The 144,179-nt window shown below is 38.4% G+C and overlaps 2 protein-coding genes and 1 long non-coding RNA gene across 3 annotated transcripts; 2 read left to right on the forward strand and 1 right to left on the reverse strand.

Moving 5' to 3' along the window:
• Window positions 1-8,147: 8,147 nt before the first annotated feature.
• On the forward strand, window positions 8,148-12,261 carry RPL7L1 (ribosomal protein L7 like 1). The gene is made up of 7 exons (XM_061992636.1): window positions 8,148-8,202; window positions 8,332-8,440; window positions 10,039-10,262; window positions 10,408-10,545; window positions 10,810-10,919; window positions 11,146-11,358; window positions 11,471-12,261. The coding sequence occupies exons 1-6, from the start codon at window positions 8,189-8,191 to the stop codon at window positions 11,352-11,354; spliced, it is 804 nt and encodes a 267-aa protein (XP_061848620.1). The 5' UTR covers window positions 8,148-8,188; the 3' UTR covers window positions 11,355-11,358; window positions 11,471-12,261.
• A 459-nt stretch (window positions 12,262-12,720) lies between these two features.
• Window positions 12,721-16,012, reverse strand: MAD2L1 (mitotic arrest deficient 2 like 1). The gene is made up of 5 exons (XM_010201461.2): window positions 15,909-16,012; window positions 15,615-15,761; window positions 15,342-15,462; window positions 14,638-14,741; window positions 12,721-13,483 (listed from the first exon to the last, which is right to left on the reverse strand). The coding sequence occupies exons 1-5, from the start codon at window positions 15,982-15,984 to the stop codon at window positions 13,311-13,313; spliced, it is 621 nt and encodes a 206-aa protein (XP_010199763.2). The 5' UTR covers window positions 15,985-16,012; the 3' UTR covers window positions 12,721-13,310.
• Window positions 16,013-22,434: 6,422 nt separating this feature from the next.
• On the forward strand, window positions 22,435-75,950 carry LOC133625224 (uncharacterized). The gene is made up of 4 exons (XR_009818521.1): window positions 22,435-22,524; window positions 73,527-73,643; window positions 74,819-74,883; window positions 75,402-75,950. It is a non-coding gene; the product is annotated as an uncharacterized LOC133625224 (long non-coding RNA).
• The last annotated feature ends 68,229 nt before the right edge of the window (window positions 75,951-144,179 follow it).

Raw genomic sequence — 144,179 nt, forward strand, 5'->3', positions numbered from 1 at the left:
GCTCAGAGTAGCTGGGACACAGCTTCTTTCTTGTGACAAAGCTATGGGTGACCATTTACATCCTTCAAGCTGTGTTTCCCTGCTTGATATTTCATCTCTCTGTATCTTTACCTTGTCTAGACAGCTATCACAAATAATTGTAGGCAAAATAAAACTTGCAACCAAAACTTTCCCTGCATAAATTAACGGGGGAAAAAAAGTGAGAGGATCTTTATGGCCTTGTTGCCATGCACTGTTACAGGAGTCAGAACCACAGCTTTGTTTAGACCTTGACACTGCAATCTGCAAACCAGTAAAATAATTCTACTGTGATGTGACATAAATTACTGCAGATCAGTTCTCATTTATGTTTTATTTCTCTTTTGATTGCTATTTCTGATTGAAACAACAGATCCCTCCCCTAGTCTCCAAAATGGAACTTTTAAAAAGGATTTTACATTGTTTGGTGACAGTAACCAGAGACATAAAGGAAGAATACTTAAATGATGATTTTTCTTTTATAGATAAAACTCATTGTCTTGCCACTTCTCCCCCCCACCCTCTGCCCCGCTTCTTGTATCAGAATCATTGACATTTAGGACAGAAAGCATATCTGACTATACAAAGCATTTCCTAGTCAGTTGTCTATATTGAAATGATAAACTTCCTAATTAGGTTATTCCATTCCATCTCTTTTTATGGCTCCCTTGTCTGTAGTATTTCTAAGAATAGTTCTTGTCTTGCTGTGATGTACTTATTAATATGCTTCCACAACCTAAATGACATAATTAGTTGCATTTTTATCTCAAAGGTTCAATTAAAAAGTAATCTAGTAAGAGGTGGGATTCCAAATTACTGAGTACAGGAAAGACACCTATTCTGTGCTCACTGTCTTTCATCTCAGAAGTAATTCAGTTGTTTTTCTTTCCACCAAATAAAATATAGCTTTTTATTCCTGTGGAGGAAGGAGAGAGGTAGTATAGACCTGTGGAGACCATATGTAATTATGTCTATTTTTACCTCCACTTCTCTTTAAAGATACAATTAAATTTGTAGTGCACTCACATTGTAGATACTGTACACTTTGTCTTGTAGACAAGACAGAAAAAGGCATTTTATTCACTGCTTATTATATTTGAAAAATATTATTTTTTCTATTTCAGGTTCATTGATTCAGCCTTTATGAGTACTTTAGGAGTAAAATGAGATAAATTTACATTTTATTTCTTACAAATGTTTCCCTTTGGAAACTTGTAAATAGGTACCACTACCGTTATAAAATGTCAGAACATTTTGACAGATGTAAATCTGTAGTTTAATATTCATAACATAAAAGCACTTAAAACTCCAGATGTAATTTCCAAGGATAATCTTTGTGAATAGTGTGAGGGGTTTATTAGTCATCTGCTTTTCTTCTAGTGAAGGATTCACAATAGTTATTGTAAAATTGAGCTTTCAAAGTTAGACAATGTTCCATTAATGCTTGTAAATGAATTGCGCTAAAGAAAGAAAAGTAATGGCAGGAGCATTTCCTGCAGAAATTTGGCCAGCCTCTCCACTGGAGCAGTGGTAGTACTAGAGGATTTTGTCTTGCATACATGGGAAACTCCCCACATGAAAAAGTATTTTATAGCCACCAAGTCTTTGCTTCTCATGTAGGTGGCAGCTTGAAGAAGAATGAAGCCATTAATGAACCAGGACATTGAGCAATAATTTCATGTTCAGTCCTACCAAGTAGGAGTGCATACATCTTGATAGATGCAGCATTCCTGTCTCCCACAGATAGCCAGCTTTGGGCAGGCACAGCAAATACTCCAGAGTAGGAGAGATTCAGACATGTCAGTGGGGCCATGGAAACCAGAGAGATTTCTCACAGAAGTAGGTGCTTGCAATATGGGCTCATTAGTTATACCACAATGAGGGAGGCAAGCAACATGATCTCTCTGCTATGGGTGTCTTATTAATCATCCCCATCATAACCAATGGAGAGTTATTTTATTTATGTACTTGAATTTATTTATAAGATGCATATTGCACAATATTTAGAAAGTAGTGTTTTAAATGATATTTGCTTCTGGGTGATCATATTTCCTATGGATTTAATGCAAATGTAAGAATAATGCTAAGTTCTGAAAAGTTTTGGTGGTGGTTTTTTTTTTTTAAATAATTATTAAAATATAGCCACTTTTTGGATCAAACTTGTGCTCAGGTATTAGGATACCATATCTATGGTCAAATCCTGAAAAGTCTTGTGATTATTCCCTGTTTTGCCCAGGAGGCTGGACTCGCCACGGATGCCAATGTAGTAAACGCCATTACATGTGGGCTATATCCATGAGGATGGACTTAATCCCTAGCATTATTTTATATGGGTAGCTGCAGCTCAGTGTGGAGATATAGTTAGTTATAGTTTTTTCAAAACACTGTAAGATCACCAAGTAGAGTTTGGAAGAGTCATTTGTAAAGTCTGAAAAAAGCGAATCCCTTCAGTGAAAAGACAAGGGCAGAAATCTAAAATGTTTCTTTTTCTAAATCTCTAATCTAAAATGTAGGGGTTTTTTTTTTTTCATTTCTTTTGAAATGAATTGGTTTTCCTCACTCATATTTTTTTCCAGGAAGATACAAAACCAACAACTTAACTCTTTTAGTCCTTTCAATTTGACATATTATTAGGTGGCCACTAGCTGAGGGTACACACCTGCCAAAGTCTCATCTATATCTCTGCATTATACCCAGATCACTCCTTTTGAGGCATGAAATGGATTTGTAGCATTTCTGATAAAAATGCTGGTGTTGAAGAACCTTATTTTCTAAAGAAAAAAATATTAATCTATCCACAGCTTTTCACAGAAAACATTTTTATTCAATATTGGTCTATCTCTATGTGATTCCTATTTTCATGAAAGAAGTCTTGGACCATCCAGTTTCTACTTCTGTTAAACATTGGTTTGAGAGTGTGCATAGAGTAGTTCCCGGGCCTCCTTCCAAATCATATAAACTTTTTCTTTAAAAGATCTGAAAATGGGCATAATTTGAGATCACAAGATATTTTCCCCATTAAAATGTTCCCAAGATTAGATCATGATTTGGCAAAAGAAACAGAATTTAAACCATTGGCTTTTTTTATAGGGAATTCATTACAGATAGATTTCAGATTGGGGCACAGTTCACTGGTTAGAGTGACAGCCTTCAGGCTTGGCTCTTTTGTTATATGGGAATGCACACACTGTCAATAGAGAGTTTATGGGATTTGTAGAGAATTTAATACTTTTATCCTCTTCTCTTAAAGTGAGATGATAAAATATGGGAAGAAATTTAATGAACAAGATATTTCTAACATCCCACCTCACCTCCTGACTTAGCTTTTGTAATTGTTGGCCCTGTGTTTTTATCCACCCTTTGTTTGCTTACCCAGCTGTCCTCTCTGAACCTGCAGGCACTGATTCTGCAGTCAGATTAGCATCATCCCTCCTCTTACTTAGCACTACCAATTTTATCCCAGGAACCCTAAAAGTTTGTGTGCAACAGCGAGTCAGTTCTTGACATACCAGTCTCTTAACTATATTTACATTTTATAATGTATACATTTGTTTACATAAATTCACATATACACTTTTATATATTTGCATATACATTTGTGTGCTCAAGTAGCAAAATGTTTTTGTTATTTTTTCAAGCTGCATATGTGTCACTTTCAAACTGCAGATCACATGCCAGCCTGAATACCGTGACAGTTTCACAGACATGCTCTCCTGCTTTATAGAGGTGTATTACTATTAACCCTTATTATAGAAATATTAAGAAAAGCAGTAACATAAAAACTATAACTGGCAGTATCCAAACAGAAGTATAGTAACTATAAAGAAAGTGTTTGAAATTTCTATTGCAGTAGGCATATTGTAACAAATTCTTTTGGGGACATAAACTGATTTCTAGGATTAAAAACTTCAGAAATTTAGAGTCTATGATTGCCATCACTGCATGACTATAGAAACAGACTGGCAATGTAGATGACTAGAACTTTGCATACAACTTATTCCTTCCACATCTATGTAAAGTTCACCATCAAAAACAATGTATCGAAACCCAACAGTCTGTCCACCAAACAGCAATCACCTCAGCTGACAGAAAGAGAGAGAATTCAGCTGCTTTCAGAAAGCCAGCTCTTCGGCATAAAGAAAATGAAGATTTATGCTCTACCTAAAGTCTGTGCTATTTATTCCTAATGCAGTGAGAAAATAGTCTTAAGTGTTTCATCTAAACAAGAGCTGGTGGTCATTTCGTCAAAGAGGACTACACCCATACAAAAAATGAAACAAAGCAACAACACTTCCTTTTGTAAGATTCAAACCCATCAGCATTAATTTTCTATTTTTGTATTTTATAGTGTCTTTCCATTTGTATCCATGAATAAGGTAATAAAAGTAAATAATAAAAACATGATACACAGAATCACAGAATCTTAAGGGCTGGATCTTGAAAGATCATCTAGTCCAACCCCCCTGCCAGAGAGGACCTCTTAGAGAAGGTCACACAGGATCTCGGCCAGGTGGGTTTTGAATGTCTTCATAGAAGGAGACTCCAGTGCTCCATCACCCTCACAGTGAGGAAGCTTTTCCCTTATGTTTCTTTGGAACCTCTTATGTTCCAGCCTAAACCCATTGCTCCTTGGCCTATCATTGGATATCATTGAGAACAGCCTGGCTCCATCCTCCTGACATCCGCCCTTTACATATTTGTAAACATTAATGAAGTCACTCCTCAGTCTCCTCCAAGCTAAAGAGCCCCAGCTCCCTCAGCCTTTCATCAGAAGGGAGATGCTCCACTCCATCATCTTGGTGGTCCTGCATTGAACTCTTTCCAGCAGCTCCCTGTCCTTCTTGAACTGAGGGGCCCAGAACGGGCACAATGTTTCAGATGTGGTCTCACGAGGGCAGAGCAGAGGAGTAAGAGAACCGCTGTTGGCCTACTGCCCACACCCCTTCTAATACACATCAGGATGCCATTGGCCAAAGTATCACAATAAAATGAAAGCCAGCAAGACACAACACTAGGGAGCAAGCCATGTAAGGCCCACAACGGGAACTAACAGAACGAGCTCTGTCTTTGTTGGCATTTGTTTACTCCAATGTCCTAACAAAGTCCCATGTATAAAGAAAGGACGAGCTTATGGCTAGCTCTGCAAGACCTAATGGCATTGTAGATGCACTCTGAAGAGTTTCAAGCCAAGGCAGACAGAAACCATAGCAGTGATTTATGAGTATGCTGCAGCAGAACTTCAATATGGACTGGCATGATTACTTTGTCAGGGGTTACTCAGCAGAGTTACTTTGTCATCATAAAATATTCCAATTTTATTTCTAAGGACAAGCAGTTCAGACAAAACAGGACCTACCTTTCTGAGGAATACTTTAAAAAAAATTCTTCTCTTTCAAGGTAGAGAAAAAACCTGCTAATTCTGGAAAAATATCTGCAACATTTGAATTTTGAACTCTCTATTCAACCTTTCAAACACCTTCTCAAAACATCATAGAAGATCTGCTGCAGCTCGTATCAAAAGATAACATGCTTTGCTGAAAAAGATATTGATTTTTTTCTTAATATTTTGAAATGAAAGTTCAAAAAACCTCTGGCAGTACATGGAAAAAAGGACTATATCTTATTCAGTTGATGAAAAGATACATGTTTTCCGGACTTGCTTTATGGATTACTTATTTCTGATACAACATATTCAATTTTGGTTCTTAAAGGTGATCTCTCACCTTCCCCAAGCCAACAGGCCTTTCCGAATTATAAAAAAACTTGTCTTAAAAAAACCTTTCTTTGGTTGGGTTCTGAGCCTTGTCTGCGGTGTGTTGGCAAAGAATGGAGAGCATGCATTCACAGTGGAACTTCATAAAAAACATCAATGAGAAGCCAGTAGCTGCTTTGAAGTCATTGAATGGCAGTGACTGAAATGGGCATGGCTAGACATCCAGTTTTTTAAAAAGGATTTTGCCTATCATTCTGAGTGACCTATAAACTAGAAGAAATCATTTAATCCAGCCCTGATGGATTGTGATTATTCTAAGCATGCTGTCTTTGAATTCGTTCATGGAAATGTAATAAAATTTAAGGCTTTGTCAAGAAAAAAGGAGAGAATACGAGTTTAGAGTGCTGAAGGTCACTGCAACAGCTTACCATCTAGGAAAGTGAGAATGTTTCCTGCAAACAAGGTCATTTGAATAACCATTCATTAAATCTATTAAAGTTTAACTAGTCAGCCTCTGTGTACTGCTATGCTGTGGGACACTTCATAGCAACAGTACTTGAAATACTTACTTACTTATTGTTTCCTTAGTCTTAATAATGAAATACCCAAGATTCCATTTGCATTTCCCTTCTGTTAAACAAAGCACATTCATTTGTACAGTTAAATGGGACACGTTTTTCTGTTGTGAGCTACCAAAGATTTCAGCTATTTTTATATGGAGTTTATGTCAGAGTCAAAATTTATGTTGTTATAGATTTGCTTGTAGTTTCTTCAGTGAAAGTTGCTTTCTGTCTCATAATCCAAAAGTCTATATCAAAGAACAGTTGATAGAAGACTGAGTTTGCTCACTAAAGGGTGTATTCTTTGCAGAGCATACACTTAAGCAGGTACTGGAATGTGGGGTCATGTTTCTAAATACAGATGTTAGTGTGTTAGATATCAAAATAGACTTGGCCTAATTTATAGTGTTGTAAAGACCTGCAGCTTCATTGAGGTGAACAGTTAAACCCTCACAGTTTAACCCTGACATCACCGACCTTTGTAGTGAAAGGCTCAAGCTATCAACTGTTGAAGATGAAACAATAGTTAGTATAAAACAAATTGATAAGAGACACAATGAAAGCAACAAGTCTAGTATACAGGCGCACACCCCTCTTCTACTCTACGTGGCAGAGACCACGAATACAACCTCATCAGATACAGCAACATCCCCTTAGTGTGAAGCTATGGCACCATCTACAGGTGAGATTTCTCTCCAAACCACTTGTCCCAGTTTCCACTTCTCTCCAAGGTTTACATCCTACACAGCAACATCCCCAGTCCCTTGCTTCATCACCACCCCACTCTCCATGATGTGCTGCCTGAGAGGCAAGGTTGTCTTTCTTCCTGCTCTGCAGGACTCTGGTCACTTTTGACATCCTTTCCTTAAAACTGGCGTGACTCACTGCCTGCCTATACTCTAGGTGCACTATGTGGTACACGAGTCCATGCTTGGGTCTACTTGGTCCTTCAGGCAGGACCTGCTGCTCGAGGGCAGGACCTCTATACTTGGAGGCCAGAGGAGAGAAAAGAGCATGTTCCTCCTGGTAAAGCTCCCCAGTGCATTCATGCTGAAAGACAAGCTCTTTCTGAAAGTTTTTTCCCCTTTGCAGGCCTCTGGCATGGTGATATGTCTCTTTCTCACAGCAGGACAGCTGGGGATATGGACACATCACAGCCTGATATAGCCACACAAGCTGCCAGTGGCAACAGTTAGATCCAGGGGCCACAGCCCTGCAAGTTTGTTCTTTCCATTCCTTGATGCTCACAACAGGGGTAATGCTGGCCTTCTTATCTTTCAAGTGGGGTGGAGCAGCAGAGAGGGAATGTGCTTAAGCCCTGCAGTGCTGTCAAATGTGGATACTGCTGTGGTCTCCCACAAAACCGTGGCAGATCAGAGCCAGAGGCAAAACCTCTGGCTTGACCTGCTTGGCAGGTGTCTCTGCACTCTGCAGCAGCCTGTTTCTACCTGTGATCAGTGAGGTGCCCTGGCAGGGGAACTCCCACCACTGCTAAGATCCCTCACCTTGTCACTGCTCTGACAGCAGCGCAGGCAGAAGATGCTGCATGGGCTGGAAAAGCTTATGGACACCACCTTCCCCTTATTTTTTCTGTCGTTTTTTGGCAGTTTTGAAGCATGCCAGAGAAGGCACCTGGATTCAAGGCAGTCCCTGCTCGGGGCGTGGGCTTGTTTGCTAGGCTTCACCGTTCATCTTCAGGCTTTCACAGAACAGCCATCTCGTCTGCAGTCAGACAGCGACTCGTCCTTCCCCTTCGCGGGCTCTACACGCCCCCGTGCCCTCCAGGTTCGTCGGCAGTAGAAGCCAAATGACAAGTAAGGAGGGCGGTGAGGCGGGGCTCAGGTCGGGCGGCCGTGACAGCGCCCCGGCGCATGCGCGGCAGCGGACCGGTAGCAACATGGCGGAGGAGGAGTAAGTGCGGTGGGGTGGCAATCTGCTGCCATCTGCGGGGACTGCGCGGTCGCGAGGCTGGGGAGGGGGCGGCAGGGGAGGGCGGTGGTTCGGTGCTGCTGGAGATGACCCGTTTCTCCCGCGTTGCAGGCCGAAGCGGCGGATCCCGCTGGTGCCGGAGAACTTGCTGAAGAAGAGGAAGGCCTACCAGGCCATCAAGGCCACTGAGGCCAAGCAGGCGCTCCTCAACAAGCGGAAGGTAGGGGCTGGCCGTGGGGAGGGTCCAGGGCGGCGGCCTCGGCCCGGGGTTGCAGCCGGGAGGTGGCGGGGAGGACGACGTGGTGTCCGACGGTCTGCGGTTGGCGGCTAGCTGGGACGGCTTGGTTGTGAGGAGGTGCAGCCCGGAGCGGCACTGCAGCGCTGCTGCAGCTGTCCCTGCGCGGGTTTCGGACGGGAGAACCAAAATTCCGTGCAGTCGCACAGATGATCTGAACGATCAATGCTCTCTGCGAGGGGAGATGCCGGAGCTATGCGAGTGGGCAAAGGAGCTAGTTGCTAGGACTCTATTGATATTGTGATGATCTCTGAGGAAAAGCTTGAGTTCATCAGTTCAGTTGTTGAGCATCTTCTGCATGTATCTCTTGAGTCCTATAAAGAGAACAAAACTATTTGGCTTATACTGAAGCACGACTTTATTGAAGAATGTGAATTCCTCTTAGATCAGTGGTAACTGCTGTGTCTGCGTGTGTACAGCCACGTGTGGTAAAATGTTATGCTGCTGAGGTTGTGCTACCGTGAGATTACACTGTCTGGAAGTGCTTAACCCTTGCATAGTAAACCCACCTGGAGCTGGTGTGCTGATCTGAGATAGTTAGCCATATGTGATTAGCTAGACAAATTTGTTTACAAATAGGCATCATGGAGTGTAGGATGGCACGTGTTGCTGATGCAGAGACTCTTGTGCACCGAACCTTCTCCAGACTGGCAGAGCAAACCTTTCAACTTAAGAATCTGAGGCCTGTTCATCTGTATCTCGGCTAATAATGCATGTACCCGTCTTGGAAATGGCTCAGAGATTTTCCAGTGAGTCTGTTTCTGGGGAGTTGGTGAGATTATGTGCAAAATTCTTGCCATTTTGGTTAGGTCTATCTGCTTGGGAAATTTAAGCCAATTTCATGGATGATTTACGAGGTGAAATAGCAGACAGAAACCTTAGCATCTTTAATTGATAATGGTTTAAGTATTTAGTCAGTAGTGTTTCTAAAATGTTAATTGGGTAACTGTGATGCATATGCAGCAACTATTTTACAATTTACCAGGATGCACTTATTCCTGAGCTAAGTGAATGTTCTGTGGTTAAATTAGTAATGCTTAATTGTTATTTAAATGCTTGGATTTTTTTTTTTTTGCACATGTACCTTAAATTTGTTTGTTGGATGGTAATCTTGAGTCACACTGTAGCATCTCTTACCCAGATACATACATTGTTTTTTACTTTCAGGGTCCTTGTCTGAGGTGTGTATGTAGTTGTGAAGGTCAGTCTGTGGCTGCAAATGTTTCCATTAGATTCCTCCTAGGCCTAGAAGTACTTGGGTCTTGCTTGGTTTTTGCTAGTTGATTTTTTTCTTGGGGAAAAACTCAGTGTTCATAAAGCATAGCTAACTGCTTGTAAATTCATATCTTGTCTTTCAGTTCCGTCTCCCTTGGGATTTTATTATCAAATGTATTTTCTTCTTACTGCCTCCAAAACTGAAAGAGCATAGTTCATCAAGTTCTGAATTTCACTTGGCCTTTGAGATGCAAACCCCCTAGACTGTTGATTTCTTGGGTAATGATTTCTTACTTTTTTGTCTTTAGCATCAGAAAGGGAAACAAATCCAGTTTAAACGTCTTGAGGCTTTTGTTCGAGATTCATGGCGCAGACACCGAGATGACGTCCGACTGAGGCGCATGGAGCAGAGACCTAAACAGACCCCTGGACAGACCCCTGGACAGACACCTAGACAGACACCTGGACAGACACCTGGACAGACGGCTGCACCTCAGGAGCACAAACTAGCTTTTGTGGTGCGAATTGTAGAGTAAGACTCCTTACCTATATTACTGCTACTATTTGTAGCTGTTGTATCATTTTTAAGCAAAGGATGTATCTCCTTGCAGGTAATCTGAGACCTTTTGCATTAGAAAAACTTGGTTACTAATAGTATTTTTTTTTTTCTGATTCAGTATTAAGGGAGTGAGTAGGAGGGTAAAAAAAGTGATAGAGTTGCTGCGGCTGAGAAAAAATTTCACTGGAATGTTTGTTAAACTGACTCCTTTATCGATGAAGATGCTGCGGATTGTGGAACCTTACGTGGCGTGGGGGTAAGTACCGGTCCCATGACTTGATAGCAGATTCTGTGTAACTCTCATAGGGTTTTTTTGTTCTCCATCACAAATCCATAGCTGGCTTTTCCAATAAGGTTCAAAATGTTGTCAGCTTTATGTCCAAAACTTGTTGTTGTCTCATTTGTCGTTGTTCTAAACATAATTTGATTACTTTTTGACCTCTATACAAGGAAGTAGGATGGGGCTTCCTGCTACATTGTGTCACTCTGTTAACAGGATCTGATTTTTGTTTTTACACAGATACCCTAACCTGAAATCTGTACGAGAGCTCATCCTGAAACGGGGCCAAGCCAAGATTAATAAAAAGAAGGTGCCTCTCACAGACAATATGCTGATAGAGGAACATTTAGGTGAGGAAGAGAATGAAAAAATGAGTTGAGGCAGGTGTTGAGAGTTTGTAATCTCACTTAAAAGGGAGGACAATCTTGCAAGATTTCAGTATGGAGGGCTGGCAGTTCTGGAATAATGTGAGGAAAATATAATATAGTTGGACATCTCATGTATGTTGTTGGGAAGGAGGGCTGCTTTTTGTTGTGTTGCGGATTTTTAATTTTTTTTTGGTTTTTGTAAATGCAGGGAAGTGTGGTATTATTTGCCTGGAAGACCTTATTCATGAAATCTACTCAGCTGGGAAATATTTCAAAAAAGTCACAAACTTTCTATGGCCATTCCATTTGTCGGTTGCTCGCCATGCTTCAAGGAACAAAGTGGGTTTCCTCAAGGAAATGGGTAAGCCTGGCTGCAGAGGTGAAGCAATCAACCAGCTAATTCGTCAGCTGAACTAGTCAGGTGAGGCACGCCTCTGGAGTAACTCCTGCATCTTATCCTCTGCCCCATTTCCTGAGAATAACTGTACTGTCATCAGAAATGAGGGGGTTCATTTCTTTTTGATTCTTTACAGAATGAACCTTCAAGGTAGAAGAAACTAATGAAGAATGTGGGTCCCACAAGGTGTCAGCAGATCTATTGAATACATCCATAAAGGCAACTTGTGTGAGATTGAGTTAATGTAGCTGTTGGGTTTTTTTCTGTTTTTCCTGTCGTGCAGGATATTTCTCAAAACTTCAGGGTATATAACCTATTCTCATGGACATGATGCAATGATAAATCTCTTTGCTGTTGGTGCCTCTAAAAACCCAAATTGTGATGGAGAGGGACTTGGGGCTGCTCCTTCTTTAAGACAAATGGTATTTGCTACAAGAAAGAAGTGACTTGAACTTCGCTGAGCAATCTGACTTCTGCCATCTCTTTAACACAAGTTTTATACTCATTACTGCTAGCATTGCACCAGTAACCTCCTGATCTCATCTTTGGTGTGAAGCAGTGGCTGTCAGTTTCTGATATAAATTTGTTACAGGTGACTTGCAGTCCCTGTTTTTATCCAGTCCTCCACAGGGAAAGTGTTTCAAGTTGTACTCCTTGAAGTGTATTTCCTTTCTGTACAGTCTGCTGTTATTGGAGTGTCAACTAATAATGTCTAATAATGAATAGTGTAACATTTCATTGAAGTACACAGAATGTATTTATTTTAAACAGCAATGATTTTGTGCTACTGCTTTACAAAAGGCCGCCTTTTCAATTCTGCTGGAAAGAACTATTTCCTAGTAGGAAAGCAAAGAAACTTTGTAATACCAGCATGGAGTATATATATGTAACAAATGTTTTTAAAATAAACTTTTGATTTTTTCCTGTTACAAAGAGGAAGTGTCACATATAACTTTGGAGTGGGTGAGGGAAGTTAATTACACTGGCTGAATTCAGTGAAGGAAATGAACAAAACCATTTCTGTTAATGCTTAGAGTGTTACATTCCTAATTTAATGTGTGAAGAATGCAAAGTCCTATGCTATTTAACAAACCTGGGAAGCACAGGGCTTAATTCTGAGGTTGCTGTGACTATTTATGCTGTTAAGTAGGGGCAAACTTAAATCCATGAATGGATTCATCTTGTCTTCCAGAACACTTGTTTTGAGACTCAAACTATTACTTTGTTTCCTCTGAGGAGGGCCTTAGGTATTGTGACAGCTACAAACTTAATATGTAGTGTTCATAAAACCATCTAAAATATGAAGAACTAGAGACTCTGGATTGGAGAACACTATACAAGCTTTATTCTGTAAAACAAGATACAAACATAGAAAATGTTTGACAGACACTAGAGACACACACAGACTTAACACTATTCCCAGAACTGGAGTCCAGCAGTCAATATACACAGCTTCATCTATTTAAAATAATGCAATGAAAGCAGATGCTTACCAGGAAGGAGGTACAATTAACTTCAGAATTGTTCTGTTCATTATAGGATTGTTTCTGGTAATAAAACAGCCTAGGCTAAATTTTAACATGAACTGGCATGGCAGAAGTGACATTTTTTTTAAGTGCCAGAACAAACTTCAGCCTACTAACAGAAGGCAGTTTATAAGAATACTAAAATACTACATTACCAGATCTGAATAAAAATCTTAATTCTAGATTTAGGCAGTTTTTCTAGTGACTTTGGTAGTTGAACACCTTTAGTTTAGCTCATAGAAGAATTCAAGGAAGAACTGAACTATCATGAATATCTCTTGAACAATGCCAGCGTGGTATAGTGTTCCACCACATTGTCAGAGACAAACTGTCCCTTTTTTCTGTAACCTGCTTTACCAAGAGAGAGAAACATAATGATGCCTTGATGACTTGGCTTTACTATAAACAGGAACTATACAAGGTTAACAGGATGTATACAAAGCCCCTGTCTTAGGGGAAGGAATCCTTCTTGTAAGATACCATGCTATTTACTTTATGGATTGTTGTAGTGAAGGAACGAAGACGAACCTCTTCTGAATTGGCTATGAACTGTGGTCCTGACTCTTCCCACTTTTCTGGTACTGCCAGATCTTTATCTGTGTATATCAGCAAGTCAAAGGCACCTGGAAGCAAGTGGGAACAAATTTATGTATGTATATAAGAACAAGACATGTTTCATGGAATCATAGAGTGGTAGAGGTTGGAAGGGACCTTTAGAGATCATCTAGTCTAACCCCTCTGCCAAAGCAGGTCCACCTAGATCAGGTCATGCAGGAATATGTCCAGGCAGGTCTTGAAAACCTCCAAGGAAGGAGACTCCCTGGGCAGCCTGTGCTCCATCACCCTCACAGTAAAATTGGTTTTTATTATGTTTAAATAGAGCTTTTTATGTTCCAGCTTCATCCCATTACCCCTTGTCCTGTTGCTAGATAGCATAGAAAAAAGGGATGCCTCAACATCCTAACATCCACTATTTAGATATTTGTAAATATTAATGAGATCCCTCCTCAGTCTCCTCTAGACTAAACAGCCCCAGTTCCCACAGTCTTTCCTCATAAGGAAGATGTTCCAGTCCCCTGATCATCTTGGTGGCCCTGCACTGGACTCTCTCCAGAGGTTCTCTGTTCCTCTTGAGCTGTGGAGTCCAAAACTGGACACAGAACTCCAGATGAGGCCTCACCAGGGCAGAGTAGAGGGTGGGGAGAACCTCCCTGGACTTGCTGGCCATACTTTTCTTGATGCATCCCAGGATGCCATTGGCCTTCTTGGCCATGAGGGCACATTGCTGGCTCATGGTTAGTTTATTATCAACCAGCTCTCCCAGGTCTTTATCTGCAGAACTGCTCTCCAGTTTATATATTTGAAGTTCAAGTCCATCTTTTGGAACTTGAGACATACACTAAGGATCTCAGAAGTTAAACTGATATTAGTTATGTGAAAATAAATAGTAGTTACTAGTGGTTGTATTATGTGTATTCATTTTAGTTCTTGCAATGTGAATATTTTTGAAATAATGCTAAAATGCTATGTAGCTGAGCTCTAGGCAACACTTAGATTAATTCAGTGACTACTTATACAAGCCTGTCCACAGTAAAAGTAATATGATTTATGAAAACTTATATTTCTCAGCGTACACATTCATTCAGTTAGTTAAGCCAACCTGAGTTCTATTACAATCTCAGTAAAAAGCCTTTGAAAATTAGCAGAAAAAGTGAAGAATTTGTAGGGGTTTTCCAAAGCAAGTGTTGATTTCATTACTGAAGTTGAGAATACTCACAGGTAGTTTCCAACAGTGGCAGAAAAGTTACCGTTGCAGTTATTTGTCTGATAACAGATCGAATTTCATCCTGAATAGCTTTCTGTGATTTTTCTCGTGGTGCACTGGAAGAATAGGAAGACTCTGTTAAGAAAACAAGCTACTACTGTACTTACAGTTTTCTTTACATACAGTTCAATTAATTCCCCTTGTTCCATTTGCTCTAGGGTTTTTTTTAGTAGGAACATTCTCTTAAGCCCAAGGCAGATAAGCTTAGAAAAGTTAAATGATAGTGGGTTTCTCTTCACTGATGTTTGTGAACCTTCACAGTATTTGTAAGAAATGTTACAGTTATTCTCAGTCCAGAATGGATGACAACATTTTGGCCTAACAAAAGGAAAGCACTAGTTCTTTATCTACCTGGTACAGGACTTTATATGCTTTGTTGAAGATTAAAAATCAAGTTTTATTCTCACCCTTTAAAACCAAATGAGCACCTGAGGATTACCATTATATGCTTCAATCATATCATGTCTGGTTTACAAAGAAAAAGAAACCATAAAAAAGTAAGAGGTTGGTAAGGTCTGAAGAAACATCTTCCATCTCCATACTGACAAGAGCTGCTTTGAGGAACCAGAACAGTGCTGATGCACATGGGTGCGTCTTGTCCCTGCACAGCTACTGGGTAGAGGGATGAGCAGGTGTGGAGGAACACTACTACTCACCTCTCATCCTTTGCAGTTTTGTCACACTCGATGTCAAACTGCCACCGCTCCAGAACCTCGTTGTTTTCGATGCTCGAGATGACCACCACTAGGCGCTGCACAATGCACTTGTACAGCCACTCTGAAAGAAGCCACGGCAGTTAGTCGCAGTGTGAAAAAGTAAAACACCAGAAGAGACAAAACAAGGAGGGCACTGCAGCCTCCCGCCAGCGGCACTCGTGTCGCAGTTTGAAGAAACTGCCTTAGCTCCCTGGTTGGGCAACCCCCCCCCACCTTTCATCTGCTCCACCACGTTGTTGAGGTAGTTCTTCAGCTCAGGGTCCGTGGTGACGAGGAGAGTGAGCCCGTACTTCTGGACGCGGGTGAAGGTCTCGGGGGGATAGATGCCCCGCTGGTAGAGGATGCTGTTGATTCCATAGGCTGCAATACGCGGAAGGAAAAGATGTGCCCGTGAGGCGGCCGCCTCCGCCAGCGGCCATGTCCTCCGGCAGGAGGCCTACCAGAGCCTGCCTGCCTACCAGCCAACCTCCCGCCCACCCGTCTTCCCTTCCTCCCTCAGCCCCTTACAGAAGAACTCGGCAACGATCTCGGCGCTGCCCCGCAGAGTGATGCCCTGTTGCTCGCGGCCGAGCTGTTTGGCCATGTGGGCTGAGCGACGGCGCCGCCGTCCCGCCGCCCGGTTCAAATGGAGCTCCGCCCCGCCCCAGCTCCCCTTTGGCGGCCCGCGGCCGCGCGTGCGCGATGGCGAGGCCGCGCCTCCTCTCGGCGGGCGCGCGGGCCGTTGGCGAGCGGCTGGGTTTGGGTACGTCCGGAGGGGGGCGTGGCGCGACGCGGGGGGCGGATGAGGGAAGAACGGAGGGATGGTACGCGAGCCCGCCGGCCCCAGCGTGTATCCGTGCTGCTGGCATCGATAGGAAGGGCTGCTGGGTGCCGGTTCTGCAGCCGTTTCTTAAAAAGAAGAGGTCTTTCTGCGTTAAACTTTCCGGCGGCTCTCGGTGGCGGGGCGCGGGACCAAGCCGTCGTCCGTGGCGGGGCTGTGGGAATCCCGGGCTGGGCGAGGCCTCGGCGTAGACGTGATGCTCCAAGTTCGTTTTCTGAGTTTGTTTAGATGCATTCGTCTATATGAAGGCGCTATGGAACTTAAAAAAATAATCCTTTACAGGTACGAGTGGAAAGCAAGTACCTCTCTTTATGGGTGGTTTTGTTCGTGTTCGCTATGTAAGTTGCTCGTTGCTGTGTAAAATAAAAACCATCTGTTCTGCAAGCACTGTCAAAAGGCAGGCAGGGAGAGCCTGGGAAGGCAGGGTGGAACGGATGTCTTTTCCTTAAATCTCTAGGATAGCGGGTAACACGGAAAGAAGGGGGTTAAGCATTTAGAAAGATAGAAAACCCACGAGCGCACTGCTACAGGCATACCCACGCCTGCTATCAGGCTGCCGCAGCAAAGAGCAGTGGCTAGTTGGTCAAAGGACTTTAATCCTGTTATTACAGGAACACCAAGGGGGACACTGCAAGTAGTAGTGACTGTCAAAAGAAGGCAACTCTGGCAGAGGTTAACAGGTAAGAAAAAACAAAGCGAAACAACAAATAAACATTAAGTGTGAAAATGCTGACATACTATCATGAGGAAGGGAAGCCACAGTCTTACATGGATAGTAACAAGGTGGGCAGCTAGTCAGCTAACAAGCTAGTGCAAAGTGTATGGATTTGTTAGCATCAAAGAGGTGCAGATCTCCTTGAATATGATTTTTCTAAAGTGTCTGGAATCAACAGATGTCATTGTCTAAGATATACCTGTATTAGATGCCCATAGTGACCTTGAAAAAAACTGATCAGAGCAACCTGAAGTGATGTTCAAACCAAAAGAATTTTAAACTTGGGGTAAAAAACATATTGTCATTACACAGTGCAATAAGCCAGATGCTAAAATAGTGAATTGATGGCATGATTGCTTATTTTGTCATAATAAAATCCTTTTTTTCTCAAAAGTTAAGGCTTTCTGTTGGTTCCGCTTCTTGTTCTAAGAGGAAGTACAATTTGCTTCAGGGTTCAGGCTGCTGTGTTTAAAACAATTAGTATCTTCCTAATGTCATGTATGGAAGTTCTGAAAGAGTCTGAATAATTTAGTTATTAATCTAGGGAACTTTATTTTGGGTCTTGATCACTAGTGATTGTGTTCCATATTAGTCTTATGAGTAAAATACTTTCTGAGGAAGTGTATACTTCAAAGCCTGTGGTAATGGAAGCATTTTTCATCCAAAGGCCAGCTTTTAGAAACTAGATAGCTGAGAATATCAGCTGTTTTGCATGACCATACTCTTACCCATCTATTCAAAAATGATCTCACCACCCGCCATGCAAGAATAGTAGAGCTTGCTAAAATCCAAATGGAAGAAAAAAATCTAAATGCTTCTTGGTTTATCAAAGTGATGTAATCTGTTATTGATATGTCTGAGCAGATAACGCTTATCAATAACAGACTTAATTGCATCTTCTTTATTTATCCTAAGATTCATCTGGCATGTATTTAAAGGTGGTGGTGGTGCCCAGTACCTTCTGTTAAAACTAATCTTCCTTCAGTGAACTGACACGATACTTCACAGAGTTTGGGATCACTTTTCTATCCCCAGTTCTGTATTATATTTAACACTGTTTTTTGCCCTGATATGTGCCCTGCCAATAAAACTCCAACTCTAACCAAAATCCACCCAACAAACACCACCTTTCCATTTCTTAACATTTCTTATATATCCTGCAATGTAATGGTAAGAGCTGCATCTTTTCAATATTTCTTTCTCTTAAGCTCCTAATATCTTCTTTTTGCCTTTTGAGACATTATTTTTCTGTGGCTTATTTGTTAGTCTTCAGTCTTTTAAGTCCGTGAAGTAGTGTCTGCCTTCACTTTCGTATTTCTTCTACTAGAAAGTTCTTAATTTTCATCACTTGTCTTATCAAAATCTCCTTCCCTCCACCACTAATTGACTTTCATGAAGGTTTAGTTATTTGACAATGTGTGTTCACTCTTTTCCCCTGCACATTCTCTGGTTATCTCAACTTTGTTTCTCTGTTAAAAGAACTTCACAATACTTATCTTCATTTTCTTCACTTGGTTTGGGTTGTGGTAACTCAATTTCTCTGTAAGGTCAAGCCAGTGTCCTCCAGCAGAGTTGGTGAGGGAATGTGTCTTTGTCTGCAACTGATCTCTGAAGTCACCACTTAACCATAGCCCAGTCAAGTGTGCTGGGGACATATGTACCTAAGTTGTCTTGTCCTGTTACTAACGGTAACATGCTCCATGTGATGTTGATACCTATAGTTTATGTTCAGAACATGTTCAGCAATGTGATAAAAGGTATCTTGCAAGTGAGAGCAGCAGGGAGATGACTGTGGGTTGGGGAACCCTTTGTGTGGCTGACAGCCTGCTTCCTGACCAACTCTGAGCGACCCGCAGAAGCGAAGATGACAGGCTGAGTTACATGTTCTGGCACACCAGGAGTTGGCTATCCTTGCTTTAATTATCTCATAATAAAACCTTAATTTTCATAAGGAATGTGAAATCCCAGTTGTATTTAATTTAGGTCTCTTACAATTCTTTAGTCGTTACTCTTTTTCTCAACTATAGCTTGATGTTAGGAAAGAATTGTTTTGATTCTCTTTCTGTGGAAGGAAGTGTCCCCTGTTTAGCTTGGCTTTTCTGCAACATCTGATGATTGCTTCCCCGTGGCAATTGACATTGAACTTGGGACAATCCAAATCATTAGTATGCCTTCACTTTTTTTTTTAAGGCAATCCAGGTCACATTCCCATAGTCATTCTGCAGACTAGAGGATATAAATCACATGCAGAGTTCATTCCCAAATTTAGCTTGTGTTTTTATACCCTCAGGACAGGTCACTCCTTCCAGCATAGAAAAATAGTCTATAAAACGACAGTTCACTTTTCTACAAAAGCCCTCATATCACATTAGCAAATTGTCATATTAAGTCTTGGTAAAACCGGTTTTTCCTCTGGAGGGAAGTGAAGTCTTACCCTGGCCAACAGAGCCTTAGTACTTTACCTTCTCTGGCAGATCTCCAACCCTTTAAAGTCATTTCTTCTCACACTTTAGGACAGTCTGTTCTTACGAGCGCATAGAAACAGCTTTTTTGCATTTTCCCCTCCTATTTTCTTTGCATCACTTTGATTCTCCTTAGGGTTTCAGAATGCTGTCCATCCCTGTAGTTGCCAGCACTCAACATTAATGGCAGACATTAATCTCTTTTTTGTCTTTTTCTGCAGGTTAGACATTTTGCTCTCTCACTTCCTCAGCCCAGCTTGTGGTATTTGTAGGTCACATGCTGGATGAGGCAGTTCTCAGTTGGCTGAGCTTATGTGATTTTTAGTGAAACTGATCCTTTATCAAACTGTTTCTTTTCTTTGATATAGGCAAGTGTGGCATCTGGGAGATTCCCAGGGTAGAACACCAGCAAACCCAGGTGCCACTATTGTTTCTTTATGTAAGAGTTATTTTAATATCTTCTAAATCTTTAAATCCATTTCCTATCTTAAATCACTTTGCTGTGAGTGAGTTGCTTTATTGCCTTCCATTTTGTATTCATACCTCTCATCCAGGATTCCTTTGGTGTTTCATTATTCTCTGGAATTAAAACTCTGCAATTAATGTAAAATACTGCACTCTTTGAAAGGCATTTTATTACCACACTAATTTTGTTTTATTTGTTGTTGTTGTTGATTAAGTCTGTTTTCAACAGTCTGTGTAGCATTAAAGTTTGCAGGAGAAGTACGGGTGCCTTGTGTCAGCTGTCTGAATAGCTATAACATTTCAAGTTGGCTGATGCTATTTTTTAAAACAGAGGCCATGGAGTATTGTTAAAGACAGCAATATTGGATTCTTTTACCAACAACAATGAAAGAGGATGCAACTGAGAAAGATTGTCTTGAATTTTATGTACATATTAACATAAGTCAATTTTAAAATGTGTTAGTATGGGTTAATAAGCTGCATTATAACATCTAATATGATGAGTAGGCTTCTCAAAGGGTGTCACATTAAAAGGAGACAGAGTGGTTTGGCAGAAAATAAACCCTCTTGCGTTCTAACTCACCTCACTGAAGTGAGAGGTTAGGTGCGGCTAGGTTTAAATTCTGAGTGATGCCCAATTTGCCACGACCAGTCCAGACGCGTTCACCTCCTGTGAACTGTCATGACTCTGGATTCACTGATAGTGGGCTGCACCTTCAATCCAGTTGTGCTTATGAACTAGCACGGACACACTCCAGGGTCTGATCACATTCATTGAGTTTTGAACACTGGCTAGAAACTTTTAAAATTAATTTTCATTTTAAATGTTATTAGTTGTACTGAATAGACTTTGAAATTAGACTTACTCTGGTGACTACTTGTTTCTTTTATATAATGAAAGAGAATTGAGATTTCCTTATTTAAGCCAATGTAAGAACACCATTTAGCTTGAACGTAAGAAACTGACCACCTTGTACAGTTAAATAATATTTTATGGATTTTGTGAGTTTTGAAAGCTACTTCTGTAGAACATGCAATTATCTCTTTCTCTCTCTCCTTTTTTTTTTTTTTCCCTTTTTACCCCATGCAGCAGGTCCTGACATTTTTCTAAAGAGTACATAGGAAAAAATGTAGGAAGTATTTGTGATGGTTTTACCTCTAAACTACCGGGAGATGGCACCAGCCACATGTATTATTTGCACCGTTTCAGTTTAGCTCTGACCTCCAGTGGTTTCATTTTACAATTATGTACTTTTTATATACTTAACTTGTTGCCCAATTTTTATGTTTAGCTGCTGTTGCACTAAAGACAATTTAAAGATGTTAAATGAAGACAGGAATTCTATTTACAGAATCAGAAGAAGCACTATTTGAATGAGCTTTCTGTACCTTGAAAACTCCATAGTGTTTGATGATGTCATGTTATAGTGGTAAAAGGCAATGTGAAATCCACTGAATGCAGCTCTTTACAGCTTAATCCCCTCTACTGTTTCATTCCCAACCTGAAGGTTGATAATTTGAAAGGTGAATGTTAATCCAGTTTAAGTTAGCTCCTGTCGCTTCTGATGTTTTCCTATTAATGTTAATAGAAAACTAAGGAGTTCTTGGGTAGTTTAGACTTACTAAGCAGTTATACTGCAGTTTCAATTTAAATCAATCTTCTAAAGAACACTAGAATACATTTATCAGCAGAGTTTTAGACTATCAAGGGCCAGAGATACTGAGAAAAAAAAAAAGGGTCCAGGAGATTGTTAGTATATATGTTGATAGGACCATAAGGCCATTTGATAGATTTCTATTGTAATGATTACAACATGTTAAATGTCAATTGTTATTTTGTGATTGCTTTGTACTTGTGTCACTTCTGATGGACTTGTTCAATTAATTGTGTTGTAAATTCTGAAAACTGAAGAGGTAATATATTGTGAAAAGCATATTATTAGTGTTACAAATATTTGAAGAAAAATATTAATAATTCCTTAATTTCCTCTTGAAAATTGGAGTGTTTATGCATTTTTTGTTGCAGTTAAATCCCCAGGCAAATTAGATGTCCTGTTGTCAGAATAATCATTACTGAAAATAGGCATGGAAAATATTCAAATTCTTTCTCTGAAGTATTGGATAGTTTAATAAATTGGTAGAGGATGACTTTCCAAACAAGATATCTATTCCTGTATGGAAAGAGGAATTCTTTAAAGAACGTAATTTATTTCAAGAAAAACATGATTTTTCACAGGTTTTGAGAAATGTATGGATATATTTCTTAAAAGAAAAAACTAGAACAAATCATCATCAATGTGTTGTGACTGTGAGGTGAGCTAAAATATTTAATTGAGGCACTCAGGCCACATGTACTGGGACTATACCCCAAGTCCTTCTTCTACACCTCACTAGCTGCACCTCTTGCTGCACATTAATACCTTGGAAAGTTTAATCTTCTCTGCTGGAGACAAATACCTGATTTCTAAACTTTCTATGATGTCTTCGTCAGAGCTCATGTGCTCTGCTGGTTAATGGCAGAAGAGGCATGAGCAGTCTTGCAGTAACATGGACTGTTAAAAATACTTTTATCTGAAAATCATGGCAATATTTGTGTACTAACGTTGACATCTTAAAAGCAATTATGGAAAATGCCTTTGGACAAGAACAGCATTGAGATAGGTATGGGAAGCATCAAACAAAGCTTGCATAATTCCACTGTAAGGGTAAAGAAACTTGTCTCTCTGTTCATCATATAAATCATGTGGAAGGTGAAATGTGCCACTTCTTAATTATTTTTTAATTATATTCGTCAAGTCATAGATAAATATTTAAGTGTTTCTTAGAGTTCAATCATTGATTTTCAGTCTGGCAACCACTTAAAAAACCAGGAAAGACTATTTTGGATTCAGTTTGCCCTTAAGAAAAATCAGTTAAGAGTGGACAGTTGGACCATTTGCAAAATAGCTAGGAAAACAACCAGAGTTTGTTGTCTTAGTCCACAGTGGAAAAATTCATATGAGAAAAACTGGAGAAGAGCAAACTACTTGAAACTTCATGCTATTTATTTGCATCTCCTGCACAATGGATGGCCTCATCCAAGCCTCATTATCTGATTTTGTTAGGAGTGTAAAAATGGAAACCAGATGGCTTGGTAATGTGAGTAGCAGTTTGATGATAGTTATTCCTTACACTCTTCCTTCCTTGAAATCTGATTTGAGTTAAAACATGGCATATTGCTCAAGGTAAGCTATTTCTTGGCTATAATCCAACAGTGGACAGGTAGACCAGGAGTAGATACTCTAAAGTTCAGGTCGTTCTTGCTACCAAGGAAAATTCATTGAGCTAAAGCAAAGTCGTACTTCATTTGTGTTAGCAAAATTATTTGCTACATGTTTGTATTAGTACATTTATTTAAACCTTTAAAGATGTTAATGTAGTCTATGGATGTGGATTTACATGTAATGACACAGAAACCTATGCAATAATCTAACATTTGTCAGAGAGAACAAAAAAAAATTGAACAATCTAAATATATATATTTAGATGCAGTGTTACTGCAGTTTTTACAGAAATACAATATAATCTGTTGAAACAGGAGAGGAAAATTATGCAGACCTCCTGCTTGAGGAGATGATATTACTGGTTAATAGTGGACTGACCCAGTTACATCAAGGGATAGTGTCATTGATTTGCTGTGCTCTTTGCTTAAGCTTTGTATTGCAAATGGTCTCTGCAGCATGACTATACCGTGCTTTACAAGGTGACACTGTCCCTTGTGGCTACTGCACTTGGGAGCCAGTGCCAGTGCCTCATTTCCATCCTTGCTTACAAAGGACTTTGTGTGAACTTGGGCCAATAAGTTTATATCTAAGTTTCCAACAAAGGATTTAAAAGTCCTACAAGCTTAGGCACATTGAATTTCTGCCAATTCTACCTTGGGAGATGCCTTGCTCATTGCCATCCCTTCATTTCAAAGAACAGAGAGGTTCTGATGTTGTAGGGTTTTTTTTTTCCCTTAGAAATGTGACAGTGATGGTGTCCACACTCACTTATTTAATAATATAGTAGGAGAACAGTCATCTAGCATAGAGAAAATTGAGGTTCAATAACTTTTGCATCCAGAAGGAACCCAAATCCTCATCTCCCATGCCCAGAGAAGTGTTATTATCATCAACCTTTAGGCTAGTTTGGCTGAGCAACATTCTCTGTCCCATCTGTTCAGACTGCCACAGAACAAAGGGGAATTGAAAATCCATTTGAAGGCAGAAGGGCAAAGGAAAAGATTGAGTTTTAATGGTCAGACCTGGCAAAGAGAGCTCAGAAGCACAGTCCAGCTGCCAAGTTATTATGTGTTTCACATACATTACTTTCCATATAATTTAACTTCGTATAAGCTTTTTCAATACCAGTAAAATTACTTACTGAGATCTCCTCCTCTGAGTTAAACTCATGACAGAAACTGTCTCTTAATATTTCTTTTTAATGACTAATGCATTTGTTTATATGACTTTTTCTTTATAAACAGCGTTAAAAAAGCCACAAAACAATATTAGTGGGAAATGATAATAAAGACATGCTCCCCTAATGATAGTAAACTTTAGAGGTATGTATCTCTAGTTGTTATTGTCTAAATAATCTCCCCAAACGCTGCAGGAATATTTACCATATCTACTTGCTGCCTTTGTTAATTTACTAGGTAAAATGATCTGCATTGTTTTGTGTTCTCTTCAACTTGCGCAGCATCACATGTAGCTCTTTCCACTCAACAGCATGACCAGACTGATGAACCCTCTCTGCCAGAAGCTTTATTACACTGTGAATGGCTATCTCCAGTTACTGCCACACATGCATTTTGCATCACAGTGATGATGTTTAGATTTCATCTCCGTAGTGGCCTTAACCTTGCTCTGTCCCTGGGCACATTTTGGCCAACGAGGTTGCACATATATTCAGAAGTCATAATAGTTTGTACTGACCTTCAGGTTTTTACACGTTTTACTTGTTGATTTTGCATCATATTTACCAAGCAAATGGCAATGTTGTTCATAAAAGGGGAAAAAAAATCTACTTATGCAGAGGATGTGGACATGATACTCCATCTCTATTGACACCTGCACTGATTTTTCATGAAAAATATGAAAAAACACTAACAGGACATGGTCTAGGAATGTGGCATTAGAAATACATGTCTCCATCTTTTCAGATCTGTAGCGTTAAATTACTGATATCTTCAACAGAATTAAGGTGAGATCTGAAGCCAGTCTTTCCTTGTATTTGGTAAAGGTGCTGTTATTTATAGGTTTCAGAATGAATATTCTTCCATGTGGTTTACTATATTATTAAATGGAACACTAGAAACTGTGTTGATATTTGGACAGGATTGCTCTCCATCACTGGACTTGGTTTTGTGAAGCAGAATATTGTTCCTAGAAAAAGATATTCCCTCCCCATCAGACCTCCATTCCATTTGACACAGTGACTGTTTTCTGGGAATATAAAAATAATTTTAGTTATTTATGGATTGCTGTTGCTGATATTTCTGCGACCCTGTTAAAAGTGAGTATTTTGTCCTCGGTGGACAGTTTTTATACTTAAATAAGCAAAATGTCAATTAAACTAAAAAGTCAAAATCACATGTATACTAAATTTGGCAACAGCTTGCTGGCAGATTTTATATATCATCTGAATCTGTCTATATATGAGGAAAATGAAAAAATGAGTTCTGAATAATATGAGGAACCAGGAAAGATGTAAATTTACATGGTGTGTGGCAGTGAAATAGTCACAAGTATGTCAGCTTTCAAATAGTCCTCATTTATATCTATGATTATATGTCTTTATCTTCTTGCTTCTCAGACGTATTTATATTAGATATATATCTAATATTACACTGTGAATTTATATCTATGATTATATGTCTTTATCTTCTTGCTTCTCAGACGTATTTATATTAGATATATACATAATAACAATAATATATTGTATTATATATTCTAAAATATTTTGATCTATAATAATACATTACAATATATTATTATATAATATATTATAATCAAATAATATAGTATATTTTTAAGAGATAGATATATATATATACTTGCTCTGGTGGATTTGATTTCAGTTTCCTGTGATGCCTTTTTTCAGGTAATAGAAAAGGTTACACATGTAATTCAACATGTACTTATTTACAACACATGTTCGTTTTAGCACTTTGAAGAAGATAGAGAATGCCAGAATGGCTGAGGTTGGAAGGAACCTCTGGGGTTCATCTTGTCCAATCTCCCTGTTCAAGCAAGGACGCTTAGAGCAGCTTACCTAGGACCATATCATAGAATCATAGAATGATAGGGGTTGGAAGGGACCTTTAGAGATCATCTAGTCCAACCACCCCTGCAGAAGCAGGTTCACCTAGATCAGGTTGCATAGGAACATATCCAGATGGTTTTTTAATATCTCCAGAGATGGAGACCTTCTCTGGGCTAAACAATCCGAACTCTCTCAGCCTTTCCTCACAGGAGAGATGTTCCAGTCCCTTAATCATCTTAACTTCATTGCCCACACTCTTTGGACATTGTGCATCATAGGCATCTTATGGGCTTTGGGCACAAAGGCTTTGGGACTAAGCAATCTCCTTTGTCTCTTGACAATACTAAAGTGTTCATAGCCCCAGTCATCATCTACACACCACAGAAAGTCTTGGATTCTCTTCATTTTGTCATGAAATTTGGCAGAACTGGGGAAACCTCAGGGATCTGCAGAAGTGCTTAGCCTGTCAGATGCATCTCGTTTACTTTTTTCTTCAGAGAAAGGCTCAGTGACCTCTCAGTGGCACTCTTTGCCATAATGAATGTTAATGAAATTACTTACATGCACAAGGATAAGAGTCTGTTTATTTTTTCTTGAGTTACTGTTAAGTTTTAAAAATATTTTTTAAAAGTATTTTGGTGCAGTGCAAACACTATTTTGTAAAAAAAACACCCCACATTGTCTCTTGTGCCATTCTGAGCAATGTATTGAATGTCTTCAGCTCTTGATTCTTCCTTCTCTAGAAGCAGGCCACAGCTTTCCTTTGATTCATGTATTTTCCATAAATTCCAGGCTGCTAAATTTAATTTTTTTAAACCATGTTTACATGAATTTCTCACTTTTGGAGTGACAGCTTTATTCATAAGAAAATATTCTTATGTGCTTCCCCCAAATTATAAAAATTCGTATCCTGAGAACATATATATTTGCACATTGGAATATGATAGATGGCACTATATGCCACTTTTGTTAAAGCACCAGCTGATCTTGGCATTGCTAGCTGAAGACTGAAGTTGGAAGTTGTCACGATTAGCAGTATTTGACCGAAGTAGTTATAACTGACAGTTATAAGAAAACAATCATTCCATGTGGGAGGGAGGGTCAGCGCTGTCTCATACCTGCTATGAGACCGGTATTTCTAGAAACTCCATAGGGAGAGTTTGGTGTTGGTATTATTAAAATAAAGGTCACACAATTGAAGTGTATGATTCTAACTCAAGAGTGCAGTTAAAGTACTATGTTATAATACACAGCCATAATCAGAAGTGTGAAGTCAGTGCTTCTGATCAGAGTAAGACCAAGATTTATCTGAACATATTCTGGCTAAATATAGTTTTGACAAAAAATACAGTTATGTGAACATTTCAGTGAGAAAAAAAAGGAGATACTTGAGATCAGTTACACTGGAACTTCATGATTTCATTTTTCATCCAAATATGTTTTCTTCTGTTCAGCAAGCATTTTGACAAAAAGTCAATGTTATTATATCATCATCATCATTATCATTATTGATTTAATCATTTGCTGTCCAGCTTTGTGAACCTGCACAATAAGTAGGTAGGCAGGGACTAAATTGGAAACAAAGAGGTAGTTTCCCCACTAATGACTGAGCAGGATTCAAGAACATTCCAGCAGATTTCACACAGGAATCATCTAAGAGCTGGTTAAAGTAAAGAGTTGTTTACACTGCCTAGCTGTTAGTGTTGTCCAGGTTAGAAGACATTTGTCTGAGAAAGGACCTTCTCAGAGCTCCTGGTGTTTTCATTGCTGGGACTGATGAAGTGGACATTTCGTCAGGGCAGTCACAGGCTTCAGAGAGGCTGAATTGTGGGCATGCAACACACAAAGCTACACAAGATCCAGACCTGAGAAATTTTATGTGGCACTTCAGAAACAGAGAATAATTTCCTTTCTGCTAATCCTAGACCAGTGCCTGTATTAGCATAAAGACAGAAATGTTAACATCTTATAATAGCATACCTTCTCTCCAGAATTCTGCATAGGTTCCAGATGGTTTGGTTTCTTGACACAGTTTGGAAAAATAATATGTAAGTGTAAAGTGGTAGTTCTTAATTTTTATTGTCTTAAATTTTATTTTTATTATTTCTTTTTAACTTTGTAAGAGGAAATGCATTTGATTTAGTTGATATTACTATCATAGTGTGGGGCTAAGACTGCCAAAGTAAAATGAGCTGTCAAGTGCAAGGTGTCCATTGTGCTGAGTGGTCCCAGCTCAGCACTCACCTTGTTCCACAGAGTCCCACTTCCTGCCAGCATTATTCAGGTCTTATTCCTAGCTCCACCTAGCTGCGTACAGTATGCAGAGCCTCTTTTTCTTGCATGCCAATAGCTGGTTTACAAACAAAAGCAGATACCTGTCCTAAAATAGACCTGGGGATCTATTCTGGATCCAGTTGCAGCAGGGCTTTAGAGTTAATAATACTCTATGACCCTTTGTTGAAGCACAAAAATTAGTTAGACTTGGTTCAAGGATCTCTTCGCTGCTCCCTGCCATGCAGCATAGCTCTTCTGTTGTCATCAAAATGCTGTACTATATGGAAACGTAGTTATATAACTGGTTGGTGGCTGCTACATAATTTCTGCCCCTTGTAGTTCAGTTCTTCTCCTGAATATATGTTTTTGTCTTCAAAGGAAGACTGTTGCTGTTGGGTGTGCTTGATGAAGGCGCTATAATGAGTCTTTTTCACCCATCCATGCTTCACAAAGTAGGTCTCCTTTTCCTGCCTGAATGATTGGTTTGGTAAATGTTAACAAGTTCTGTAGTTCTTTTGTGAGTATATCTTTCTTACATTGTTTAATTAATCCTCAGTGCTTTCACAACTCTTACACAAGGGATAAATTTGCTGTAAGAGAATTGAATTCCAGCAAGTTGTGATTCTTTTACTGTTACTTTTAATATCCTTTTTGCTGTTTTGCTATGAATACCTGAATTATAATAGTAACCATATCAAACAAATGTGAATGAGAATCATTTGAATTCCTGTTAAGTCTAATTGGCTTTTTAAAACTCAGTATGAAAACCAGATTGTCTCTAATTAACTTCCAAAGTACCCCTTTTCACACAAAGGCTATCCCAGGGGACACTTGGCAGACCTCCCTGTTGAGCTTTTTTGCAGATTCTTTTAAGCAGAAATGTAGTAGATGATTAGTGTAAGGCCAGACCATTTGTTGCTATGATATTTCCCTTAAATGCAGGCATTTTCTTAACCATACCACAAGGGAGTGGTGCTTCTTGGTCATGCATCAAAGTCCACAATACAATTTGAACCACAACAGAAGGATAGTTGTGAATATTTATTGAGAGAAGAACTGAGAAATGCAGAATACATAAAGAGGTGCAGATACTCCAGTATTTAAAGTAACTGCAAGAGAAAAATAATACAAAGTATTGCCTCCACTGGATAATTAGGTTTGAAAACAACAACAACAACAGTTTCCTACTGTCTTATCTCCGAAGACAGACAAGCTGGAGTTCATGTTTGCCTCTCCTCCTTACTGTCTGTGCATGTTTCCTCCTGTTTGTGCCATTTCTGTCCATTTCAATTTTTTGGCTTTTGGGGGTAGGACACACATCATGAAAACACAGATTGCAAGAATTCTTTTTTTTCTTTTTTTTTTTTTTTGAGTTTTGAAGCTGATTAAAGGGTCCACACAAACATAACTTCAGAGCAATAAGATAGGTGACCTAAAGAAACAAAAGCTGTATTTGAATTTGCATAGTGGGAAGTTTGAACTTGATATATATGTTACTATAGCTTATGATTATTAAAATGAAAGTCACTATAAAACAGGTGACATTGAAGTAGTAGGAACCTGGAAGCATTGCCAGATAATCTGAAGAGAGGAAAAGAAAGATAAATGAGACATATGGAATTGAGTAGAATTGTAAGAAAAACCACAGGACAAAGAGAATAACTTGGAAATGGATTTGCTGAGGTCTGCTAAGATGCAAACTTCCTTCAACCTTTTTCCACATTTAGGACATTCATAATACCATCCTGTGTGAATTTGATGCCTACTAAGAATTGTGAGATATCATTCCTTTCCCACATGGGCATTAGTAGGTTTTCTCTCCTATCCTGAAAACTAGAAATTTAACATCTTTTGATGGGGACTGGCAGAGTTTTAAAGTTACTGAGGTGAATGGCTTAGCCCAATGAATACACACACGATACATGAATGTGTAAATCTTGTTTCCTAAGAAAGTAGCTCTTCTAAATTCTGATTTAGGTCTTCAGACGATTATATTTATAGTCATGGGCCTAAATTCTGCCAAGAGCTTTTTCTGCTACTGATTGATAGAATCAGGGAGGAAGGTAATCTGAAATAAAAAGATGAGAGTGCACCTGTTTGCTGTAAGGAATGTTGATGATTTCTAAGGCTTGATGTCCATAGGTGGAATACACTGAGAAAAGCAGAATTGTCCAAACCACATATCCCCCATTTATCTCCTCTTTTCTGCTTGCTGCAGTGTTTTCTTTCTGTAAACTGAAAATTAAGAAAGCTGCGCTGTCTTCAAAGCACAGGGAAAAAGGGATGCCATTTTTTCCCCTCCAGGATCTCTAGTGGAGGAGGGTAGGTAGAAATGAGAATTGGAACTGCAAGACTTTTTTTAACAAAATTCTTAGTCATATGCTTTTAGTTGTGTACTTGCACATTCAGTTAGTTTCCTATCGGCTCGTTAGGAGAAAAGGCCTCATTTTAGACATGTTTGTTTCGTTGTCTGTGGTTGCATTTCACTGTTCCTTTGGCATAGCATTAACTGAAGACATTACTGAGGTTGGCATAAAAATGTGAGAAGCAGTGAGCTTATCAGTTCTTTCTTTTTACTTTTAATACTTTATTAATTGATGCTGAACCAATACACTCAGGAAGAGCTATTTTTTTTCTTAGCAGTCTTGAAGCACTGATGGATTCTATTAAATGGATCTGAGTCTTGATGTCTTACTAGCCTGTTCATCTTAGCCAGCTACCTCAAGAAGGAAATATAACCTTACTGGTGAACAGGACCAAAGTTGAAAACACTAGTCACATTGGTCTCTCTGATAAAGTTCACAAGACATAGCAAACAGTTAAAAGCATCTTCCTTTTCCAACCCAGAGTATCCAAGCTATTGTTTTTCTATTACTTACTCTATCCTAACCATGCAACTGATACCAGGGAAATCTTCTGCTTCTTATTTGTGTTTTCTTATTTAGCATGCCTGAAAAAGCAAAACTGTGCAGCTGGTACTGCTCAGTAATTCTTTACAGATTGTTTGAATAATATTTTTTAGTTTAAGTAAGATACATAATTTCTACTTAGATGCATTGTAATACCTCTCTTGAATCTGCATATGTACAATTTTGTAGATTGAATGTTTTGGTTCTCAGAGAGAAAATTATATTATAAATAAACATAACGTATTTATTTACATGGTGGATAGATTATATAATTGTAATTCTTTATGTGTCTTTCCTAAGGTGACAAAAATGTCAGATACTGTGAATTTTCTTATGCACGCTTTTCCTCTGTCTTGTGGGAAGCTGTGCTTCAGTAGAAAGCTATGCTAAAATATAGTTAAAAGAAAATTGATCTTAAACTAATCCTTTGAGTCAATTAAATAATACTGATCTCAGTAGAACATCTATTAGTGTACATGTGATGTTTCTACTAATACAGCATGAATTTATTACAGCCAGGGGTAGCCCAATGAATTCCAGATGAATTGACAATAGCTGGATTCTTAAAATGCTACCAGATTTACTTCAGGTTTTCTGTTTCCATGTGTAATTAATACCAGAACCCAGTGCTGCTACCTGCTCCTATTTAAAAAATAAAAATAAAACTATCATAAATATGAAATCAAACTGAAAACTTGAAAACAAATCTTGGCATTGCTTATGTACAATAACGATTTTAAATCCACCTGAAGACACTGATTTTGCATAATTAAAAATATTATTTATCTCCTTCAGCACAAATCCAAACAGCCAAAATACTCCAAGCTACTTGTAATCTCCTTCTTTGGAGGTTTCCAAAACCCATCTGGACGCAGATCTGAGTGACCTGATCTAGGTGGACCTGCTTGAGCAAGGGGGTTGGACTAGATGATCTTTAGAGGTCTCTTCCAACCCCTGCCATTCTGTGATTCTATGAATATAACTAGCTAGATTAGTAACTTGCTTGAAAAAATATTCATGTCATATTTAGAGTCTTAAATATAAAATTGTTTAGAAAGCTATGTATGCAAAATATTTATGAAAACAGGATATATTTTCAGAGATTTGTTAGTCAGACATCCTAATTCCAGGTAGAAATCTAGCAGCTTCTCTTCATAAGAGTAGAAAAATGTGTTTATCTTGGTACTCTTTGTAAAAGGAGACATGGAAATTTGTAGTTTCATGCTGGTTGTATGGATGTTATCTTTTTTAGAAATGTCATATTGTCAGAAGCTTCACCTAAGTTCAGTATTTCATGTGGCACATTAGGTTTCACACTGGAATCTCCTGCTATGTTTGGACCCATGTAACATCACACATTTTTAATTACATTTTCACAGCTTAGTACTGGCTGTTACCAGAATGAGACCCCCAAATTTGGTACACGTATTTAGGTTTGAAGATTTCACTGGTCTCTTTTTTTCATCAGCCCTTACCACATGAATCATACAATGTTTCCATAGCTTAAGAGACCAGATGTGGTTTTGTGCACACTTCATCAGAAAGCACTGCACCAAGGACATGGCAAAAAATCTTCTCCAATAACTATTTAATATATTTGCTCTGTGATGATGTAAATCAAACCATGGTCCCATAAGGGCTGTTTCTTTTTCTGTAATGCAAAGGATATGCACTGATAATGGGGAGCGAGGAAGCAAGTTGGGACAGGTTTTTGGTACTTTCTGTGTATTGTAGGAGAAGGATACCTGTATCATAATTGTGAAACTAGTCATTTTTTACTTCCAGCTCATCCCAGCTGAGCAATGTAGCACTGCAGTCTGACGTGTATTTACACCAGCACTGTTTTCTCAAAGTTGACCTAATCCTGAAAGTGAGGAAAATTTACCAACATCCTCCAAACTCTGAAATTCATAGTCAAGTGACACCTCAGGGAAAAGAATGAGGGTGAATATAAGCTGTATATAAGGTATCAACAGAGCGAGAACAGTCCTCTCTACTGAATATGACCATGTTTACTACAGAGATTTAACAATTAGTTTGCAATTCAGAAGTAGAGAAAGTACAGGACACACTCTTTTTTTTGCCTTATACAAGCTGAGTACGAGAAGAAAACCCACATTAAGGTCTGTGAAATACTGCAGGATAACACAGTGTTTGTAATAGTACTCTTATCCCTGGGATTTCCAAATACGCATGAAAAGATAGTTCTCAGCTTTTTCTCCCTCTTGGCCAGATCCAGCCCCCTCCTTTGTGAAAGCTCAGGGCACAGCTGGGTGATGGGCTGATGCAAGGCTGCTGAATGTCAAGAAGATGGCACTGGGATGTGGAGAAGGCAGGCCCCTGGCAGTAACTATGATGTTCTGTTAACATCTATTTAAACACCTTCTGTATGTAAATGTTTCTTTGATTTCATTGAGAGAAGGCAATGCATTGACAGGTTTAGAAGTTTTTCTGGCTAATGCATTTTTGCTGTGGAAAGAACAAATATCATCTTATTCTTCACTTAGGCCAAGTAATTTATACCGTCTCCATCAAGGGCACTATGGTCTCCACCTTCGGACCCAGAGGACCTTTTGAGAGTGGTAGAGCAGTGAACCTTTTTTTTTTTTTTTTTTTGGAAAAAACAACAAACCCACCTGCAACTTTTTCTAGATACACTCTGGATTCTTTCAGAATACTGTTTGTTATGAGATTTGGTCTTATTTTCCTGGTTTTAACGTGCTTAAAACTAATTTTGAAGTCTTATGAAAAGGGGCAATGAAGAATCACTGAATGGAGAGATCAACACTGACAAAAGAGAAGACTAAAAAGAGAGTGTAAAGAAGGCAAAGAGAGAAGGAATAAAGGTGGAGAAAAAAGAATCCACAAAACTGCCTCAAAAGAAGAAGAAAAGATTGAAAATTGGTTTTATACAGTCAAGGTTTTACATAGAGTTGGTGGAAATCAGATGTGATATTGCTGGGAATAAGTCCAATTGGACCTGTGCATTTGTAGCTGATTACAACAGGGTAAAAATGTAGCTCTGTTTTTTGGACAAAATGTTCAATGATTTACGAGCAAGTCTGTTTTCAGAAAGGAGTTGTGAGTATCAGGGTTTCACTGAGACTTCGACTCCTAAGTGCCTGTAGCATTTCAAGACATAAGCTTAGGCTAAATGCTAGTGGTATTTGTCAATGAGGAGCTTAAGTTCTGTGAAACATTTGAACATTAATGCTTTTGAGGAAAAAATAAATTTTCTAGGGACAGTGGAATAACTAGGAAATTATAATAATTGCTGGCTTGAACAAGAGGAACTTTTGCTTACCATTTCTGGTTGGGACACTAAAGAGAGAGAATATATCCACATTTCAGTTTAATGCATCTATTCATTCTTATTCCACAAATATTTTAATGATGGGTTTTGCTATTTTCTGCAAAGAATAATTTTATCACATTTACAATAGTAATACAGTTTGGTATGGCAGGACTCTTACTAAGCTATATCCTCATTCAGGACATTACAGAGAGTAAAGTGCTGTAAAAGTCCTCATGAATAACAATGTAAAAGACCACACAATAGATTTTCCTCAAGATGAAGGAGCCTGGCAGGACTTCTCCTGCTAAAGGAGTTTTTGGCTCTCTCTGTAGAGGTGTTCCTGAGTGTCCATTTCAAGAAAAGAGAAATATTCGTAGTAAAGGGCTGCCCAATATACTCCTTCACAATGCTGCTGACAATGTTTCTCATCTTAATGTAGAAACCCCGCAGAATTAACTACTGACTATATCACTTCAGACTTGGGCTATGAGCTAATAATATTCTAGCTTGGGACTTTTTCAGTCAAAACCACATGCACATTGAATTTCCGTGTGAATGTTGGGCCACAGAGAGGATTAACCACTCACAAAAATCGCTCCAGCAAACATAAAGATAGAAGAAAGCAAAGGCATCTGGTTTTTGTGCCTTTTTCCCCTCACACTGAAGGAATGAGCTACAGCCTGTTGATTTAATTGTGCTAAGTGCCGTGGGCCTTCAGCTATGTTAATCATGCTCTATGTGGAGCAGCTGTGCAGAGCTGGGCAGGCTGGTGGGAGGCCAGCCCTGCTGCAGCCTCCCCGTGCTTCCTGGGGCTGGGGCTGCCGGGGTCAGGAGGGAGGGCGTTTCAAAGCCTAGACCTTTGCTGCCTAAAGAGACGGTCTCATTTTCTTTCGTTTTATACCGCTGTAAAATCAATTCCAAATAATAATATCTAACCTATTATTGACACTTTATCCTGTGGGGAATAGCTGGTTTTGACTGTTATAAGCAACCACTGATTTTCCCCAGGCCCTCAAGGCCCCCTGTTGTGACTGAGGCAAATGTTGCTAATAAACGCCTCCTTCAAAGTGACTTTTCCAGCTGAATCGGAGGGATTCCAGTCACCCATTTGATGGAACTTTAACCAGAAACGTGTTGGACAAATTAAATATGGGTTAGCCTCTTGCTCTGGACTGTATCAAGAGCCTATAAATGCAAAATGTTTGAGTCACAGAAGACCGTGCTCTGTAATTAACTATTGTAACTCTCCTCGCAAATCAAAAGCAGCCTAACCTGTGGAGTTCAATATGTCAAGACATGGGCCTGAAATGGTTTAGAGAAGGAGAAAGTAAAGAAGAATAGGATGGAAAGGTAAACCAGATTTTCCATACACGTATGTCATCATTAGCTAGTATCAGGAGCCTTGAACTTCTCACTTTGTTATGGACAAAGACCTGAAGTGCTTAAATGCATGGACTCACATTTGAGTTTGTATAAGAGTCTCAGGATTATCCACCTGGAAGATCATCATGAGCTGGAAAGGTCTTGCAAACTAGATATATTGATTTTTTTTTTCTTTCCTTTGGGCTGCTTCTGGAATATTTACAATTTAGTTTAAAATAGCTAGTCAGTGAGCTGTTTGACAAGCTGAAAATGGCAAGGCTGATGTCAGCAAGTATGACAGAGGAAAATAAGCAGAGGTTAACTCTGTTTTCAGGTTTCTGTGCAGAAGGAAGGACTTTTTTTGAGCGGTCATCAAGTATTTTTTTTCTGTAGTCAGGATTTTAATGTTTCAAAACATGGGCTCTTAAGTAATTTAAAGAGACAAAAAGTACTTAATGGAAAAATGCAGAGCCCTATGTTTTAATATGGAGCAAAATATCATTTTAATAATTTTAATCAAAATACAGTGAAATATTTGATAACACGTTTATTGAAGAACTTTTGTCTTAAGCTCTGTCTCAACATTAACTATAAATGTGCTATAATTCTGCATCCTTCTCTTTCCAGCCATCTTCTGTCATGCATTTGATGTTGATCTCAAATTAATCTTAAATCATTGTTTGTTACCATTTTAAAAATACCAAACAATTGTGAAAGTGCAGTTTTCAGTGATGCTTATGCATATATATTTCATCAGTGATAAATTTGAAAGAAGTGAGACTTACATTTAAGGTGGTATGCTATGATACTGTTTGCACAGAAAAAGCTGTTTATCAAAGATGATAAATTGCTATCTGTCTTAATTTTCAAATAAAAGTAGCTGACAAAAGAGTAAGGAGAGAATGACAGAATAATACTGTAACTCTGAATGGAATAAATAATCTCTGTTTGTCTTAAATTTGCTGTACTTCTTATATCAAATATTCCTCTGTGATTGTGTAAGACCTTGTAAAATGTGGTAGTTCATGACCAGAGCTCCCAAATGTACTTACCTTATCAACAGAATAATATCTTTAGCATTTCTGTCACATACTCTATTAGTCTTCAGACTTTCTCATTTCCTAATGTGGAGAATAAAAAATAGTGATTTCTTTTTTTTTTTAAATCTCCAATCACTCTGATATTATTTTCATTAACACTGTTCACACAGTTGTTAGGCCAAAGGGATCAACTTGCTCTCTTGACTTTGTAAACTCAACCTGACCACAAGGGTAGCAATCCAAAGCATTAGAGAGGAAGTCTTTGTTCTCAGAAGTATAGAGAATAACGTAATATTTATTTAATCTTGTTCTTCCCACTCAGAGTGTATAGAGAGAAGACAAGTGGAAAGCTCAGTGGGCAGATAAAGATAAATAATATTCCCCTTCTTCCATATCTCTGGCCAGATAGTCATATGAGTTTATGTGTGACGTGTGCAAGTGGATCTGATATATACATACAGGGGCCAGAAGGATTCTCAAATGCCTTTTTTTCTGTTAGACAAAATTTAGGTTTATACTACCACAGCTTTTCTATTTGGGAATACATCTAGAAGTGATAAATGTAAAACCAAACTTGTTTTGCCTACATTCTGTGGATTGCAAGGCAGGAATTCTGCTGGAAACATACTGCTGTCAGCTCCCTTTCCTCATGTTTTTTAAACATCATCTTTGTCAGCATTCCTATCTCCTCTGAACAGAGCTGGGAGAAAAAGCAGCTGAGGAAAGACAAATTACTATGGCATACTTATCTTAATCTTTCTAAGTCTTCATGGAAAGAGACTGGGACCTTGATGTGGGTCAGGTGTTGGACTGGCAGCTCTTGCAAAGCAGGGAGCAATGAAGTACCATGTTCTTCCATCTGCCCTCCTCACATCCTAGGCTCACAGCTAATTAATCAGTTGTAACTTGCAGATGGCCTCCCAAATCAGCCTAAGGCAATACAAACTTCAGCAAGGAAGCGTGTCAGATTTCCATTATCAAAGTCTCTGGTGAAAGCAACACCATATAGTGCTTTCTACTGTACTTAGAAGTTTGAAAAACTAGGAGCTATAGCTTCAGAATGAACACATTGCACAAACATGAGTAAACCAAGTCTTTCAGTACTGATACTTGTCATGAAACACCGTTTTCTGTGATGTGCATCCTTTCATAAATAAGCTCTTCAAAAGCACTTGTAGTGAAGAAAAAGGACCTTTCCATTCCATTTCATAATACTACTAAAATATTTTTCATTTTTTTTCCTATACAATGCTGTACTAAGCATAATTTTGATAGAGCAGGCTACTCATAGTAGTAGCAAGCTACTCAGATCATTTTGGTACTTGATTATTTTGGTTGGATATCAAATGTAATAGAATATTGTTAACAAGTAAAAATGCTAGACCCTAAGTTTCACTACAATTATTTTAAAACCAAAGATTAGCACCTGTAAACTTTGGTTTCATTCAAGTATTTCAAGAATAACTACTGCTGTAAGAAAAAAAATGTCACATGTGGCACAGCACCAAAGGGTGGACACTGCAGATAAATTTGTTTTGATGCATATTGTCCAAAAACTAGAATTTGTTCACAGAGACAATTTTTTTTTTTAATATTGTGTTGCATTTTACAATAATTATTGCATTTGATACTACACATAAAAAGCATTAGTTTGAACAATGTTGGTTTTCTCCCTTGTAAAAGGATGGGTTTATTCGCTGGATCTCTAAGCCAATATTTTAAGTTATCTTTTTTGACAACTATTGTCTTGCAAAACATCATAAAACACCAAATTCTATGTCTCTCTTAGTGCAGATGAAAAACAGGATTCTTTATCAGAAAACAAGTCTTGTCCAAATAACAGTGCTAAATCCAGCTTTTATTAAACTCAGAACCGTGGAAAATTCAGGTGAGATGTAGCTAGGGAAGTTTATAAAGAGAGTAAGGGTTTGTGTGAGTTTGATTTTGAAAATTAGATGTGGGGGATGCAGACTCCCACAGATATGAAATTTAACAGAGTATTTGCACAAGCTCTTGCAAAGGAAAACCACCAACTCTGCACAGCTCTGTTGCATAGTCTGAATATTTCTATGATCTTTCTGTGTTTGCTATTTTTTTCATGTCATGACTGTTAGGGGCCTTCATTTGGTGCACAATATAAGAACGCAGGAAAATGAAGGGGTTCTGGAAAGTAGCATTTCCTTCAGCCAATGGGACGAAGCTTGAACACAAAAAGTTCCACTTACACATAAGAAAAAATTATTTCACTGTGAGGGTGACGGAGGCCTGGCACAGGCTGCCCAGAGGGGTTGTGGAGTCTCCTTCCTTGGAGGTCTTCAGGACCTGCCTGGACATATTCCTATGCAACCTGTTTTAGGTGAATCTGCTTCTGCAGGGGGGGCTGGACTAGATAATCTCTAAAGGTCCCTTCCAACCCCTACTATTCTATGATTCTATGATTCTGTGATTCTATGACCTTGTAAGTGATAGTAAGCATTTTGAGTTTTATCTGGTTTGAAAACAAATTTTCTCGATTTTCAGAGCAAAAGTACCCAGCACTGCTGAAAATTATTTATCTTAAGGCATTTAAAGTAAGACACCATAAAACTAAGCTTCTCAAACCATTTTTAGACTTTTAAAACTATAATACTGAACAAACACAGCAACATGATTCGGGGAAGTGATCATTTTAGCTCATATGATGTATAGTATTGAATATGTGATAGTCTTTTGATTTTTACACGTAACAAGAAATTAACACAAATACTGTCAATAGTCGCTGCATAGTCAGTTCTGACATAGTGACAAACTTGAGGGAAAAAATACAGGATGTGAAGAAAGTCAAACTATGTTCTTGTGTCCTAGATTTAACATTGGAAAATCAGAGCATAACCAAGAGATAATGAGAAATTACAGAGTTGATGAAGTTTTAAAAGCTGACTACTTAGTGAAGAGTTACTGCCAGAAGACTATGGATTGCCACTTTAAATGCTAGCTAGGAAATTGTGCTGTGTGTAATCCTGGGAGATACAGACCACTGGCTCTGTCTGTCTTCACTGTCAAGATAGGAGACTGTAATAAAAAAAGAGATGTCTTAATGCATGGAAAGCAGTCTGTTTGGCTAAGTGGCATTTTTAAAGGGAAATCCTGAGTTTCTAGCTAATTGGAATTCTCAAAAGTTGTAAAAAAAGTATGTAATTGAAGTGCATTTAGTAGACATACTGGATTTTCATCCTGGGTTTGAAATAAGCTTTTGACCACCTTTCATACCAAGGTTTGTTAAAGACACCCAAGTCACCATGTGATTGTAGAAAAAGTCTCTTATGGACTGAAACCTGGTGAAAGGATAGAAAGCTTAGGATAGTTAAGTGATTACTTCAAGCATTAAAATGCCAACAAAACAATTAATCCACGTCTTCACAGACACCATGCAGATGAGGCTGGAACAGTGAGATTTTCAAGTCTGGAGGTGTTACTGAGATGCTTGTGTAGCAAGCCATGCTTGCATTGCAGAAATATATAGGGACCTCACAACACTAAATTAATTGGCAAAAAGTGACAGAAGAGTGTCAGTGTAAATTACTGTAAGGTTATGCATCTGGGAAGATGTAAACTCTAATTACATAATCCTAGACTCATAACTGGAGGTTATAACACAGGAAAGAGAGGTCTTACCCTCACTGACAGCTTCACAAAACTATTGGCTTAATGTCACATGGCATTCCTGAGAGAATATTTATAACAAGGGAGTCATGACACTACTGTACAAAATCTTGATAGGCCCACATCTTCACACAAAGTCATACTGATAATCACACAGTTTAAGAGGGAGGAAATAAAGAAGGTGGAGCCAGACTCTCTTCAGCAATGCCTACTGATCGGACAAGAAACAATAGGCACAAATTAAACCACACAACATTCCATATGAAAACAAGAAACACTTTTTTACTATGAGGATGGTCAGACTGAAATAGGTTGGAGTGTTGTGGAACTATCTGGAAAGCTGTCTGGATGTGGTCCTGGGCAGCCTGCTCGAGGTGGCCCTGTTTGAACAGAGGAGTTGCACAGGATGATCTCAAGAGATCCCTTCTAACGACAAACATTTTTGTGTGGTTCTGCATGGGCCACAAACACTGACTAGGTTTATGTGCTGTCTTTTAGTGACTCTTCAGGTTAGCATACTGAACAGAATAGGCTCTTTGTATCCTTCTGTCTTTATCCTTCTTTAGATTCCATAGGTTGAAACCTACCTTCTTTCTGCACTTTCTGCTCAGCTGAAGTTCTAATGCATTTCTGCTCTGAAGTATGTCTGTGCCACATAAAGCCTTGCTTCCTTTTGTCTTTCCCTGTACTCTGCTTGTCTATACGCCATTTTCCCTATCTGGCATAAATTGTCTTTTGTGCTTACGAACCGTCATAACTATATGGCTTCCAAAATAATGTTGTAGAGGGAGGTGAAATCTGCTCTGTGGCAATGCGCAACAGTGGCATGAAGGGTATAAAGATTAATGTTTGCTTACTGTTGCTTGGCTTTTATACAGGTCTGAACTTTCAGCTTTTATGGAACAGTAGCCTTTGCCTAACTGTTGCAACTTTGCTCACTTTGAGTTCATCTTTTGTTTAGTAAGAATGATGAGTTGTGAAGGAGCTTAGAACTAGACACTCATCCAGTGAAGTCAGCTGACCTAGTTAAATTTCACAAATTAAGCTACTAAAGTAAACTGATTACTTCATTTACACTAGGCCTATGTATATTGTAAGTTTCCTCCTTTTAGGACAACATGCCTAAAATTAACTGTCTGGGCTACTCTACAAAACCATTTAATTTAATGGAAAAAGTTACTTTATCCGCTGTATTTTTGGTATATAGTTTCTGAAATAGCTGTTCATTTTGAACTAAATAACATGTTTCATGAAATCTTTTGAGGAAGAAAAGATGATTCTGTATGGTCTTGCTGTTATTTAAGAAACTATTACAAATTATGAACTGCTTATACATTTTTTGACAGCTGGCAACAGTGCTTCTCAAAGCCAACAATAATAACTAAATGCTAGTAGATATAAATTGATATGTCCACATATTTAACTGTTGCGCTAGCCTGTCTGTCCACCAGAGTTGTTAGTAAGGACATAAAAGTGAATTCACGGAAATCCAGAATTTCTTTGCATGCTAAAGTACATAAAAGAATATATGGTCTTGGCAAATGATACTTACCTGACGTAAGTTTCCTTCTTAAATGTGTACTATTAATGTAGGCTATGCCTGAAATTATGAAGACTTGAATGTCGAAAGGAATTAGCAAGAAATTAACACCATGATAAAAAGATTTTGCATTCTTCTGCAATTCTCCAGACACTTAATAACTTTTCACTCCCTCCTTAAAAGTTCATCTGCACGTAAATTATTTTTTAGAAATTTTTCATTGTCAGATTGTGGGTAAGTAAATGGGAAAATAATTCTGTTCATCGAGGGTTTATTCATGATGTTATCTGGAGAGTGCCTCCCACATCAAACCTGAGTGTGAGCTAGTTGCTTATTTGTTCTGGGCAAACTTTGATGTGTGAAATTCCAGTTTCCTTTATATCAAAACCTAGTCTCAGATTTGCTAAGTATGAAATGCAAACTTGAATCTGTTATGTAGGGTGTAGCTCTTCAAATCGCTTCTGCATTTTCAAAATTATAAAGGGTAGCCAGGTGATATCTTAGCTGATGTAATTTTTTATCAACACAGTGAGTTTTCTGTGTTACACTGCTCTACTACTCCTGTAAATGTTGTTCTGTCCAAACCCCTGAACTTGTGTGGAAAAATTTGGACTAAAAAAAAGTACGCTTTTCGTGAGCATGCACGAGTGTGCTGACACTGCTGCGGCAAATGACAAAACTACATTTGGATTTAATGTGAGTCAAGGTGTTTTGATGTGGAAATGGAATTTTTTGCTGATTGTGAGTAGAAAACATCAGAGTTTGAATTTCTTTATTTCTCTACTCTTTGTTCAATAACTCTTAGCTCAACATTAGTGAGATAGGAAAACTATAAATGTAGAGCCCTGGAACATACTAGATTTTAGTCTTTGATCCCAAAGAATCAAAACACGAAAATAATGTACTGAATATATAATTATCCAGGATAATTAGTATGCTTAATGAGAGAACATTAGTAGTGCTGATTATAAAATATTGTAACATCTTTCTAAGCTCATCTAAGGACAGCTTAGCCATAATAAATGGCTAAGACTGCAAATTCTGGTTGATGGGACCTACAGAAATACTTTTGTCCCTCAGATGTTATGCTACATTGAGCATTTTCATAAGCTACAGTAATGAGATACAGTGAGCTTGTTCTCATGGTAGTATTTCTGAGGAGGAGGAAACTTCCTTTTTTTTTGTTACTGTTAAGTGTTTATCATTTCTACAAATGAGATACATACAGAAATGTTTAGAAGTAAGGGCAGCAGCCAGTAAGCAGGTAGACTGATTAAGAGATAAAGGAAATATTTTAGGCTAGGACATAAGGAATCAACAAACAAGCTCTGTGGTAATGGTTAACTCTGATCTGTAGAAAAGGGTAGAAGAAAACAATGCAACCAAGGCTTGATCCGGAGTTAGCAGTGTCTCCAATCACTGTCTCTACTCATCCCCTTTGACTCATCCAACTCCACTTGTCTGCTTGAGATCATGTCTTGTCTGGCTGCTGTGCTTCTGACTTCTGATTTATCTTCTACCTCCCTATTTATTCCCTCAGCACATCTAACAAGCAGATCCTCTCCAATTCCCTCCTCTTCTGGGGCTGTTTCTGTGCCTCTGAATTTCTCCTGTTTTCCTTCTACATCCTAAGTTTAAATAATCTTTCAACAAAGACATTCCATTTTCTCCTTTAGTCCAGACTGAAATCTTTGTGATTCTCCACTAGCTTCCAGTCTTGAATGCTATACCATCAACTTTACTCAACAACTCAGTTCCACTCCTCTGCTGTAGTTACTATATCAGCCATGCTGCTCTATCACTGCCCTCCTACTTCTGCCAAACTGATTTCCCCATGAGAGCATCTTCTCCTCTTACATAAACTTCCAAACAACTGTCTTCTACTTTCTTCTAAGTTGTCCTTCATGTTTAGAAGGATGTCCCCATAAGCAAAGCCACTCCAGAACTGTTCTTCAGCCTCTGATATTTCTACTTTGTCATGAAGTCTACAGAAATATTGAAAACAAGTGTGCAGATGATGTGCTGAAAAGATTGATCATATTGTTGATTAATCTGGGGGGGGGAGTGTTTGTCTTCTATTTGTCCATATTTGGATGCAGCAGCTGTATATGTAATATTTATTTATTTAGCAACAGAAGTCTCTGATTTTGGACCGTGTCTTATGCAATATGAATTATTATTATTAATGTATTATTTTAAATTATTATGTTGATTAAATGCAACAGGAATTACAAATCCTAGGCTATCACATGAATTATATAAAATGGAGTAATGTGTTTGTATCCATGCACAAATTCAGTACATACTGAACTCTCTGTTTTCCACGTGACTTTATACTTTTATTTATGTTAGCTCTTTGATACTCTCTACTTTTCCTCCACCCTTACACTCTGTACAATTGGGGGATACCATCAGGGGGTCACAGTGTATTGCTTTCAGGTTCTTCACTAATGGCTTCCACTTGCCTTTCACAGTGCTTTAATTTATTGGCTTGAATCTACCTCTTTTTTTCCTTAAGCCTCTTAAAGAAATGTCTGCACTAGTCTTCTTGTTAAATTTGTAAGCCAGTTGGACAGTGAACTTCACCAGGTATTCCTGACTGATTTATAGAACTGAAATCTCACCATCCTCCAGGGCATACTCTCTGGTTTTTATGTATAATAACCTTATTTACATTGTTTGTTCTTACTTCTGGCCAAAGAATCCTCTTGTTCTCCCAAATGGAGTACTATGAGTTCTGGAGCACAGTTTATCTTTTTTGGTTGGCTGGCCTTTTCAAGATCTAGGAGTTCCTAATCACAAGGGTTTTATGAATGATTAACAAACACCACATCTGTCCTTCGGACTCTTTTGACTGACAAAAAGCTGCTCTACTAAACACATCTGGGTTTCCTCCATCTGCAGACATTATTCCCACTGAAGTTTATGTATTTTTCTCATCTACTTCATTTCAGTATAAATGGAATGTGAAAGGAAGTGAAATTTGGACTAAACTTACATTAGCATAACAGCTCAGTTGTTACAAATGACATAATAAAGAACAGTATTCTTCAAGGAAGAAAAGTGAGTTTTGATCCAGAAACACAGGCTATCGAAGGCAGGCACAGCAGTGGTGTTTAAAAGAGTGACTGAAATTGTAACTAAATGAAAAAAAAAAGTTTAATGAGTAAATCCGGTGCAGTGAACTACTGAGTACATACTATATAGCCCTTAACTCAAGATAGGGAGGCTCTTGGCTTCTTTATAGGCTTCATCTGTCTTTAAATTCCCTTTTTTACATGTTCTTTTTTGTAAAGGGTAATGAAATGACTTTATTCCAGACAAAAAGATCTGCCACCAAAATCCAAGAAAACCTCTTTCACCTGGAAAAATCTAGCTTTTGGCAATGTATCTGCCTCCTACACCAGCCAAAATATGGGGAAACAGAAGAAACAGGGTAAAAGGATCTGTTGGCAAGGTGGAGAAGAGAAATGGAAGAAGATGCAAGTGCTAACTGTGGAGAACTAAGAGGCCAAAATCTGTGTTAGCAGTTATTTTCACTGGTTATGAAATGCAATGTGCAGTGTTGCTGCTATTTATATTGCTGCAGAATGTTGAAGTTCCAGCTGAATCCTGTTTATATTAAGTACCATACCAAAACTTGGTAGGTGAGGAAACAGAAAAAGCATCCTACCCCAAATCTCACAACAGATTAGTCTTGTGTGGAAGCAGAACTAGTGACCAGTCAGGAGTACATAATGCCTGTCAAGCTATTGCACTTAATGAAAAGGAAGTAGGATGAGGATGGATGGACTTCACAAATTGCAACATAGTATCACAGAAAAGTAAACTCCACCTTGAATCTACTTGTTCCAGTAAAAGAAGAGAGGCACTACAGTAGATGCCATCAGGCAGTTCTTGAGTGACTTAGCTCCAGGACCTGAGAGGGCATCTCAAGGGAAGGATAAATCTCTGCATACCATGTTTTCCTAAGTAATTCCTACTCAGCTAGCGGAACCCTTGGCCTGATAGAGATAACTTTTTTACATGTTGAGCAGCAGTAGATAGTAGGAAAGTGGCAGGGAAGAAGCAATTAATCAGGCTTGCTATCCTAAACTTTTGGCTTTCCTTTTTATGGGTAACAAGAGCACTGTGAGATACAACTGGTGAAGAATATACATCATGCATGTGAATACTCATAGGTCTGAATGCTAGTGACTGAAATGTTGATGAAATAACCCTGGAACGTAATGTCAGAAACAGTGAAAAAGATGAAGCCTCACATGACTGCCACAGAATGCTTCAGATTATAATTATTTCAAACAATTATGTGATTTTTTTTCTTTCCATGAAAAATTTTACAGTGGCGTTGAATAAAATTAAAATAATCAACACATAAAGTAAGAAACTATAACAACCTTTTCTATGCTGGGGCATAGGTAGTTAAAAAGAAAAAAAAGTAGCTAGAAAGTGACATTAAAACTGCACCTGGCATTAGATGGGAAGATGAGTATGGAATATTTTACACTTTCTAAGTTCCCCTTAGTTCAGTGCAGTCCTTTTATGGACATAGTGCTTACCAGCTATGTACGTCTACAAAGAGAATGTATAGTCCATTGTTGAAATCCCAAAACTGCATTAACACATCTTGTATCTGTGTACTTGTAGGCCCTGAAAGCTGAATTCCTGAAAGCAAACCCTAGCTAATTGGAAACATTGGACTAGTTCCCAAAACCTGAGCCCTGTCACATGTCACATGACCTGAGCCACATCAGTCAGGTATGGATGGGAAAACGTAGCTGAGATGCAAATTAGCAATCAGAATAGCTAATTGTGCTGTTTATGAGAAAGTCAAACCACAAACCCAAAGTTAATGAATCCATTCCTCCCTGCACATCTTGCTCAACCTTCTAAATAATTTAATATTCTAACTTGGCTTCAAGAAATTTTAGACAACCCTTCTAATTCTTTTCAGCCTACTTATTTCTAGCTTTTCAGCGAAATACTTTCATTTGTCTCCTTTGGAAAGCATAACCAAAATTTGCAACGTTTATGTCCTTCCAAAAACTGTTTCCCCCACAAATACACTCTTAAGATCTCTCACGTGGAATAAGAAGTCATCTTTCATTCGTATTGCATTGTCAGCTAAAGACGATAACACAATTGATTAGAATTAGGCACATGGTGTCATAGAATTACAGAATCACAGAATGCTAGGGGTTAGAAGGGACCTCTGAAGATCTAGTCCAATGCCCTGCTCAAGCAAGTCCACGTAGATGAGGTCACACAGGAATGCATCCAGGTGGGTTTTGAAAATCTCCAGAGAAGGAGACCTCACAACCTCCCTGGACAGCCTGTGCTAGGACTCCCTTACTCTTACAGTAAAGAAGTTATTCCTTAAGTTTAAGTGGAGCTTTTTGTGTTCCCAGCTTTTTTCCATTACCCCATGTCCTATCACTGATCACTATGGAAAAGCGTCACCTCATACACCTTTTTGACATACACCTTTCAAATACTTGTAAGTAAGTATTAATGAGGTTCCTCCCCAGTCTCCTCTTTTCCAGGCTGAACAGCCCCAGTTCCCGCAGCCTTTCCTCATAAGGAAGACGTTCTAGTCCCCTGATCATCTTTGTAGTTCTGCACTGAACTCTCTCCAGCAGTTCCCTGTCCCTCTTGAGCTGAGGAGCCCAGAACTGGACACAGGACTCCAGATGAGGCCTCACCAGGGCAGAGTAGAGGGGGAGCAGAACCTCCCTTGACCTGCTGGCCACACCCTTCTTGATGCATCCCAGGATGCCATTGACCTTCTTGGCCACAAGGCCACATTGCTGGCTCATAAATGTGTCCTCACAAATCTAGTAAAAGCAAGATATACTTAATCTGTATATCATTACTGATGTCTGAAAATTCAATAGCAAAAATTTTCTAATTCGTATAGCAAGCAATAGCAGGGAAGACTGAATTTTATGTAAAATATAATGAAGAGGTCCTAAGCTACAATGCTGAAAAAGACAAACAGAAAACTATCAGCTGGCAAGTGTTAAAAAAGATTGACTATTTGGTACACATCAAGAGTCACAAATCTGTTCTAGTCTTACAGCATTTCCAGGGACCATTCACCTTTACTGGCTACTAGTTTGTTGCTGTTTTATCATGAGGATACGCATAATCTTGCATCTAGCCCTAAAATTTATGAATAACAGAAAGCTTATTTGCAGCTGCCAACAGGCATTTTTTGCTAAGACTGAGGCTTTTTGGACTGAAACAACAAACAATGAAAATCTTGTATTTCAGCAGTTACAGCTCTGGATACTCTTGGCTGAAAAATACGAAGATTGCATGGTGTTTCATCACAGTAATCTATAATATAGCAACGCCCACCTCAACCAGCTGATAGGTGAAGAATACAGTACTTTCTGGTGTACAGCATTGGGGTTACAGACACAGTAATTTCAATGTTATTTTTTGTGTATAAATCGAGAAATTAAATTATTGCTAGAGTATATATGAAAATCCATGTGAAATTACACCTGATCAAATAAAAGAACAGTATGAATTTATGTTTCATGCTTTAGTGATTTTATCTTAGATTATGAGAAGTTTATGTAATGTCTGGGATAGTAACAGTCCTGTCCAGGTTTTGAGACCTGCTCTGTTTCTCCCTTTGTAAAGGAGACGAGTAAAAAATATGGTCTTTGCTCTTCATATTGTGTTTCTCTTATTAATATCCTCAATAATTTTATGGCAAGAGTTTTTAGGAGTCACTTGAGATATCATGTACTGTTTGCTCTTTAGTCAAATATTCTGCCTTTACTGGTAAAAGGATACTCTGATGTTATTTTATTGATCTTCTTCCTTGCACTTGTTTAGATGTTGAACCCATGTACTTTGTGGTTGAACATCTGGGGCAATGTTTACGATGAGAAAGACATAAATTCTACTTTTTATTAGCTGCCCCTGGTTACAAACAGATTCTCATCTGAAGATCTAACCTGCCTAGGTCAGAGACACATAAATATTTTGTCAAGATTTGCTATCTCACATTACTCCCAGTTTTCAATCCCCCTCCTCTCCTCTCCAAATATTTGAACCATTTTAAACTTCCATCCTCTTTTATTGTATGATCCCCACTGGGCCTCACTTTAATTTGCTTACAGGGCATGGGCTTCCCCTTTATTTTTCATGTTAGTACCTGTTATGATCTCTGGAACTGAACTTACTATATATAAGTTACTGTGTTACCACAAACTCCTAATTTCAATGCCAAAGAATGCATTTATGTTGCTTTAATGAAGAATTCAAATTTGACATCACTGCTCATTTAGTCAGGTGTAGCTGTCTGCCAGCCCTGAAGAGTGTGACATAATACTTTATCCAAGAAATTCTTCCACTAAGTTAGAAAATATAATAGACTTTTTATGGAAACACAAATCAATGTTTATCATGTTTCATGACCAACATGGATTAGAACACTAAATTCTTAAAGCAATAAAACTGTGAAAGAAATCAGTGTCTTACACTAAGGACTGCTTCACTGGCAGCCCACACTGCTTGCTTGCTTTAAAGACTGAGTAACTTTTCTTCAGCCAACAACTCCCATGCTTCTCATAGCCATTCACATGCCATTAATCTGCTATGACAAAAGCAAACCCAAGCATTACTTTACTCCTTAAGAGATATTGGACCAATATGTCCCATCTGGCCTTTTTCTTTGCATAGAATTCCCAAGTTAGTATCACTAAAACTGATGGTAGGATGGAAGTCTGATTCTTTCTAAGTACACACCAGTACCAAAAAAGTGCCCTCTTTCTTCCATTATCTTACTGTGAATGTTGTGATAATGTTGCTTTCAAATTTTAAATGTCTATATCATGTTTTAAAAATGTGCATTTTGTCTAGCCTAAGTAGTAGACAGTGTCCTGAAAATTTATTGGAGGTCTGTAATTTACTTCATACCTGGCTGAGATAACCAGATGGTTCAAAATGAAAGTTAAAAATATGAATAGAGAATTCTAATGTTTCCATTGGTGTTTCTAAGTGAAGCTATGTAACGTGAAGTGTACAAACAAAAAAGATCTCTTATGTCAAAAGTAATACATTAGTGGTCCCGAGTGCATTAATTCAGAGAAGAAGAATGTCTGAAATGTATTATATCACTGCAATCCAGCCTGAGAATCTTTTCATTAATGAAAAAGCAATCACAATTTTCTCTACTCTGTAATCCACTGAGGGTAATATTGGAAGTGTAAGTTGCACGCCCCAGCAAAAAGGCCATTTTGTTGTCATGGCCAGGTGAAAAACAAAGATTGAAAAGCCATGTGAAAAACCGGAGTCCAAGTTCTGAACTGGAGGTACGAAGCGATTCACTCTACTCCAGGACTTACTATTTTTTGTTCACTGAGGAGCTGAGTCTCTGTGGGCCTCCAGAAAGTGTTTTCAGACAGTGTGACATGGAGAAGCTATGAAAATTGTGACAGACACAATGACCTGGTTTAAGCGATGGTGTCTCTCCGTGTGTTACCATTGAGGAAGAGACTTGAGACTGCTTTTTGGTGTAAGTCGATAGGGTTAGTGGGAGAGCATTGTTACTCCTCTTTTGATTTCGTTTGTCTCTCCAGCACAGGTTAAATGCTTTGACTTTCTGGCTGTGGTGTAATATCCAGCTATTTGTATGGCCATGTGGGGATATCTGAAGTGCATGAGGTCACAGACAAGAGGGCAATTTAGGAAGCTGAAGTATATCAACTAATTTCCTGTTAATTTACTTTCTCCTTGAGCTTTTTTGCTGTTTATTGCTTTTATGGTTTTATTCAGTTGTTCCAAATTACACTTTAAGTATTCTTTTATGGAATTCAAAATGAATTCGTGAATGCTTTACAAGAGAAATACTGTAACTTTGTCCTTCTGGCACTAACTAGGTTTAGAGAGCGTGTGCCATGCAGTCACATATACCTTCCAACTGTCTGAGAAATGCTTACCTGTCAGACCCTTTGTGACTGCATTGGCTTTTGCCAAGTTGAATCCACTAACACCAAGATTGAATTTCTTCTATTCTGATGTTTATGGATTTGGAAGCTTCCAGCCAAACATTTGGATATGATACTTGGAATCAGATTTGGAAAGGTTATGGGCATGATTGGATTAGTTAATAATTTTCTATGTCTGAAATGTAGTATTACCTAGGGCCTATAGACAAAATGCAGGTAATTTAGAGTTCAAAATTTCCACTGAAATGGAAGCTTGGTATATTTATCTACTTTTGTTATAGGATTTACTATTAAAAATATTGTGGCATGTGTCCTCATGTGTGGCTGATCACTCCCTGTTGGTGCATATTCTACCTGGGGTAGTAGCTGACATTCTGACAGATTAGGAATGGATGATTCTAGTCTGGCTGTATCTTTGAGGGCATTTTTAGAAGAAAGAGCGTAAACCTTAGCGGTTTTAGTATAAAGGACTTTGAAAGTTTCACAGTGAACTTCCCTCTCCCTAGAATTGTTCTGATCGTGTGTGGTTAAGAGGTAAACAACGCTAGAATAAATTTGATATCAGTATCCTTAAAGGAACAGGCCTCAAAGCAGGCGAACAAGTGCACAAATCAGTCATTTCAGATGCACAAAAATGCACCTTGATCACTGATGACCACTGCGTGTTTACATAGAATAACTACTCATTCTATCAAGTAAAACTTCCTTGCAATTGATTCTCTTCACCTAACAACTGTGGTAGTTATAGTACCTCCTACAATCATTCTTCACATACTAGTATCTGACTTTCATCACAACATTGTGGACAGGTATCGTTTCTGTGTTGACAGTTTTTCTTTTAATTTGACATCAAGGTGCTGTTGCAGCATATAATGTGTCTTCAAGAATGAATCTTGCTGGAGGCTCTGGGCTGCAGTGAAATGGTTCTCCTAGTTGAGACTGTCTTTCATGATCTTAAGGAAAGCCCACAAGCCACTGCAATATAATTTTTGCCATTCCTCTATACAGCCTCTAACTCCTCTATGCAGCCTCTAGAGTATGATCATTACTCTATGGCCCTTTAATCTGGATTAAGTATGACAAACAAGGAGAACACAGCCCAGTAGAAGAGGATACCTTGCTTTCTTCTGTGGTTGTCAGGATCTTAATTCTGGTGATTTCCTCCATCTGTTCACAGTGATTAGTAGATAGTTCTAGCTTTCTGGCATATTGTCTAAGCCTTACATGCATTTTATAGGATATGGTCTATAAACCCCAAACACAGCACCAATCAGTATGAGTTTACTTTCCTTTTCCCTGTATTCCCATTGATATCAAGAGCCTAAATAGTACATGTGGAACTTGTTCTCCCATTTCCCAGCAAATGGAAGGTTGCCAATACAGCTTGAAAGACTAACATAAAGATTTTGAGTCAGGCTATCTTGGAATTTCAATTTCATTTTAGTCTATAGAAAGTGAGAGTAGCATTCAGAGATTCAATGGAGTTACTACAATATAAAAAGGCGTGAATTTGAGAATCACTGGTCATTCAGCCAATCATTATATGAGCACATAAGCACTATTTTAAAATAATTATTCTTTCTTTTAAAATCCTTACTAACAAATTTATGTTAAGTGACATTTGTGCATTATGAATTACATCCAGTGATTTCGACAGGTAGAGGCCTAGCAGTTTCTCTTTTGCTGCTTGGAGATTTGGAGTGTATTAACTTTATGAACTTCATGGAAAAATTATTGCTTTTTAGAGGGATTATATAATTACCCACTTCAGGAAAAATACAATAAATCTTATGTTATGCTAAAGCCAAGCATTAATCAGCAGACCCTGGGAGCATGACGGCTCTGTTCTTCTGAATGTCCAACAGGCTTAAAACAATATTTGTTGTCTTCATTTCATTGCTCAGAGGTACAAGTGATAAATTCTTATTATTATGAAGCATTTTTTACTTAATAACCTCTGTCTTCATCCTCTGAATTTGTTTTAACCCTTAGTTGTCCTAAGGATTTTGACCGTATTTTAAATTCTGTTCCACTTTTAATGAATTCTTTATAAACATACAGACAGAGGCAAAATATTTGCTATTTTCTCCTGAACTCCTGTGTTTTGAAAATGTTTAGGAGCCATTTTCAATATTTATTTTAAATATTTTTATTACAAATATTCTCTGTTTGAATACTCTGTTTTCACCAGCGGGAAAAAATTATGAAACTGAACTTTGCTATTTTTCAGTAACCATAAAAAACAGGTTAAAAGCTGCCATTTAAAAAGTTTTTATTTGGAAACATTTTTTTACTTATATGTTCATCAATAAATACACTTCGTTATCATTTATGGTTTGCTTGTTAATGCATGGAAAATCTATTCTGTCTAGAAAGGGAGAATGAGCTATTTAGAAAGGCAAGAATAAGAAAACCCTTTTCTAAAGTAAGCCTTCATGTGAGGTTTTATTTGCATTCATATTTTAATGGTTTTTGCACAGCTGAGAACATTCCAGGTAGTTACAGTGAAATGGCTTGTTCCTCCACGGCGTCTCTGTGGTGAGGAATTGCTTGGAAAGTCAGTGCAAGCAACTTTTTGTTTATTTGTACTGATTGTCTTACAGTCTGGAAAGATCCTATTACATTATATCATTGCACTCTGATGAATGTCAACAGTAATAAGAAGCTAAGAAAATATTTTTCAAGGATGTAAGTTAAAGCCTTCTTGGTGATGAGAAGTAGAAATACTCTGCACAAAGAAATTAGGGCATATTTTCTGGATTAATATATAATTTCTTGGTTTTGTAGTCCAGGCACTTTTATTCAGTTTTCAGTAGATGGTGCCAGAGTCAAAGTAACCTCTCTTCACTCTGAAAGACTCTTTTTATGTTTTATGCTCAGATCTGTCTTGGGGCAGATCATTTAAACTCACCTGCTAGCTTCCATCTGGCTTTGCTTGGCTGTTGGGACATCTGGGGTCCTCAGGACAAGGCCTCCAGTTGAGAGACCCTGAAATGGCAACCTTAAGGCTGGAGCCAGGCCCAGTTCCTCCAGAAGAAATAAATACCCATCTGTGAGAATTTCACTTTCAGGGAAAATGAATAGTGTTTCAGAGATACCCACTGACATAGTTGCTAACCAGCTCTCACTGGAAACATTGCTACAAATATTCTGCTGTATTTAACATCCTGCTCTTCATCCTTGTGTTGTGTTTGCTCCTGATCTAACTTTGAAATTTCTTTTGCTATTTATTTGCTTCTGTCCCTAGACAATATGCAGTGTTCCAGCTCATTCCATGTTAGAAAGATCCTAACCAGAATGCAGGTTTGGATAATGATGATGATCCCTTTGATATAGTACAAGTAAATTTCAACTTGTTTGATACTGTTTGATAGCTATGTTAAGGCAAAAGGCTTTTTTTAAGCTATGAAACCAATTGAGGGGAAATCAAACGGCTACCTAGGTCAGCACTTCTTTTGTGGAGGGGTGTAAACATTTTTTGGCACTCATTTGTCTGCTAGGCTCTTCTCAGAGGGAGAGAATACAGTGTGTTGGCTAGGTCAAGAGCATCGCTTCATCATGTTGGCTTTCTGCCATGCTTGTTGTTACAGATTGTTTGTACAACCTTGTTTTGTATTTGTAAGACTGTAGACTTCTGCTTTCCAGTATTTGATCTGAGTTAATGTAAGGCAGGACAAGCAGATGAAGGCCTTCAAACTGGCTACATTTTCTGTTCAGGTATCCTGGCAGCACAGCTGTGCTACCAAGTGTTCTTTCAGTGTAGTAGCCACAAGTAGAGCCAAGTTTGCTCTGCAGTATCTCATCTGTCATCTTTTTGGTAAAGATAATTTCAAAGATTCCAAAATGTTGCCCTATTCTGGTGCTACATACTGCCTTCAGGATGGGACAAAGGAATTTATGGATATCTAACTATGGTCCAACTTTTATTTAGAATGGATGAAATTCTTTTGTTATTTACTTAGGGATACAATTAAGTGACTGACCAAGTTTTTCCTACAAAATATGTGACTTGAGGGATATTATGACAGTGGTTAACTGTGTCAGCTATCTTCAGCATAACTGGGTTGCCTCAGTTTAGAGTCACTGCTATAGCCATGACCAGGTAGATTTATAAGAATTCATAAATGGAATATCCATATCCTAATGGATATGAACCCATCACATAATTTTCCTGTCTGAAGGGATTTGGATAGAGCATTCTTCACAACCCTGTGTTCAGGCCGCTTTTCCATCCTTTGCAGAACATACAGAGGGAAGGAATAACAATGCCTCCTGTGTACTTGTAAAGAATTGCACAAAGTAATACCAAGACAATGTTTAAAAAAAGCCATAAAAATATTTCTTTACTGTCAGCCTCCAGAGTCAATGACAGTCCAGTTTATACAGAAAGGCAATCCCTCCACATTACACTGTAAGTTGCAATAATGAAGGAATATGGCTACTCAAGCACATGGAGTTCAGTGACGGATTAGCATAGTCAGTTCCTAAGAGCCCTAAAAAGCCTCTGACTAGACCACCCAGCTCACTGGCTGCAGTTTCTCCAATCACAGACAACTACTCAGGAGCTGAAATATTTCTAACATTCTCAAACAAAATTTAAACTGTAGTGAAAAGTCAACAGCCAAACCTATAATATCTCAGAGACCTATCAGGAAACAGAGCAACACAGACTGTGTAACAGTGTATATTTCATTTTGTGCTGTGGCATATGACTGGGTATTTTCATCAAGGTTTTTTGAATAAAATTGATTGGGCTAGGTAAAAGTGACAGAAGAGCCATAGTCACCTAAAACATCTTTAGTCTCTGAGGCCTGAAACCTTTGTGGGTGCAATAGGGTAGTGGAAAATATTTGAGGACTGGTTAAATTTGTGGCTATTGTAAGCAAAGATAAAAGAAATATTTAATACTATGTTCCCACTGTTGTCCAGCACACTGCCTGCATGAAAGCATGTGGAATACTTTCTGTAGACAGTGGAGGTAAGAGTGCTGTGGGGTGGGAAAGAGGGTGTCTCTGGTTATAATTCAATTGTCACAGAATGCCTGAGGTTATTCCAGCAAACAGCTTCAAGATCTGAAAGGGCTTTCGGTGATGTGAAACACGCAGTTGCTAAATGATGGATTTTATTTGTTTGCTGGAAGTTGAGAATAAAAAGGGTAACTTTAAAAAGGCTGTTAATTCCTTAGCCAGGGACAGTTGCCATCTCACCAGAGGCACATGTGTGTAGGATTAGCTCCTTTCCTAGGCTCTTGAAGCTGATCTGTAATATAAAAGAAAAAGTCTGAAACAAGCAGGATTTGTGCTGACCTTCCATATGAGGGGTAAGACTGGGCAGTGACTGTGTGGGTGGTAGAGTGGAAATTTCCATGAAGTATGGGTGGGAGCTTCTCTAATAATTTTTATTTATACTGGTTCCAGTTGCAGAAGGTTGGCTTGCTGGCAAGGTCAATGTCTGATGCATGACTGACTCCTGCTTGTTTATTTATGTAACATTGTTTTGGGTACCTAAAAATAACAGCCCTTCTTAATACAAAGTGACTTCAAGTAGAACTGATATGAAGCAGGCTGGGATGGAAGTCTGCAAGATTCCATCACTGTCAAGTGTTGCTGCCATGTTCATTCACTTGGCAGCCATATCTGGATTAGAAAGTATGGAGTCAATATTTAAGGCAATATCAGAGACAGCCATGTAGCACGTGCTTATCAGGACATGTACACACCTCAGCCAAAGGATGATTCATCTAGGAAGCAGTGAAAATAGGTTTGCAGCACTGACAAACAGATGAAAAGAAGTCATGGTTTCATGAGGGTACACTGCTGATTTGAAACCCAACATTCTTTAGCTATTATGAAATTTTACTAGTGGAGCACTGCTTTGAAAGATGCAATCGACAGATGTGCGATGCACGCTCAGTTTCACCCACTTCACAGTAAAGTTACAGATGAAGTATTTACATTTTTTATTATAATGATGAAGATGAAAAAAAAAAATCTTTAAAGGATAAATATTCGACATGATCTAGATGAACCTGTTTCTGCAGTGGAGTTGGACTAGATGATCTCTAAAGGTCCCTTCCAACCCCTACCGTTCTGTGATTCTATGATTCTATGAAATATCCTTATATAAGAGTTTTCTTTAAAAAAAATAGTGGTTGTTTTCCTTCATCTGATCCAGGCTTTTATCTCTTAAAGTGTACATATGGGCATGGTCAAACTTACTCTGACTAATCTTGAACCTGTTTGACCATTAAAAGTGTGAAATTGTGACTGCACGTTATATTAACACTTTGCATAGGAGCCTTGTGCATATGTACAACAAAAATCAGATGCATACATTAGGTGAAAATGGAACCAGTTGAAAAAGACTAGAAAGAAATGAGGGGGAAAAAAACCAAAATAATATTCTGTGTGTATGCAGTGAAATGCATAATATAAATTTAGTCATCTAGACCATCTTCTAGTACACTATTTGTAAATACATCACAAAATGCTAAAAAGATCTATTTCAAAAAACAACTGAATTATTCTGTTAGTGGATATACTGCAGCGAAGGCTTTTAAATAGCAACAAAATGATAGTGAACTTGAGCTAGGCTGGAAAACATACAAGTCTATCAAAAGTATGCAAAGACTTTCCATTTCTGTGTTAATAGAAGTGCAAACTTTCTATGTAGACTGAGAAAAAGTTAACCGAATTTAAGTGTTTCTTGAATAGGTTCTGTTTCTGTACTCCTTTCACCCGTCTACTTAAACATACATGGACTTCATGCAGAAGTGATATCTGTAGGACAAAATATTTAAAATATCAGATGACCTCTTTTCAGATTCTGGCATACCTTCATAGTTTTTAATTTTTAAAATCCTGTCTATCTGATGTTTATTTTGCAATTATTAAACCCAGTGCCTGTGAGAAAGGCTCCTACGTACTCTTACAAGCCCACATTTCCCATGATTTTGGCAACATGGCTTTTGAATGGATTTTGCTGGTTCTGGTACTGTATGTGTTTTAAACTAGTATTCAGAAATCTACTGAAGTAAACTACTCTTTCATTTCTGCTCCTAAAAATCTTCTGAAGATTAGTCTTAAGGATGGCTCAGGCTCCATTTTCATTATAGCATTGCTGAGTACATGCTTTGAGTGTTCTCCCACAACAAAGTTGCACTCATGTTTTCCAAGCCGCCATGGAGCAAGGCTTTTGGAAGCACTCAAAACCACAATTGCTTCATAAGACATCAGATGTTCTGTAAAATTACTAAGAAAGGAAAAAAAGATAAAATCAATTAATGTCTGCAGATGGGAAAAAATAGAACTACAAAAATCAATACTTTGAGCCTAATGTTTTCCTGTGCATAAACAAAAGTTGGGAAACATGAAAACAAATGTCTTATTTATTTTTTAATTTCTGAAGGTAAGGTGATATCTTGGGTTTTGATTTTTTTTTTTTTCATAAGGCTGTTAAGTAGCTATCTAATTAATGATAAGTTGATCCCTATTGCTCACAGGGAGTAGAGATGCCTTGAAAATCAGTCCTGAAATTTGCTTCAAATTGAGCAAACCAAAATTAAGTCCTGTTTTGAAAAATGGATGTCATTTTAGGCTGACTTGTGAAGTTTAAAGCCACTACAGCACTGAAAACCATGAAGATATCCATACTTGCCCCAAATATTTCAGTAGGGATGCAGACATAGCTGTGCCCCTAGCAGAAAGATGGAAATTCTTAAGAAGCATACACTGCCCCTTTACTTGTATTTATTGAGAGGGAAATATCCAACAGCTATCAGGCATAGACTAGGATGACTCTTGATTATCTCACTTAGGATATGACTCTAAGCCTTAGACAAGTACAAGGTAGCTTTCTGGAGACTGTACTACAACTGAAGAATATAATAATTTTAGCATAGCTTCCACGTTTTGATGCAAAGTCCCAGTGTTTTTAAGCTCTACAAATAAAGAATTTTAAGGAGAGGGGAGAACACACAGAGAAAAGGCTTTTAGGCAGAAGACAAAGATATGAATAAAAATGTCTTCAATTTTTTCCTTCTTTCTGAAATCTAGCACGAAGCAAGGGCAGTGACTGTCATAATAAAGGCAAATGATAAATGAAAGAAGGGACACTTCAACATAATCTGGATAACATGAAAATTTTAAATGGACAATTTAACATGAGGGTCTGCATGGAATTAATTTTCATTAAACAATCAAAGCTTGGGATAATGCAAATGAAATCCATTTTTAGCTGCAGGAAATTTTGAGAATTCCAGAAGAGTAAAAAAATGAGAATAATAATATCATGATGGTAATTCACAGTAATTATAGAAAAGCATAATTGCACAACACAAGCACTAATCAAAGCTCGGAAGAGTACTTTGGCAATCATTAGGATTTCAGAGCTATTAGCATTTACCTTTGTCATTGGGCATCACACAACAAGCATTATTAATTTCATGTCAATCTAGAGCATAATTTCCCTGATCAAATATCAGTTCAAAATAACTAACCACAACGATTAGCTTATCTGACATTGATTTTTGTGAAGTATTTTATAAAGACAGCTTTACTGGTGATTGCTTTGCAAGTAGCAATGTTGACGTTATTTCTCAAGGTTTGTGGACGATCCTGTATGTGTTGAAGTTTCCCCAGTTTATTTGCATCTGCTGTCCTAAAAAAGCTTCGGGGCATTGTCCATGCTTTCCCTCTTGATATCTTATAGGTGTAACTTTCTGAGGTACATACATCTGTGCGTGTGTTAATAAAGTATTATTCAATTATGCACATACTTTGTGGTGTTTGGGTACATATGTAACTCATCATTTGTGCTAACTGTAATTTGTAATCTGATATAATGGCCTGTCCTAAATTATTCTCTATATAGAAATTGTATCATTTGCCTTTTTCCTTCTCTACTGACCAACTATGCTTTTGTTGAAACTTGCTCTGACAGTCTAGCCATCAAAAAAGAACATTTTACAGTTCATACCAGGGAGGGATGGAGGTGAAAGGAACGTTTGAGTGAATCAAAGTTGTATTCAAAGAAAAAGAATACAGAGCTATGACACTCCCAGTGCTTTTGTGGAGAACGGATGATCAACCATTGGGAAAGAGACTGTTTTTCAAAAAACTTGAAGAGAGAACTAAAAGCACAAGTAAACAGTTGAAACTAAGAACACGTAGTTTGTGGTCTGGAGAAAGGATATCCTGTAGTGAATAAAATAATGAGCAAGATTTATTTTTTTCCCAAGCAAAGAGTTGAAATAATGAAATTATATAAAGCACTAACAACTAAAATGCATTATGTAGTGTTATATATAAATATTTGGGATATACATAATGTTCTCTAACATTCAGTAGAAGAAAAGCTGTATTTTTTACAATAAAAGAACCAATAAAAAACAGGTCCCTAAACATGAAAAGTCTTTCTCTGGGCCTTCTTCAGTCTTTTAGTAACCCTCTTTATGCATTATTTTTTAAAAAAATAAATCTGTTCTCTTACTGACATTTACAAACTTTAAAAAATTCTATACCATATGTGTAGCTTTTAAAGGGAAGGTTGTCTATAAGACAAGACATTGCCTCATAAGTAAAAAAAATATTTCATTTTGTTACTTAGTAAAGCAAGATCTGACTTATCAACATGCAGGTGGGGTCATTTCCCAGAGTTGGAAATAGTAAGTAATTAATATATTTTCCTTTTCTCATCTGACTCACTGTCACAGTGCTTTCTCTGGCTTGTGGCAGGATTGTTTTTCTGTTAGCAACTTATTTTTTAACACACCATTCTGACACCTTGACAGTTCATGTGCTAAATCAAACTTTACAATTACTGGCAGGCAGTTATTAGATGTATTGCACTTAATTAACTTTGCACCTAATTACAAGCAGTGCTGGCCGATTACAAAGGGCATAAATATATTAGTGCCCTAGCTGTCACATCATGAAAATGGCTATTTGAACAAGTCAAGCAAAAGCAATTACCACATTGTGTGCATGGTGAAGTGTAGCAGAGTGCAAAAAGAGGAATGAGCTGTTTTACTGTTTGTAGGAATTTAATTTTGCACTTTGCATTTCAAATGACCCAGATTAGCAAAGAGTATGGTAGAAGAGTTCCTTTCATCTGTATAAACACTTTTGGAGTGCTTCACATGTGTGAAGGGAAAACAAAAGTTGCGTGATAAGAGCTGACTTGGTTTTTGTTAGATACCCACCCTATGTATCTGTAGATGATAAAATTTGAGGATTCCAACATTAACGAAGGAAAGCAGCCTGACATGAGACATATTCTACAGATTGAAGCTAAACTTGTGGTTCAAAATCACACTGTGCAACTGTTACTTATACAGTAGTTGGCAAAATGAGAAGGAAAGCAGAATTTGGTCTCATCTGTAGAGGAAAATGTTGTAAAGGACAAATGTTAGCACTCATCTGGCATTCTGTGGAAATCTGTCTTGCATTAGCACAGAAAGAAACATCTCTGCTGGAAAAGTAAGCAAGACATTCAGAGCAATTAAAAAAAATTCTTAAGTGGCTCTGTAAACAGTCTGTATAAGAGAGAGAATTCTTTCTGTATCTCTCCTAACCACCACACACTCTCTTTTCTGTAGCAAAAGATAGCATGTTACAGGTGGCTTAAATTACGTTTTGTTGCACATATAGTCATAGAGGGGTGTTTGCTTCATATTACAAGAATCCTGGCTAAGGAGAAAAACTGAGAACTGTTAAATATCTTTTTTTTTCCCCTTTCATTTCTTAAAGATTTTCTTTCTCTGCTTAGCAGCAGAATAGCCTCTGAATTTGCAATGATTTATCAAAATCTAAACAAAATGTTTGTTTTCCTTTTCAACAAAACTTAGTCCCACACTTAATTATTCAGCAATGCATAGACAAACTAACTGAAGCCCAACCATAGGAATTTCATGGTCAACAAACTGTAGTATTTGCTTTGTACAAGATATTTAATGCTTTGTACAAAACAATACCAAGGTCACATGAACCAGTTTCATATACTTTTGCCAAAAAAGGTCACTAGAACTTGACTTTGCTTGAGGCAAATGGAAAGAAACAGAGGGAGTCACAATGTGGTGCTAAATTAGTGTCTGTAGAGCTTGTGTGCTGTTGTTATTTACAAGCTCTGAATGAAGAGAATTGTGAGGATGTATGTAAATCTTTCCCAGCCCAGAACAGACATTCATTATTCTTCACTTCTAAATAGAATGCCTGTGTTGTTTCTGATAACTCATGAAAAAAGTAGGTGGCCTTTAATAAAAGTTTTGGATGCCTTTGCAACTGGGCTTGCATGAAAAAGTCAGTTCACTCCTTTGTGTGAAAGGCATAAAGTAGAAAGCGGGGAGATAATGTGTTTTTCAAATACAACATTACCTCACTGCTGAAAACATGGCTCAATGTATTAAGACCTTGGGTGGCCAGTAATTTTTACCCTGTATAAAATTAGAGACATTGCTGTAGAAAAATAAACCTATGTGTGAGTCTCCTGATGGAACGATCTGGGAGAGACAACAACTGTGATTCAAATAGCCTGTGTGAGAGCACTTTGGCTCTTTAGCCACTTCTTAAGAGACAGATCAGGAGCTTAGCCCAAGAGAGATGTTAAATCACTCAAGGATTCACGTAAAGCTCTATGATTTCAGTTTTTCAGCACAAAATAGAAGCTACTGAGCTTTTCACTGATGAGAAACTGCAGCATGCAAGGAATTAATGTGGATTGATGTGGACTTGATTCTTCCAACACACAAAGTGAGTTATGATTAACACAGAGTATCTTAAAATGTTACTTTCTTAATTGAATGGACTGAAACCCAGAAATAATCTGTGAATAATGTTTGAAAACTAAAAATAAAAGTAAATGAAAGTAAATTTAAGGAAAACCGGATAAAAAAACAATGAGAACTTATTATAGCAGAATATTTATGTGTCTTATGTGCTTGACTCTTTTTCTGGTTTGAGTGGTCATAAAATCAGAGAACTCTTTAGATTGGAAAAAACTCTTAAGGCCATCAAGTTAAACAGTAACCTGACACTGCCATGTCCACCACTAGACCATGTCCCTAAGCTCCTCATCTACATGTCTTTTAAACACCTCCAGAGAAGGTGACTTATCCTTGCTACATGGCTGCTGCATTGATCAAATTGCTATTAGTTAAAATATTTGACCTAGTCAGTTCTTGTACATTTATATTCTTTCTGTTGTATCATAAACCCGTGGTGGGGGAAATGGGAATATGTACAAAAATACACATCATCACTTGTCAATTTTGAGACAGGATATCAGAACTTTCTTGTGCAGCAGCCTCGTCTGCAGAGGGACTAGTGGGATTTCTGTCCATGCAAAGCCCAGAGACTGCTAGCAGGCTTGTGTTAGAATGGAGGCCGAGTGGCTGCTTGCTCTTGAACAGGCTGAATCTGACTTCTCCACAGGAGTTTCTGGGACTTAGCAAGAAGAACTTCAAGCTCTTAAGTTCTGCCTTGGAGAGGCAGCACTTGTTCTGGTATCCAGAGCTTACACAAGACAAGGACTTCCAGTCCTGACGAGATAGTCTCCTCAGTTGAAGCATGGCTGTCATGTAAAGCACTGATCATATGGCAAGAACAGTCGCTCTATTTTATTCCTTGCCAGCCCTACTTGAGAATAGTGGAGAAGAGGCTGGGAAGTCAGCTATACCAGCTGTTTTACCCACTTGCATAATATTTCACTAGCTCACTGTGGAGTCCTCAGCTTTTCCAAATGTATGATATTTGTACTAATGGAACACTGACAGAAGACTGAGCTGTTTATTTTGTTCCTTTTATTCTGTAGATGAGACATTTCCCAGTCATGACTTCTGAAGGCTAAAGCCTTAGACACAGAGCCTTCTAAGATTCAAGCATGTCATCTTAGTTGTATTTTACCCTTTTTTAGAAATATCTAAAGAAAACCTGGAAACTCCAGTTATATTTGAAGAATCAAAAGGCATGTAAAAGCCCTCTGCTAGGTTTGACATCCAAGTCTGCTTTGTTCATGGAGCTGCATACTTTACAGTTTGACTTTTACACTCTGTTGTAACAACTCTTTCCATCTGAGTGCATTGTACTGTAGGAAGCTAATTGACTTTGACTTCTCTGCTTCTGTTCTCAGTGGGATAATGCCAGTTGTAATTCTTTTATTGATTGTTTAGAGCAATTAGTGGAAAACAAATTTCTCCAAAGAACAGATAATTTGGTTTTGTTGCTCTCTACAATTAAAGCTAAACAATTTGTTATCTGAAAAAAAAATTAATAGGAAACACATTCCATCTGTTTATTAGTTGAAGAGAGACAGGTTACCTCATCATTAATGTCATCGGTAATTAGCGCTCTTGTATTGCCACCATCTGCACCAGTGGCTGGCAATCTGTCAGCAGCTTCAAATGCCAGGGCTGATTGTGTTTATCTGTGCCAAACAATGGGCAGACCGTTTGTGATCCTGAAATTTGTAAATGGTAGTTGGCTAATGTAATTTAACTAGGCAGTTTTGTTGTACGTGTGATTGCCACCCTGGGAAGGACATGAAACTTTAAACCTCCAGGGCAATTCCCAGTCATTGGGTCACCAGCACCAGGCTCACAATGCCACTCTCAATTAATCAGATTTCTGATGGTCACAACTGGATTTTGTTTCCATTCGGGACAAGGTCTGGAAAGGTGCTGCGGTCAAAGCAGCAGGACCTGTGCTCACATTCCATCAGCATCACTTCCCTCCATGATAACTGGCAGATAAACCCTGACATGTCTCACAGAGGCCTTATTAATTGGATATGCTTCTTAGTTGTTATATAGTGGCTAACTTCTTGTTCTATTCTGGATTGAAATGAGTGGATTTTATTTCACACCAGGTGAAGTTTAGAATCATAGAATTCTTCAAATTAAAAAAAAAAAAAGTTGTTCTGTAATATTTAGGCACTAATCTTAGTGTTTTACTGACTTTTTGTTCTGTTGTTCTTGATCTAAAAAATACATCAGATTGGAGTTTGATTTTGTTGTTTTATTTTAAGGAGAAAAACATGAGAGTCAGAGACTCTTGAGATAGCACACAGAGGGATCTGAAAGCTAATACAAGAATACATTTGTAGTTTTGGAGAGCTGTCTGACATCCTTAAATTTGTGCCATAATTACTATAAAGTAAATGATTATACATGTAGGTGTTTAGTGAATTACTTCTTTAGTAATTTCTTCATTGGTACTCTCCTGTTCTATGCAGTCAATCATGTGAATAATATACACAGGTGGAATTTCAGTGCTTTCTTTGGCACATAGTTTTGAGACCTTCATTAAGATATATTACTCCAGATGTCATGTCCTGGAACATCATGATTAGTGAGTATCTATTAAGCATGCTTATTGCTAATATCTAGACATGTTCCTTTCCTGGGCTACTGAAGCAGAAAGCTATTAAAAATGTGAAGTCCCACTGGCATTGTAGAAAAATCCATTGCATAGTTGCATGGTAGCACACAGTTTCCGAGGGACTGCTAGATGTCTGTGTTTGATGCATGAAGCCTAACTACGTTCAGGGAGTAATCTCTTTTTCTGATGTAAGAACATGGAGCTGTCATTGAAAACTCAAAGCTGAGGGGAATCATGAATTTCAGAGTTGTTACAATGCATTTCTAAAGATGTAATGTTAGCAAGAGATACAGTTGGATTAGTTGTTCTCTTAAAAATGGATAGGAATAGATCATTAGAGGCATAGCAAAATAGTGAAGAGTATGAAGCGTACTAAGAGAGCTGTGATGTCTCAATATGTTAAGTAGTTATAGAATATAATTTAAAAAATACATATCTTAATTGTCCTGAGGTTACAGCAGCTCAGTACAGAAAACAAAGTCATTTTAGTTTGGGAATTAAAAGACAAGAATGAGGTTTTAATAGCAGTGTAGGGATGTTGTAGAATTTAATTGTAACCCCTCCACCACTTTTCTAGGTGTAAAGTAGAAAAACATTACAGATACTAAAATTAAATATGATGCCAATACTGTAAATCCAGTGTAAGGGTTTATTGTATCACTGAGCCCTTAAAAGTATTTACATTCCTTGGCTTCATTTAGAAGCATTAACGAATTCCAGGTGAGTCCCCTCAGACAACAAACCTCACTATTGGTAGATATCCATCACACAGAGCATGAAGTAATAATTCTCCAGGGACATATGTTATGTAGATGTAAGAGTATTTTGTTAAAGCGTGGTGCCTACCATTCCTTTATTTCTCATTAGTTTATATGGTACTCTATTATATAAAAAATCATTTCACTCAACTTCTACATTCAGTTAATGTACATACATCATTTAATGAACATAATATGCTTTAGAATATTTAAATTACACCTTCTCTGCCCCTCAGGTAGATTATTAGACATGGTGTTATAAATATGTATGTAATGCTGCAAAGCTAACAAACTCCATTTATCCAAGAGGAGTGAACACAGCTCCCAAAGGGAGAGCTGGAACCTTCTGCTGGAGACGCACAGAAATCAATGGAAAGACTTACATTAACTTCATTAATTACTAAAACAAGGGTGAGGATGGAAGACACAGATCTCTGGAGAATAACTTAGGGCAGCAGGTTATTTTTTTCCATTAGCCCTGGAAGTTTTTCTTGGGGATGAGCTCAGTCACACATTGCCCAAATAACAATTCTAAGATATTACTTAGTGGCTCTTTGCATATGAGTATGACTTAACTGTTTTCAGGTATAAAATACCTTCATTGGTTTTATTTGAGCTAAAGAGGAAAACTTAGTGTTGTCATTATCATCACAAGTGATCTGAAGTGCAGGTGGCTAATCTCAAATGGTCACAAGTATCCTGCCTATGAGGGCCGTGTCAGAATTGTGCTACCTGACAGAGGTGAAGAGGATGAGAAATGAGCAGTCCTATTAGACCTTACTTTCTGCTGTCCTTTTTATGTTACTTACACTATAATGCCCTTGTTATAGAAAGACCAGGGGAAAAAAAAGGAATTTAAATTAAAGGAGGCAAGATTTTTAAAAAAACAAAACAAACAGAAGGAATCAAGACTGAAAATACGGAACTCAGCTTTAATTCAAGAAATTATGTGATTTATGTTTGCAGACTGGAATTCATTACACTTAAGTCAACTACTTTTCGTTGCTTAGGTCTTCTGTTAACTGGTCACATGGCAACTGTGAAAAGGCCAATGTTTTGGTTTAATCAAAATGTACTCACAAGATAAAACTAAATTCATGTTCTTTTTAATTCGTGTGAAGAAGAATATCATTCCTCTAATATTGAATTCTCTTCTGTTCACTTAGGACAAATTTTCATATATTATTTTTCAAAATGTCTTACTTAGAAGAAACTAATAACTCCTGACATCATTTTTTCATTTAGGAAAATATGATGTAATCATACATGATTGTTATAATTTTTTTCTTGTTTGTAAATAATATACATACAGATAATGCATAATGAATAGTTGCAGGCAAAGATCAATTAAGAGAAGTAATTTTAAAGGTAGCTTCAGGGTTTGGGTTTTTTTTTGGCTGATGATATAACCAAAGCTTAAAGCATTCAGAACTGTCTAAAATCACACTCAAAATTTCTATTGAATTTTAAAAAGACTTTGGCCTAACTGTAGGAACAGAAATGTTTTAGCACAGTATACAAAACCCTGCAGTTGGCAGTCTTAAGTAGATACCATAGCAAAGTAAAATTTAGTAACAAATATACTACTGCTTCTGACAATGAGCTATTCTGACAATAACTTCACTGAATGCTTCTAGTGACTCCTCCATTCCAGGCAGATAAAATTTAGGATCTAATTGTTGATATTAACACAGGCTGAAGACAGACTGAGTGACTTCTTGCATGAATAAATGATCAGCAAAAAAGGAATTTGTGCTCCTTAAAAAATAATTATCTTCATGATAATCTAGTAGAGATTGTTGCAAGAAGGATATTTGTGCTTATGCGCTAATCCTAGGCCACGATACAATCATAGATTCATAGAATCATACAATAGAATGGTAGGGACTGGAAGTGACCTTTAGAGATCATCTAGTCCAACCCCTCTGCCAAATCATAGAATCATAGAATGGTAGGGGTTGGAAGGGACATTTAGAGATCATCTAGTCCAACCCCCCTGCAGAAGCAGGTTCACCTAGATCAGGTCGCACAGGAATTCCCTCACCCTCACAGTAAAATAGTTTTTGTTCTGTTTAAGTGGAACTTTTTGTATTCCAGCTTCATCCCATTACCCCTTGTCTTATCACTAGATACAATAGAAAAAAAGGATGCCACAACCTCCTGACACCAACCATTTAGGTATTTGTAAATATGAATAAGATCTCCCCTCAGTTTCCTCTTCTCCAGACTAAACAGCCCCAGTTTCTGCAGCCTTTCCTCATAAGGAAGATGCTCCAGTCCCCTGATCATCTTAGTGGCCCTGTGTCCAGAAGTTTTCTGTGTCTCTTGAACTGGTGAGCCCAGAACTGCACACAGTACTCCAGATGAGGCCTCACCAGGGCAGAGTAGAGAGGGAGCAGAACTTCCCTCGACCTGCTGGCCACACTCTTCTTGATGCATCCCAGGATGCCATTGGCCTTCTTGGCCATGAGGGCACATTGCTGGCTTATATTTAGTTTATTGTCAACCAGGACTCCTAGATCTGTCTCTGCAGAGCTGCTCTCCAGCAGGTCAATCCCCAGCCTGTACTGGTGCATGGGGTTGTTCCTTCCCAGATGCAAGACTCGGCACTTGTCCTTGTTGAACCTCATGAGGTTCCTCTCTGCCCAACTCTCAAGCCAGTTGAGATCCCGCTGAATGTCAGCACAGCCTTCTGGGGAATCAGCCAGTCCTCCCAGTTTGGTGTCATCAGTGAACTTGCTGAGGGTAGTCTCTGTCCCCTCATCCAGGTGGTTGATGAAGATGCTGAACAAGACTGGCCCCAGAACCGATCCCTGTGGAACTCCACTGGCCACAGACCTCCAACTCGATGTTGTGCCATTGATCACCACCCTCTGGGTTTTGTCATTCAGCCAACTCTCAATCCACCTCACCATCTACTCGTCCAAGCCACACTGCCTGAGCTTTCTGGTGAGGATGTTGTGGGAGACAGTGTCAAAAGCCTTGCTATCAAGGTAGATGACATCTGCTGCTCTCCCCTCATCTAGCCAGCTGGTTATGCACTCATAGAAGGCCATCAGGTTGGTGAAACAGGATTTCCCCTTGGTGAATCCATGTTGACTCACCCTGATAACCATCTTTTCCTTCAGATGTTTAGTGACTACATTCAGAATGAGTTATTCCATCACCTTTACAGGGATAGAGGTGTGGATGACCAGCCTGGACTTTCCCGGGTCATCCTTCTTACCCCTTTTGAAGACTGGAGTGACACTGGCCTTTCTCCAGTCCTCAGGTACCTCACTTGCAACTCAATTTCACTTCCATTGTACAGTAGGCATGTGTAAATGTGAGTGTGTACTCATAACTTTCCTGATTATCAGTCAGAATTTGCCAATGATAGAATAAAATTTCCTGACCTTTCTCATTCTTTTTATAGCGGGATAACCTCATACAGCTTTTGGAATGCATAGCACTTCTGAATTTTCAGATGATTTATTTTGAATTTCAACCCCCTCCTTTGCTCTATGAATGTTGTATAGCCAAGGCCAAGAGAAATGTAAAGCTGGAATTTTGTGGAAGTATTGCAGTGACGTGAGCATAGTCCTCAAGAGTCCCATCCTTGGTAATTTATTATTTGAATTTTGCTTTAGAGAATGTGGATGGGCAATATCCTGTCTTTGTGAGTGTGAATTCACGAGCACATGCTCAGAATCATCACAGCACCAGATGTTAAGAGGAATATCTGTAGGCAGCAGGTTTACTTGCCAGGTTGCAAGGTATTAGAGCATTTCGGAATAATTTTAGTTGACTTTTCTCTGACTAATTCTGGATGTATTCCCACACCATTATAGACATGAGTCTAAGCATCCTGCATGATATATGAATGGAGAGCTCTTGACATAAAAAAATATGGACAATATTCATAACAGTGAACACCAACTCTACTTCTTAGCTTCTTTTTTTTTTCTCTCCCACTTTTTCCCCTGCTTTTCAGAGCTTTTCTTCATTTTATGCTGTTGTTGGACACATCTTCTTCAGATTTAATATATGAACAGCAAAGTCTTGAGATTCTTTTGAGTTGTGCTGGCACTGATATTTTCAATCTGTAAAGCTGTCCAGCACACATTTACATAACCTTCCTCTGGCAGTGCAGCAAGCAGTGCATCAGTGGTGGGTATGAGAACTGAGTTAATACAGGTCAGGTTTCATGATGCCTGCTGATATTTATGAGAGTGGAAAAAATAAAACAGATTTGCCCAGAATGTTGTAGCCTATTTCAAATGCAAGTAAAGGGATCATGAATCTGATTCCCTCATCTATCGTAACTGCCGGAGGTATAGTGTAGCTGAGACAATGCCAGCCCCATGCATCAGAGCTAAGCTGTGAGCTAAGAAAAAAAGAGATTTAGCAAGAATGGTCATTGATAGAAATCTACTTAAGTGTGTAGTAGTGTATTTGCCTACTAATGTGATCCTACTGCAAGCTTACTTTTCACCTCCTTTGGCCACAGAATGGGAAGGTTCACTCTCTTTCTCCTCTTCGTATTGTGAAGCATCTCATGTTGAAGAGGAAGCACAAGTTATACTCCACACCAAAGAAGAAAACATATAGAAAAAATACACTACAACTTCTTTCAACCTCTTTTTTTCTGCTAGGAAAGGTGGGCTGATAGGGATATTAGATACATCTCATTGATTATCTCACTACCAGTACTGACATATGAGCTAAGATAATTAGCAGGGATTTTTTTTACTTTTCTTTAAGTTTTTGGATTGTAAAAAGCCATTTGATTTTGGGTACAGATCACACTAAATGCAGCCACAGCTGAAATATGCTTCCTTAGTATGAGTCAGAGATGTGTCCTAGAGCCAGAATAAACTTGCCACAGGTCCTGATGGACCTGAATTGACAACTGCCAGACACTTACTTTATTGACATCTATGGGAGAATAGAGAACTGCTTCTTTCTTCTGCCAACTCTGTTACCTCCAGTAATTAAAACATAGAACATCACAATCACTCCTTGGTGATAAAAGGACACTTTATTTTGGCTCGTATATTTGAGAAGAAATATGTTTTGAATATCGGTTTGTGGTGTCCAGTTTCACAAGTGCAGGTCTTGGAAGATTTCAAAAAATTCTTTGCACAAATACTCATGCTTACTTTTGAATGTTAGACTTAAAACTCAATATGGATTATTTTCAATTACAAATATAAGCTTTGAGAATGTTTTTTTTTTCAGGGTTAATCTGATGCAGGAAAAGAGGAGAACTTTTCCAATCTAGATGTATAGCTTGCATGTGCAAACAGGGACGGAAATTGCCTACAGAGCCTTCATGGTTGAAGTGCATTGTGTGATTATTTTTATATTCAGCCATGAACACATTCTGTGGTAATATTCCACTTCTCTTGTTTTATAGTATCAAATGAAGACTGAGACATTAGAAGCAGAGTGTAAGAGAAATGTAAAAATGTCAGTAAAAGCAGCTGATGAAAACCTTATTAAAAAGCTATGCATGTCAGGCTGTGTTCCTTCTGCAATGTATATGTTTGTAATAACAGCTCTAAATTCTGTAGGGACCTATAAGTAATGAAGAAAATTGGTCAAAGAAAATAAAAATTATTGGAAACTTGAGTGCTGTTGAGTCCCATAATATGCAAACTCTACATCTGCATAAAATAAACCTGTACCCTGCTGATAGCTTTTATATTGTTCCCCTTATATACATCAATTTGTTTTCTGGGATGAGTTTACTTTAGTAAATGTTTTATGGTGAGAATAATGTCCCCACTTTCCAGAAGTACTCCACATTCAGTGTCAATTTAATATCACTAGCGACGTAAAATATAAAAATTAACAGGACAGACAAAATCTCCAAGGAGAAAGTTGCCCTCTTACCCAGAATGGAAGGCTTCTGGTGCTAGTATATCTTTCCCAGTTGAGGAACAGAATAATGAGAGAATGGTCAAGGCACTGCAGATATTCTGGGAAGGAAGCTACAGTGTGGAATCAAGTCAAAGGACACCAACATGAAGAGTCAAGTCTGACAAAAACCAAACAAGAAAGAAAACAAAACCAATGACAAACTGTAGTGAAAGGAAATTACTTCTTTGGCTAGAGAGATAGAAACTAAAGAGGAGGGAATAAGAGTCTGAAATTGGAAAAGAAACCAAAATATTGACTTGGAGCAAAAGTTGCACAAAAGGTGTTATGTACCAAAAATCATGTGTTTGAAACTCTTAGAGTAATGTGAGTAAAGAAAAAAAGCAAAAGCCTTGTGCTTAACAAGTTTTTGAGATGAGACAAGCATGTCGTACCAGGAAAGCCTTAGGCTCTCTCTTGGCTTCTTTCTTGGTTCTACCCTGTCAGAAAAAAGTTGTTGATCTGAGAGCTGCTTTGTGTAAACCTAATGATAGCAAGCTGTTGTAAGCTAGAGAAGTGAGGGAAGGGGCTTACAAAGATTGTGCTCAGTTGGAGGACATAGTGTTCATTCCTCTAGATGGGTTGCTTGGTGTGGTGTATGCAATGCCTGTCAGATGCCTGGTCTTGAACTGCAATCCTGGACTTAAGCTATGGACTTTTAGTAACTACCTTTTGAAAACAATGTTTCAGGATCTGCCTCCACTGAACTCCCTTTGCAATAAGACTTTATGGGACATACTCTGGGAGGAGATGATATGTGTACTCAGTAACTTTTTCTTTCCTGTCCTGTGGAGAAATCTTCAGACTGGCCAGAAGGCCCGGAATAAAGGAAAGTGCTAAGGTGCTGCTGGAGAAATGATTTTATAGTTGAGTACTGGAATTTCTTTTTGGTCCTGCCATCATCAAATCAGCTATTTGTTCATTCCTTAACCTACTCAAGGTACTTCTTTAATATTAGAGTTGAAAATTAATACATACATCCCTCTTGAAATATGAATGGATTTTACAGAAAATGGTACATTAGTAAATCAGAACAAGTTTTCAGTCAATATTAACTATTAACTTGAATTGTTTATGAAAGACAGGATCACTGTGAATTCCCTGGAAAAAACAGAACTGCTCGTATAAGAGATTTTCCTCAGGTTTGTTCAAGTTAAAAGCTACAATTTATTTGACTTGAAGATGAGGAGACGCAACATTTATACAGCTATGACCAAGTCCATGACACAAAGTGCAGATGTACTATTTATTTTCTGGTCTATATAAAGAGAAATAGCAAACTACTGAGCTGCCTTTTTTTTTTTTTTTTTCTTCAGATGTAACTGGCGTAATGTGTAGCTTGATAATGTCCTTGAAAGACACCTCCCAGAAAACACCAAAGCCCATTGAAGGAAGAAACACTCTTAAGTTGCTCCAACCAAAAGAATATTGATGTAAGTATGCTTTGTGCAGGCGCTATTGCTTGAGCACGAGTAATCTATCTGCACAATAGAGCTGATAGCAATGATACATCTTCCCCCTAAACTTGTCACTCCTTTAGACTGCAATACTTAAGTAGGCACAGTATGTCACATTTTATGGTTAGGAGAATGCCTAGGACACTAAGTCAATCTCTTTCAATTTGATGTCTTGCATCACTGAAATAAATACTGATTTAACAACTGCCACAGACTCCACACATCATCTAAAGATATGATGTACTTGAGATCATGCTAGGGTGGTACATCAAAATAATGGGGACTGGGTTGTTTTCAGTAGACTAGACACAGTAGAGTATGTGTCACATAACAGCGTGAAATTGTTTGTCCAGAAAGGACAAGAATAAATAAAAGCCAATAGGTTTATTCTATGTATGGTACCAGGGTACATGCCACAACAGTAAACTGTGAAAATTAAGCCTTTTTTCCTCTATTTATTATACTTGTCTCAGGCTAAATCAGCTGTAGCACCGAACTCACTTTTCAGTCTTGCACAAAAGTCCGTAATATATCACAGAATTAGGCTCACAGCTGGCTTGTCAGTGAGGCAAGAAGTTCAGCTTAAGAAAGTAGGACATAGAGGTTTATTTTCTATTCCCTTTACAACTCTATAGTATGCAGAAACATGCAAATGGTCAAGTTCAAATGTCTATTAACATTCTTTTTTGATACTGATATCATAAGGAAGTGCTGCCATAAAAGTTCATCGTAAAAGTGTACATCACATTCTCTTGGTAGCTGAGTTTTAATCTGTTAGCCACAAAGGCACTAGAATGGGAGACTAGAGAATAGTTTAAATGGATACCAGTCCAGGTACAGCCAACGCAAAAGTACACTTTAAAACAGTGATTTTCAAATTATTTTGGGACAAATAGAGACTGCCCAACCTGAACCATGTTGTTTACTGTACTGAGTGAACATATAGTTTAACGTTTTCAAGCAGACCAGTTAGGGGTGTTTGATCACGCCGATACATAAGTTAGTTGTCCCTGAAACACGATTTGGGTGTGAATACCTGAAAATACCTACTCCATTAGCCTGGTTTTTGTCTGTAGCCCATATCAAACTCTTCTTTTAAATTTGAGTTGATTTTTAACATTTCTTTTTAATCTATATTTCTCTTCACCCAGAATGGGAGAATGGCCATTATCTGCCTTGAAAAGAGAAAAAATACACTGCCAAATTCAACTGAAATGTAAGTGGGTGCAGTTTCACTGAAGTTAAGAGTCAAACCTGCTTTCCCATTTGTATAGCCAATGTAGCTCAGTTTAAGCTTAACACAAGAGCCTGCATAGCTAGATGGTTAGGCACATCCATGGTATGTCCTCTCAGGCCTGAAGTCCTATGACAACCTGTGTCTACTCAACGACTGTTTCATCCTCCCATCTACTAATAATATTCCTCCAAAGTATTGTTTTCTTCCCATTTTCAATCCCAAAACTCTGTTTCTTTTTTATTGTCCCGACGTTACAGTTCTCCTCTGCCACTTTACTCTTTCTTTTCTGCTCTTATCCTCTGTCATGATTTTGTGTGGAGCCATTTCTGGTAAAGGGGAAAGGGCTGTAAAGTTGCTCAAAACTCTCCCCAGCTCTGAGTCAGACCCACTTCTGGGGCTGAGCCATTTAGGTGCCTCCAGAATCACTTTTTAAGGAGAAGAAGCCAGAAGAGGAAAGTTCTTCCTGTTCTTTCTTGCTGTTCTTCATTTGTTTCCAGATGGTGGTGGTGCAAAGACTTGGAAGAGAGAGAAGCAACCATGTGGACCCTAAGGTCAGTGAAGGAAGAGAGGAGAAGGCGTGCTGGAGCAGAGACCCCCCTGCATCCTGTGGAGAGGCCTGGTAAAGATGAGATTTGTTTATACTGTGTAAAAGACTCTGTGACAGGACTATGCCCAGAGGAGGCTGTGTCCCATGTGAGGGACCTCGTATTTACAGAAGCCATAGCTGTTGGGAAGAACCCACGCCAGAGAAGTTCATTAAGGATTGTGTCCTGGGGGAGGAACCCCGTATTGGACCGGGGGAAGAATGCCAGGAGTCATCTTCATCTGAGAAGAGAGAAGCTGCAGAGCCCATCTGCGAGAGACTGACCACATCCCCCATTCCCTGCCCCCCTGAGCCGTTGAGGGGGGAGGAGGTAGAGGTATCAGGAGCAGTGAGCTGGGCCTGAGAAGAAAGGAGGGATGAGGGAGGGAGATCTTAGAGTGCTGGTAGAAAGGAGGGATGAGGGAGGGAGATCTTAAAGTGCTGGTTGTAATTTTCTCAGTCATCCTGTTCTGGTTTTGCTTTTGTTCTGTTCTGTTTCTTGTAGATAGTAGAATAAACTTTCCTACTTTCCTCTCTAAGTTGAGTACTGGAGTCTGTTTTGCCCAGAACTGTAACTAGCAGCGAGCCCTCCCTGCCCTTGTCTCAATCCACAACAACCTTGATTATCTTTTTCCTCCCATTTCGCTGGAGCCTCTGCCATCCTAACGCAGGTGAGGGTGAATGGGAGGCAGTGAGCAAGAGACTGTCCTGGTGCTTCATTGTTGGCTGGGCAAAACCATAACACCCTGTACTTCACTTCCAGCAGATGTTGCTTTGTTGAACCTTGTTTTTTTGCCTTAGGATCAGAGGAATAAGAGCCTTGGTTCAGTGATGTCATATCTGAGATCTGCTATGGTGAGCTGGGAAAATGAGTGATCTTAAGGTGAAATGTGTAGTGGCAAAAATGCAAGAACTTTAATGCTCTCTTCACCACGTCTCTATAATATCTACAACATGTGCTGCTTTGTCTTAAAACATTTTTTAATTTTAAATCTTCAGTTTTCAATTCCAGAAATCATAACAACTGGCAACAGATATCCAAAAGTGGATAAATGTGCTTTGACATATTTTTTCTGTTCTTCTAAAGTAAATGAAACAATTAGTCCAAATGAAGCACTTCATCACTGAAACCCAGAGGAATCTCTTGGCTGCTGACAAGTCATGAATAATAATACAAGAAGAGAGTGCAGAAAGGAAGGAGGGTTCATGAGAGTGGGTAATCTGTGGGTGACAAACAAAAGCCAATTTCAAGGACTCTTGAGTTGGGCTAACTTCTGCTGAAATGTTCAGTTTCTGTTTCAAAGCGTTCATTAAACCAAAAGCATTACAGTGGATCATTTGAGCTTTTGCAAAATGCTTCTTGTACTCATTTTATTTCTATCTTAAATAACTGATTATCTTCTAGTTTGATGTAAAACACTGTCAGAGGAGATCTTTGTTTCTATTAGTGGAAAGCATGTTCACTTGCAAATGTGTCTCAAATTGTAAAAGGACAAGTTGAGCTTTCTGTTTTTCTGCTTTCCTTTGAGCTCTTATTTTGCGATCTTCGTCCCACATTTTTCCTTCTTGCTTACCTTTCTATCCTGCAATTGTTTAGGGCACAGGGTCTATCATTGTTGCTGTAGCACATGCTCACTTCACCTGCAATCTTTCGCTGAACCAGGGATTTAATTCCTAAGGGATAAGACAAGGCACTGTGATGACATACAAGCCATATATATGTGCGTGTGTATTGATACCAATCAGAATCTGTATGTAAACTCAGTATTATCTGATGGCATTTACATTCTTCTCACCACAGGAGAAAAATGTCTGCCTTCAAAATCCCGAGACTCATGGCAGTGTTGAGGTAGCTGTTCAGGTTTGGTATTGAACACTATTTCAAGGAAGTGAAGTCTATATCTTGTAGAGGAAGATGCTGAAGATGCTTTGCACACAGAACAGTTCATGAAATAAAGAAACAGAAATACCTATGTGGTCCTACAACTCCTTCTAATTCCTATTTTAGAAGTTGACAAATTTTAGGAAAAGTGTTATGTCAGGTATAGTTTGATGAAATGCCGTTATCACTGATGGATTAAAAAGGTATTTGACTACAAAAGAGCAAATCTCCTATTTTGCTGCCATGTGCCTCATGTAGAGGACATTGTTCATTCTTTCTACTCACTCTAAAATTTTGTCCTTGGTGCTTAAGTCTTCAATAGGACCACATAAGAAAATGGCATGGTTTGAAATGAGGGAAAGGCGGAAGCAGAAAGAGACTGAACTACTGTTCAACTGTGCTTTTGTCCATCCTTGTGAGCTGGTTTTGGTTTGCACAGATCAGGAGGAGTCTCAGGACCATGTCACCAGTTTATATTTTAGGGAATAGTTGCGTGTATGAGTAGCACAATACAATGATTTTTAGACTCAGTGTGCCACTGAGCATGCCCAAATGGTTTCAAACCTATTCATGGAAGTAGGTCAGACTCTTCCCAGAAAGCCTCAGTCTTTGAAAGATACAAGTGTGTCATTTTACTGTAAAGCTTCCTAAGGCTGTTTCGTTATCTATTACAAAATTATATCCTACATTAATGCTGTGTGAAGTGTCCTTAAGATCTACACCCATTACCCATCAGATGCTGCAGGCCAAAACCACTGCTTTTGTAACTCCATTGACTTCAGAAGTTTGCATGAGGAAAGAGGTTGGTCTGTTTTAACTAACTATAATATAGTGTTCTTTGTAACTTCCCAAGTGTATAATTCTCATAGTCTTCTTTCATAAAGTAAAGGAGATTAATTTTAGAAATAGTAGATTTCACAGATCCCAGGACATTTGCCCTAACCATTATTTTTCTTTGAGTAAGTAGGCTCTCTTGATAACTTTAACTTGTGGGAAGTTACATCACAGACATATTAATGACTGTATCCCAGTTAAAGTGTGTACCACTAGGGACTGTCTTCAAGCCCAATAAGCTTGCTGTTATTTCCTATCTTAAAATCTAAGTAATACAAATTTTAAAAAGAAACAAAGAAAAATAAAGGTTGAGGTGACACTGCAGCTGTATTCTCATTGAGAATTCAGATGGAAAACAAGCTGATCTATACAAAAAAACACCATCTATAAAGACACCTGAATAATTTTGGACATGAAAAAAAAAAGAAAAAAAGTCTCACAGCCTTGGCAGCTTTAATAATATCTTAGAGTAGTAATCATCTTTTGTGATGATGGTCAGACAGAAAGATATTTTCCTGTTCTGGGAAATCCATATATCCATTTGTAATTGTATGCACATGATTAAGTCCCATTCCTGTCATGGCCAGTTAAAGATGTGCTGTTGCTTTCTCTGTTTGAAGGGTGAAGCCTAGCCACTTTACTAACTACTTAGTCCTAAGGAAGTGTGTGACTGGAAGCTCCTTTCTGCTATGCTTCTCTGGATGCCCTCACTGGATGGCCTACACAATACAATAAACAAAGTTGTTCTTGCTTTTAAGACAACTTAGCTCATAAGGACTCAGGAAGTTGTGGATAACCAGGTGGTCTCATACTTGATAATTAAGCTGATCAGTATTTTGGAGAAAAATTTTAATGATTGACAATAGCTACTCTTGTTAAAGTAGGATCCCCATCAGTGAAGTTGACTTTAGAATGTTGAGGATATTTCTGCATTTCTCAAAGTTAAAAAATTATTTTTGCAACTATTACCTATATTTTTTATTGTGCTCACTTTTTTCTTCTCTGTAGCCATGTCGCTAACTTTGGAAATTGATTTCCTAAAATGGGAGGAAAATGAAATAGCCAAAAAATGGTGAAAGAAATGGAAATTTGTAAATAACAGATTTCATTAAAAGTACTAAAGCAAAAGGGTGAAAGACTTGGGAATGGGGAAAGAGAACTTGAAATAAAGTGAATCAGAAGCAGGAGAAACAGTGTGGAAATTATTTATGAAATTGCTTTCCATCTTTTCTACCATTTTGTCTCAGCAAACCACAATACCAAATTGGTAGCATAGATCTAAGATGGAAATTTTGGTGTCTCTTTCAAAATTCCATTTCATGGCTATGGAAGAGAGATTCCAATTTTTATTTAATTGTTAGACTTACAATTGTGCCTTTCCCTAATAAATAGAGAATCAACGATGCACTTCACTGGTTTTTCATCTTTCTCAGCAGGGAAGACTGGCCTCTTTGATTTGAAAAAAACTCTGTCAGTGGTGTATGCTTTTGACAAGCTAGGTGAAATATATTAGTAATATGATTTTAACAGAAAGTAAAATTTTATGTAGTCACAAATAATTGGAATAAGTGAATTCACAGTTCAGTTGCAACAAACCTATGACTAACCTAATTCAGTATTAATAGATTATTAACTCAACATTTATTGACATTTATATGCCAACAGGTGAAAATATTTCACGTATGAACTAGGTACTGCTCTGTTCATAACTGAATGTTTGCCTCTTTTACAGTAGAATAAAGAGTAGCTTTATGTTGAGACAGGCTACTGCCTGGAAGAACTATGCTATGTTAAGACAATCATTCAGACATTCCTGCTTCCACTGGGGACATATTATTGCATGCAAGGACCATCCTACTACCTTCTCAGTATCAGCAAAGATAATAGGGTCAAATTATGTCTTAGACTGCAGAATATATGCCATGGATGCTTTTGCAGTACTAAATACTAAAACCACACACAGTTGTGTTATCTGAGTGACATAACGTGCTGTAGAAAGGAGAGAACACAAATACAGAGAATCCAAAGCTGGTTACTGAGTGGAAGCTGTGGTGAGTGTAGCAACAACAGTTAAACTCTATGTAAGGGAGCTGTAAGATTTCTACTAACAGCCAACTTCAGCCATTTTCCTTTTATGGTGGTTTGACACTGGCTGGATGCCAGGTGTCCACCACACTGCTTTACTGCCCTCCTTCTGAACAAGCCAGGGAGGGGAGAAAATAAGATAGTCTCATGAGTTGAGGTAAAAGCAATTTAATAAGGCAAAAGCAAAGCCACACACTTGAGAAGTGAAGCAAAGCAAATAAAGCTGTTACTCTCTACTTCCCATCAGCAGCGATGTCCGGCCACCTCCCGAGAAGGAGGGCTGTGGTACGTGTAACAGTTGCTTTGGAAGGCCAAAATGAATCACAGTCCCCTTCCTGCTCCTCTCCCTGAGTTTATATGGCTGAGTTGATGCCATATGGTATGGAATATCAACTTGGTCAGCCTGTGTCAGCTGTCCTGGCCATGGCCCCTCTCAAGATTGTGCTCACCCACAGCTATTGGTGAAGGAGGGGGAAGGAATGCTGGAGGGACAGCCTTGATGTGTGAGCAGTAGCCACAACATTGATGGGCTATCAAGACACATTTTTAGCTATCAACAGAAGACACGGGACTACAAGAGCTGCTGTGGAAAATCACCACCACCCCAGACCCATTACACCTTAGAATGGTAAAAGACAGCAGAGGCCTTACACCAAGATCATGGAGTCTGTTCAAAATACTTTTCAGATAGTATTTTGCTTCTGATCCTACAGAAGCATAACAATTTTATTAATTTTGACCATCACATATGACCAGATAAGTAAATTTTAAATGTGCCTATTTGGCAAGAAAGAAATCGTTTAGCAATACATGTAAATGTTTTATTTCCATGTGGTATGACCCAATGAGGTCAAATTGGCCTATTTACAGTAATTAAAAAGAGGAGCCCAGCTCAGCTGAGTACTCAATCAGAACAATTGCCCTGAAATTAAGAGCAGAGCTCTAAGTTATATGCACAGTTATCAGGTGTGAGAGATTCTTTTGAGTCCTACCATAATTTGAGGTATTTTTTCTTCATTTCTGCTGTTATGCAGCACTAAATCCTTTGAGCAATGTTCCTAGCAAGAAGAGAGGGAAAGGAAAAGTGCATAGCAAGAAGGTAAAAAAAAATATGTTCTGTATGGGATGATCTTCTGTCTTTACTTACCTGGATAATGACAAAATTGTTGAGTTCTTCAGATAATAATGCGTTAAAACTCTTGGAAAGTGCCTGGCTTTATCAGCATCAGTTGCTTACAATGGGTCTAAGCATTAGTAAAGTTAAAATTTCGCATCATCAGAGACCAATTAGCACAAGTGTGAAGGAAAGATACAAATATACAAATATATAAATAGTGTATCTAAGATCAATAATGTATTACCAATACTTTCAAAGTATACTTTCCTGTATTCAAAAATACTATCAAATACTTTCCTGTATTCACTCAGGGCCTTATTTGACAATTTTTTAGTGATATCCCTGTTGGCTTGATATAGTATTTTGTTATAATGTAACCAAAAGTAAAAGGAAATAAATATAAATATAAACCAGAAAGAGATTTTTCCTCAGCTGCTCTCTATTACTTCTGCAAATGAGCAGGCAAGCCAACATTTCCAAGGGTGTGGCAGCCCAGGCATGAAGTGAGTCCTTTGGCCAGAGGTAACGCTGATGCTAAATCATTCAGAATAGCAAAGGAAAAAAAAAAAAGCTGGTTGCTTTGTCTTCAGTGATATGACAAGGTGATTTTTTTTTTTCTGTTTTTGCTTCTGGATATTGAAATTCTTAAAGGCTTGTTAAGATCAAGTTTAGCAGCCAACTTGTTTTCTCCTTATGTAATATATAGCTTTCCAATACAAGCACTATTTAATCTCTAAAACGATATGTTTTTCTATGGTGTAAGAGTAGAGTACCTCACTGCAGTGATTCTCCAGGACATTAGAGAAGAATCTATATGTAAAAGGCAGAATGTTGTGATCACTCTTCCTTACTGTGGTTCCTGATTACCTGACTTGCCAATCACACATAGAAGTTTTCTTAGTGGAGCTAAATTTCACTGACTGCAGGACCATTTGACATGGTGAACTGTAAAACCTGGAAGTTTAATTTATGCTTTTCTGTGTTTGTTTAAGAAGAAACAATCTAATTGGAAAAAAAAAAAAAAGACAAGAAAGAATAAATTTTAAATTCAAGAAGCAAAGCCATTTCATCAAATTGAATGTTTCCAGAAAATTATGGGCTTTGGAATGTATTTTTGTGACCTTGTTTGTTACTGTTAATATTGTAATTACTGTTTCCTACTATTGTAAAATATTCTATTGTCATATGTACACAAGGTAGACTGTCTTGTTTAGTATCTCTTTGTGTGCAAGTGAAATAGTGATGACTAGTTTCTGCATATTTCTTCCTCGAATAACTGTGCATCTGTTGTTTAATCTTGACCATATCTCCCAATTTGCTTGTGAGATTTTTATGTTGGACTGTGTTAAAAAATTTGTTATGCCATTCAGATTTACATTGTGATCCTCTCACTTTTCACAAGTTTAGTTGTAAATGAAGGAAAGTCAGCTAGGTTAGCATTTGGTTTTGATAAGCGTTTGCTTTTCAGCTTAAACTGCTGTAAGTGCCTGTAAATTTATTGTAATAATTTTTCCAGATGTTTTCCCAGATAATCAAATTAGGTCATCTGTACTATAATTCATGAGATGTCTTCTTTTCCCCTACTTTTTTGAGGATAACTGGGATGTTTGATCTGCTCCAGTATTCTGGATTTTTACTTAGTTCAAAGACATGGAGAAGAGTGAACTTACCCAGATCACACTGCATTCAGAGGCCAGACCAAGAATAACAGAACAGATAAGGTATTTCTTGATTCCAGATATATAACAGACACATGATGCCATGCTGATCTTGAAATCTATTTGAACAGTACTAATCTCTTTATCCTTCATTCATGTAATTGTAGCTGCATAACCAGAGATTCTGGAGGCAGTCTATAATCAGCTCAGGAGAAAGTGAGCCCACTTGCAGGGAGTCATGCTGGGACACAGAGAAGACATGGATCCCAGTAATGACCAAAGTGTCAGAAATTTGTGATCACATGAAGAAAGAAGGGTAGTGGACAGGAGGAATGAGGGAGGAGAAAACTGAGTTCTGAGTAAGGATAAAGAAACAGGAAAACACTGATGTAAATAACCAGGATTTTTTTTTTCTTTTGTGAGAGATCTCAGCAATTATTCTTTTACTGGAATCATTAAACTTTTCTGTAATTAAGTGCAAAGCTCGTAATGTTCACATACCCATCTCTGTAGGCATTCTTTGAATATTTTGTTTAGCGTGCAGAGGCATAGCTTTAGTTGGCCAATGGTAAGAGACAATCCTTGGTTTATTTTTCACTGGGGACTTCTACACCACATAGGCTTTCTATTTGGCCTTTACATTTTCTTCAGATAACAAGATGCTGAAGTCTGCAGGACAACCAGAAATACCCAATGTGGCACAGCTGCTCTGGAGAAAACCTAAATGGCTTTTGAGCACAAGAAGTAGTAAACATCTGGGGATCATTTGAAACTGTAGCTGCTCAGTCACTGCGGAAGGCATGAAAGAAGCAGTTAATGTTTCATTTCTGGGTAGGGGCTTGATCTTTATCACAACTTTCCCTAAACTGTATTAATAACAATCACCAGGGACAGAAGAAGTACTCACATTTTTAAATGGCAGCAGTAGTTGTCCCAGGTCACAGAAGTAAAGGAGGAATTTGAATCTGAGCTTTACCGTTTTCTATCCAGAAGCATGAAACTCTTTTTTGGAAAGTAAAGTTCAACTGAGACTTCTAAAGATAGATAGAAATAAACCAATTTAACAACAAGAAGAAAGAAAAAAATCCCTCCTGTAAGGATTCCAAAATAATTATTTTTCTAGTATACCAAAAAGAACCATTTTTTTGTGGGGGTTTTTGTGCTGAGACTTTTAATTTAAGATAGAAATATGTGAGAAAGTAGTTCTTGCTTCCTAGAACATTTGATCTAGTATTTTCTATACCAAGTCACTGAGGCTACTTCTGTCTGTAGAGCAAATAATCTTTATAGCCCCCAGTGGACTGTCCTCCAGTTGCTCAACATGCATGGCTTGCTTTGGGTGGAAACCAAGTAGAGGGGCAGTAGAGAAAGCATGGCCTTCCGCAGACATACCTGGGAAGGTTGCTTGAGTCTACTGATTCAAAATATCACTGTGTGAATACTTCCTTGTATGTTCACAAGGCTTCATAAAATGGACTAGGGAATTCTCACTCGTATTTGTTCTGAGTGATTCTGAGTCTTTCTGTCTTGGTCTCCACTGACCAAAATAAGTGGAACAGGTCGGCATACAATTCCCTCAGAGCTGTTCCCTTGGCTAAAATACCACCATGGAGCAAGTTGTGTCAGGAGCTGGCTCACCTGCTGCTCAAAGGTATCTTCCTTCTGTAAGAGACAAACTCTCTTACATCATCTATACCTCTTGTACACTCATAATATTGGTGAATCAGTACAGAAAGAGTCTGCCCATAGGGGCCATGGAATTTCTGTCCCTGGAGATTTTCAAAACTCGACTGGACAATCTCCAACCTATCTGATCCATTAAGTTGACCACACTGTGAGCAAGGAGTCGAACTAGATGATATCCAGCAATTGATTCCCGCTTAAGTTACTCTATGATTCTGCTTTAAGTACTAGAAACTGCAAAGCTAAGGTTAGAATCAGTAAGGAATCCTGCTGGTTGCAGAAGACTCTCAATCAGTTAAAACTGCTTAACTAGAATAGCCTTTTTGCCAGCCTCTGAACTCACCAAGTTGCAGGCCTACCTGTCTAATAAATGAGTTGATTGTCTTAGTCAGAGACTTTTCAGGTCCAAGTATAACTATTGGGCATTCCTGAGCTCAGAATTCACCTGCCCTATCATCAATGAATCTCCAAGGATGGCAAGGTCTAATGTCCTTCACAAACTGGAGGAGCAGTGAAAGCTAAGAGCCATCCATCAGAAGTCTTGCCCCAGGCAAGAAGCTGCTCTTCACTCCCAGCTGCTCCTGAGTGTCATCCATCCTCTCCAGCTCTTGGAAGATGTGCAGTGTTACTCCCCTTTTCTTTCTTCCTTCTCCTTCAAATCCCATAATGTAAGATGAAGACTTCCTAGTTCTTTCTATTCAGAAACACAAGATGGAAAGAAACGTGGGAATATTTTACTTTTTCTGTGGGTGTAAATGAAACTTTATGTTGTTAAATTTTTACCTAGGAAAGTGAGGTGCTACTTTTGCAGTGGAATAGTGCAAATACTAGTCTAAATTTTTAAAAGATCCTCTGTCTGAAGCATGAACTAGTGTATGGAGTGAATTTTCCATCTAAACAATCTGACGTACCCCACAGGTCTTCACGTACCTTAGAGATGTTGTTTTAGAAAACCTTTTGTTTTTCTTAACTTTGAGAATGTAGTATTGCACAGATATCAGAAGCAATGCAAGGTACTGATGATGTAGGAGATTTTCTAAACTTTTCTTGACTATTTTTAAAGGAACCTTTTCTGCACAGCTATAGCAAGCCAGATTTCCAAAGCAGTATGCTTGAGTCTTGCTGTTGTTACATGTATTAATGGATCTTACTTGGTTGAGTCCCCACATGGTGCTTTGAAAGGGTACACTTGTGTGTATAGTAAATTAGTTTGTTCCCTTGTTCACAGATTTTTTGAGCAGTAGAACTGCAAAAGCATTCCTTCCCATAAGACAGAAACGAGGCCAACATATCATACTTCATTCCTTCCAAGTGGAATATTTCTTTGCTGCACCTAGAAAGAATGCCAGAATTGCAGCTGATATAAATTGGATTTCAGTGAAGTCAGAGGGGAACATGAAATCACTGAAGGAACCGACCACATATAAGCCCAACGGCACAAATTAAGGAAAAGTTCTTATCTGTCACAGACTAATTGGCTGGAGCCTACTGTTTCACATATCAGATCTCTCCCTGCTGTTCACAGAATCTTGAGTAAAATAAATCTGTGCCAGATATAATTTATATTTATATATGTATATCTGTTCATAGATCACAATGTGGCCTCCTTCCTGTACACCCCTTCCATTTGCAAGCATCGCCACGGATTGAAAAAGGGGATGTATGGATCTACACTGAAGTAAACAGTGTTTGTGAAGTTACACACCACGCTTATTCATCTTTATTGGGTCACATGTGGGTAAGAGTTTTGTTAAGTGCTATATTATTTTGAAAGTCAATTTAATGACTGCATACTATAAAAGTTAAAGCAATTATATATAATGCACAATGAACAGTACGACTTCCAAATGTTCGCATGTAATTCATGTCAGATTTCTGCTGAAAAACAAAACAAAACAAATCCCTCAAGGTTGCAGTTTGCTCTTTAGAAGAACCACATGTTGTAACCTCAGAACCTCAAAATATCAGCTGGTTTCCGTGCATGATCAGAGCAGTAGAATCTATGCCATATTCTGCCCTTTATTTTCTTGATTCTGGCTACAGTAATGATCAGATGTGCACTTCTGCCAAATGCAGTCAGTGTTTGATCCACATAAAGATTACTGATTTGATCTATTCTTTTCTCGTGGCATATCTCATTCTGACATAATTTTTCTACAGGATATAACAAAGACAGGAATGACCTTTTCTAAAATTCATCTGTGCATGCTCTTCCTGTAAAATGAAAACATCTATAGACACCAAATGAGATCAAGGACCGTTGTACTGTTATATTGGAAGAGGTAGCTTTTCGTGAAATATTTAACATCTAAGTACACTGGACAGATAAAAAAAGCAGATGTACAGCTTCCTAAAAGAAGAGTAGGGATGGTCACTCATGGTTGCTAAGAATGCCTTGCCTTTGTTAGAAAAAACTGCTGGGGAGACCAGTTACTCCCATTCCAGTCCTTCAGCACAGATTTCCGTGTGCCACACATCTTTCCTGTCCCATTTTTGTGTGCTTGCTTCTGGTTTTCTTACCCATCATTGGTACCTTCTTTACCATCGAGAGTCTTATTTTTTTAATTATCAGAACAGTAGATATACAAGTTACTATAGTAAATTGAGCTTGAACCATTCAGGAACTGCTTACTCATACCTTCTGGGTCATCTTTTCCTTCCCTAGAGGCAGGGGCACACAGGAAAGAGATAGGGCTAAAGGCAAGGACAGCAGCTGCCTCAAGTGTTGAACTCTGGTTGATTTGTTTTCATGAGTTGTCACTCTGAAATTATAGACCAGTCAGTCAAATAAAAGTTCCAAACAAAGACTACTAAATATAAAAAGAACAGCGGAAAAGCCTATCTGGACCACACAGATATCTCAAACTGTATTTCTCTAAATTCCTTCTTTTGTAGGTGAACCAATTTATGAGAAATAGGGCCTCAGGCTATGAAGTTTTGAACACTTCACCAGAATGCATCGATTGTGATTTTTCTGAGGATTGCAATATTTCTTGAAAAGTTCATATGAAAAATTTGTTGGGTTTGGGATTTTTTTTGCACCTACAGAAATGCTGTAATCTGTTCTGAAGCAAATCAACTTCCTAGAACCTTTGCAACTGTTCAGATTAGTTTCATGTAAATTTCTTAGGAATATTGAGATAAATAGACCTACAATACCCAAAGAAGGTCTTTGAGTATCACACTTGGAAGCAAAAATAAAATCTTATGTATGGAATTTTATTTAATACAACATTAATGCGATTTTAGGTAAAGCTGACAACAGGGCAGAGCAAATGTGTCAAAGAGTTTTTCTTTTACTTCTTTGCTTGTACTGTGGTTGGTATAAACTACTTTTGTTAGTTTAATAACAAGAGTGGGAAGAGGCCAAGCACTTGGAGATTAATTTAAAAACTAGCATAGAAGAATTAGTCACAGGAGAGCAACTTCAGCATGTCTGGCACATATCAGCATTTTATTTCATTCTAACCAAAATATTGCACATGGATTCATAAAACACATTTGTTGGGTTTTCTTTTAAGTTTCATGGTTTGTTCTTTCTTTAGAACCTGTGGTAGGTCAGGATTAATGGTAGCAATTTCCTTTGCTAATGACCTCAGATATACTGTTTTTAAAGTAGATATTGTAGATGCCTTTTTAAAAAAGGTCTGGAGGTCCTTCTAGCAGTATGGAGATCAAGCATGAAATGACACTTCTAAATTATGTATCTACATTTGAATTATTTTCAAGCTACTGCAAAATGTCTTTAGTGTTCAGAGGCAAAATGTTATATATTTATATGGAGATGGTCTTTGTACAGTACAGACATCCATCTGAATGTTATATGTGAGATTATAAGAGATACACAGATTACAGGAGTGTAACAGAAACTTAAGCAGGTTTTGAAAATATTTATTATCACCCATGTTCTTCCAGTCAATCCTTCTGTCTTTTGACAGACAGGAAGAAACATCACAATTCCTTCTTTTAAGTTGTATAAGCTGGCTGCTTGCTTTCTGTATTTTAAAGTGTCCACAGGGTAGTGGAAGGATTTGTCAGCATTCTTGGTATAAACTTCACGGATATCTGTATGGGGAACATAAAGCATTTGTACCCTTGGATAGTTTAAACACCTTTTCATGCTGCAAGACTATGTTACTGGAGGTCTTACATCTGCTTATGTCCCAGTTTAAAGTAATCGAGGGGGTTCGTATTTTATTTTTAGTAATTAGAAAATGTAATCATTATTAGTCAAAGTGCCAAAAAATTGCATGGGCCTGTAGGCCAGAGATATATCAAGTAACTTTGTCCTACAAAGATGAAGGAAGCAAAGGCCTTCTTAAATTGTACAGTTTCAGGCTATGATTCTATAACTGATGGTACAAAAATCTTTGCTGATGCACACAGAGGTATAAATGCCATCTGGATCAGCCATGGGCATACTGATGCATTTTGGCTGAGTCTCTACCAGATTGGTAAATTGTATTGTGTGGCTGCAGCAAATTTGAGCCACTAAGAAGAAAGAAGTCCAGGAAGTGAAGGTTTTTGTTTGGTTCATGTTTTAAGAGAGAAATAAATGCCCAGGAAAGGGCAACTAATGGACATCTTGTTAATCATTATCTAGTCATGAGTCTAGATATTCCCTAGATATGAGAATGTATTTATTTTTATTTATCTTCTATGATAGAGAAGAAACAAAAATCTGGCTACAACTGACCTGTTACCAGCAACATGTGTGCTAGCTTAGCAAAAGGCCTAGAAGCTTGATTTCCAAGCTAGTAGAGAAACCCACTCTGATCAAATCCTACCTTATGAGGGGAGGTGGGAGTGTGCAACTGCAAACAACTTAATTCAAGCGACCAACATCATATATTATAAATAAAAGTAAGCATTTTTTGTGCTGAAATGTGAAAAGAGAGTTTTGGTGTGATAGGTACACTTTGGTGATGAAAATGCTATACTTGTAGCATTCTAGTCTCTTTTTTTCCTCTTCCAGATGACAGCTTCACATTTCATCAAGGTCGTATCAACACTTCATCTTTCAAAGAAAGATTAATAGTGTACCATAAAGTTTCCCATGTGTCTGCATCTATCTGAAGAGCCTTTAAAACCTTATCTTCTCAGCAGGCCTTTTTTTTTTTTCTTTAAACCCAACAAAAACAACAGTAGGGGTTTGCCCCAGTGACCTCAGCCAGTCTCTTTACACAGTCATAGAAGCTTGTTTTCTGAGTGGATGTAGCACTGCACTTCAGAAGTGGCTGTTTTAAAGTAGATTGCGAAGAGAAGACCTAGGTAAAGTATCCAGTGAGTTATTTCAAAAGAACTGACTAATAATCAAGCTCTTTGCTTATTGATACCAGTCACAGGCTTTAAGATGAATTGAGGTACAGCACCAGCTGATGAAAAATCCATCTCTGCATTGCTGGGTTATTTTAGTATAAACAGGAATCAAATGTATCTTCATTTGTTTACCCTTTCATTTCTTCCCTTGGGTTTTTCCAGTTAATGATGACTGAAAAGAAATGATACACTCTACATTTTTCAAGCATGGAAGTGTCAGTTGTCATTTCCCTTGCTGTAGGTGTTAACACATGGAAATACCATTGCTACTTTATGTCTATAGTGTGTTTGTTTCTGGCATGTGCACCAAGACTGACTGTGGGTTTTTTCAGTTATTTTTGACATAGTTCCCCTGGAACTTTATTTAATGATATCCTTTTTGATTCATCTGCAGATTAAAACATCCTTCTGTGGGTTTGTACAAATGACTTGAAATCACTGCAAAGTGAAATGTCATTTCAATGCATTTCTTTACCTTCCTTCAGTATTATTTTTCTGAATTACCTTTGTAAAGGAGTGGCAGAATTTTTCATGCATTGCTATATAGCTCAAACACATTCAGGTTTTTGTTTAAATACATTTACTGTCAGATGTTTTATGCAAGTAGCATCCCGAGGCAGCTCTTTTTAAGACAGAAGCTTTCCAGTGCAGGCAAAGTACTACTGCAGCACCTATGGAAGAGTCATATCTATTAAGAGTACACCTCTGAGTTTAGAAGTTTAGTTCTTGTTCTCAGGCACAGCACATACCCCACTCTATCATATAATTTCAACACATCCTTTGAACAAAAAACCTTCATGTAGAACTGGTGTTTTGTGGTTTTTTAATTATTTTTTTTTATTAAGTTCATTGTTACCTGTAAGGGCCTGATCATAATCCCAGAAGCTTTGCTACTCTTCAGTTACCCTTTAAACCTGGAATGTAACCTGTCATGAGCAGGTTGTCGACACTAGTCAAGTGTTTTACAAGAACAGAATGGTAATCAGTCCACCCACACCACTCTCTTCCAATCTTCCCATCTTTGCAGTGTATCAAGCTTTCATTTCTGAAGTATTTTCCTGAAATAAGAAAAAAATGTTAGTAGCTGATATAGGAAAAAGGAATTATTCTTCAAGGATGTCTACCTCATGATAGGCATGACTATGTATTTTCCATCCCGTGCTTCCAAGACCCAGCTAATATTCATTTGTCTTCCACAAAGGCCCACAGGCTCAGCACACAAACAGACAGAGCAAAGCAGGGACTAAGCAGAACTGCATCAAAGGCCTTTTTGTGAAAATATCGACAATGCTATAAAACTAACCTTGTGTTAACCTACCAAAGAACAGAGGACAAGAAATCTGAATGCCAAAATACAGAGAGATGTGTGAAAGGGAAAATTTATACAAAAGTAGGCAGACTGAATAAAACTATTTAAGCCACACGAGTCATGGTAATTAAATTAGGTCAGACTGGCTATAAAGCTACAAAAAGTAGGCTGTAACTAATTTAGAAAGAGACAGAGAAGACCTGAAAAGAAACCAGATTGACAGCCCCCTATTATTTTTTATCTAATCAAGGCAACAAAACTTAAGAAAGAGGAAAAGGGAAAAAAAAATCCAAAACAAACCCAAAACAAACCCACATTGCTTTATCAAGATTTCCTCTCAAACCATTAAAAGAGACAAAAGCATGGAGTCACATCTTTGATGTGTGAAGGTTTTCACATTGTTATTAGTGCTAACCGAGGGTTACTCGAATACAAATTTTACCCCTGAGAAAAACAGGATAATTGAATGCCTTACTAAGTTCAGAAAGTGGTGGAAAGTATAAAAAGGAGTAGAGCCAATCTGAGCTCTGTCATTACAATATCATTTCACTGAATCATTCTGAGGATCCATATCATCTGCTGCTATGTGAAGAGAAATCCTAATATCTGCGAAAAGAAGACAATTAGACTTTTATTTAAAGCCATTTCTTCATAAAATCCACCTGCCAGTTTGTATTAAAACAATCCTTTTTGAAAATGGTTTCAACTATTTGCTTTGAATTTGAGTGTTCCAGGTGTATAGGGTGTGGGAACTGCCATTCTTGGAAGTTAAGAAGGGAAAGGTTACAAGTTTATTTATAGGTGTGGATCAAGGCTCATTAAACAAAGTTTGAAATAATATTTCAGTTGATTTCTACAGTAGTTCTCATTCTCCAAGTGATTAGAAGAATTAGCATTCTAAGGCTGTCTGAAGGGTGAAGAGGACTGTGTGAAAAAAATGGGGGAAGGGAATAGACAAAAAGCCCAGCTTGGTTTGTGTTGACATTTAATTGCAAACAACCCTTTCCCACCCTGCTTCTCCTTTATGCCTGTTTTAGTTTTAAGTGACTTCTAAAGGTTTTCCAGCAGCAGATGACACTCAGATACTACATTCATCTGAAACAAAATACGAACTTTGCCCTGTGAAGAAAATATTTGAGGTTTTCAACACAACTAAAGGGCTGCAAATTCTCTGTGAAAATGGAAATTCCCTCCCAGGTCTACCAATAGGTCTCTGAGGGGGAAGTTTTGACCCCAGCAAAGTCAATGGAACCTTCTCTCTCCTTCATTAACATATGATTCATCCCTCATCCCTTGTTGCACTTGAAATAATCAAGTCTGGATATTGAAGGATAGTACAGTCTCATGGGGATATTGCCATTAGGTGACACCTTTTCTGGACAGGGAGAGAGAGACTTTGAGAGATGATCAATAAAAATACACAAAAAAAACATAAAGTCAGAAAAGGGAAGCAGGCAGGGCAGAAGCAACATTAAGCATTTATCCTTGCAGAAGCTGACCACCCTGAGTCTGGCCTGATATCTTGAAGGTAGAGAAAGAAGGAGATTATTTGAAAAAGGCTCTGAGAGGAAACGTGGACTGTTCACTGCAGGAAAATGTGGTATAGCGAACATAAGCAGTCTAAGCAGGCTTGTCACATTTTCAATGCTGATCTGGCAACAGGAAGGGTTTATTTCTGTTTGAGATAAGGTAAAGCTCTCACTTGTCAACTTGAAGAGCACTCAAAGCTCCTCATCAATAGAAAGACAGAATTTTAGCAAGAATTTGCAAAATTAACAGAACCTCAGCGCATTGAGCCAGAACTTGGCCCAAGCACAAGTCAGAAGTTCCTAGAGTTTTTGTACCAGAACTTATTGGTAAACCCTTCTCTTTCCCTTTCATACCTCCTTTCCTCTGTCTGCCTCCTCATCCATCTTGCTCCCCATCACTCACTACTGCTAGCTCCACGTTGCCTCGAGCTGCTGCTCTCTCCCCAGTGACTCCTCTTTGCATATATGCTGTCACTGGCAGAGGCTCAGGGAATGATCCTCTGGCTCCATCACAAGCTGAGCAAAATCAAGACAGTAGAACTTAATTTCTCAAGCTCTAAGCCTCTTCTCATCTGTACTGTACAAGTGTACAAATGTTAACACTGCAAGACATTTTTTTCCTCATTTGTCACTTCAAGTCACTTATGTATAAAGAATTGCTAGCAGAATTGACCACCTCCAAGGACACAGACATTTCCTCTGACTTATGCAACACTGAATGCATACACTGTGGAGGGGTCAAGATCACCCTTTTCCTCCTAATTTTTCCTGCTCTGAGAACAGAAAACGTTTGGGAGTCGTTGCTGTGGTACTTTCTAGAACAGAACAGAAGCAAACCTCCTCTACTTTATTACAAGTAGAGGGTATGCCTTGGCACACCCTCATTTGAAATGTCTTAAAGCTGTTTATAATTGTCATAAGCTCAAAAGGAAGGTAGGCCACCGTTTTCAGAATTGTATCTTACTCCTTTACTTGAGATCTTACTTATGTAATCTCTTTGGGGGCTTAATGTTCAGTGAATATAACGGAGCTCTGAATATATCAGAAACTGACAATGAAGGTGGGCTGAGACACCAAGATGAGAATTTTTAATAGTTGCAGAGTCCTGCTAGAAGTTACTGGCCAGAGAGTAATATAGAATCATTTTTTTTTAAAGGTAAACCACACAGCCAGGTCTGAACTGCAAGATTTCAGTATGGCAATTTACTATTCTGTGTAGTGTTCACATGGAGCCAATATGAGCCAAGTGACTGAATGAAACTCGCTGAGTTTTGACAGATTGACATTTACTTATTTTTTGTTGCTTTTAGGTAAATGAGGACCCGACAACATACTGTAGATTCTGGATCTACAGAATTTGGACCATCTTAGGTTTTATTGTGTTTCTCTAAAAGACCTGTCCTACTTAACTAGAAGCTGTAGTTTCTATCCTTTTTTTTTTTCTATTTTAAGATAAATCTAAGATGGCACAGAACAGTGGAAGAGCAACAGCTTTTAGAAACACTCTCCAAAATCAGAGTTTGTGAAATACTTTCCAAACATCTGCACGAACAGGGCTAGATCAACCTCTCAGCCAACTGGTGAAAAAGAGTGTCTTTAATCTAAACCATGTTCCTTGGGATTTCTTAATGTAATTATTTCTTCATCTTCTTTTTATACTTTTCCAGTGAGAAGCTGACTAGTGGTCATTACCTCTGACTCCTTTCCAGTGTTTCAGTTTTGGCACAATGATGTATGTTTTCATTGCATGGGGATCTCCTCAAACAAAGGAAAATTATGAAACTGTCAGGTCAGATTTCATGTATAACACTTGGCATTGCACTCACTAGACCTGGTAAACAATGATTTTTGAAAGCCTCTGATCTTTTATAATAATTTTCAGTCTTATGCGCACATTTTAAGGTTCTTCATCTGCAGTCACTGGGAATAGGACTATGAAGTCTGAGGCAATTTGGATATTTTCTTTCTGTAAAGATATATAGAGAGATCTATTACACTAGAAATAATTTCCAATGTTTTGTGATCCTTTCTGCTACACTTTTTACTGTTTTATTAAGACTCGATTTATTTCTTTCACCTTTGTTTTTTTCCTGCTAGTGATATATAATGATTTAGAGCTTAAAATCAGGGTGTTTAGAACAGATTAATCCAGTTCGTGATATTTCCAGCATATATTTTTTTAAATCAGATTTGTGCTTCCTTTTATTAAGTTTTTGCTTTCCAACTTTCTAAAAAATGTTCTTTTATCCCTGTGCATCTTTGATCTAGTAGATTCAGAGTAGGTTCAGAGTGATGAGCTTCTCCTAGCTCTTATGTACCATAAAATAGAAATGACACAAAATCTTTTTTTTTTCCTTCTAGACTTCTGTATTAATCTGAAAGACTAATGATCATGCATTAGCATCTCAGTTATTAACCATCTTGTGGGCTGGGATGAGTATGGTTTCTCTGCATTATTTTGTGCCTCCTCAGTTCAGGAAAGTCAATCAAACTGAAGATCTGTTGACCTATTGAGGCTTAAATAGAATATCCCTTGATGCAAAATCCTTTAAGTGTATTTATACAGTGGTTCCCTTGGCCAACTCAGTAGGCCACACAAAGGATTTCCAGAACTGAAAGCATGAGCCTTGACAACTGCAGTCTAAATTAAACTAAAAGGCTAAGCTTGCTGGAGAACATTAACAGATAGAAATCCCATGTTATTTGTGGGATCATAACTCAGCAATTTGTTCAGAGATCAATCTCACATGACTTCTTTAGGAAGGAAGGGTAAGTCTTCTGGAACAATGGGCTGAGATTACAGGTCATTCAGATGTCTTTTCTGAATGCAAACAAAGCGAAACCATAGTCTCTTTAATGCTCGCATCCACTTTCCCTCTCTCCCCTTCACTCATAAGAACACTTAAGTATAAATAAGGGAGTTATTTTGCAAATCTGTCTCAAACTTCTGATAGTACTTCCCTTCTCATCCAGCTCATGGACAAGTCAAAGCAAAATATCTGCATTCCTTTGTTATGGATACAGTAGATATTTTTATTGTGTCTGCCACTCTTTCTCAAACATTTCTTACTAGCCTTTTTATCCTGTCTAGGATATTAGTAACTTTCTTTGAAGGATTACATTTAGCCTTTTTCGATTCCTTTCCATTTTATCTTGGCAATCGACTTGGCCATGCCAACCACTATTCATGTGCCATGTACTTTTTTTAGCTCAGATAAAAGTCATTCCTTCTCTGTGTACCAAATGTTGGTCTCCATTCCCGGTGGTTCTTTTAACTGATGCTGTTATCTGTTCCATACCCTGATCTTTTGAAATTTCAGGTAGTACATTCAGATAGCATATAGTATTTCAATGTAGCTACTTTCAGTTATATTAGTTCATGCATCATCCTAAACTGATGACACTAAACCTGTCATCTAGCTTGGTGAAGAGCTCTCCGTAAGACATGAGTAGAATTTCCTTCACTTTTTTTCTTCAGCATGATAAGCTCTATTCAGTGTTTCTTTCTTTTAATCAGGTGACTATTGCTTTTCTACATGTTGAAATACCATTGTATGTCAGTGAGTGTAAGTTAGTGTTATTCTTGCAAGGTAAAGAACTTCTCCAACCCAATGGTATACCAAGAGTATGGCTGGTTTGAGTTGGGAAAAATCATTCCCAAGCTATCAGGGAATAAATCCTTGTGGATTCTTCTCTTAGCTAAATGTCTCTTATTTCAGAGAAATTCCAAATTTAGCTCAGTTATTTTTTCCTGCACTGGGAAGATATGTGTAATGGCTCTGGGAGAAGGACATTAAAACATTTTTCTTTAATGAGGTTTGTGAATAATATTGCCTACACTGGTCTTAATGAGGCCATTGCCTAGAGAAACTCTGCAATTCATTAACTAGTTTTATCTTTCTTTCAAACAAAGAAAAATCTGGCTGATATGCCCATCCAATACTCTCTGAAAAAGTATTTTCTCTGAAAATCAAGTATTATTCATCCAGACCATTTCCTTCCCTAACAACAAAGTCAAACAAAGAGAACTCATGCATTAACTTTTTTTTTATTCTCAAAAGAAGAAAGCCTATAATCTTCCAAGTAATGTTTTAGATTTAGAAAATGTCATAGATTTTTGCTTTTGGAGGAAAACATCAGAGCTCTAAAGAAGGAATGGTGTACAGAAGTGAAGAAGAAACATGGCAAAGTTATCATTGAGTGTAACATGGAATAAAGTTGTCTTTAATGTATAAAAGGAAAGAGTTTTGTGTTTAACAGAACACCAAGCTTTGCTTTTAGTTTTATGGGCAGAAAATCTGTGAGGTTTGCTCAGTGGTTCACCTTGTGACCAAGAACAATACGGAAGCTGCTCTGTAGCACCAAGTTCAGTATGGAGATTATTACACCACTTAACCTTATCCTTAGGTCAGGCCCTCCTAGATCCTTTAACTGTCATTTTGTTTCCTTCTGCTTTCAAAAGCCCTTGAGATGGTATGAAAATGAAGGGTCTGTTTTACTTTAAATAATTCAGCATGGATGTAGCTGTGATCTCTCAACCTTTAGCAGAGCAGGGCAGAACAAGAGCATTGCAGCATTGCTGTGGTACAGCATAAGCAACCCTATATGACTCTGGTAACCCTGGCATCCCAGACACCATTTCCTATTATTGGGACTTTCATCGTGTTAGTTATTAGCTGAGAGTCAATAATTTCAGCTCCTAGAGATAAGTAAGAGCCTCAGAAATAATGAGTGAACTTAATTCTGTTTCATGTTTTAACATTTCTCGAGTGTGCTCTGCTGCAGTTTAGGAAAAGAAGGCAGTAAAACATTCCCTCACCCAAAGGAAAAGAAAGGTGACTTATGTTGGGCTGAATGACAAGGCAAAGGAGGACACATGGCCAGCACACACTCCAGCTAGTTTCAGATGGAGGCTAGCATAGATTCAAGTCTCATGTCTTATTTTACCTGGAATCCTCATACAGAATTTTAAATTTGGCTTTAGGCAAATAACCTATAAATGACATGGAACCAACGAGACTGACTTAACTTAGAGGAGTGAAAACCTTTTAATTTGTAAATACATAGGAAGCATTTAGATTGAAGATGGTATAGCATATGTAGTACAATAACAGGATGATTTATTAAGCAAAGTGGTTGATCAGCCTTTCTTAAGTGAATAGCGAAAGGAAAAAAGCCTGTGTTTAAATAAAACATCGGTTTACTTTGCTATGATGGTTTGGGATATATTATTACTAGAGGTGGTCTTTAATATAAGTCTCATGGTATCCTTAAGACATAACTCTTGGGACCACATCGTTCCTTATACTTCTTCCTCTGGGCAGCAGTGTTGTAGCAGAGCACAGATCAGCACTACATGCTCCATTAAAGGAGCTTATATAACATCCTATAGGCCTATAGGTCCGGTGGGAACTTTTGGCAGACACAAAAATACTTTGGAAGACTGTGGGAATGCTGATGACCTGACAATGATTTATAATATTGCATTAGAAAAACAAATACCTGTATAAAATGGCAGAACCTGTCAGGATGGATAAAACAAAGATTTGCCAGTAACTATGCTGCATAATTTTCCAAACCACTGGATCTTCTGGTTAGCCTGGGCCTCTATTTCTTCCAAACCCTTATAAAAATTTATTGCAGATGAGTACTAATAAACTACAGGAAAATCTTTCAGTGTTCTAACAGCATCTTTGCCTTATGATAGTCTTGCAGTAGCTTTTTTTGCCTCTCCCAGCAGGAGAGATTTTTCTCCAGCCCAGTATGGTTAATTCTCTCTTACAAATGGCAAAGAAAAAAATTTATCGACCCATCTGGAGTAGCCAAGGAATGAAGTACCAAAAAGCTGTATATGAACAAGAGAGATTTAAATTACACTTGCAGTTGCAGGCACAGTTTCAGCTGCTGTGTGAAGAGCCTCTGACATTATTCTCAGCCCAGGTATTATTTTGCTCTGGGGGCTGGTGGTAACTAACTGCCCAATATATCAGAACAAGACAGGTTTGTGTAATTTGGCTTCTCTTCTGCTATGTGTTCATCAATACATTACGAGGGAAAAAAACCTAGCTGAAGGCAAACGTGGGTGACAGAGTGATTTGCGGCTGGCTGAAGGCTGGAGTAAGAAGGCAGCGTATTGGTATGCTGAAGACCAGGACTTGGCATGTGCCACATCCTTTTATACTGCTCACTGAGCAGAAAGGCATGACAGATCCAGCTTCAGGACCCAGCTAGACATACTGTACCAATAAATCTCCTCTTATGCTGACAAACCTCAGCTTAGCACAGACGTGGCTCTACATTTGTACACCATTCATTTATATGATTCCAAACGCTACTGGTTTACAGTTTGATACTGGGAATTGTGGGCCACAGTCACCCACCACCCACATGAGGCCTGCCTGTCCCACCTGCCCCAGCTGCCCCTGGGCTGGGCTGACCTGGGGCAGGAGCCAAGCAGAGCCCTGAGATGTGCCAGTGCTGGCAGCCGTGACAGGGGCTGCGGTGAAAAAAAAGTGGTGGCAAGTGTCCTGGGTTTATATGTGATGCCCTGGCTCTACATAAAGGCAGCCGTAACTGTCTATATTATAAAGTCCAGTGCTTCTTATTTCTGAGAGGTACACAAGCAGCCCAGGTTCTCTAGATGAAAAGTGTTAAGTTTTGCATTATCTGGTGATGTCAAGGTAGTACTTTAGAGAGATAAGGCTCTGAAGGCCTCATGTATCCCTTAGCCCAGGGTAACATTCTTTTATTTTCCTGAAGCAAGATCTGCACGTAACTAATGTGGTATGTGGATTTTCCAAAATGTTTCTCTGTGTGCACACTTTTTGCAAAAAACTAACATTATCTATTTTTCTTTCTACTTACTGTAACATGCTAGTGAATCTACTGGGGAATTTAATTCTGTGGAATTTGGGATCTTACTGCTCAACCCATAAAGTCTGAGAACTGAAAGATGTACTTGCTGGAAATACCAGGAATTGGGACGTGGAATTCAGGACATGTGGAATTCCAAATACCAGTAATAGATGCTAGTTTAATCCATCTTCATTTCTTTCTAAATATTTAGTGATATGGCTTGTCTGATCACATATATGATATTTATTTCATTGGTAACAACTGTTCTTTGTTATAAATGTATATGAAATTTAAGCTTATTCTTTATATTGTTGTTAGTGCTTTTATGAAAAAAAATATTTATTAAGCACTGAAAAATCCAAACTAGAAGAGAGGCCGTTTTAAATGTGGGGAAAAATTGTGAACAGCATGTACAAGCATTTTGAGACCTGATTGGCATTCCATAATGAAAAGCATGAGAATGAATTACAGCAAACCAAAATCTTTAATAAGATCCTTTAATCTGAATAGCATAAAACCTCCTTATTAAAAAGCAAGAAATAGGACAAGTGTAAGAGTTAACCAAGTATCTAATTCAGTTATACAGCCCTAAATCAAGATTGAATGTGTAGAGATGTGTTAGTATGATTTTAAAATTTAATGATAGCTATTTTTATTCATTAAGAGATTACAGACACAAAGAGATTATCTGTTATCTCATAAGAAAATGCATTTTGCTGTATTATTAAGATTATTAAGGCTATAGATCTAAATGTTTCACATTGACTATATAGTGGCGGCAGTAGGTTAAGTCTCGAGATAAGTAACCACTTCAGACTGGCTGCATGCTTGAGTATTTTTCCCCCTTCACAGTTGTTAAAACTTTATAGAGCCTCAAAACATATCCAGATGGACAGTAACTGTGACTGCCACTTATGAAACCGGTATAATCTAGCACAATACACAAAGTAGGGTAAGTGTGGAAGGAAAACAAGTTCTGAATAGAGGACCTCCTTGGAACATTGGATTAGCCATCAAACACACCAATTCTGTTTAGACAGGCCTGTATACACATCCAAACGTTCTGCAAAACAAAGCACACCCCCAACCTTTCACCACTGTAGCTCCTAAGCACTTCTGCCCAAGGGTGGTCTTCACCCTGCTTGAAGCAGTGTTTGTGCCTACATCTTTATTCACAAAATGAAGCATTGGTTTCCATAGTTTTTTGGCAAAGCTGAGACACATAAACCATGTTCTTCCTCTCAGAGGAATATCGTAGCTTGGCAGTTTTATTTGGGTCTGACCTTTTCAAATATGCAATAGCAAAATATGAACAAATAGATGCCTGTACCATTGTGCTGCTGTTCTGTCTGCAGTGGATTCCCCCACACACCTCTGTTAGCCTGCTCGTGTGAAGCTGAGATTATCACGAAGAATAAAAACGTTGCAGAGAACCTGGTCAAGATAAAAACTACTGTTATTCGAAATTACTGTCTTTGTTCACTTGTTGGATAATGTCTGCTAAGCACACCAGATAGCAATATATGGTGGCTTCTCGAGACTTTTCTTTTCTTTTGCACTAAAAAAATAGATACTTTTTTTGCATACAGCATGTATATACCACAAAATGATGATAGGTAATGGTGCCATGAAATAACAAAAAACCCCAAACCTTGGCAGATATACAGCAACTAAATCTATGAGTCCATTTCTCAGTCCAGCTACAATAGGTGTGTAATTCAACTGAACTTCTGATACCTTTTTCTACTTACACATGTATTGGCAGAGCCACATCTGAGTGCATCAGGCATTCTCAATTATTTCCTTATTTGTCGCATCTCACAAGTTTCCAAGTTCTAAGTTAGCAATTTAAAAATTGTTTGTGAAATTATGATTGTAATTGATGATATTTCATTGCCTTTGCTGCCTTTCTCCCTTTCCTTTCAATTCATTGTAGTTGCATTATGTGTTAGAATTCTAGTGCAACTGTTCCAGTTGTATACCTACTTCTTCTGGAGAGGGTGTATTTTTAAATATATTATGCAAAAGGACAGTGTCTCTTAACATATGGTAGTAGTGCTGTGTTTTAGTTTGCTGTTTTGCAGAGAAGATTACTTGCCATATATCTTAACAGAGCCCGCTCTTGTTTTCCAATAAATTAGTAAGGGAGTTAAGATTCTTTAAAATTTTCTTCTTTTTCATCTTTTTGTACCACTATTAGAGATTGGCACAGGAAGTATTAAATTGAGTTGTGAATATTGCTGTGTATAGCAAAATTAAACAAAGCCTGTATCATTCTGCTATTTCCAACTAACAAACTTAAATAAAAGTAAAAAAAGTTAGGTAAAATGTAAATAATCTTGGCATCTCTTAACCGGCTGTAATGTATCCCTACAACACTATTCTACTGACTCAGGAAGCCACCATTAGGGCTTTTGTCAGAGATTAAAAAAAGGTTCTGATATTTTTGTGTGGGTTTTCTTCATGTTGCAAACAAAGCTCCAGCCGTTGACATTTCAGCTTAGCTCCATTTTGTACCAGAGGTGACTGAGCTGCTTGAACAGTCGGTTGCATGTAAATGTGCTGAACAAGAACCAGATCATAAACAAAAGCACACTGGGGCTTCAATAAGTGAAGAACAAGATCAGAATATTAACCACGAATCCTGCCTAGGTAAAAATTCCTTTTGCTTGGTCATGGCATATAACAAGGTTTCATGCATTTCTTTTTGGCGTGTCTGCAGCTCCCCAGGAACCTTATTTCATTCAGATGTCTGCTTCCTAATGAGCTGTTCTATTTACTGATTCATTGCTGGGTTACACCTTTAGCACATGATTTTCTCTCACAATAGTTCATGAAATAGGAAACTCTCTGCATCAGGCAACTCAAACCACAAGCAATTCAAGAACACTCACGCAGTCAACACTGGGAATATGGCATTCCCTCCTTTAGCTGCTGAAATTAGTTAAAAATTGAATAATCCCTTCAAGTGCCTTAAGCACTAATTAAGGACTCTGGGGTATGTTAGAAACTATACTGTGTCATTAAACAGTACTGTTTTAAACATCAGGATGTATAAAAGCTATTTAAATATGACTGTGTTGTCACAGATTATGACTGTACCTACTGTACACCTTTCAGTTTTTCAGGCTTGCACCTTTGAGGGGGAGGAGACCACCATGTGCAGGCTAGTTGTTCAAATACATTTCTTTCACCATTCATTCTGTCCAAATGCTTGAAGTTGTGGAAATGTTCAAAACACTCCTTTAGTGAATTATGACTCTATGAGGAAGACTGAGAAAGGAGAGAAAGAAGAGACTTTTTGACTTGACTTCTTGTTTCTGACTTGTTTTTGACTGCGTTCTTATCCAGAATGTCCCCTTGAAGGCCAGCTACCTCCTAAATTTACTGTGTTCACAAAATAACCAAAAAGTTGCTTTGTTAGACAGACACCAACAATTAATAGGTCAATTTAAAAATATTTATTTTCCTTTTATATTTTTGCACTAAATTTTCTTCTTGATGCAAAAAAAAAAAAATAGCTCACTTGAAGAATGGTTGGAAGTATTGAGCTAGCTAAGTATGAAAGGTAAGCATGAAAATGTTAACTCTTGGACACAATTATTCAATATTATCATTGACCATCATTGTTTCATCATGTAAGCAAAAAATAGGATGCATTTCATCTTGGAATTAGTATGCTTAGCTGCAGGGAATACATTTCTAAATGTCATGCATTCATTAGCGAACTTGAGGAGCTAGATTACAGTATAAAGTTCTGTTCTTGTGTCAAATAGATCTGTTTAAATCTAGGTGGTCTCTACTAATTTCACTGAAATTGGTTGAATTTAATTCACAGTAATTTGAATTTGAAACGGTCTGTGTAATGAACAGACTCTACTGTGTGTAGCACCATTAAAAAGCAACATAAGAAAAGCTTGGCTTGGCAAAGGATATAGCCACAAACTAGTGAAAAATAACACATATGAGCACGCAAATGCTTTTTCCTAACAAGATTCTGAATCAGAGACTGTATGTGACTATAAAGTCATAATTGGTATCATTTTTCCAGATGAAGGAGAAAGACTTAGGATTAATGAAAAGATGCGTTAGTTTTGTCTCCATCATCAGACTACAAAAATAAAAAATTGGAAAGACAGATTTTCCTGAACCACTCGGAACCTCAGAAAACTTCCTGTCCTCTCCTCCCTGCCTTTTCCTTTCAGGTCCACTTGGACACGTATTAGTCAGTCTCATTACTTCTTAGCTGATGTTCTGTGGGTTTCTAGTTTATTTCTGCATAACGTGAAAAATTCACATTTGCATCACCAACTGACCAAAATGTTCCTTAATTATTTCCCAGGAGCTTTCCTTCATTCTCTGAGTGGGCAGCCCTGCACTGCTACTCTGAAGGGCTTGTCAACACTCTCATTATAGATGTCTAATTTTGCAGGAATATCTAGTTTTGCAGAATATTATAAACCAGCTGATTTAGTTGCGTAGAGCTAAAATTTGTTTTACAAGATTTCAAGAAAGATGCCAGTTAATTAACATGCTCATGTTGAAATAACTTGGCTTTTTTTCTTCCTCTTCTTCTTCTTCTTCTGTTTTTGTTTTTGTGTTTTGTTTTTTTTTTCTGGGACAAATGAGTCTCAAACATGATGGGAAAAAAAACTTGCTAGATTGCTTCTTGTCAAGGTGGCCCTTCATTCCCACGTGCATCTTGCCTTTCTTAGATACCATTTTTTAAATTTGAGCCTCTGTTACTCCTAACACCTGATTTCTCGGTAATGTCTTTGTTTCTCTCACTTCTATTCCTTCTGTGACTTTGAGGACTATGATGTCACAATTAGAGATGATACATTTTTTAGTGACTAATTAGAACATAAAAGTTTCACATACAAGTGACACCCACTGCTTCAGTTGAGTAGCAGTGTGGTCCACCCGTCACTATGAGTAGGTACTGTAGATACTAAATACATAGTGATATACTTAGCCCTGGGATGTCTTCTAGTAGTGGCTGGAGAAAGCACACGTTAGCTTCGTGTGAGCAGTGCTATTACCACTGCCAGGAGTTGTCCCCTCCTAGAGAAAGTGAGAAAGGTACCTGCATGCTTGTGAGGCCTTCAGAACTTTCTGGAGCATTTGGATCAAGTTCAGCTAAAACACTTGTTTTCTGAGTATTTATCTATGAAAAATCTTTGAACTTTTTGAAAATTGTCAAACAAATCTTCTGCATTTGTTTAGTCCAAAGGGATTTTTTAAATTCACATCGGAGTAGCTGAGGATGAAAGAAAGTTCACCTCTTATTGGCCATCCGAATTTGCCAAGGCAGTTTTATGAAAGCAGTGAAGTGAACACAGAAACTAAAACCAGATACCGCTTCATAATGCAATAAGCCAAAAATGGAAAAAGGAACAGGCTTCTCTACTCCAGCTTACATCATCTGTAACTGAAAAGAAAGGGAACTGCACTGACAGAAAGAGTGGGGATGAGACAGGCACATGGCATTGGAGATACAAGGTCAAACGTGAACCTCATTCTTCCAAACTGAAATTTGGGGAATTGCAAAGTCCCCATCCACACGGAATATGTGCAAATGTGATTTTGAGGGGCTCAATGATAATCCTAGGCCTAACGCTGATCCCCTTCAGCCTGGCGTCAAGTCAGAAATCTTCTGGCTCTGCTGAGGATTTGTGTTGCCGTTCAACAGAGCTGGAGCAGAATTTCACCCCATATCATAGTACATTTATCCCCAAGATGAATGTCTGCATCTGTTTTTGTATTCAAGTGTTTTCTCATGCAGTTCAATAGCTTCTTGCTAGTAGCCTCAGGGATATTTAAATAAGATGAACCCTTTTACCTACAAGACCATAAAAAGAGAAGAGCTAACAAGGGGCTATGAGGTGTTACGGCAAAGGTGATGAGGTGCCTTTATGGGACCTCTGCAAAGTACTCGACACCATGACTACAACAGGCAGCATTCCTCTTCCACCAGTGTCTCGAGGAAGGTGGAAAAAAGAGGCTTTTTCCCAACCATCGTTCCTCTGCGCACGTGTGCACAGGAGATCTTGAGGCACCATCTGTGGCATGTTAAATGCTCTATGCTCAGCCAATGTTCCCAGTTCCCAGCTGAAAATGCATGGAAATCCACTGCTGGCAAACCTGAGGCTGTCAGGGATTTTAGCCATTACACTCAGTCATATTTATCTTCTCATAATGGTAGATCAGTCTTAATAAAGACAAGTTCTGCTGCTAGTTTCTGTTACAGTCTATGTGGTATAACGACATCAAGTGCTATACAGTGGATATGGAAATTTCTCACCAGTGGGAGGGCATGGACAAAATCTCCACAGCCACCTTTTAGAAATGATGGATGCATTAGCCTCTTTTCTTGCCAAAAAGATCTTAGGAACTTGGCTTCCAGACTCTTGAAATTTGGCCTGGACAAATCATTTAGTGTTGAAAACTTGGTAAGCAGCACTGTGCTGATTTGCTGTTTCATCATTATCCAAATTGGCCCACCAGGCTGTTACACGCAGCTCACATCCAGCACCCTAAGATTTCTTCACTGGGAAAAAAGATGCAGCATCATCAGCCACTGCTCCTTGCACAAGACCAGGAAGATGAGACTGGCAAGGATGCTTCTGCCTGTATTTCACTTTTTAAGATTAGTCAGGATCTTTTCTTCTACCTTAAAGCATACTTTGATCTTTCCTGAGGTCAAATGGGGAATACTGAGTTTGCTCTTATCAAATCAGTAATTGAAATAAAATATATTAGTAGAGGGAATAAACATTTCAGAAGAGAAGCTTTATGTATAAGCTGCAATTATAATATGTGCGCTGCAATTTTTATGTGGATTTTCAATTTAGAAGTCTGGCTAATTGAAAGTCTAAATTTGTTAGACTCTCTAGCAATTAGAGGAATATTTTGTGAAGTTTAAGTCTGCAATTCAAAAAGTAACTTTGAAGTTGGGGCAGGAGGGGTGCAGGAAGGAGGCTGCAGAGTCCAAATCTGGAGTGCATATGCCTGCCCAGGAGAAGTGCCTAGCTCCTGACCATAGCCTTCCTTCCCTGAGAAAAAATCTCTGAAGAGTTTCACCCAGCAGTCCATTTTGGGAAGTGTGTGCATTTTCCATAGATCACCTCAAAGTCATAAAAGAGGAAATGTTTTTTTGTGAGCTGAAGCATTACCTGTTACCAAGAAAATGATTCGGATGGTGCAATGTAGAGAATGAGAGGTTAAACACAGAGCTTGAGTGCTTAAGTATGACATGGAAATCATGTGTCTGTTGGCAATAAATACAATGTAGTAGTACTATGTACTATCCTGTTATTTCCCAGATTGACATCACAGGGTTACATCTGCTCAGGGCTTTGTTTCAGAGACATCAAAATAGGTTCTTACACATAGGTTAAGTTCTGTTATATCAACCCTCAGCATTCAGCTCTCATCATCTGCCTGTGATCTATGGGCATAGTTCTGGTCCTCATCTGACAGCTTCTACCCTAGGAAAGGAGTGGTTTGATACTATCACAGTACAAATAATGAATTGTAATCACCATGGGCATTGGCTTGTTTGGAGAGGCAAGATGGAAATGGGAACATTTGATTCAGCCTGATTTTAGAATTACAGAGTCTTACTCACCTATTAGGAAAAATCACATCATCATCCAAGGTCAGTTTCTTTTATGGTAATAATTTTAAATTCTAAATTAAGTATCTTAAAATGATACATTAAATTATGGTATTATAAATTAAATTATAAATTATAAATTAAATTATAGCTCATTAGACTTTTAAAGGGATATTTGTAGGAGCAGGACAATTAGTAACAGTACTAGGTGGAAAGAATGTCTAAAACTTTATTACAGCTTTTTCTCAGAGGTCTTCTGTGAATGTTGGTTATGGTAGTGCTGTTAAAAATAACCTTCTGCTGTGATGAAGGCTTTCACTTTTTGTAAATTTTGGTCCCAGACCTCTTGGATGAGCAACAAGGATTATAACTTTACACTGGTTACCAGGATTTGTTATATACTTTCATAATGTATCATAAAATACACTTGTTTTCTCTGAAGTATGAGGGGGAAAATTACATTCACTAGCATGAAATGCTGGTTGAATAAAGAGTAGGTAACACCAGAAAATAGTGACGGAAGTTCTACTGAGAGTAATGCCAGTGTGCAGGTTTCCACGGGGTTCCCAACAGTACAGTCCTGTGATGAGTAGACTTCTTTTGTATCTCCCCATCTGCTTTGTAAAAATCTGTTAATATTAATTGAATAAACCAACCACTAAATAAATGGGGGGGGGGGGGGGGAGAAGTAAAATAAACAGCAATACAAAATACAGTAAGATAGAAACATTGAAATAGAGCAGTAGAAATCTGGGAGTGACTGTTAGCAGTTTTGTCTGTCAGTATAGGTGTTGAGGGTACCAACTTAAGGTAAAGATTGTACTTGCAGGCATAACACATCAGCAGTGACATTATCCAAGATGGTGTCATATTTGTAGCATGTCTGTTACTCAAATCAGTTTAGTTATGCTGTCTTGATTAGGACCTGTGTCTCCATCACTGCCACGAGGCCTGTATGTGAAATGAAACGCAAATTGTGACCAGAACATCTGTCGGACTGACACAATCTCCACATCACTGTGCGTCTCACCAAACTGAACGGTCATGACTGCAACACTGAGACAAAGACGTCATGGAAAACTCTAGCACTTTTTCCTTAAAGTGATCATAAACACACCTAAGAGCACAATATACCAAACATTTGTATGGTGGTGTCTGAAACTGTGCTTTTCCTAATGATAATGCAATGTTTAATTTTCTGCTTTAGTTATGTTTTTCCTCAGCAGCAGTTGCTACTAAGTAAGTCCCTATCATTTTCAAGGGTGTAACTTGCAGCAAGACAGCAATAACAATTACATATTGTTTTCAAATAAGATGCCATTTTCCTTTCTGGCAGGCAGTAACAGGATTTTAATGTGTGACATTTGTTTAATAAAACTCACAGATGCTTCCTTGACAGCTGCAAAGGAAGAAAAAGGAGGAAAGCAAACCCCTTAAAGAAAAGGCAGAAAATATAAAGGGCAAATGAAAGATTCAGCTTCCATCACAACTATTCATCTTGTGTCCCAGGCTGATTGTGCACATTTTGGCTGGATCAGACATGTCTAGTGAACCTATACATAGCAGAGAGGTGCTGTGACTTGAGCCCCTGCTTTGCTGAGGCTTTGCCTCTGTTCCCCACAAAGGAAGAAATACTGTGTCCCACCAGGAGGACCCTACTTCATGAAGGTCACAGTGTTTTGGTATTTGTATTTTCATGAGGCAATTTAGCTGAGCAAGGAAGATTTTTCTGCTGATTACCACATGGCTGCTGTATCTCCAAGGTCTGCCTACACTTTTTTAGTTAATAGTATGTGAATTGCAGTAGACAACATTTCTTCCTTTGGAGCAAGAGATAACATCTGTATCTTTCGCCCATTTACTTGTTTTGTGGTAAGCTAAAACCCATCATTCTGATCTTCAAAACAAACAAAAGGAAACTCAACTTCTTTTCAAAGAAAACCCTTTAATATCAAGGCAATGGATACACCAGTGAAAGAGAAAGGGGCACAGATACACCGCAGAAAGCAGGACCACCTTCCAGATGAGAATACTGCCCCCTTTTAAATAAAAGAGGCCAATCTCTATTGTTATCTCTACAACTATAAAAGGACCTGGGGCCAAAAGAGGAACCTCCCTCAGGCCACCCAGCCAGATGCAGACCTCTAGTGAGATCTTATCTCTCCCATTTTGGCTAGCCCAACCCCAGCTGCTGTCTAATCAAATGTCCACTCTGAATCATGAAGGAAAATATCCGAAGAGAGTTTCCATGCAAGTGAGACCAGTCAAGTAAAAGCAAAAACCATAGGCGATAAACTTTCCAAAATATAAAAATAAAAAACATAAACATAAATGACAAATACAAATGGCATCAATCTCATTCTGAAGTGCACTGTGAAGTGCTAGTAGTCTGACCTGAACAATTGGAAAAGCCAACAGCTACAGAAGGGCCAGGACAGTAGTTGTAAATTTTTCCATCTATTGTTTGATCCCTCCAACATATCTGGTGAGTGGCAATACACACTTTTTTCCCCTGAACAGACTCAAATGCAAGACTTTGAAAAGAGTCCATCAGCATTGCTTCATGACTGGTGCCAGAAAACGAGACAGGTGACTGTAAGTGCCTCAGTCTAAGTTGCTGGACCAAATCCAGGGTCTTGATATATCCTGTGTTACAATGAAAAATTAGTATTGTCACCACGTATCTTTGAAGCAGTCTTGCTTACCTACAGAGGCCCTGTTCCCCAGGCTCAGGAGGAGTCAAGCCTCAGGAGATGGTTTCATTTGCACAGCTCTATGTCAGGTTCAGACAGGCCTCTGCCCTCTCCCCCCAAGCTTCCCACACTTGCTCCATCTCCTGTCAGTTTGGACTATTTCTTAACAGCTTCTCTATTCTTGTTTCTTCTTTTATGCAGACACAAAAATCTCTAGAGGACAGCTCAACAGGTCATGACTAGTAGGTCTCCACACCTTTGCATTGGATAGTAAAATCTCTCTAAATATGATGTGAAATGTCTGACTGTTACATGAAGCAGATTCAGTGAATTTTCCCTCATCTAATCCCAATGCCAACTCATTTAACTGAATGATGGTCTCTGCAATCCAGTATTCACTAATCCTAGCAGGTCTGAGAAATACTCCAGTAAAAAACACTGTTTCCTAAATTTAGGTATCCTGCAAAAAAATTGCAAGTTAATTTGTATTATAATGTGATACCAGCACATTATGATTTTTAATTAACAATTGTATCCCTTCATAATGACTGCAGCTCTCTCACATGGATGTCATCCAGAAACAAGGCAATGCGACCTGGTCTCCATAGTGAATGAGACTTCACATCCTGACCTTGGTACACGGACAGAGGGTTTTTTTCAGTCCTCTTATAAACATTCCACTGGCACAAGTAATCATCAGGCATAATTTTGGAATGGATGGCAGACTGGAAAGGGAGCAGTTCCCAACTGATGGAACAGCTATGCTTCCTCAAATCAGCCTGTAACTTGTGATAATCCTGTGCTCAAAATTTTTTCTAGGGACTCCCCAGATGGGTACAGATTGGTAGATCCTTGCACATTATCCATCAAGAAACTATGAAAAAACTCCCTAGGGAAAAAGCAACATAAAACGTAACAAAGAAATTCATCTAGTTCTTATTCTGTAGCAAGTTTAGTTGCATTTTTGTCTTCTTCCAGTTAGAGAAATGTGTTTGTTTTGCATCTCATTTCCTACCTGTTCATAATAGAGCAAATAAAAGTAAAAGGAGACTTCTTTTTCTAAAAGCAGAAATATCTAGTGATAACCACATTCTGACTCACAACAACGATGAGAAAAAGCATGTGCTTGTAAGTCTGAAATTTTTTTTATGGGATTATGTGCTGAGGATGGGACAGAAAAGTACCTACTAGAGTCACTGATGGCTTGCTCAGTTAGCCTGTAAAACTCCCATTAGTCTAAATGGAGGCAGGATTTCACACTATGCAGATCACACCTACCTGAGAAATACGTGCAGTATTTTAATACAGGACAAGGATATGTTCAGTGTGCCTTCCTACACACAGTGCACTTGCAACGTTGCAAAGGTCTGAGCAAAAGTTGGTGGTGTGATTTTTCTGGCCGTGCTCAGTCCCTTCACTGTCACAGTTGGTCCACACTGCCTCTGTGGGCATTTCTTTCCTGAGGCTTTGCCTAATGCTGTTTAATTCTTCACACTGTGGGACTCTATCACTCACTTGCCTTGGCAGATCATTCCACAGTTGAGTAGATAAAATTATGGCATTTTCTACCCCTGATATTTGTCCTAAATTTTATTTTCCTTAATTTCTCTTCTCTACAAATCTCTTTTTTTCCTCCATGGGTATTAAGGTATTCTTTTTTTATTCCAGATAAAGTCAAACTATTAGCATCTGAAAACCACTGTTACTCCTTAGCTGGAGATACCTAATCTTCTGCAGGTATGGGTAATTATGGATTGTACTCAGGGGTCTGCTAAAACTGCCTGCTTGATTAACTGTCCCTGTAGGGATGATAATTGCTGTTACACATGAAAGTATCAAGCGTGAAGCGGAGGCACGGCCCCTCCAGCTGCTCACAGGGCAGCACTGACAGGCTTTCAGAACAGTTCTGTGCAGTCCTCCACGCCGGGAGAGAAGAAGGAATTGCAGCCCAGCTCACTGAAAACCAATGCAGATCAATGAAATATACTGCTGGAGGGACTATGGCTAGATGATCTCCCCAGTCTCTTCTACCCCACTACAGAAATAGGGAAATGTGACTATTCAAAATTAAATTCATAAGAAGAGGAAGGAATGGGTTATATTCTGATTTCACAATGGCTTAAATCAGGAGCTGCTCTAATAATTCCATGGAGTCAGTTTGAGTGCCAGTTGAAGTAAAAGGCAGCTCAAGTTGAGGCAACGTGTGCTGCCAGGTTTGCTTTTACTTATTTAATGATTTTTCCACTAGTAATTCTTAAGTATCAGTCACAACAGGTACTAACAGAAGACCCCAGGAGTCTTTCCCAGCTGTTCTGGGCCGCAGCCCCCAAAGCTTGCCTCTCATAATTCAGTTCTAGCTTTAGGCACTTTAATGTTAATAGACTCATTTGAGCAAGGGGCTTATTTGAAATCCACATTGGAAAAAAGTGAGCATAAGTGTGCTAGTGCCAAACTATAAACACATTTATACAGTGCAGTAAATCAGTACCACTGCTTTTCCTCGGAGAGAGCAGGCCAATTAAGCTGAATGTACAGGACATGATGACGGAACCTGTTCAGCTTATTGCGGGACCGGTAGCAAAGACTTCAACCACACTACCCTGCTGAGCCTCATTTCGACATTCCCAAGCCTGGCCAAAATTTTAGACCATTTGCTTTGTTTGTCATGCACTGACTCCAGAAGAGAACAGAGATTATGGGTTTGTAATTATCTGAAAAAAAAAGAAGATGGTGGAAGTCAAAGAAGGATTCAGGGACAGTGATAGTTTATTGTTTTACTGTCTGAAAAATCGTGTCAAGTTTTTTTATTAGAAGAGTCATTTAAATACAGGCTAGACTGTGAACACTTTTTCCTATAGTCTCCTGTAAGTAGAAATGTTTGTGGTTTGGCTATCTTCCTCTGGACTTTATGAACCCAAAATGATCTTGATAAACTTCCATGCAGTACATGGAAGGTAAGAGAAAGGCAATAAGAAAAACATACCATGAAATCAGAAGGGCATTACAGGTATTATGTGGATGCACCATGATGACAAGCAAATGGGAAGAGGCAGGAAAGGTGATGCCTATCTACGTCTTCCAGTGGTACGAAGCCTACAAATGTACTTGGACATTGTATGTTACAATAATGACGCTAAATTCACTCTCATAAATTTTTATAGCAGTCGAGGTCCTACAGTCTGAGAAGTTACTTTTTGCAAACAAGAAAATGTTTCAGAGCTTTTCATTCAATGGCCTTAATTACAGGGATTCCCCCTCCTCTTTTAATGGTCATGCAAAATATAAAACAAGGTTATGAAAAAAGGATGTGATGTTATGGAGAGCTGGCTAGATTTTGGTGCAGTAAGTCTCTGAAAGTTATTTGTATTTTGTGTTTATGTAAAACTTGTCATCCACTATTAAAAGTTACCATTGCCTGAATAGGTGCTGAAATCATAGAAAGCTTAGTGTAGTTGAGAGCTGTCAGCTGGCAAAGCTATCGTAATAAAAACTTTCTAAAATGCATTACATAGTGCACAAAAAGTTTTTTTTTTTTTAATGGGAGAAAGGAGCAAGAAAAAGAAGAAAAAAAGGCCTGTGTCTCATTTAAAAGGAGAGAATTCAGACTTTGAGGGAACAAAAAGGGGGAATTTGAAACATTCCTTTCAAGGTTTTCCTTTTCAGATCCAAAAGAATCGAAGGACACTTGTTGCTACCCTGGCCTCTAATGCGAGATGGTCCTGTCTAACAATTTTGGTAATATCTATTTAAAGCAGGAGGAAGAGATTTCCTAATAAAGTGCTGAAAGGCAACTGCTAGGTCACCAGCAGTGCCTGCCCAGGTCTCAACCCATGGCACTAATTATCCATCTGCCTCATCAGATGCCTGAACAGATTCTCCATCTTCCATCTGGGCATGGGAAAAAGCTGCCTTTCCTCTTGCCATACATCTTACTCTGTGGAGAGGTTTTTTAGAATTGTTTTTAAACTTCATACTAGCTATTTTTCTCTTTGTACCTTCACACATCTCATTACTCGTTTTCACTGCTTATTTGCTCGCTGGGACAAAAATTGATGAAGGTGAGACAGGTAGTAAAGAAATGTGCTTCTGTGAATAGAAACCAAACTTATTCACCTCAGGAGGTTAGCAATTCACTCTATCATCATAAAACAGAGATAGATTTACCCTTAAATCTTGGCCTTTGGAAAGCAAGGAGAGGAACAAATAAGCGCAAAGTGCATAATATAAAACTGAAAATCCACAAATATCTCATACTAGTAGGGCAATGCACTCACACTGCTGTGCCTGGTGGGAAACACCCCATACCTCTAAAGATGCATTCATAAACAGCTTGCTACTTGGCAGGCCTTTGCAGAGGAAATGCTGTCACTTGAAGAAATGAAGGAGAGATCTTGGCATCAGATGTGGAAACTTTTCTTTCCACGAGGCTGATATCAGCATAGTCTAGAAGGTGGGGAAAAAAGCACACAGGCTCAGAGGCAGGAAGAGCAGTGGCCTCCTACTGCAAGTTACTTCTCAGAGCACCCGTTTACTTCATCACCGAGGCAAGAATGTATTTTTCGTCCATCATGACTTCTGTGCAGTGTGAATTAGTGATCTCCCATTTGCTCTCCATCAAAACTCTCACTATCTGCAAAATAAAAAGAGCTTAGACTGAAAGAAGGAAATCTCATGTCTAAGCTGCTGATGGCTAGAAAGTGGTTTTTGTCTGGCTGCTGTCATGGGTTATGACAGCTGAGCTATTCCCCTCAATGCGGTGACTACTGTGCAATGCATTCTCTTTCACAGCAAATACTCTTGGTTCCTTAACAAAGTGATTGCCTTTCTCAGTGCATTAGTCCCATTTGTTTTTGTAGCTAGAGTTAGTAGACAATGTAATGTCTCCTTCATCATTTTGAATAAATTTTGAAGTGCACCTCAGAAACCTCTCTATCTGCCTTTTCCAAGTGTGCCTCACCCTTACAGTGTCTATTATATTGAGTTTGCATCATTCTTATATCTACAAGCCATGAGACATTTCATTCATTGCAAGTCCTTTAGAGAGCCATGACTTCTTGAATGGATTGACAATATGTTTCATTACTAATAAGCCTACATTTCAAGGCTGCCAAAGGCTTCACACAACTATGAGTCTGGAGTAGCTCCATATTTACTTCTTCAAACTCACATTCAGGTTTTGCAAGAATACCAACTGAGAGGACACAGACAGGGAGTAACTTCACCATTACTAGCTTTTGTTCTTTCACTTCCCTACCAGTTCCTACCCCTTTTCTTTCACTTGACACCAACACCTGCCCCAGGTGTGAGTGATTACTTTGCATTAGTACCTACTAACACTATAAAAGGTTTCCCATTTGCCTGAGGTAAGATATATTTGGTCAGTGGAGTTCTGATGCTCTCCTTTATGACATCAGGCTACATTCAGTGTAACTAACCCAAGTTTAGCGTCATTATTCGTAATTCCCAGCAGAGAAAATGAGATCAAAATCTGCTTCAGTGAGTACACACTTGGAATAATAAGATACGCAGTTTCTTATTATCTGTGTATATGTCCTGTGTTTGGTGGGGGTGGGGTTAATGGTCACCAGCTGCTGTGAGGGGACATGGCCAGTGTCCTGGCTCCCACGCTGACTCAGGCTCAGGGGCACAGGAGCTGCAGCTGTTGAGTTGGGACTGAGCATTGGGCTGCGAGCAGTGCGCAGTGACTCAGGCAGAGCTCGCTCTGTGTGTTGCTTTGCTGCTGTTACAACTGCTTGTTCTCTACTTGTGCTCTTCTGTTCATTTGTCTTCATCTCAAACCACGAGATGTTACCTTTTTCCTTCTGATTCTCTTCCCCATCCTGCTGAGGTGGAGTGGAGTGTGAGCAGCTGCGGGATTTGGTTTTTGTCGCTGGTTTTAAACCATGACATTATGAAAGCTTAGATTGCCTTAGTCTCCTTATTTTCTCCTCCATTAGTAGATGATACAAAAGCTGCAGTGGGGCTGTCAGGTGTAAAACATTTCAAATAACTTTCCCAAACTTTAAACAGTTGACTAATATGTGGCATGTGATGTGGCATGATACAGAAAGCAAGTATCGGAATTGTAGTTCATCAAGTCCACAAGACACTAATAAAGGAGTCTGCTTTTGGTTTGTTTTTCTGCTATATCAACTTGTAAAAGTGTATTAATTCCTCATCAGCTTGCAGTTTATCTCTGACTGTTCCCCAGTGCCATTCCCAATAGCATTGTGAGGAGGAGTGAAATGACCACAGGGATTTCAGAACACATCCTTTGCAGAGAAGACAATTATTTACAATACGTACATTTATTTACTTCTGCCATAATTTCTACATGTGTTTTATTGACACTAATTAATTCTCATCTAAATAATTGTGTTTTCTGAGGAAGGTGATGTTAACATTTTGCAGCTAGTACTTGAGGGCGGGGGAGGTGGGCTATGAAAGGCAAAGCTCTTGACAGCGTCCCTGGTTTGAAGTCCTCCAGCTTCCCATACTCCTGCCGGTGCCAATGGACTACATTGGGCCATACAGCTGGAATATGCTGGATCTGAGACTCCAGCCTTCCCCAAACTGCAAAAAACCCTTCAAATGGAGAAATAACAATGAAAAATCTGATCTGAGTCTGAATAACCCCAAAAGCCACGAACAGATATGCAGATAGCGTATCTTCAGTTTCCTTTTAGTGCTCAGTGAGACCTCCTCTGTTTACTTATTTAGAGTTATCTAAACTTCTTTGGGTCAAACTTGAATGTTCTGGATCAACTTAATATCAGCCCCACATGTCTGCCTTTGCACATCATTCCTGTGTGTGGCTGCACGTCTTGTTTAACACAGATGGGCAATCATGCATACAAATGCTCCTATAATTTATCCCAGAGTTGCTTAACTGTTTATACAGGCAACTTTCCATCTATTCCGAACACTCCACATCCTACAGAGGTGTTTTCTCTTGTTCCCAAAATATTATTCTTCATTAATTAAATTTTGGTAAAACAGCTATACCTTTGAGAGCTGGAGATTCTTAATCTCCTAACAGGCTCTTTGTGGTTAACAAAAAAAAAAAGCCTAGTCTAATATTTTCCACAGCACTATGCTGCCTTCTTGTCAAAGTGGTGTATGTTTACCACCTCTTATAGATGCTCTGACTTGAGTTTGGCAATAAAACCTTTGTAAACAACCATTTTACAACCAAAAACTGCACATTTCTCCCTGAAAGCAATTTTTAAGAACACTTTCTTTAAAGAAAGTTCTTTTATCATTTCATAGCTTAGCCAGCCTGCTCCTCCTAGCTTTACTGATTTCAGCACTGTTACGTCAGGAATGAATGTGACTTGCTCAATTGTTTTCGGTGGCATGATGTCGCATGCATTTACTATATCCTTGGCAACAGCAAGGCTGCTGTATGGCCATTTAAGAAGAAAGAAATAGAGTGAATCAGAATAAGCCATAGTCCCTGCAAAAAGGGGGAAGAGGGAAAAAAAAAAGAAAGGAAGAAAGGAAGAACCACGGAGTGGGGTCTAGGAAGATTAGGCACTGGTTTGAAAACAATGAGGCAATGAACTGAAATCCAAAAGATTACTTGTCTACTTTCTAGCTGCACCAATAGTCATTTCTCTGTAATTACCTTCCCTTTTGTGGGGTGGGTGCCATTAGCAGTATCACAGCAGTAGTGCTGCTGTGCCCATAACAGTCCAAGGGTGTCCGTGAGGCAAAGCTTGCACAATGCATATGTTGGGGGTACATGCCATGGGATCAGCCACCAGACAGATTCTAGGAATGAATCTCAATGCCTAAGTTTATTTTGTTTTACTTGCAAACATCTGAAGTGTTGGATTTGGGGAAAGAAAAAAAAAAGGGGGGGGCATAGCATGTCACTTTCTTTAGGGCTTCACATTAAAATCCTATATAGTGGTTTATAGACAGCAGCATGGTGTCTTCCTAGCTGCAAATGCTTTACTATTTCTGCTACTCATCCAGATGGAAGGATTCTCCAAAGAAAAGCCTAGTAGAGTAAAGGCACGTGTGAGTTTGTTTCCATCCACTTCAGTTTGCAGATATCTATCTTACTTTTTGCTATTGGCAAATCTGTGTTTGAAGGGTATAACTAGAGCTTTATTAGAAACACAAAAGAACCTCTCTTCTTGTACTCTGTTCCTGTAAAGCAAGTTATTGGTAAACATTTGTCAATTTTTGATTGCTGTAATGCAGGTGATTGCAAGAAATATGAAATATTGTTTTTTTTCTGATTTTTTTTCTGTCCCAGTCTGTACCCAAGATGCCACTTCCCCATGAAATTGTTTTTCACTGCTGTTACCTGAAGCCCACAGCTTATAACAGAAAAGATTGATTATGTGAAAACAAAGTGACATTCGACTGTCAAAGCAAAATACCCTCACCACAAATCCCAGGCTGGGCCCTGAGCCGGCAGCTGAATTGCAGAGCCAGAGGAAAGCCTTTGTGGCAGTGGTTTGGCAGCACGTGCTGCCAAGCAGGGCAGCCTAGCCACTGGCGACTCCTCTTCAGGGCCTGATCCAAAGGAATGGGTCAGCCCCTTCACATGAAATTTACAGTTGCTTTTGTGTATCGCTTGCTTCTAAATCAGACGGGGCAAAGAAGATAGGGAGGACTGGCAGAGTATGTGCAGATTTAACAGGAACAATCTGGAGCCAAGTATTTCCCTGTGAAAGACTTTTGATGTGTAATAGAAGCCATACTCCTCTACATTGCTGAATAAATTGGAGCCCAGGAAAAAACAGAGACTTTTGCTAAAGGTTTGAATTTTATACATTAGCTCTGTCTCATAGATCACTTTTTTTATATATATACATATGAGGAAAAAAGAACACATGATTAAGTGGATTCTTTTTCTTGACAAGAATGCAGCACACTTTACTTTACACCATGTCAAAGGGAGTTATCTTCACTCCTTCACCTTATACTCCAGTTTAGAACTGATACTTCTACTGATAATTGTAATAGAAACTTATTACTCCCCCCAAAAATTGGTACCATGTAACCAGGGGCAGGATTCAAGTCACCTAAGTTCAAGCATCTAAACTCTGGGCCTTGAGTCCAAGCTGCTTGTTTTGGCTTTCTCTATAGTGAATGGAAAACCAGATATTACTCTATGGGGCAAAAGTGCCCTCCATAGCATGGCTGTCACATGGAGAAGTCTCCAGAGATGCCTATTTTTCTGCTTCTGCCAGTGTAGAGCAAATAGTTAATCCTTGACTCTAATCACTTGAAGCTAAGATGTATTCTCCTTAATTATTTTCTTAAATATTGAATCACTGCAGCATCTTAATCTGATGTTTTGTTGGGTAATTGTGAAACTTCTCCCCCCATTTGTAAAATGGTATAAAAATGCGTAAAACTGCTTCCTCTTGCAGGATAAGATTTTAACTTTGAACTCATCAGGAACACAAACTGTAATTTCAGAAAGACTGCTGTTATTGTTAAATTAGAAAGTCAAAAACTCAAAAGTCATTTTAGATAGAAGTGTTTGTATTTTAGTAGAGCTTATTACTAGAATGAAGATGTGGCTTTGACAAATTCCAAACGTACCCAAACTACAGATCAGAGTTTTTGTTAACTTCCAAAACACCCCTCTCCTCAGCATGCAGTTGGGTGACTTTTTGATTTTCTCTATTTTTTTTTTGCAGAACTCTTGGCAACTTTTCCAGTAGCTGTGCTAGTTAAGATCAATGATACCTGTAGGATTACTGCCAGGTGGAAAAAAAAAATCATTTTGGACCCTTCCGTCAGAGAAGCCCTGTCATGAAAGGGAGATGGAGAGACACAAGCCTCTGCACCACATCCTCACTGGTGGCTTCACACCTGGAACAATTCTGATGCTCTACGTTATGCAGAGCACTCACACGGCCATGGCCTCTCTTCTGCTGGCCACTCTCACTTGCATCTCTTCATTCAAACATGTCTATGAAACAGATATGGGACAATGGAGACCTCCTGCTCTGCTTCTTGCTGCACCATTTGATCTTACTTGCAAATTGCTCTGAATTACACAGCTATAAACTTAAACTGCTATCTTCTGCAGTCAGCTATTAAGGTAAGAAGTATGTATTGTAACTGTAAACTGAACAAAATGGGTTAAAGTGGAATGGAAATCATGAGTATCTTAAAACCTTTTTTTTAAACAGAAATGTCTTCAAAGAGCAGCAGTTCTTTGTAATTATGGAAAAAGTAAACCGCTTTCCCAAACAAGTACCATGTTAGATTGAGGTTTGTGCTCTTTCATTGCCTGTTAAAGAAGGGTACTAGGATATCTGCTAGGAGAAACAAACAAGTACAGTCTGGCACCCTATGGCTCACTAGGGCTAGGAGGAAATATGGCATAGGACTTTAAACTGAAGAAGAAAATGAAAAACGTGGTTCCCACAGGCAGGCACAGCATGGTGAGTAAACATCATGCTGAACTAGGTGGAAGAGCTGCCATCCAGCCAGGTCTTACCCTGTACTTGCACACATGTATTGTGAAAGCCCTGCCAAGTGCAATGTCAAAAAATGCTCACAGAATAGCCTGCAAGCCTGGAAATACCGTGTTTTCCATGACTCCTGACAGTGAGTCTGGTTGGCAACATCTCATAAATAGCAGCATTGGACCTAAAGTCTCAGCTTTTCAGTCCTTATTTCAATAACAGCCCCTTCCAATCCCTACCATTCTGTGATTCTGTGTAACATGGTAGATAATGGAGATATAAATAAAAAGTCCTTACTTTTCATGCCCAGCTTCCTATAAAAAAGGTGATTCTTCCACTGTCAACTTTCTCTAACCTCTGTGAGACATGGAGATCACTGTCATCTGTGTCCCTGGCCAGTATCAACCAGACTTTTAGTTTTGAAAATAAGATAAAGCAGAGCCACTCAGTGAACATACCTGACATGCGTTGCCCTAATAATATGTTCACTGTAAACAGCTGCTGGGACTGTGTGTGTCTTCCTCAGAGCCCTGTATTGCATACAGACACATAAATTTTAAAGAGAAGTATGACATTTGCCGTGGGGTTTTTTTTTCCCCATTTTGTGATTCATGGTTTGACACATTTTCTAAAATTATTCCTTTGTTTTACTGAGGAGTTGTGGGCTGAAATTTCTTTAGATTCTCTTCTGGAGCCTGAATGCCTCTCTCATTAAAGCTGACAGATGTTTCTATCTCCTGCTTTGCTCTGAAATTCTCAGCTATAAATTATGAACGTGGTGGGTCTCTATAGCAGGGAGATAGGATATGTAGCACAGTAAAACTGTTCCCCTTTATTTCCACCTCTTTGTCACTGCCCTTCTTTTCTATTAAGAAAAATTATTATCAACACTAACTCTTTTCAGAAGCAGTTTGGTATTTGTGATCTGGTGTTAAGTACTGCTCATGTACCCCTCAGAACTGTTCTTCCCTGGGAAGCTCCACGCAGCACTTGCCCCAAGGGACCTCACATTGGCTGCTGCTGGTGGAGACAGTTGTGCAGGTGTGCCTGAAGCTTTCTGTCTTCAAAAGCATGTGGAAATCAAGCTCTTTGTCCCACACTCATCCTGCCTCACCATGGCTCTGGGCTAAGCTCCCCAAGAGGGCTTATCTGCCACTCCCAGACCTCAGCTGTACTCAGTACAAAAAGGCAGTGCCAGAAGGCAGCTCAGCCAGGTCTCTCCAGACACTTCTCTTGCTCTCTCACCAAGAGCCCGAAGAGGCCTGACCTTGGTATGCTGGTTGTGGCGTTAGATAGTCAGCCTCTTGTTGAACTGAAAATACTCATGAGATTTTGCTTCTTGCAAACAGCTTCTTGCTAGTAGGAAACTATTTGTGACATGTCTCCCCCTAGAGAAGTGCCAAACACGATTAATATCCTTTAACTAAGCATTTGGGTTGCCTCTGATGAACAAAAAAGGTCAGAGGCTCAGAACCTACATTGAAAGCTAATTGCTGAAGTTATTTGGCTGGCTTGTGTTAGATGCTTGGAACTTGCTATACAAGTTAGAAGTGATGAGTGCCCTGAGTGCAATATTTTAATGTAAATGCTTACAGTGCAATAGAGAAGCAATTCACTGATTATCTCATTAGAGGCTTAGCTATTTACATCTGGACAGTTTTCCTCTTTGATCTTGTATAAGAAAAAATGAATGGACATTTAGGACATGTTTATTTACTTTTGTAAAGGCTTGGGTCCAAGCAAATCCCACTCATACCTGGGAAATAACAATGAGATGTTGTAAGCATATTGAATACCTTTTGCCAGTGCTAGATACCAAACCAGAAATTTCCAAGGTTAAAGAATTCAAGAGTGCTGACTCCTGGTTTCCATTTCACTCCCATAACAAACCTCATTTCTATGCTACTAAATGAAACAATATACTTTTCCCAGTGGACATGTGAATGAGTTCTATTGTCATTGTTTGGTTTTCTTTTTTACCCCTCATAGTAATCAAAAAAACTGCAAGCACTGTACTCTGAAAATTTCATGAGCAGAGAAATCTCTGCTCCCATCTATTGGTGAGCAAGAGAAGAATGCCCATAAAACTAGTTAATACATTTAGCCATTTTATCTGGGCCGTAGAATGGACAGATAATCCAAAGAGGTAGGGGCTCTCCGATCCTCTCTGGTTACTAAAACCAATGGCCCTTCTTTGTCTTTTGTTCCTCATTCTTCCAGTTGCAATTTGGGGAGACATCATAGTTAGACTAAAAAGCCCTACCAGTCTTCTCAGCATCCTGACCTGGGACAACTTCACTCTAAGAGCTCTTGCAGAGGATTTAATGAGTAAACATAATGGGGAGACAGACGGAAGATGAAATTGAAAAAAGGAAAGGCTTTTTTCACGCAAACTTTGGTAACAGCAGAAGTGAGACACCTGGGGTTTGGACTAGGTGATCTTTAAAGATCCTTTCCAAGCCAAAGCATTCTGTGGTCTTCACTGAAAACTCTCTTACTCAGCTGTGAAATAAAATGAAACCTTCAGACTGTTTTTTAGGAAGGAGATTCAGAAAACATCTGAATACTGATTTACAGGGGATTAGAAACAGGCCTGCCCAGGCAAGAGTCAGACCTCAGGAGCTGCAGTGCCCACATAGTGCTCAACTATAAGGAAATTTAGTAGATAGGGAAGAAGAAACAAGGTTCAGAAAGAATGAGTATGCTGACAGGAAATTACCAGCATCAGCTGGTGACCAGCTCAATGGACCATTGCTAAAGGTACTGAATGAAGTAGGTGGTTTTATTTATTGTGCATTGCTTTCTCAGTCTTTGCCTTGCTATTAGTGAAGGTCTCTTTCTTTCAAAAAGTCTCATGCTTGCAAGACATGAACTATTGCCTGAAGTTGCTTGGTAAACACTCTGAGTGGGAAGGGACACAATACTGTACACTGACTTTGAAGAGTGGTCATTTTTTGAACATAGTCTTTTTGCTAGCAGGAGCTCTAGTGGGGTTCTGAGTATCCAGTGATTAGACGTGGTGGCAAGATCCCAACTAGGTGGAAGAGAAAGTAGTCAAAAGAAAGTAAATTACTGGATTCATATGGAATGGCTGAATTTCTGAGCTCATCGGCTTCTTTGCTTGAATTTTCTCAGCATCTGAAACTTAAATGAAGTCTCACTGCCATTGTTGGGAGCAACATTCAGTTCTTGCCATGCTCACAACTGTGGTCATTGCTATTCTGAGATCATTAAGAATGAGGTACAAGTAGGGTAAGGAATGTTAAAAAAGGGCTGGAGGGAAAAGATGCTGCTGAATAAATCCATACTGGGGTGAATACAGAGCTGAGACAGAGTATCATTCAGCAGAATGGTTTATCACTAAAAACTGGTGTGTTGCAGTTGAACTGAGATTTTCTAAAGAAAACTGCACCCACAGACAGCTGACTGATGAGTTCACATTATAAAAGACTGTTCAGGAGTTCACCCACTGAAAGGCCATTTGCGGGCTTTACTTTCTCACGGTCCCACTCTGGAAAGACTTACTCTGCTTGTAAGAGTTACACAGCCCATGCATATCCTCCCATTGTTTCAAGTTAAGGGAACATCAGCTGTTTTTTCTATTGTAAACAGGGGCCACGATGGAGGGCTAATTGGTTCTGTTCAGTTAAATGTCTGTTTTATGAGGCCAGGCTATTGCATGCACTGATGCTGGACAATGGGATAGCAGTCTGAATCTGTGATCTTTTAGACAATGAGCATTTAGGCAACTTCTAGGGATTTAGAAAGAGAATTCCTTCTTTTTCCACACAACAATAACCCCCAAAAGATAATTAGGGAATTCATAGTGGATAATGATTATCCATGGTTTGGAAGAAACTTCTTTTTGACAAAAGCTCCTCTGCTTCTATAGGACAAACTTGATTTTACTGGAACCTTGCTATCAGCCAGAGGAAGCACGTTTCCCAGGGAAACTTTTTAAGGTGTCAAGTATGCGTTACTCTGTTAATGCTAGCGACACATAAGGATACATACAGGTTATTCCTAGAAAGCTGTATTACATTCTTGCTAAAGAATATTTGTACATCTCTACCACTTAATGAGATCATGGTGTCCAGATACAGAAACACGTATTTCCAAAAGAATGGGTTACTTTGGTGTTTCGGGGCTTTGTTCTGTGACCATGAGTGAATTTCTCTGTGACAGGTCTCAGAGCCTGCTAGAATCATGCTTTATTACCTCTGTGGTAAAAACCAAAATGGATCCTACATAAATTTTAAATGGCCAGTGTAGTACCAGAGTATATATTCCAGCTTCTCTTCCTTTTTCAGTCCCAAATGGTTGAACACCACAGGCAGTATTTCAGGCATGTTGAAGGACAGGGGTGAAATAGCACGTGCAGCTGACTTCTTAATCCTGTCTGACTTTGCTGTTTTAATGATGAAAATTAAAGTAGTCCCATGGATGTTCTATAGTCTGTACAAAATCCTTATTCAGAGCAATGCTTAGCAAGTGTCACATTAACCACTGGCATGCTGTATCAGGTTCTTCACAGAAAATCAACCTAATTAGGTCTGGATATTTAATTTGAAGAATGGTTGCACAATTGAGTTACAGCTGTATGATGGCTTTGAACTCAGCTTCATGCACTACATTGAGGTGAGAGACAGCCTAAGAACACTTGGCTTGCCTTGTGGATAACTGGCCTGATCTCCACAAGCATCAAGGCCTGTAGGCTTGCAGTACCAGTTCCTATAGATATAACAAGACTGATTTCAAATTAGCTATGTTGGCTGTCACAGTGTCCCTGGAACATGGGAATCATCAGGAACTGCACACAACTAAGTTCAGAAATTAGCTGCTTATATTGGGGCCAGGACCAGTCTAAATGTCTTTCAAGTACTTCCACAGCTCTGGTGCACCTAATTGAGCTGCAATCCTGTTGGGTGCTCCATGTCTAACCTCTGCCCACGTGTAACCAAAAGAGAACTGTGAGACACTGTGCTAAAGGGTACTGCTGCAATGCCCAGTAGCATGAACTCAGAGTTATCGTAATATATTCAAACTATAGCTGCCTGGAGACATTTCTCTAAATGTGTGGATGGCAAAGAACTAATTCAATGATGGACACTGCAGAAACATGCAGAACAACAAAAATGTGAGCTTCCTTTTCATCTGTTCTTCTCATACATTTTTTTTCTGAGCAGAAACAAGTTCACACACCAGAACCTGGGTACTGGGGAGCTCAGGTGAGGTCTGTAAAAGAGAGATTAGATCTTCATTGAAATTTCACTCTGTAAACTTCTAATCAGTCTGCAGGAAAAGCTCATGGTCTTTCTGCTAAAAGCATACTTGTGAAAGCTTCATGTTATTTTTTAAATATCCCTTAGTTTTATCTCCAACTTGGCTTTGGCCTTCCCCATTTCACTAGTAAGTCCTTAAGCAATAAATATGTATATGCCCCTTGCTTTCCTGTCCTTGTTTCTGCTTCTTGTATGGTCTCATTTCCATTCCACATCATTAAAAATCTCCTTTCTTAGCCAAGAAGACCTCTGCCATAATTCCTTGTCTTCCGGCACAAGGGTCAGTTTGGTCCTCAGCTTTCAGTAAGTTGTCTTCAAAATGCATCTCTTTTGAGCACCTTTTCCCCTCGTGTCAGCTTCTCAGAAGACCTTAAATAATTAGGTAGCTACACTCCCCTCTGCAACTTATGATCTGACATTCCTGGAGCTGGTTTCAATAACTTTTAACAACAATGTTTGATTTATCTGGTGAGAGAATAGGAGTCAGTTGTCCTAGGTTTCTCCTACTTTCAGGTAATTTTTTAATTTGATTTCCAAATATGCTTTTTCAAACCAAAGTAACTGGATTAATGAAGGCATTTAGAAAAAATGTGCTATATCTAACTTGTAGTAAAAATTAATATTTCCAGAAAACAGCGTGAATTTAACAAATTAATCTAATATCGCAAAATTTGAGCACAACTCTTCTTCATGTCTAGTTGTTGCCACTAGGGTAGGCCCAGTAATAACTACAAGGAAGACAATTAAGACCAGCAAAAAAGCCACATGTGCCTTTTGTCCCACATTGTGCCTGGAGCTTAATTATACAGCTGCACTGTGTGCTTAAATAAAAAGCAATAAAAGTACTGCAAGAAGTACCATTAATGAGTCAGCATCACCCCCTGAAGATCAGCTTGGTTACTGGAATCTTTCTGGTAGAAATACCTTTTATTTCTTATGTTCAGCTTTATCTCCAGTAGCCCATATCTAGAAGTCTCCAGTTTGCTGGTACTGGTGTAAATAGCTACCAAGGTGAAGACTGAGGTGATATACAAGGTTACAGTGAGATCCTACCAGTTCGGCAGTAGGTACTCACCATATACACTCAATGAGAGGATGTTGGCACAAAGGTAACAACTCAAAGATGCTTTTTCTCAGTGGGAGATTTTTAAAGTTGAGAATAGCCTACCAGGGGATGAAGGCATGTAGTGAAAACACGAAAAGCCTGAAGGCACATGCTAAAAAACATACAGAATGGAGATGACGCAGAGAAGATAGTAATGAATTATGTGTATGTCCTGGAACTTTTTGCAATGAGGAATTTCAGGATATTAGACATTCTTGAAATAGCATTCTATTCCCTCTTCAAAGACTTAGGGCTTGACCAATTTTAACTGTTGGAACTTGAAAGTAAGCCTTCCCTGAAGGCAGGGTAACTTGTTAAGAAGTGCTGCAGGATTGCTCTGTACTTCTAGTACATTAGCTTTAAGGGAGCATCACACAACATGTAAAAATCACATTTTGAGCAATATCTTTATGGAGAAGAATTGAGTAAGACCAAAGGAAAGTTCTAAATATGGAAAGGGTAGAATAGTCTCTTTGTGAAAATGGCATGGTTTGATAAAGATAACAGGCTTGAAGGAAGAGTTTTGTATTCTGGGGGGCCAAAAAATAGCCATTGGGAAAAAGCCTGTCTTAGCATAGTCACTGGACACAAGAAAGGCACAACCTCTCTCCATGCTTCCATGTGAAAGGTGTCAAAGACCTCTCTAATAATGTCATGTACCATGGATACATCCATCAACACAGATTCAAGATCAGCCCCTGTGTCAGTCCCTTTAGGTGATCTCCAAATGTACTAGTGCATTTTTTAACTTTTTTCTGTAGTGTCCCTTCAGCAGTCAGAGCAATGGGTTGTTGGGTCCATCCTGTAACTTTGGAAACACAGCCTATCTGCTCTGGATTTAAACACCTTACTCCAGAAAGCTTACATTAGCTGGTGCTCCATCCAAGTATTGTCAGGGAATAACAAGCACAAGGAAGACATCTGCCCTTCTCTGAAAGCTGAGTAATCCACTGGATAATCACCATTCTTGGTCAATGGAAAGCTGAAAGCTATAAATTGTATTTTAAAAGTTCATTGGGAACACAGAGTTTTGCAGGAAGAAACAAACTTATCAAAGATCTTTATGTTGTTTACAGCATCAAATGTTATGTTCACAGGGAGATCAGAAAAACATATTGGCAGGATATGTCAATAGAGCCTAGAAAAAGGTCCCCTGAGAAATTAACTTCCAAATCTTGAATCTACCGCATTTAATGTATTTTCATCTACAATAGTGCAGCTTTTCACACATCCTTACTTTAAGAAAAATGTAGTTAAATACTGTTGAAAAAAAGAGCAAAGAAAATGAATTAATGGCTCTTTTTCATCTAACGGCACATTTTCTGAAATGCAACTTGAAGCCCCATTCAGCAGAATATTTACATATGTGCCTGTGTCATTCAGACTGCCCACACACTTCCTGCACTCACTGGAGCTCCTCAGATCCTTTAAACTAGGTGTTGAAATGCCCTGTTGACTCAGAGCCATAATTTGGATTTCTTTTTTTTAAGGTGGAGAATGAAGAGATAACTCTTCCTCCTGAAAGCATTTGTAAGAAAGGAGATTTATGGGAAATTTTGTGCTCCTCTTCTCCTGAGTGATATCAACAGCATTGCCAAACTCAGTATGTCAAAAGTACTCCAGACACTGAGATGTGATGTGTCAGTCAGCTCCTTCACCACCAGTTCAAGCATTCACATTTCATTGGCTTTGCTCATGGATATTTTGTACCTGTGTTTTAGGACATGAACATCTCTTCAAGTAATGAAAATATCATGGAAAATGTAGAAGATGACCATGAAATTCCAGGACACAAGGTAGTCTCTGTTTTTAAAGGGCTACTTCAACTATAGCCTATTTCTCATCACAATTATGGCTTTGCAAGAGTTTATGTTCAACTGTGTGACAGAAGGATTTTATTAGAGGAAACTTGTATTAGTTTTAAAAAGCCATTGCGATGTTGTCCTGCATTTTGTAGCATCACTCATTGCATCTGTCTGCTAAGTCTGGATAAAGAATTTGATCACCAATAACATAGTAATTGGTCCGATTTTGTGAAACTGAAAGGGAAGTGGTTTCCTCCTCCTCCGAGATATGCAAACTTTAACCCTTACTTCTTTTGAAGAGAAAACTCTTCATCTGAATGTGATAGAGAGTAAATATTATAGATAGTTTTGAAACACATGCACTGTGTATGCTTATGGTCATTCTTCCTCAAACTGTACTTACATAGCTGTTATTATACGCATATTAAAAGTAGAAAAAGCACAGTATCTGAAGACACCATTAGTATTTCATTCCTCCCAATACAGTTGTTATTGGCATTTCTTTTCTCTTTCACAGAGAAGCATTATCAGATTGTTCTTAGACAGGATGCCTTATCTACAACTATTCTTGTACACAGGACACTCAGCAGTGCAGAATATCCTTCTATCAAGTTGATTCTGAAATCCCTATGATTTTATGCCACGATAAAGCATTATATTGAAGGAGCACATAGGCAGTTTTTTTCCAGATGAAACACCCCTTGGGCACTCCTCCTGACATCTGGAGAACTTGTCTTATCCTATTGCTTTCTTGTTGCTTTTCAGGCTATTTCACTGAAGGAATGAGAACAAGTCAACTACAAACTTGCACAGAAGAATCACACAAGTTTTCAATGTCAGTCTCCAATTATCAGTGACTGAAAGAGCAAAGGACTCCACTCCAGTGCCACACTCAATATTCCTCACAGGTGAGCTCTGTTTACAGCTCTCACTTTATCAGCTCTTTTCTGACAGCAGAGTTAGAAGTTTCTGGTTTTAGCACTTTAAGTTTTGTCTGCATATGTTTCCATCTGTCCAGGCCCTCTCTGCCAAAAAGAAATTACAACCTCTCTGGACAAATTAGACAGCAATTCTTGGAAAATTACATCTTTTTGATTCTTTTAGGGAACTATGGTACTCTTAGAGATGTCTTTGATGTGGCCACATCATTCTTTCATTGCAACACAGAATCCTAATTGAAAAGCAACAGTAACACTATTTAGAACATTAAGCAAAGGAAAGCACATGGAAATACCTTGAGTGATGGTTCATCAAAGACTTGAAATTCACAGTATGGTCAAGTCCTTTTTGAGGCTTTTCCATAACCAGTGTATTGCTGAAAGATATATATGAGATATAAATAAATAAAATAGAGCAGTTATTAGGATCTTTTTTAATGAATATCTTTCAGTCTGCCATTCCACAAATAGTCATAGCCCTTCACTTCTTGTGCTTTAGTTTCCTAATGCATCACTTCCATGCCACTGTTTCCTTTGAGTGGTGCTGTTCACGTATAAATTGTTGTGGAAACAATAGTCAGAACCAAGCAGTCTGCCTGAAAGTGTGAAAAGCTGTTTTTCTGTTGGTGAAATACTGGCTAAAATACAGCAAAATCCTGTGTCTTTTACAGTGGTGCCTTTAATGAGAATTTTTTTAAGAGCTATTTTTGTCATTCCTGTGAATCTGAAGCAACGGTGGTGTTTTGCTGCTTTCTACTGTGTAATTTCCATATGCAACAATCTCTGCAAGTTGAATAATTTGGAAACCATGCACGCTTTGCAATTTAAAGATAATTTGATCTGAATAGCAGTTTCATGTAAATGTTTTGGCAGTAACAAAAATATCCTCATCATTACTAGTTACAGCTTGAAACACCAATAACCATTTTGCATGCCAGCAATGAAAGAACATCATAGGCAGCTTAAAAATCATTAATGCCTCTCTCTAAAAGTGACATTTTCTCACTGAAAGGTTTGAAAACAAATTTACTTTCAACAGGTTATTTCTGTATCAATGTGATACCAGCAACATCTGTGCAGCTACCTCTCCTCTCCTGTGGGCAAGCCGTGTCCAAGGGAGCTTGATGGAACATAGCTCTCGTTTCACCCCACAGCTGTGGGGTAAATGTGGGATACAATGTTTGAAGTGTTAAATAATTGGAGGAAGTGAATGGAGAACGATAACAACAGCATTAGGGAAATTTCTCAAGTGATTTGAGAAGGTTGTCTGGTACAGGCTAGATGTTTGATTATGTACTCACTGGATATCCACTTCTCTCTACTTGAATAATACATGGGAACCAAGAACTGTTTACTTTAAAATATCAAAATGAGAAATGATCATGTTCTGAAAATAAAACCTGGGAGTTTCAACTCTGCCACCTCCAGGAAAGCCCAGTGGGAGGGATAGGATTGCTAGAACTATGGGAGGCCTCTTTTTCCTTATTTGTTATCATTTAACAAAATCTGAAGGCATCTTCCTTTGCAGAGAGCAGGAAATAATTCCTGTGCAGCTCCAGGGATGTGCAGAGGTTATAATGCCCATTTCACTTGTGGTATTAAACAACAGAGGGCTTAGGGATCATACTGGGACTCTACTTAGTCTGCCAATCACTGGACAAGAAAGAACAAAAGAGCAGACGTACAGCATAGTGTTTCTGTCTTACTAACAGATGTGCTTTTTAGCTGCCTTCTTCCTCCAATGCTCTCAAATACAACTGGTTGCATTCTACTACTGGAGAGATTTCTTAGGGCCACATTTTGGGAGCATGTGGTCAGCACACAAAAAATTCTAGCCCAAACGTTCCTGTTAATTGGTGATGGTTTTTGAAACCTGATCATTGTGAATCAGTGATGTGTTTCTCAGCCTTTGCTCTGAGTCTGCTTGGAATTAGTAAACTAATATTTTTATGGCACTAAACTCTAGTACCTTATTGAGAAGGACTAGTGTACGTGTTGTCTACATATGAACAAATGTAACCACACTTCTGCATGTCACTGAAAAATAAAATGGGTTGTACACATGGCATTTGTGTATAATACAGTGTTAAGATGTCTGCATCTGGGAGACAGACTGTAACTGCTACTTCAGTCCTGGGATGAGGCAGCCCAAGCAATGTCAAGAACTGAGGTCTCTGCCTTATATAGTGAGAAATCTGGTGTCACTGAATTCAGTAGCAAAATTCTCAGTGACATTTGTCTTTTGCTCAAGATGCATTGTTATTCTCCAAATATGGAAGCAATGATTTTACTAGAACAACCATATGTAATCACCTCAGCAATTTGTAACAGTATATATGAAACATTACTTATTTCACAAAGAATTTCTCATTTTTCTATCCAATGTTGCTTGTTATGCAAACTCGGAGGACTGGTAAATATTGCTTTGTTATCTTTTACACAATATTATGAATAGTGTGTTTGCAAAGGACTTAGAACCAGCTACAGCCTTACAGCAAACCTCCCAAACCAATACAATTCACTGGGTTTGTATGGATGTGGAGAAATTGCATTTGTTTACATCTGTTAGCTTACTACCTTTAATCATTTTCTTTTTGTTATGAATCCAGTTTAACACCTTCAAACACTGCAAGTTTTTGTTCTTATAGACACCTCTATTTTCTTCCATTTGTATAAAAGAAGCATATCAAATGGCTAACACTGCTCTGTTTGCATTCACAAGCCTAAGCTCAGCTAAAGCTATCAGCTTGTTTCTACCCTGTTACCATTAGACCTGTGCTTTCCAGAGCTCATGTCTCTTGTTTGCAGACTTGCCAGCCTTCCCGTGCTGAGATGGCTCCAGATGTGCAGTTGTAGCATTCCCATTGGTATGTGAGTGATGGGAGCTGAGCTGTGACACCTGGCTGAAGCCTCCAGTGCCTGCCTCCAACACTCTTGCCCACAGCCACTTCACACTCACTCGGGCTTTAAGGTTCCAGGACAGGGGCCGTCCCACTGAGGATTCACAGAAGGAATGGGTGCACCCTCTACACTGTGTCAGGGAATACTGAGCCAGAATTGAACTGATTGACAAAACAGATCTTTCCAAGACCTCTTTTTAGTGTGTTTTCTGTTTGTTTGACACTTTTTAAATTTTTTTCTCTTTGGCTTAACTCATCCTGGCTCAGAATTCTTTACAGTGTTAACCTTTCCCAATCAGTGCTTTTGATACAGCTGTCAGAGTCAATCAAGGAAGATGTTAAGAATTGTTCTGTCCCATTGCTGCATTACCAAGGATGTTTCAATGGAAACAGCCCTTTTGAGCTTAGTTATTTGGGAGCTCTTCTTCTGCAGCTTGTATCTCAGCAGAAAATGGAACAATCTGTTTGTGCTTACTGGAAAAAAGATATTGTCGCCTTGCCAACATAATTACATTGGTGAGTTGGGGAATAATGAGTGAGAACAGATGAAATATTTAGATATAAATAGTCTGTTTTCATGTGCTGTGATTGTCACTAATAAGGCAAGGACGTGTGGTTTGTGGTTCAGGGACAGGATGAGGAACCAGGACATCTGGGTTTCTTTCCCAGCTTTACCACAGTGTATTGAAGAAGTCATCCAGCCTCTTTGTAGCCCATCAGTTGGAAGTGGATAATAATGTTCTGGGGACTAATTCTTTCATGCCATCATTTTAAAATGTTGAGAAGGGAAGAGTGATGCAAGTGTATGATATTTATATACTAGAAATCAGTCCAACTAGAACTTTAAATTCAGATACCTAGAAAGTTTGTGAATTACTTTACCCTATCCTGACTTTAGGAATCTGACACACTTGCAATTTCATAGCAATGGCAGTAAAACCATAAAGAATGTTTGAAAAAGATCCTGTACATGATCTTAAGTTTTTCTGTTACAAGTTTGTTGGGTTTTTTAACCTAAAGTGGTTAAGAGTAAGTGCTATACACCTAGTAGGGAGATGGCAATGAAGTCCTTAAAGACTGAAATGTGTTCATTCATTCAAAGCCTATATCCTGCTCGCACCTTAATGCATAAGGCTCTGTATGATTTAAAAATGACCTACAGTGGTCATTTACAAATGGATACGCTCCTGGTCGTCTATGTAAATTTTGCTCACTGCAGCTGTAACTAATAAATTACTAAGCCATAGATTAGAAGCACTTAATTAGTATAAAAGTAATTAAGGCCAAGATATATTCTACCTAGGAGCAAATAAACACATTTGGCTTGTAAGTCATAGAGGAAAAGAGGTTTCTTTTTATTAGCATGTGTATGCCATCACAGAATCTCAAAAGCAGAGTTGCTTCTTTGGCTAAGGAGGAAAAAAAACCCAACTGTGCTAGGGATTTGAAAGCCTTGAGTTTATATCATGAGAATAATTCATTTGGGATGAGCATATACTGTTTTAGGGTTTCCAGCATTCATTTGAAACAACTTTACTAGTAAAAACAGCAGTCACTAATGCAATAATAATTTCTTACCTGCTGATGGATTTTGGGCATCAGGTGGCTGTAACTACATTAGAAAGCTCAAGAGCCAATTGGAAGCAGATCTACAGTTGGTAGCGAGGACTTCATATCCATAAGGTACATATGGTTAAGTTTTTCAGTGTGGTCCTACATGCTGACTGGCTGGAGCACAGGAACTGCTCTCCTGAAGAACCTTTCACCTCAGTCTGGTTCACGTGTTCTGATCTATGGTGTAAGAAAAAGCACAGTAAATGGGAGAAACTGAGATTGCTTCACAAGTGTACTTCTGATATGAACCCTTATCACTGAGTAAGGGTGGTACAAGGGCTTGATCTGCACTCAGAATCCAGCTGGACAGGAACAGCTGAGAAAAATATTTCCCCTTCCTTTCATAGAAATGCAGGCAAGGCTTTTCTCTAAATGGCTGCAGTGGGATAATGCTAAAGCAGCAGCTGAAATACTGTGATTTCAGACTTTTTTGAAAGAGGCTTATGGCTACGCATAAGAGAAATTAGCTTCAGTTTGCCCATTTTATCCCATTTGAGAATATTCTTGAGAACACTTTGTTCCTGTGCAAAATCAGCATAAGAAGTACAAGTTTAAATTAAAGGATTTAGCTCTTCATCACTCCAAGCTAATACCATGTTTTCTGTGATACTAAAGGAAAAGCCAATCTCCTCATGCACAAGAAATGCTCCAAGAATCGTCAGTGATTCACTTAATTGACTCATACACTAAAACAGAGAATACAAGTCTATGGTTAACCAAGCTCTTCCCCTTTCCTATCTCCAATCCTTGCTGTCACCAGGGAAAATATGGGCACAGGGCCTGCCAGAAAATCTTTAGCACACACTGTCTGGGTCCCTAACGAAGAGATGTGGAGAGTAATATCCCAGGGCTTACTACTGAGTGCTCCCAGCAGAGATGATCAGTTCGTATCCAGAGCAGTCAAGGAAGTTAGGACACAGTGGGAGAAAATTGGGGAGCTGTCAGCTGTCTACCTCCAGAGTCCTAGAAAATGAGTGTGCTCAGGGATAGAGAAATAGGTACCAGGAAGCTCATCATCTCTTCCATAAAAATAGCATTCATCATAACGATTCACATCATAACATGTTTCACACTAACTTCCCTGAAAAGACATCTGAATCCAACACATACACGCACATAAATATACAGATCTCTATCTGTAGATCTATTTATGTGAAGTCATGTCCGTATCTTTAAGTGGTGAGACAAAGCAGCCTGAACAACTGAAAGACTTAACAAACATTCTTCTCCTGTGGCCTAAACCCCACTAGTAGTAATTTCATCTTGGAACGGAAAGCATTGCATTACATTATTTCAGCACAAAGGCCAAATTTCCCTGGTTGCCAGTTAGACCCCAAGCTCAAACAAACACAGCAGGAGAAACCAAAAATGATTTTGTTTCCTAGTGGCACTAATTCCATTGCTGGAGAAAATGTAATTATATTTATATTGACATTTTAATGATAACTTTGCAGGCCAGAATCCATTCTATCTGTCAGACCAGATGCAAATGAAGCATCAGCAGAGACCCAAGGAATTTCCGTTCCTTGATGGCGGTGTGTCTGGCAGCCCAGCTAGTAATTTCAGCAGTAAGAGGAAAGTTCATTTGTGAAAAAGATAGTTTAGATTTAATTTAGTCTTAACTACAAAACCTCTCAATTTTCTACTGATCACAGCATCCTCAAACAAACTCTATGTGGAATTTGCAATATGCAGACTAGGCTTTTGTCTTGTATAGCTACAAAACTTGAAATCTCAATGTAAAACTTGTAGCAGTTCTATACATATGCATATACATGCTACAACATGGGTTTAAGAGCACAAGATTTTACAAGAGTGGAGCAGGGTATCCATCATCAGGATAATACTAACAAAGATCAAAGTATTCAGTTGTGGTACGTTAGTGAAAACAGTCATTTTCTCTTAGCAGAACTTGTTACTTTTTCTATCACAGCCCTTTTCATGCTCAGTCTAGTTTGCTGCTCCCCTAGGTCCATGCTGGCAGGGATAATCAGTAAAATCCCTGCAGAGGTCTGCTGCTCAGGTGCACAAGCAGTCAGGGTGTGTTATCATGCTACATGCTTCAGCATTTGTAAAGAAATACAACAAATATATATGTATTTACATGAATGGAATTTTGTTCCATGCTGTAAAAATTTTTTACAAGTTTTTTTTATTAACTTTCTTGTATGACAGAAGTAACTTACCTTATATTAAGTGCTCAGTGCATTTTATTGTTAAGACAAAACAGCAGAGAAAGATTTTAGGGAGATTTGTAAAGTTCTAGTGGAAGGTGGGGTGTCACTATCCCCACATTGAGAACTGACCTTGCATTTCAGAAAAGCAGAACAAAATATGAATTTCAGTTACAATGATCAATTTTTCAACACAGAGCTGATAAATGATCACAGCAGAGCTAGCACCCTGGAGATGTCTTGCTGTTGTGAATGGTAATTGCCTGCTGGCTGTTCGAGGCTGTCGGGATCACATACAGTAGATTCAGACTGGAGCCTGGCACTGTTTGACATGTGGTTTTGCCTGCTTATTTATCAATTTCAGTTGCCCCTGTATTAAAAGAGAGGCCTCTCAGGAAAATGCAAGTTCTTTCCCAAGATTGAAGGAGGTGAGAATTGCAGTCATTCACTACTGATACATTAATTTAACACATAGTGGCATTTTTAGGTATTTATCCTGGCTATGTTAATTTAATATGTTATGGTACATGTACTAGCCTGCCCTATCATTTTCTCAAGGCACTTTATCAGTGTGAGATATTGCTAGTTCTAAAGTCAAGATCATATAAGTATTCATTACTTCTCTTGCATGAACAGTGCCACTGCCGACAAGAGCAGCAGTGCCAAGGGAGGGTGTTTAAATTCAGGGCTGAAGGATTTCTTTTTCCTTATATAACTCATAAAGAAAAAAACACTAGAGGGGAAATTGTTTGCAAGCTGGAGCTGAACTAAAATAAACAATTAGAAGATAGAAAGAGCCAAACAATTTTAAATGTTCAAAGTTTAGACCTGGTTGAGAATATTATTGCAAGATAATCAGAACACATTGATTGTAACAGGTTAAAAAACTCCAACCAAATGAACATAAAAACCTTCTTGTTTGGGGCAACTGACCTGCATTTTCTTTGGCCTTTTCTTCCATACTCATACACTAACCAAGTCCCACCGTTATGATATTTGTAATTAGGATACCAGGAGGTGCCTCAGCAAACCATTATGCATGCTCCTGGGGAAGTCAGTGAAGGTAGATTCGTTTTCCCTAATTTAATCATGTAAAAAAGAGATACCTGGTTTAACCTACTTTCCCTCTTCTTTCAATGGGGACAGAGGGGAAAAGGAAGAAAAATCTGGTCTGGAGGTGGAATCGCTTGCTCTTTGGTGGTCCCTCCACCACCACTGGGAAGGAAAGTGCTGGAATACTTGAAATTCATTTTTCTGTGTTAAACTGAAATTTTATCCCTCTTTACCGTGCAGAAGAGTTGGCAGATGACTGTGGGGGATTCAGATATGAGAGCAGCAAAAGGCACATAAGAGCCATTGATAGACTGCACTTCTTGAACTCCCCATCCTCTGCAGCTGGACGTAGCTGAGAGACTGTCAGTGTTCACAGTACAAGCCTGAAGCATAGATTTGGCTGAGCTTGGTTTTTTTAATGTTTTCATCAATATTAAAAATATATCCTGTACATGGTACTTCTTCTGGCATTCACCACAGGAAAGTCCTTGCAGGCAGAGTCCAATATCATCACATTTTTATAAATGCTTCATACAAGTGTACAGAATTCACAAGCTTACCTTGGCTTAAACAGGAGGAATTTTATGTGCTTTACCAATGTTACCTGAGGAAATATTGCTCCCAAATGGTGATTTATTTTTCCAAAATACCGTTATTATATGAGGGTGGATGTATGTTGGTGCCAGGCCAAAGTTACAGTTTGGACATCTAGACCGTTTTTGATATGGAGCTTTCCCAGCTTGTTTGCTCCAATCTGTGAGTTTTGCTTTTGCTGAACTTTTAAAATTTGCTTAGTATTTTCTTGAAATTAATCTCTCCTTTAAGATTAAATATTAAAATAGATATTAGATTAAATGCTTTTCATTTACAACCACAGTGCCTTCTCTGCAGTCAGTTTTTATGCACAATACAAAATTGAATTTTGAATGTTAACTGGTTTATAGTCTCAAAAAGAAATCAAGAGGATTTGTGCAAATATCACAGAAAAATTAAGGATAATGTACAAACTATACCTGTAACTATATAACTGTAACTATTTGGGAAGAATGGCAGAATTGCTTTGCTCCCAAAAGTGGTTCATCATTTTCCAAAGCTATGGGTTATCTTCATTTTCGTAAAAATAACCATTTTATTCATTTCTTGGTTTTTTAGAGATATCTGAATTTGTTAGTGAGAGTCTTTTTCTAAGAGTGGAACACTTCTTCATAGCAATTATAACAATGCCATATAGCTGCTTTTTTTCTTCTCCTCTTTTTTTTTGAAGGACACCAATACCCAAGACACAATTCTGAAATCAACAAAATTAAATTGCCATAGAACCACTGCTATTGAAATCACATTTACTTGCTAGTAGTTTTGGTTGGTTAGTTTTTACCTGGAAAAGCTTAGGAGGTCAATTTTCAATATAGAATGAATTCAGTTGATAACAGATGTAACAGGAATATTATCAAACTTTTAACTTGTAAAAAAGCACCAACAGCAGGGAATGACAAGTATAAACATTACGTCACTGGCATTGCCAAATTCTAAACTTACTACATGCAATCTAAGAGGAAGACAGAATACAAAAGCAGTAAAGTTTAATAGATGAGTAACCTCTGTCTAATTTCATTTAGAATTACACTGATCTACTTCCAGGTTTAACTGTATATGCATATATAGATTTAATATGCAAAAATACAGCATGCAAGTTAGGACTGCATACATCAATTTGAATAGAATAGCAGATAATTTAAACTTTACATTTTAATCACAAAATCAAGCCACTTAGAAAAGAAATATATTTTGCAGGTTACTTTAAAACACTTTTCTCCATCTCCACTTGCTGAAACTGAGTTAGTATCAAAAAAGTAGTGACACTTCAGTGCAAGGGAGAGCATTTTTGCACAGATTCTGCCCTGTCCAGAGTAGTGGAAATGTCACAGCAGCGTGATTGAAAGAGTCCTCTTCCTTTTCTAGAGGAGATTTAAATAAACATCTGTGCATTTGGATGATCATCTAAATTAAACTAAGTATGGCAGAGACTTCCTTTAGCTGTTTCCCTGTCACTAAAGAAAATTACACTCTCATTTCCTAAGTCCAATTACAGGATGGCTGTTGAGCAGTCAAACATCAGGTCAAATGCAAAGTAAATGACAAATTAGATGTATCTCACTGTAGATTGTTTTTGTCTATTACACTTCAGTACTTCTACTACATAACATATAAAGCCTTGCTCCTGAACCAGGGAATTCATAGTCCGTTTATATGACATACTACACATGAAGAAGAAAGCAGATAGCCTTTTTCTAAAGTTCTATTAGTTCTAAAATACTCATAATTCAAAGCAAAAATTGTGGTTTAGCTCCTGTTCACTTGATATTTTTTCCATATTATCTGGTGTGCCATCTCATTCAATCACTGCTACATTGCTAGGATGTATAACTTCAGATCAAACATGAAAAGATGAATTATTAAACTTATATATAGATGCTTCAGGCTCTTTCTGAGCTGGACCGGATCATTCCTGAGTGACCAGCAGCACATACTATGGTTTCTAACCAGATCACCACTGACTATACTCATACCAGCAAACTCAAGTGGAACTTGGCATGCCCATAAGTCTAAATGAAAACTTGCAGCACTCTGGTAGAGATTTGTAGTGGGTTTTTTTTTTCTTTTTGTATTATTTTCAATAAGGTACCTTTCCTACAGAAAAAAATGCCAAATTTCTATTTTCTGTACCACATTCTTGCAAACAGGATCAGCTTCCAGGAGTTTCCAGCATAGTGAACAAAATCTAGTGGTATAAATCAGGTAGCTTAATTATTTCAAGAGCTGAGTCATGTTGTGCCAGTAATGATTTTGCAATGATTTGTGTATGAGTACTTATGAGGTGCAAGCTCTTGTCTATATGTGTGTTCAGCTTAGCCTGAATTCAGGGGACATACATTAAATCACAGAGCAGCTAGTATCTAGTATCTATCAGAAGAGTAACGTTGTGGTCACTTGGTGCAAATGGACATGACTAGAATAATGCTAGAAGCAAGGTCTCATGAGTATAAATTTTGAGCTAAAGAATTAATTTATTTTTGTTTGAAAGAGCTCAGTGAGGCATAAAAATGTTCAGGAATGTTTAATCCTAAAGGGAATTAGATTTATCAAAGTTATTTGAAAGGATAATACATTCATTTCTGGTTCTGCAGGCAAAGAAAAGCCAAAAGCATCCAAAGCATTAACAACTTAGAAGCTATTTTTCATGATGCCAACTCAGAAGCTATCTTTCATGTTGCTATCATTACAAGTTTGATGCTACATTGTAAAGCAAATCTGGTTCTGGTAAGCAATTAATAACTTGCAATACACATTAGGTTTACATTTAAAGATCAAAGCAAACATATATAAATCATTTTGAGTGCAGACATGTCCTCTGCTTTATGTCTTTGCTCTTGGTTTTATATCCAGTCATCATTGCATTGCCCTCTTACCTTTTTAATTGGTCCAGGAGTAACTAGAATCTGTATTGAAAAGAAAATGTAGTTAATTTAGTTCATAGTAATATGTATTATGGACTAAAAACTTCAGGCAGATATTATTTTGGTTAGATGAGAAGAACTAGAAGATCTGTTACTACCAAACTCATTAGAGAGACAATGAAGCACTTTATTAATTGTGTTATTTTTTTCCTCTCTTTGAAAATTGCCCAAATCACCCAAATGATCAAAGTATTAATAGTATACATTTACATAAACAAAAATCCCATTTATCTGACAAATCCCAATGCTAGAGCTCCCTCATAATACAATTGCTACTCAAAGATTATTGTGCCATGAGAGGGTGAAAGGTTGGCAATTTTCTTCGTTTCAGGGAAAGGATCATTACTGTGATAGAACCTCCCTGCTCTTTCCAGAAGTGAATTTTGTCTACAGCTAAGCAATCTGCAAGTCCAAAGTTTTTAAGTTTTTTAAGTTTTTACTCATGACTGAGCTCCACCTGGGATCCATTAGTGCAGTTTTTTATGCTTCAATAAATCTGGACCTTTGCTTGTGTTTGTCCACTGTTCAGTCCAGACTTTTCAACTGGATAAAAATTAAAGTATCATTTTGAAAATCCTTACTATTAGACTAAAAGTCTAATAGACTAAATAGTCTATTAGAATAAAAGTTTATTCTCAAAGCATGGTATGACGAATGTAAGAGTACAGATTTCAGCTCAGGCTCTAAAGAGAACAACTGAGACTTGGGTTTGAATAAAACTCTACTCCAAGGTGAAGTAATAGAAGTATGATTCATTTCATGTCTTAGGACTGATTGCTAGATATGACTCCTGTACAGTAATTTTAGCAGGTTATGAAATCTTCATCTCTACATCTTACAGGTTCTTCTAAAGTTATATGACCATACATATAAACAAGCAAATTTATGGCAGATTTACAATCATTTTGCAAATGGTATTAAATGTACTTCTGAAAAAAAAATCTGAGCCTATTCTACGTTTAGTAAACTACTGAAAAAAACCCCAGGAGGATACCTGACAACTTTAAGAAAACAAGTTCACCTCCCTAAATGCTTGAGAACCATCAAATCACTAAATGAACCAACACCTTGCAAGGTCACTGACCACGTGAAGGTTAGGGATAGTGGTCATATTAGATTAATCACTGTATGTTCATATGGGTCGTCAAAGACTACTTCCAGCTACTGGTAATTTCTAGTCCTACAACACAGTAAAAGTATGGTACTGGAAATGCCTAAATCTTTCTACTGGTCTGTGAGTCCACTTCATGATCAGGGCTTCCATTAGCTCTACTCTCCATCCTGTACCATTGATTTACTAATATGGAATATGCTGCTTCTCTGCCATATTATAACAAATTTGGGCAGGCTAAAACTGTAAACATGTCTGGATTTCCAAAGACTTGGCTGTAAAACTTCCAGTTAGTTCCAACCCACTCTTGCCAGTTTTCATGAATGCTCAGTATTTGTAGAAATTTCATCCTCTAACCATTGAGCTTCCTAAAAGAAGTCAGAAGGTGAAAGTGTGGAGAATTGTTTTTCTTTTCAAAGTACCTGTAGAGTTTTAGATTTGGTTTCTAATCTACGCAAATTGAAATCACTGTTATTTATATAGTCCAGAACTTTCTTTTTTAATGGTCTGCAGTGCACCCTTAATTTTATATGTTCTTATATACCAGTTTGCCTTAAAACCAATCTAGCTGTTTTTTTCCAAAGGTTTTAGTTTCCAAGTAAACTAAATGGAAAAGCATTTCAAAACACACTGAAATCATTTAAAACATTAATATCCATAACTGGCTCTTAATCAAACGGAATTGCTCCTGACTTAGTGAGTTTTATTTCTCACAGTTCTTAATTTTAAAATATAGTGAAACATTGCTTATGTGCACTTACTTCAAAATAGCAAATCAACAACACAGGTATCCACATTCCTTTTTTTTCCCTTGTCTCTAAGACATGTCTTTATATAGACAAAAAAATGTTATTTTTTTTTTCTCTTCAATGTAAAAATAATCCTCTAAATGTACTTTTCATGTGTAGCCACCTTGTTGAACTTTTAAATTCTGCAATTAGATAAATCAGATTTCCTAGTGAAGATCTAAAGCTATAAGTACAATTTCTCTTCAGTTCACTAGTGCTATGGGCAGTTGCTATCTTGCAAGCAGATCCTGTAAACCTGCGCATGAATAGCTTCACCTGCAACTGGCTGGGCCAGCAATGACCGTTACACTGCTCATGTCAGCCAGGGTGTGTCAAATTGCTCCCTGAGGTGGAAAATATTTGCAGGGTACCAGTCTTGATTTTCTAACAGATGAGTAAAAAGGTTGCACAAGAAATAAGCTATAGCCAGGAATGTCCAATAGTCACAAGATCATTTTTTCATCATTATTCTCCATTGTATTAAAGATGTCCAACAGTTAAAAAAAGCCTCAACTTAAAGTTCTAACAGTTTAGTGCTCTTAAAATGCAAAGGCAGGGTACTTTGCAACTGATGTTAACAACAGGGTGATGCAGAATAGCAAGAGGCATTTTTTTGCATAACTGCAAACATCTGCCAAGCTGGAGGTGAGACTGGCCCTCCAGTCACCGTCCCAGGTGAAAGCAGCAGTGAAAAGCAAGCAAGAGCAGCCTAGGCAAGGCTTCTGATGACTTACTGCTCATGTCTCAGATTCCAAACTCCGTATCAAGTGATTGTGAGGTCTCAAGAGCTCATGCTCCTGGCATAGCTTGCAAGGTGGTTTCAAGAGCTCTTGAAATGGCAATGAGCAATGGAGCTGCACCATCTTACCTTTCAAGACATGCCAGGACCATGCCAATGCTTGTTGGCACTGAGTCACCAAGTGACCTGGCTTGTAGAGATGAAGAATGCTTTCAGTGTAGCATTTGCATTGTGATTATTTGGTCTCGGAGAAGCCACCAAGGAGTCAGGAGAGATCAGTAACCCACAATCATTTCTGATTGTAACCATACTAGTTGCTTGGAGGCTGGCCACCAAAACTCTTTAATGGTGCCCTTACGCAGACCTCCATGTTACTCTGATTCATCGTTACTTAATCCAGGTATTTGCCACGGTGCCTTTAGACACACAACTCCTCCAGGATTTGATCCACACGAATGCTACTCCCACACCCTGTCCCTGTGACCTTTCCAGGAGTGTTAATGATTTAATGTTGATGCTAATAGCTATCCATTCCAGAAAGGCTTGTGGAGACTGGGGCGTATGAGGTCATTATTGTTTAAACACATTTGTTTTGCCTTTCTTCTCAGAAACTTTAAATCAGAAGTTTCCTTACACAGAATGCC

Source organism: Colius striatus, chromosome 3 (genome assembly GCF_028858725.1).
Source record: "Colius striatus isolate bColStr4 chromosome 3, bColStr4.1.hap1, whole genome shotgun sequence".
NCBI classification, from domain to species: Eukaryota; Metazoa; Chordata; class Aves; order Coliiformes; family Coliidae; genus Colius; species Colius striatus.

Excerpts from the sequence above, each read along its gene's own strand:
- RPL7L1 (XM_061992636.1), top strand. Across the intron at positions 8,441-10,038 it reads CGCTCCTCAACAAGCGGAAG|CATCAGAAAGGGAAACAAAT; the intron begins GTAGGGGCTGGC and ends TTTTGTCTTTAG. Across the intron at positions 10,920-11,145 it reads GCTGATAGAGGAACATTTAG|GGAAGTGTGGTATTATTTGC; the intron begins GTGAGGAAGAGA and ends TTGTAAATGCAG.
- MAD2L1 (XM_010201461.2), bottom strand. The coding sequence starts at position 15,984 with ATGGCCAAACAGCTCGGCCGCGAGCAACAGGGCATCACTCTGCGGGGC. Across the intron at positions 14,742-15,341 it reads AAAACTGCAAAGGATGAGAG|TGCACCACGAGAAAAATCAC; the intron begins GTGAGTAGTAGT and ends CTATTCTTCCAG. Across the intron at positions 13,484-14,637 it reads GCCACTGTTGGAAACTACCT|GTGCCTTTGACTTGCTGATA; the intron begins GTGAGTATTCTC and ends ACTTGCTTCCAG.